The 144179-nt window shown below is 39.8% G+C and overlaps 1 protein-coding gene across 2 annotated transcripts; it reads left to right on the forward strand.

Moving 5' to 3' along the window:
- The first annotated feature begins 3950 nt into the window (after positions 1–3950).
- On the forward strand, positions 3951–116324 carry Hivep1 (HIVEP zinc finger 1). 2 transcript variants are annotated; one of them, XM_090356489.1, is made up of 9 exons: positions 3951–4051; positions 7054–7193; positions 74881–74934; positions 87648–93604; positions 96281–96414; positions 97132–97307; positions 101415–101516; positions 112826–113322; positions 114627–116324. In XM_090356489.1, the coding sequence occupies exons 2-9, from the start codon at positions 7154–7156 to the stop codon at positions 115794–115796; spliced, it is 8130 nt and encodes a 2709-aa protein (XP_090212615.1). In that variant the 5' UTR covers positions 3951–4051; positions 7054–7153; the 3' UTR covers positions 115797–116324. The 2 variants fall into 2 exon arrangements, with proteins under 2 accessions (XP_090212615.1, XP_090212614.1); XM_090356488.1 differs by having other exon boundaries at positions 3954–4069.
- The last annotated feature ends 27855 nt before the right edge of the window (positions 116325–144179 follow it).

Below are 144179 nucleotides of genomic sequence, written 5' to 3' on the forward strand. Positions count from 1 at the left end.
CATTTCTGTTTCTTCAAGGCGATGCCACTCAGAAGACAAAAATGCTATTTACTTTCCAGACGTGAGATGTGAACAGCGGAACCCCCGGGGAGTCCACACCATAGGAGGAGGGGTCGCGGGAGAAGGAATCTGAGGCTGGAGGTGTCTGGGCAGGTGTGTGCGCCAAGCGCCCTGCAGGGCCCCAGCTCGGCGGGGCGGCTGCGCGGGGCGGGGGTGGGGGGGTCTCGGCTGGCGTGGGCCGGGCTCGCGTGGGCCGCCCTCTGCCCTGACCACCTGCGGGCCCCGGCCCCACGCGCCCGCCCGAGGTGTGGACCCACGCAGGCGGCCCCCCCCCCCCCGCGCGATCACATCAAAGCCCCGGGCTGGGGCCCGAGGGGGGGGCGCGGCGGGCAGGGGCTGAGGCGCCTCCCCCGAGCATTTCCTCTCACGCCCACTTCCAACCCGGGGAGGCTTCTGGTTTCTGCTTTTGTTGTTTTTAAAATGAAAAGTTCAACCCAGGAAGCTTGGGAGCGGACTTCGGCGTGGCAGTTCGGGCAAGTTCTTTCTTTTCTCTTTTGTCTTCTGGCTCCTGGCTTGGGGGAGAGCCCGGACCTGGAAGGGAGGGGGGCGCGGGGAGGGGGGGCGCGGGGAGAGGGGTTGACAGGGGGTAACGGGAAAGGTTGGGTGGCCGGGTCGCCCGGAGGAGGAGGGGGAGGAGAAGGGGGGGGAGATCCGGCGGTGGACGGGGAAGCCCAGGCGCGCGGAGGGCGGAGGGGAGGGCCGGGCGGGCGGGGAGGAACCTCCGGGATCTCCGCGTGGCCACGGACGCCCGGGCCGGTGGCGCAGCCCGGCCGCTCCCAGGGCCGAGGGCCGGGGCCGCGCCAGGGGGGAGCGCGAGCGGGGAAGGCCGGGCCGCTGCGTGGGAACCCGGGCGGGGGACGCGGCTGGGGGGGGGGTCGCGGTGTGCGGTCCTCCAGGTGCTCAGCCAGACAGATGCTTGCATAGCACCCCCTTGAGCCCCACTTCCTTCGAGGGTGCACCGCGGTTGCTCACTGAGCCGGTCTGGGCCCTGGGATTTCCCTGTGCCTTGTACAGTGGCCACCCTCCACCCCATTGTGACAAGCTTTTTCTTTTTCTTTTTTCTTTCTTTCTTTCTTTTTGACAGTTCCAACTGCGTTTACCATCCACGTTAATTCTCTGGCTCGGGAAAACCACCTCATTGATAGATTTCGATGACCTGCATTGACTTGGCTATAGTGTTTTGTGGCCACACAGGACAGGAAACATTTTATATTTTTGTAACCTCGCTGCATTTCCCTGGCCATCTTTTATCTAGGAAGCCAGAATTGTAGGCAAAGAAAGTGGAGTTAGGAAAATCTTACAGACGTAACTGGGAAGGTTCTGTATTGTGTCGGTCTCAAAAAAAAAGTTTCAGGTCTTGCTACTTGGCCCAGAAAATACATTGGAATAATGCAGAACATCCCTTACAATTAAAAAAAAAACTGTATGTGTCTTTTGTTCAAAAGCTCATTGCAGCCCTAATTCCTGAATCCACACTGTTGGTATTATCTAGTTCTGTTGTGCCCAAAAGTCTCCTGAAGGAAAAAAAAATTCACGCAGTTACTCTTTTTTACATCCCAAGTGTCAACACAAAATCATTCTCATGGCAGTCTATCCTAATTATTACTACAATTGCACATTTAGTGGCGTATTGTTTTTGACTAAATGACCCAGTTGAGGAATTAGCTAACTAGATAGACGGATAGATGGATGGATTTCAACTCATTGGGTATCCCTTCATTTCCTAAAGGAGGTGGTTACATATTTAAAAAAAATTAAAAATCGCAATGTTTCATTGTTAGCACAGCACGCTGAACATTCTATTTGCAGTTGAATGATCTTTCCTCCTTCAACCAAATATACCTTTTTTTTTTGGGTGCGCAGATTTATCCCTTTGCATAATATTATTTTTGGCTCTGACTGGCCATTTCTGAGTGTTCCATTTTTAATCAACCCCACTCTGGAGCTTTTGAGTTTTTCTTAGCTCCATTGAAGCTAAAAGGAAGGATTTCCTGAAGGGAATTGGGGGGGGGGGCAACCCTCGCAGGAGAGACCCCCGACGTCTTTATACAAGCTCCAGGGAACAGAATCATTCCTGTTTGCACAGATGGTCAGCTGCCTCGGTGGGCGTGTATGGTCGTTTCGTACTGCTCTTCCTTAAAAGGGGAAACGGTTTGGTTTTCTTTTTTTAAACATTAATTTCTTCGTTTTACTCTATTCCTCCCAAGTTCGAGGTGGCTCGTGAAGACTGCCTGTGATTTTGTTCAGTTTGGCCTTGGTGATCCCTAAACAGAGTGTTCTTTAGGAAATAACCGAAAACCTTCCAGTCCCTTCTGCTTCTCAGTGGATTTAGACCCTTAAGCCCTGCTTCCTCCAGGGCTTTTCTACAGCAGCCCACGGGGCAAACTCTGGCCTACGGTCAAGACTTCCACTATCCCCCCCTCCCCGGGCTCTCCGCCCTAAGCTGTCCGCAGGCCCGGTCCGCAGCCCCGGTCCGCAGCCCAGGCCTGAACCCCTTCTTCAGACCCCCACCGGGCGGCTGTGCGGCGGGCGCTCCCAGCTCGGGCTCCGGGAAGCACCGGCCGGCTTCGGAGCGGCGTCTGGAATAACCTTGGTTTCCCTCGCCTCTTTTAATAGAACCTCGGCCACCCCAAAACACACCCAACAGAAAAAAGCGGTTTCGGTTCAGGGTTAGGGACCAGTCCCCTTCCCCCGGCGGACGCCCGCCCCTCCCCCGCGCGTTTTCTTTTTAAAGTTGTTTTTCCGAGTTAATGAGCTTCAAGTTTCACAATGATTTCTTTTTTTTTTTTTTTTTTAATTTCCCCCTTTCAATGCGTTGCTGAGGAAACCCCCTTGGGGTCCCCCTCCCCCCCGGCCCCGCCCTCCTCCGCTGGGTCTCCCCCCTCCCCCTCCCCCCGCGGCCCGGGCGAGGGGCGGGGCTGGGAGACCCCATGACGTCACCGGGCCGGCCCACATCCTGCTTCAGAAAGTAAAGAGACGGTAAAGAGAAACTCCGGCCCCGCCCGGCCCCGCCCCTCCCCGCACACCAACCGCCCTCAACTGCGCCGCCCGCCGGGCCTCCCCCGGGCCGCCCCACCTGCGGGCCCGCCCGCCGCTCGCTCTCCCCGGGGTCGTCGAGACCCCCGACTGCGGTGTCCGCGTCCCTAACCGCCCCTCCCCCTCGGGCCGCGCCACCGCCTCCTTCCGCGTCCTCTCTCCCCCCCTCCCTCCTCGCCCAGGCCGGCGGGGCGGGCGGCCGGGACAGGCGGGGTCTGGGGCAGCCCTACCCGGGAGACCCGAGGCACCGGCTTCCTGCGATGGGGGGGCCGGCCGGGGACACCTAAGCCCGGCCCCGAGCTTGGGCTTCGGCGGGCGTGTCCAGAAGCCTAGCCGGTGTTCCCTCCCCCCCACTCCTCCCCCCAGCAGCCAGCCCGCCCTCCCGGCCCCCCCACCCTCCACTCCGGGACGCCCCCACCCCGCCCCGCGCCCGCGCGTCGCGGCCTCCCCGCCTCCCGCCCCCGGGGATCCCCTGCCGCCCCGCCCACCCGCGGGAAAGCCTCCGACCTTCGGCCTCCCCCGCCCCCCGCGCCGCCGGCCCGCGCGCCTCCCGCCCGCCCCAAAGACGCTAAACGTGCCTTACTCTGCCCGGGGGGGAGAGGTAAAGCCCGCGCCCCCACCCCGCCCGGGCCCCGGGGTCCGCCGGGCCGAGCCGCCGGGGTGCGCACCCCGGCCTGCCCCGTCCCGGACGCCCCCTGCCGCGCCGGCGGGGGCCCTCGACCATGCCTCGGCCCCGAGCGCCGCCGGGCGCCGCCGCCTCCCCCGCCCGGCGCCCGCGGCCCCCGCCCGCGCGCCCGGCGCTCCCCCCCGCCCCCGGCCCGCTCCCCTGTTTAATATTTCAGTGCCGGGTGGTGTGAGCGCCAGTCTCCGGCCTTTGCTGTGGCTGGTGCCGGGGCGGCGGCGGCGGGGTCGGGGACGGAGCCGGGGACCGGGGGAGCCGCGGCTGCTGGAAGAGGTTCTGTTTGTGTTTGAGGTTGTCAAGTGGAAGGGGAGGGGGGCGGGAGTGGGGGTGTGTGTCGGGGGGAGGGGGGATCCCAGGCCCTGCCGCCGCCGCCGCCACCGCACGGGGGGTCGCCGAGATCCCCAGCCGCGGCTGCCGCCATCAGCAGCGCAGCTCCAGGGCCGGCTGCGGCGGCAGCGGCTCCGCCGGGCGTCCTGGCAGCAGGTTCGGCGCGGGCTCCGCGGCGGGGGCGCTGCAGCTGGGGCGGGCGGCGCGGTGGAGCGGGTGTGTTGGGGAGGGGGGTTTGGTAAGGGGAGGACAGGACCACCTCCCCCTCGGCGTGCGGGGGGGGCGCGCGTGTGTGTGTGTGAGTGTGTGTGCGTGCGTGTGCAACCACCGACCTTGCAGAGGGGATGGCTGCGTGCGGGAGCCACTTGCCACTTCGGGGCGTCCTCGCCGCGCGCGGGCGGCCGGCCGGGGCTGCGGTCCTGCGAGCCCCGCAGGTACGGAGGGGATCCAGCCTGCCAGCCGCAGATGCGTTTTGCGAGGATGGAGGGGGTGGCGGTGAGGGAGACCAGGCCTCGGCTTCCCAACCTCCCGGCTTTGTGGCTTTATTTATTTATTCCCTCCCCCTCCCCACCACCCCCTTTTCCTTTTCGTTCTTCGCTCCAAGTGCTTATTTACTCCGTGACCACCTGGGTAGTTTCGTTCTGGGTTGCGAGTGCGCGCCCGCCGCTGCGGGGCTGGGGGTTGGCGGGTGGGCTGGGGGTCAGGTCGGGGAAGGAGTTGGCTGGCTCGGAGAGGGGAGGGGGGCGTTGGCGGAGCTGGGGCGAGGAGGAGTCTCGGGGCTGCCGCGCTCGCCTCGCCCCCCGTTCCTCCCCCCATCTCCCTCCCCCATCTCCTCCTCCCTGCTTCCCGCATCCACTCCGGGCTCCTTCCCCGCGATGGCACTTCCATGCCCTCCTCCTTCTGGCATGCAAAGCGCTTTGTTCCGTGCAGCGTTGCAGAAGGGGTTTTCCCAGGCTCCGCCCTCCACATTCATTCATGTTTTTTTTTTTTCCTTTTTTTTCCCCTCTTCCTCCCCCCCTCCTTGTAATTGGCTTTCCGCTTTTTTTTTTTTGATCATGTCCCTGTTTCTTTGGATCATGTCCCTTTTTTTTCCCCCCTTGCTCCGTGTAGTATTTATTTCTCCCTCGTCTTAGTCTACCGCGCTGTTGTCTTTTGAAGAAAAGAATCCCCTTCTCCACCCCTCCACCTGGGTTTGAGCGTGGGGTGGACGGCGAGGGGCGGCAGGTGTGACGGGTGGGGAATGGGCATTATTTCACCCCGAGGCTGGCGTGAGCACGGGCCGTGCTGGCGCTCGGGGAAACTTCGCGGTGGAGCTCAGCATTCTCAGGATTTATTTGGCTCTCGTGCCTCTGAATGCTCTGTGGAACCAGAACCTCGCTGTGCCCCCCTAGTACGGGGAGCTGAGGTGTCTGTGTGTCTCTTTCAGCTCGGTTTAGTCAGATGCCACGTGAAGTAGATGGCCCTGAGCAGACCCTTCCTTCACACCTTGCTAGTCCTTAAAAATGATGTGCTATTCCGTCATGAGAACTACCCAGGAGCCAAACACAGATGTTGGTTCAAGATCGTTCCCCTGCAATTTCTTAGCTGAAAAAAAGAAAAAAGAAACCCTTCTCTTCAGACTATTAGATACATTCTTTTTCCACATCGGTTCAGCCTAAGGGGAATGAGTTGTGTGCGACAGGCCAAGTGTTTTACATTGTGTAGTTTTATAACAACAACCTTCCAAGGTGGGTAATGTTTCCTGGTTTTACAGTTGGGAAATCTGATCTGTAGGGAGGTTAATTAAGTACCTTGACTTCAGCCACACAGTGTGGGGGGGGGGGGAAGCCTGTCCTTGAACCCAGTTTGGTTATGACAGAGCTTGCAGCCCTGACTTGATGTGCTAGGCCTCCTCTTGAAAAGCAGAAACAAAAGCAAAGAATAACTGAGTCATGGAGCGCCATATTTGTATTTCTTAGTTGCTAATCTTAGGTTTCTTAAAGTGCTCTCCAAACTTGGGTTTGGTGTCAGATAGTGTTAGGCTTAAATTAGGTACTTTGTAGGAAGTACTAGGAAAATAGTAGGTGCTTGTTTCTTGTACAGCAAAAGATATAATAGTACTTTCAGAGAAAACATTGCTGTCCCTTTCTGTGGTATTTATACCATGATTAAACACTGTTTCAGTGCCCACATCTTTGTATTTTGTTGTGGTAAGCTAAAACTAAGATTCTGGCTCAGGGGTCCTCGAGAGAATCTTATAGAATGAAAGATGAAGGTGGCCTCTTTGGGGGAGATAAAAGTTATTTGGCATGGTGCACATTCAGATAAGTTTTTAAAAAGATAATGGTCAAGACAGTGGCATTAAAAAAACAACGGCTATTTTTCTTTTTTGTTTGTGCAGCCAGATCATTTTGTGTTTGTGGGAGCTGAACTCTTGTCCAATTTGATATCCTGGGTCAGGGCACAGAGTGCTCTGGGGTCGATCTTACTGTGATCCCTGAATGCTGCAACAGAGAATGCAGCCCTACTGTGTGTCGTGATGAGAGGATTACAGTGACTGCTTAGCAGCCATCATAGCAACTTCACATTAACTGAGTCAACTGTTAATCAAGAAGATTTGGACAAGTTGCCTGTCCTCATAAATGGGCAGATGGAGTTGCAATCTTTTTGTAGTCCCCATCTACCCTTTAATTGTCCCTGCTAATAATAGTTTAAAACAGTGTCTCTTTTTTCAGTCTTGTCTGATAAGGGTAAATTGACTTTTTTCTTTTTTTTTTAATGAGAATTCCCAAATACTGGCAAAGTAACCTGTTCTATATTTCTCTAAAACTTAGTCATATTTTGTAGTACCCAGATTTTTTTTTTCCCCCTTGAGTTTAGGGCCAGGCTATACTAAACTCTAAATTTTGAAGTACTTTTTTCTTAAAGGTGGTCAAATGTGGTTTTTGTTTATTTTTTCCTTTTTATAGTGCATGGATTAACTGATGTACACTGAGTTTATGGAGCCACCTTTTTGTGACCTGCTCTTCCTACAATTTCTAAGAAGAAAAAACTCCTGAGCCCAACAAAATGCCTCGAACAAAGCAGATCCATCCCAGAAATCTACGCGGTAAGGCCTTATGTCTTCAGTAAAAATAAATACAAAAAATATTTTAATAAACTATGTCTTTGGTGTCAGAAAGGTATATTGATTAGATGCTTGTCCTGCTTTCCTGGGGATTTGGCTTAAATGGTTGAGGGTTTGCCTAAAATGAGGATCAGTCCTCAGAACTGCAACAGGCAAACATGGCTAGCTCTTTTTCTTCAGTTCCATTGACCTACACAGTTCTTTTCTCTGAGGGAATTTAAGTACATGTTGAATGAATTAGTTATGTTTGATGAAGTTAGAATTCTTTCCCAGTCCATCACTGGATATCAAAAGCTAAGAATGAATGTTTCTTAGCAAAAACTTTATTGGTATCAAGGAAATACAAACCGAATGGTTGATATTCTTTCCCACTCACACCACTATGAACTTTGTGTTTTATTGCCCTTTCTTCCTTCATACCTTTAAAAACATTTCTTTAATGGTATTTGAAATCAGAGCCTGGAGTTTGACCTAGTGGTAGAGTGCTTGCCTAGCATGCACGAAGACTCAGGTTCGATTCCTCGGTTCCACCTACATAGAAAAAAATGCCAGAACTGGTGCTGTGGCTCAGGTGTTAGAGCTCTAGCCTTGAGAAAACCCAAGGACAGTGCTCAGGCCTTTAGCCCACGCCCAGGACTGGCAAAAAAAACCCCAAATAGTACTTGAAATCAAACTCAGGCCTCATGCATTGCAGGGAAGTGCTCTACTACTGAACCACATCTCCTCCCCACCTGTACTTTTTTTTAGATTTATGTACTGTTCTGTAATGTAGATTCATAAAATAAGTAGAGTTGTAGTTGACATTTACCTGCAACCTAGGACAGAGTAACAGACTAACTGCAACATATATACATTTACTAATATATACCTATGTACATACAGGTATGGGGGTGTACGTTTATATGTATTTATGTGCATACACATAGATTTCATACTAAGACTATTTTATCTTAAGTGTAAAGATTTACTTTGATATTAGGAAAGTAAGCATAATTTATGAAAAGATTTGTATTCTTCTAATATACTTTGCCCACTGGGAATAGCAGTTATTTTTAACATTTAAGTCAAGTAGATTAGATGAGAATGTACCAGTGTTAGTCAAAGAACTAATTCTAAATGTAATGAAGTATTTTATGAAGTATAGTCTGCATCAGTTAGTAGTAGAGCTGCATAATGAGAATGTACTGTTAGGGGCTTTCATTGCACAAACATAACAGTATATCTACCTAAACCCCGATGGTCTAGCCTGCCACATACCTAGGCTGTATGGTCTAGCCTAGTGCTGTTGGGCTATAGACGGGCTGTGTGTTACTATGCTTAATGTGGAGGCATTTGTAACACATGGAAAGCATGTGTATATCTAAACACAGAAAGGGCAGTCTAAAAGATTAAAAATGGTATATCATTCAGATACCTTTGTGAGTGAGAGTTGCAGTGCTAGAAGTTGCCTAGAGTGAGTAGATGAGAGAAGTGGGGTGACTGTGAATTCCTAGGGTACTACTGTGGCACCGCTGTAGACAACTCCAGCACCACTGCATGCTGAAGATAACACCAGATGTGTATAATTTTCTTCAAGAGTAAATTAACCTTAGCCAACTAAGGTTACATTTTTTTTTTAACTTGATAACCTAAAAGGAAAATGTAACAACTTTTTTTTGACTTAGATCCTGCTCAGTTTAAAATGCAGATCCACTGTACTGCTTTACAGAAGTGGTTTTGATGTCCTTGTTCTCTAAGTCATTTTCTATTTATAAAGATTATTTTCCTTGTTTGATTGTTTTCTGTTAAAAATTCAAGACCACACACAGTAGCTTTGACCTTGGAGGATCCGTAGTTATTTCAGGGTTCTTTCATCGTTTGTCTCTATATCTTGTCCTGCTAGCTACTGTTCAAGGATTGTAATTTGGCTAGAGCTGTTACCTCTGGTAACCTGTGCTAACCTGCCTTTCGCTGGAATCTCTTCTGAAGAACCTGCCTCTGCTATTTTAGAATAGCTTTTTTTCTTCCAGTTTGGGGGTTTGAAGTTAGGGCTTCACTCTTGATACAGGTGTTCTACCATTGAATTAAACCTCTAGTCTTGGTTTTTACCGATTGTTAATATTTTTTGTTGTTTGTGGAGCTTAAACTCTGAATCTGGACACTGACCCCAAGTCTACAACTCAAGGCTAGCACTGCCATTTCGAATGCACTACTTCTGGTTTCTGGTGGTTAATTGGAGATAAGAATCTCAGGGACTTTTGTGTCTGGGCTGGCTTTGAACCTCAGATCTGATTATTTTAGGCTTTACTGATTAATTTTTAGGATAAAATCTTGTTTCCTGACCAGCCATGTACCTAGACAACTTATTTTTGGCTTCCCATCATAGCCAAGATATAACTATGCAATGTCATGTCAAGTTTCTCTCTGTGGAGATGAGAGCTCATGTTCTGTCTGGGCTAGTTTGCTTTGCAGTTCTTCTCATAGCTTGGAGGGACAGGTGTGCACCACTTCGCCTAGCTATGGATTGACAAATTTTTCTTCCCAGACTGGCCTTGAACCTTGGTTCTCTTGATGGCAGTTTCTCAAATACTTTAGATTATAGGTGTGAACCACTGGCATCAAGCTAATAATTTATTTTTAAATAAATATAGGGATTAAACTCTGAAATGGTGATTAAAAACTATAGCATGGTAAATCCATAAACTACTGCCTGCTCATTTATTATCATTGCTAGGTATATTCTATACATTATTGTATGTTTTTTTGTGGTTATATTACTGGCAGTGTAGTGTTTGTATGTAAATGATGCTTTGTGTTACAGTGTTACTAGGTGATGGGAGCTTTTTAGCTTCATTAAATTCTTTTTCATGTATTTATTGTGATTACAAAGGTGATTTACAGAAGGTTTACAGTTAGATAAGTCATATAAATGGTTTATTTTGCTTGTACAATGTTACTCCTCTCCCCCTCTCTGTTTTTCCCTCCTATTTCCACCTACACATTATATAGTTTATTTTCAACAAAGTGTCTAGTGAGTACCACTGCTATATCTGTTCACCCTTTGTCCTCCGTGTTCCTGACTCTCCAAAATACAGATAAATGAACAACTAAAACAAAGGGAAATGAAAACAAAGACAGCCACCAAGAAAAAAACACCACTTGCATTTTCTAGAGCTCATTTTGTAAAGTATTATTTTATCTGATCAGATGCACATAAGCTATTGTTCCTATGTGACCCTTTCCTAAGAATGGATTTGTTTGGTCTCACTTTGTGTGAATACCTAGAGACCTGTATAATTTATTGTATCTCAGTGTATTTTATCTTCTTATGCCATCCAGTGTGTTTACTTGTAGATTTATAGGTATGTTCTAGTTAACATAAATGAGCTACCTTTTTTTGGGTGTGGCTTACTTTGCTGAGTATTTTTTTTCCCTTATGAATGGTATAATATTCTTTTTGATGGGTGATTAGAATTCGTCCACTCTGGGGCATCTGAGTTCATTCCATTTCTTGGCTATGATAGATAATGCTGCATAGAACGTGCTTGTGCTGGTAGCTTTAGTGTGGCCTGGTTTGTATAATGAGACCACTGTCATATATGTGGCCTGTTGGTGTCTGAAACCTGGTTATTCAGTGTATGGATGCATTTATTACCATTAGAAGAAGAAGTATTTGAAGCATAATATATATATATATATATATGATAAGAAGTAAATTAAAAATCAAATAGATTAGTTGAAAAATGTTTCTTGGATAGACAAATTTTGGCCAGATGTCATAAAGTGGTATTTGGAAATTTGGTCAGCTTCACAACCTGCTTGAATCTGGAAGCGGTATTTGTTTCCTACCTAAGAAAGCACTAGAACTCTTGGCGACAGAGGTAAATGCCTCCAGCCCAAATTGGAACTGCTGATTTACTACCAGTGTCTAACGAGGTGAGATTTAGGGAGAGAATATTCAGTGTAGCGTTTCGGAGTCTGGTTTTTTAGTCATATCAAAACTGCCTGTCTCTGTCACTTAGAATCTGAACTTAATAAAATGGGGACCTTTATTCTCGGTTAGTGTACTGAGCCCTACTGCCCTGCTCAAGGGGGAATTGGACCTCCAGTCCCTTCCTAAAGGAAAGGTTTATGCATCCAGAGGGAGCACCTCGTTCTAAGTTTCCCTGTCCTAGCTATCTGATGGTAGTAAAAACATTTGCCAATGCGTATCAACAGCCCTAGAATCTTGATGGTTTAATTTAGGATTTATAAACTGTACAATGGTGTGTAAAAGCAATACACATCCAGTAGATATTTCAGATTTTGACAATTTACCAGAACAATGATACTTTGATCCTATCCAGTCTTGATCTTTTGCAGGAATAAGGAAGAAGTCCTCACTCCTACTCAGCCTTGTAGTCATGAGATTAACAGCTGATATGCCCCTGTGTGCTGGTTTGCTAAGCTAGGGCAGTTGTAGGTTGGATGTGGGAAATACACTTTCACCTTAGGATGTTTTCACTTCAGGATAGAATAATGGTACATAAGCCATAAGTCAAGGTGCAGTTTTCATATTTATAAATTAGTCGTTGCATCAGAAATGGTAAACATATATATTATAAAATATTTAAATACAAAATCCTTTCCAAAATTATGAGAGTTGGTTTTCTAAGAGGACCTGAAATACATTGGGTTCTAGTCTATCATAGTTGCTTAAAGTGGGCAGTTATGAGCTCTTTGCTACTAAAGGAAAGGTAAAAGTAGACAAGTGCATGAGGCAGCAAGAGACACAAAGAAGCCATGTTGGTGCTTCCAGAGGAGGGGGCGTTTTGATGCAGCCTAGGGTAGACTTTTGGAGGAGATGGTCTGAACCATGTTAATCCACTCAGTAGGCTAGATGGGAGGAAATTTCCAGTTCTAGGAAAAGGCATAGAGAAGAAAGCACTTACCTGGAGTGCCTTAAATGGACCTATTTCTACCTACCTGCTGAAGAAGTCACAAGGATGCTGTTTTGGGAAGAGTTGGGAGTGGAAGTTAGCAGGATAGACACACCTACTTGACTTGTAAGCATAATAACCGACAGTTTGGCATACCATGTTGCGAGTTTCCTATGATCATCTGCAACAGTTTACAGAAGACATCTCTTACAGAAGTACAGATGGGGAGAGAGACATTCACTGCCAGACCCAAAGTCCCTTCCCCGCTTGTGTGTGCTGCTTCTGTCTGTGTGCTGTGATTGCCCAGCTCACTGCCTCCCGCTTGCCTTCTTTGAGATACAAGTCTTGAATTTGATATCCCGCAGTAAAAGATTAATACCTCAAATCTCAAATTATATGTGTAGGATGCCTCCATGCCAATTTTCACTAACTCAAGCTCAGGGTGGGTTTCTTCAGAGAAGGATTTCTAGACTGCGATAGGGTCATTACCAAGGCCTGAGCACCCACGCGTGGTCCTGGGGAGCTAGTAATCTCTCACTTGGGGAAGGATCAACCTTCCTACCTTCCTGGGTCTTTTTTTTTTTTTTGGCCAGCCAGGGGGCTTGAACTGAGGGTCTGAGCACTGTACTTGGGCTTTTTTCAAGGCTAATGCTCTACCACTTGAGCCACAGCACCACTTTGGGGTTTTTTCTACATATGTGGGACCGAGGAATTGAACGTGGGTCTTTGTGCATGCTAGGCAAGCACTGGCCCAAACTCCTGGCCCCCTTCCTAGGTCTGTACTTGGATTCTTGGGTAATGTAGTTGAGGGGATTATGGTCCAGAAAAGAGAAGGGATTTTTTTTTTTTTTTTGGTGGAAAGCAGTTATCATGAATATGTTTCAGAGCTTTGGAGAAAAGAAATAAAGTCTTCCCTCATTTTTTTTGTATCTGGACCTAACATTTTAAAGCTTCATCTACTTTAAGATTGGAAGTCATTGTGTGAAATAGTAACCTTTTGCTATATTTGGTGTGGCGTAACAATTTTTTTATTTGTTGATTGCATTTGGCTTTGAACACACTACCAATAAATTTTCTTCTCCCCTATCAGCCAACTTTACTGTACCGTGAGAGATGACCCAAGGGGTTGATCTGATTATGAATACCACTGGCGCCATCCACATTACATGGTGGGGTGCAGCACTCAAAGTTTGGCCAGAGAGATGTTACAGTTTGGGTTTCTTGTCTGTCTCTGATGTGTAGCCATCTGCTATCCCAATAGCTCAGGAGACAAATTCAACCTTTCTGTGCTTTCTTTCTTTCTGGAAGGTACCTCTTACCCGGCCCCATATCTTCTTGCATGGGCGGTATCTTTCCCAAAGACTTACCATGTTTTTTCTTCCCTTATCTCTTCCCCCTCCCTCCACAAATCTCCAGCAGGCCCGAGCTGCTGAATGACGCATGCCTCTGCACTTACCGAATTGCATCCTACTTAGTCTTCACAGATCCCTCATTTTTGCCAACTGTAAATATATCAGAAGACACTATTTTGGTCATCTGTGTTCAACAGAGGAATATTTGAATGTGTTCGCTTTTTTGCAAACTGAGTTAAGATGTTTTGTAGTCGTGAAGTTTGTTTATATTTTTGAAGCTTGAGTAGGAAATGCTTCTTCTGATACTTGGAAGTCTCTGATTAAGAAACTTGTGATAAAACAAAATTGTAATCCACTAAGCAGTTAAACCAACTGGTAATTCTTAGGTTGACTATGGAGTTTCACTTTGGGATTCATAGTTTATGCAGTTAGTATGTTTAGTAGGCATGAAGTTAGCCTGATACCGGTTGCTCACACCTGTAATCCTAGCTACTCAGGAGGCTGAGATCTGAGGATCACAGTTCAAAGCCAGTCTGGACACGAAAGGCCCTGAGACTCTTATCTTCAATTAGCAACCAGAAAACAGGAAGTGGTATTGTGGCTCAAAGTGGTAGAGTGGTAGTCTTGAGGTGAAGACCTCAGGGCCAGTGCCTAGGCCTAGAGTTCAATCTCTACAACTGACCCCTCTCTCCCCCCCACCAAAAAGAAAAAGAAAACCAGAAAAGTAAACGTGGAGTTGAAGAGTTTGGCTTCATGCTAGGATTGACTGTGTAGTCTTGGATGAACATGGAATGTCAGTTTCCTCATCTATAAAACTCAGCAGGCTAGGCACAGCAGCTTATGCCTGTAATCCTAGCTACTCAAGAGGCTGAGATCTGAGGATCAAGGTTCAAAGCCAGCCAGGGCACAAAAGGACCTGAGACTCTTATCTCCAATTAACCTTTGGAGAATGGGAAGTGGGGCTTGGCTCCAGGGTAGGGTGGTTGCTTTGAGCTGAAGAGCTCCAGGACAGAGGCCAGGCTGAGAGTTCAAGCCCCATGACCCACAAAACAAAACAAACAAAAAAACTGATAATGGGGATGACTAGATAAAAGGGTAACTGTAGTCATTTGCTCCAATGACTGCTACAGGGAAAATGTTCAGGACAAGACCTGTTATTTCTCCTACATTTTGTTCTGTGTCATACTCTGATTATACACGCATCGTGTACAGAGGAAACCTTTTATTGTGCTTTATGCGGCAGACAGAGTAGAATTTGTGCTCATTTATTGTAGCACTCCCTCCCTATTCTTGTCCTGGATCTGGAAGAGGGCGATCAGAGCAGAAAATAATTTGTGACAGAAAATCCATGAGCTGTATGCCACCTCCTTGATTTTTCTACTGAACCTCAATCAGACTTTGCTTTTTAAAAAATAGTTATTTTTTGACTTGTTAAATGAGATTATATTGAAGATCTGTAATTTCTATCTAATATTCAGGAAACTGATTGGGAGTTCTTCTGTTTTATTGTATTGAGCTTGTAAAATATGTTGACGTTTTACATCATTCAGGATCTAAGCAGAGTGTTCTATTTAAAGTCTAAGTGGGTGTCCTCTCTTTGTCACCTGCCCCACTTCTGGGTGAGACAAGGGAAACCCAACCTGATTTCAGGATTTGTCAGATTGGGATGAATGTTTTCATTTGCCATTAGTTTATTGGCCTATTCTACTGGCTTCTTATAAGGCCTTACACCATTAACCTATATTCTGTACTTGTTCATATAGGGGGTATTTTTTTCATCTTTTAAGTAGAATACGTGCAATTTTGCTAGATGTCATATGGAATTCTTGCTGTTTATACATTATGTTTTACATATGGATCTTAGGTCAGCCATTCTATGCTGACAGCTTTATGATTTTAGAGGTCAGAAATTTTGTAGGAAAAACAGTCTCAGTGTATTTTTTTTTAAAGTCTATAGGTGACTAGTTTAAAAGGATATAAAGAATAATTCAAAGAGTGGATTTTTCTGATACAGATGGAAAAGCCCCGGGTGTTATAGCTGTTGAGCAAGGATAAAAATTGAGAATAGATTTAAGATAGCAAACCACTGCTGCTTTTTTTTTTGTACATAATTACTTTTCAGATCACGATGAGAGCTTATTTGATGCTTTTGGAATGCTTATTAACATTAGCAAAATACTTTTTTTCTTTTTGAAAGCAAATATAAAATATAATAATATGATTAACCAGAGTAATGATTTTATTTAGAACATCTTTGTACAAAGTATGCTCTGATGGGGTATAATTTTATCTTGCTGTAGAGTAGGAAAATGAATAATACACATAAAACCTCCTATCATATACAAATATTTTTAAGCTCCAGAGTTAGAATGTAGTAATTTGAATATGTCTGGGCTAAACTTGGTTCTTGTGTTATTTGTGAAACGTTTTATGAATAAATTAAATGCCTTTTTATTAATACTTAGTTACTTTCAGATATTTTTGCATTTTCAAACATTTCTGTGTATTAGCTAGTGATATTATTCTGCATATTAAAAGCAATACTCTTTTGCATATTAATGATATACCAGTTATAAGACATGCCAGTATGTTTCATTGTTCATTAAGCAGAAAAAGTTACAACCAAATGTGGTCTTTTTCACTTAGTATTCAAGTTATTTTTACAAAGCATTTTTACAACTGCTTTACTTTTGTAAATGTATTTTTTTAGTAATATTGTGAAAAGTTTTGAGAAGGCCCTTAGAGGTTTTCTATGATAAATTCACTCTAGAAACTACTCAGATTCTGTTCCTGTGCAAAATCTATTAAAAATACAAAACATCACAAAGTAGTTGGAATAGCATCTAACTAGAATTACTATGTAATTAACTTTCAAGTCCCTGAGCATGATGTGGAAACATGGTTGTATAACAGTGATACCTTTCTGATGGATACAAAGCTAACTTCTGTGGCTAGTAATTTCTGTGTCTTGATGGTTACAACATGAGTTTAACCAAACATACTTCTAATTGTTTTGAAGTGTACTTGTATTTACTTATTTTTCAATTCTTCCAGATTTGCCAGTGAAACAAAAAACAGGAAAGGCTGGTAACTGCTTATTGCTGACACTAGCCAAATAAAGTAGGTTAAGCGTACAATTAGAGCAATGTGTGATCTGATAAGAAATAAATGCAAAAGAAAATGAACTAGGCTGACCCATTGGGACCTGGAAGGTAGCTGCCTGGGGCCAGCAGAGCATCAGGGCATGCTCTATGGTAGCCTCCATGTGTCTCCTACATGAGTTATGGTGCGTGGGGAAGATTTTGGGGGATTGTTTATTTAGTTCAGCTTTCTTTAAAGATGAGAAATAAAGGTAGACAGAGGAATGAGTATGCAGATCTCTTTGAGAAGCTTATTTGTATCTTGATGGCGTTAATACATGTAGAGTGTTCTCTATAGCTTCAGGGTTTAAGCAGTTTTTCTACCTCAGCCCCTTGAGCAATTGAGAGGAGAGATGATACCACCTGGCCTGCTTCTGTTTTGAAACTTTTTTTTTTTTTTTTTTTTTTTTTGCTGCCAGTCCCAGGGCTTGGACCTAAGGGCCTGGACATTCTTCCTGAGCCTCTTTGTGCTCAAGGCTAGTGCTCTACCACTTGAGCCACAGCTTTTCTTCTGGCTTTGGTGGGTTAATTGGAGTTGAGTCTTACAGGATTTCCTGACTGGACAGGCTTGAATAGCAAACCTCATCTCAGCCTCTTAAGTAGCTAGGACTACCAGTGGAAGTGTTTTGAAAATCTTACTGCTTTTCATAATTATAGTTTGTTGCAAGAAAGAATTAAAAAAAGCTGTTTTATGTAGTTTTTTTTTTCTTGCTAGTACTAGGGCCTTAAACTTAGATCCTGGGTGCTATCCTTTAGCTTTTTTACTCATGGCTAGCTCTACTTGAGCCATAGCTCTGCTTCTGGCTTTTTGCCGGTTAGTTGTTGAAAAGAGTCTGACAGATTTTCCTGCCCAGGCTTACTTCAAATTCTGGTCCTCAGATCTCAGCTTCCTGAGTAGCTAGGATTACAGGTCTGAGCCACTGGTGCTTGGCTTTGGGTAGTTTTAATAAGTGCTGAGAAGATCTACGCTTCCAGGGATCCTTTTGTCAGTATTGAAAGTGCCTTTTACGTGTTTGAAGGTGAGGGTATGGCCCTGTTCCCATTTTGTAGATACTCGAGATGGTGCCTACTCAGGGTCACAGCTGCCGGCTCCAGCTCTTGCTCCTTTGCTTGCAACCACCATGTCACACTCACACTTGCTAGCATTGATAGTAGGGAGCTCTTTCTTGATTTGCAAGACTGCAGATACTCCACAGTTACAAAACAAAGCTTGCTAAGAACAACATACATGGCCGAGGTTATTGAGGAGGTCAGAATAAGAAGGACTTTCCCCCCCCCCCCTTTTAAGTCTGATAGTTAAAAATCCATTTCAGAGTTGTGTTTATATATACTACTCCAAGTTGGATTTGCTAGCACAAACTGCCAAAGGAATTTCCAAGCTGTTCACAAGAATAATCTGGTCCATTAAAGATGTTTGCTTACATGATTTGCTGAGTTAGATGCATTTAAAATGAAGATGTCTTATTTAAAATGGAGAAGAGTATCCATTAGAGTAGGCCCTTGATATCCATAGGTATGTAGTTGCTTAGAAAAACTCCATTGGAGAAAACATGGGTATACACAGGTTGCACCTGAATGTTCATTTTAGTGGCATTCTTTCTACATCCCCTCTCAGCTTTCGCTGTCACTCCCGCTCTTCCTCTCCCTCTTCTTTCTCTCCTAACCCCACCCCCCCTCATCCCACCCCACTTCCTTTTATTGCTTAGGTCAGCCTGGACCACAGTTTTCCTCTTTATACTTCACTCTGTGACTGAAAGGGCAGGTATACAATACCATACCTAGTTATTAGCTGAGACAGATTCACTAACTTTTTGTTCAGGCCGGCCTCTAATTGTTATCCTCCCAATAATCGTTGTCTCCTGAGTACTTGGGATCACAGGTGTAAGCCCTGGCTCCTGGACTGAGCAGCAACTTTGAGGTGAATTTTTAAAGGAAGTACATGTTTTGGATGTTGGTAGAATGAGAAGGGGTCATGCAGAAATGGTCATTGGCCCAGCTTACTCTTTCATGGTGCCATTTTCAATGAGATTTGAAACCTAAAGGCTCAGAAGGGCGAATAAGACTTAGATTTGAGGTATGTAGTTTCTGTTTGGAAATGCTAAAATTACTAAGTGTTTATATTGCTAGGTAGATGTAGTATTTAAAGAAGATACATGTGAGGCTAGGCACTCTGTTATCAGAAGACGATGGTCAGTATGGTTTATTGACATTCAGGAAAAAGAGTGATAGAAAGAATTGACGCAATGTTTTTTTTCTTCATTTCAGAATATAATCATGTATGTAAAGAAAGAAAACAAAGAATAATATGTAATAACTTTAGTTTTTTTTTATGAACGGAACGTATAAGTGGCTAGAGCTTTTGCTTAGCTCATAATTTACCTTTCATTCTAGGTAGCTGTGGTTCTATGGCAGGGATCAGAAAAATAGTTTATATTGGCCAAATGCAGTCTCCTCCTGTTTCTGCAAATAAAGTTTTATTGACACATACCTATGTTCATTTTATACACCGCTGTTTCCATGAAGCAGGGGTAAAGCTGAGTAGTTAAATATGGCTGACAGTTGAAAATATTTACTCTTTAAAATAGAGACTTGACTTTTATTTGTGAACCCTTTCATGCCAAGGAATAAATATGGGAATGAATTATGGAGAAGCCTAGATAGCTGCTGATTTAGTAAGTTGAAAGTCTGCTGCCTGCTGGGTATTTTCAAAGAATTCCCTCTTGTGTGGGAGGAAGTTCAAAGGGTTCTAAAGAGAGGGAACTGTTCCTGGTCTTCTCAGGCCAAAATCCTGGTCTCCACCCCAAATGCGTTGCTTGCTGGTGAGCCAGCTCTTCTAGAGTCCTGTCCACCTCCTAACTCTGATGTTTTTATTGGCCATCTACATATTCAATGTAGTGGTAAAAAAAATACTGAAAGCCTCCGTATTCACATTTCCAATGTGTATATCAAAAGAGGGTGAGAAGAGTTTCTCCCTCTCCCTCTCTCCCTCCCCCCCTCTTTTTCTCTTTCTCCCTGTCTCTCCCTTTCCTCCTCCCTCCCTTTCTCCCTCAAGTGGTACTTGAGTATGAACTCAGGACTTGTGCTTGCTACCACTTAAGCCACTGCTCCAGCCCTTTTTGCTTTATTTTTCAGGCTTGGTCTCACACTTTCTAGTGCTGGCACCTGTTTACGATCCTCCTTCCTTTGCCTCCCATGGCTGATATTACAGGCTTATGACCCACCACACTCAACGTTGTTTTCTGAGATTGGGTCTCACTAACTTTTGCCATGATCCATCTGTCTTCACCTCCCTTTAGATTGCAAGTGTGTTGCCATACCTGGCCCCCAAGCGCTGTTTTCTGAGAAGTGAACTTTAAGAGGAAGTTTTTTTTCTCTGGTGACTGGGAAGCTGGAATTTGAGCCCGGACCAGATTATCTGTATAATTGCTACCAGTACAGCAGTTATTGTCTGTGGTTTTGAGGTGGTGAGATGGGAGGAGATAGAGAAAATGATAGCTTTATGTTCAGTGTTTGTTTGCTTCATTTTGCCTAAGTTTAAGTACATAGGTTTAAGGATAAGCTCAAGTGAGTTCGTGATAACCATTTGAGAAATTGGACAAATGGCTTGGGAAAGCCATATGAATTCTCCTCAGACATGTTGATCATTAGCCTTTTTATTTTGATACCTGCCAAAGTCAACATGGAACTAAAAATAAAATGAGAATGGTTAATTGAACAGATTTCTTTTCTCAGCTACTGGGAGAGGCTTGATAAGATGAAGCTGTTGTGGTACAAAGGGCTGCATTGCCCACCACTGCTCTGAAACCCATGTGCGGCCTTGCTGTCTGTGATGTGATGGACACATTGTGGAGTCCAGGGGCTTGTCCCTGTTCTCTAGAAAATTTATAGTTGAGGACATAACAGGCCATAATGGCATACACGTGAAAGTCCAGACAGCTGTGCAAATATTGATTGAGTGAATGTAGAAGTAAATATTTCACTAACATATACAGCAAAGGGATTGCAGGCATTCTTTGGCTTTCTAGACATGGCTGGTTTAAGGTCATCAGCTCTTGTTGATAGAATTAATGGCTGATCCTCAATGAGTTACATGTTCCTCATCCATATTGTGCCCCGAGGTGCTAAAGTTTGCATGAAGGATGTACTTGGTGATCGGCTCTTCTGTACAGTGCCCTTTCAGTCTCAGAAAGCAGCTACTGATTCACTCATGTTACTGTGTACTCTTATTTCTGCCCAGCTTTATAAGATATAAAGAACAGGCAATAAAAGTCACTCAGTGTAAGTGGGCAATTCGGTGATACTTGGTGAATTTACAGAGGTGGCTAGCGTTTACCACAGTCTAGTTCTAGAGCCTGGCTACCATCCCTCAAAATGCCCTCAGCTGATTTCTACAGGTCCTCACTTTCAACCCCAGCTAAGGCAACACTTAGTTTCCTTTCTGGCTTTTTAATCACTTTCTGTGGATATTCATTTGCCTTTTTTAGTGTGAGACTCGTCTGTTATAGCATGTATCAGAACCTTTGGTACCTCTTTTATATGACTATAGCACATTGTCTTTGTCCATTCACGACTGCATGGGTTTGGGAGTTGGGCAATATGAATAATGTTGATCTGCGCAAATATCTTCAAGTCTGCAGTAGGGTGGAACATTTGAGATCCCAGTTTTATGTCTATTTAGTGTTAATGTCTATTTTATGTGATATTACTAGAGAGACTTCAGCTGTCTTGGGTTATTGTTTGTTGTACATTTCCTGGCTTTTTGCTTTGAATTCTTTTTCTTCTTAATTTAGTGAACCTCGTTTCCTCCCTTGTGGATAGTGCACTGTGTATGTGATTATATGTAATGGTATTCAGGTGGTCATTCCATCATATTCATATAATTGTTGTTGCATTCATACCTGCCATTTTGTTATTTTCTCTTTTACCTCATTCATTATATTATTTTACTGTAAAGTTTGATTTTTTAATTTTTTAATTATACTTTGAATAATTTTCTACATGTGTACTGTAGACCAGTACTAATTGAACTTGAGTAAAAGACAGAAATTTTGTTCTATCTCACCATCATCATCATCATCATCATCGTCATCATCATCATAATCATCATCATAGAATCTTACCCTATAATCCGGGCTCTCCTCTCAGCCTTCTAAGTCCTGGTATTACAGCTATGCCTCAGGGTGCCTGGCTCTCTCCCTTGCTTTCATGTCATTAGTATTTATATTTGATCCCTATGTAGTATAAAGCCAGTTGTGCTTTATATATTTTATATTTGTTCCTCAGACTGAAAAATTTCCATTAAGTTATCTTCAAGTATAGTGGCTCTTTCTGATTTCAGCTCAGAGTTCATGTTGAGGTTCTCTGTTAGATCTTTTATTTCCATTTGATTATCTTTTTAATGATTTCTCTTTTTTGAGATCCTTTTATTTAAGTTCTACCCCCCACCCCACTTCCCCTTGTCCTCTCCCTGCTTCCCCCACCCTCCAGTGTTGGAGATGGAACCTAGGTCCTCACACATGTTAGCCACTCTACCTTATCTAAGGAGTTACATCCTCTTGCCCTTTGTTTTTAGTTTGTTTTTGAGATAGCGTCTTGCTAACTTTTCCCTGGCTGGCCTCAAGCATGTAGTCTTCCCAAGCTCAGCCTCCCAAGTAGCTGGAATTATTGGCATGCATCGCTACACCTGGTTTTAATCTTTAATCATGTTTTCTATCAGTTCAAGTTTTTATCTATTAAATACAGCATCTAGGACACCAGAGACAACTTTTATCATCTATTTTTTTTTTCTTCCTGAGCACAATCTTTCTTGTTTTTCTTCACATCTTCTAATTTTTGTTGGGTATTCTACATTTTAGAGAACATATTATGGCAGTTTGTGATTCGTACTCACTTGTGTGTCTGGTTTTTGTTTGTTTAGCAACTTGTTTGGAGCAAATCTATGAGGGCTGTTGCTCTACTTGCATAGCTGTTGATGTCTTAGCTCAAGTTTTTGTTTGTTTTATTTTTACTTTATTTTTTACTTTAAAGCCTGGCTTCCCAGAGTTTTGTGTTCAGGCAAAGATGAGTCTGTAGAGATGTTACTGTCTTCTGATTGATTTATGTGTAGACTGCGGGCTCTTTCCCATTCCAGATATCTGCTTCAGCTTTTCCTTCATTGACCATACTCCCAGTCTAGGGGGCTGGCCTGACAGTAGCATTGGACTTGATGGTTTGCCAGTCCACCTTCTCATTTGGCCTGTGGCAATGACTGAGCTGGGGTGAGGGGTCATGAAGAGCCCCAAGGAAGAATGCTTAGAGCCTTCTGCTCTGCTGGCCATCACTGAAGTTCTGAATTTTCCATAAAGGGATTTCTGTCAGTGTGGGAATGCCTTGAATACAGACAGTAGTTGTTTTTTTGGCAATTTTGTCTGGCTTCAGGGTTGTTCTAAGGAAAAGACTTGTGACCTTATGTTGAATTCCCCTCACTGTCCTGCACTGTGTGAACGTCACTGCTTCTTACTAAAGTCAGATTGGAGAAGCACATGAAGTTGCAGAAAATCTACATGCAATATAAAAGATAGAAGAAGTACTTGAAGAGGTAACTGAATATAAGTGTGAATATACCCACTCAGTAAGTTTGTGCTTGGGTAAGGATAGAGTTTAGGTAAATTTTTACCTCAAGGTCTTTCACTTTCTTGTTTTAACGTAGCTTTGTTTGAGTTCCTCCCTTACAAAATATTTTTGATATTTCATATAGTAATTGAAATATACAGTATATTTTTCTCAGTTTATATATTACTAAATAGGCTTTCCTGGTAACCAAACATTCCCACCATTTTGTAGTAAGTTCCTCTTGAGGTCTAAATTTCCTGTGTAGGAGATAATATAAGTTGATACTGATGCTTTATGGTGAGCGAACACATGTATGATTGTCTGGAAGAAGGATCTATAGGGAAAGCAAGTATATGGAGAGTGAGTGTGATCAGACCATATTTGGAAGGAAGAAACCAAACCTCGAAGAGGAATTATCAGAGTTTACAAAGAAATATCCTGGGGTCTTGCCTGGACTAAGCCTGCTCTGCTCAACCACATTCGCTGTCTTATCTAAATGAGTTAATATGGAGGAAGTGGTTAACTTTGGTTGCATAGAATCTTCTGTCCTCTACATATGAGAAGGACATTAGTAAACTATGTCAAGCAGGAATTCTCTTAAGATACATATCTTCCTACAAATTTTAGAGCTGAGAAGTTAATTCTTTTTTCTTTTCTATTTATCTTTTATAGGGTACTTTTTTTCCAGAATATTTTATGGTGATTTTTTTCAATGAAATTGGTAAGATTAAGTTTCTAGACATTGGCTGTTCACTAATAGGTTTGTTGATGATAGTGTGTCAGTCTGCTGTAATGCATGAAAATAAGGTTCTTGGATAGGTATAAATTTCACATTGTGGGATGTGGACATTGAGAAAATAAGGATCCAGAGCTCACTAATCTTCAAGTGAAAACAGGAAGTCTCTGGTTGTGGGTAGAAGGTCATAAGGTTGTCAGTGGAATGGCCGTGGTGCCTGCCTGGATGAGCTCTGGTTTAACAGTCATATGTGATGCAACCAGGGTTGTGTTAGGTAAATTACAGATTTCATAAACATTGGCAGGTCTTTTAACACCTGAGTTTGTTGCAGAGGGAAGTATGGAGTTGCAATATGTGTGTTATGTCTGGATCTTCTACCTTTATTAAATACTAATATGAAAGTCTTTTGAGACAGGTATATTATAGATTTATAACAGCGATGATTCTTATTTCTTTAAAACTCCAGCTTAAACTATAATACATTTGTCAGTGAAATTATTGTTTATGAAAGAATGTTAAAATAATTGTATTAAATGAAGCAGCAGAGGCTGAGAATATGGCCTAGTGGTAAAATGCTTGCCTAGCATGCACAAAGCCCTGGATCAATTCCTCGGTTCCACATACACAGAAAAAGCTGGAAGTGGTGCTGTGGCTCAGTTGGTAGAGTTCTGTCCTTGAGTACAGAGAGGCTCAGGGACAGTGTCCTGACTTCAACCTCCAGGACTGGCAAAAATTATCTTTAAAAAAAAAAAAATGAGGCAGAAGCTTGGACCTTTTGTTTTTAATCCTTTGTGGCTCTGATGTTTTTTCTTGTATACTCAGAAAATATTTGATAAACAGCCCCGTAAATCACTGTGCCTTGTGCCTGCCAAGTGATGAGCAGGATACAGAGTGAGTGATCGGTATACCTCTTTACGTCAGTGGCCCTGCAGTTCACTGGGACAGATAAGATGAGCCCAAAATTGCAACAACACGTTCAATCAATAAGTGTCCCGGTGTGACTGAACTTGCTACGAGAGGAGGCAATGTGTTGAGATTCCTTGTGGATCTCTCCTTCCCAAGCCCAAGTAATATTTGTACTCACATCAAACTAGTTCTCCAAGTCCCACGTCATAACACCTAGCCATATGTTTCTAATTTCCCTCATTGTGGGTGTTCAATAAACAGAAATGTTCAGAGGGCAAGAGGTTTACCTTGGGATAGTGGGATAGTTTCTCAACTTGAGAGTTGGACCAAGCTGTGAGATCTTGCATGTGTCATCTGACTTGATCTGACGTTGGAACACGTCAAGATAGCAGTGAAAATAAAATGACATGATAATCTGAAAAATACCATTTGTATGAACCAAGTGCGTAATACCAAATGTATGAAGAGCTACTGACACCTCATGGATGTGGATATTATTATTTTTGGTTACAGAAAGTATGAAGTATGTATGTATATACATCTAGCTTACATATGGATTTGTCTTTACATATAGATCTCTAAGTTTGGCTAAAATTGATCTGTGAGTTTTATCTGTGAAAGTGACAGCTTGTTATTCCAAAATTACTCAATAGGTGTCCTAATTTGCTCTATAGTTTTGTGACAGTGCTTTCTGTGTAGGAAAATAAGAAAGCATTTTTTTTTTTTTTTTTTTGTCAGTCCTTAGGGCCTGGGCACTGTCCTTGTTTTTTTTCTCAAGGCTAGTGCTCTACCACTTGTGCCACAGTACCACTTCCAGCCTTTTTTTTTTTTTTTCCTGTGTATATGGTACTGAGGAATTGAGGGGCTCTCTGCATGCTAGGCAAGTATCCTACCATTAGGCCACACTCCCAGCCCCAGGAAGCATTGTAAGCATTAAAAAAAGCATTTTTTTTCCTTCTCAAATTTATATGTACTACTGCTTTGGGAAGAATTTACAATCATACTTTTCTATTTTTGTTGAGATAAGAACAGTTCAAAGAGGTCATGATTTGCTGATAGGTGATTCTAGATAAATGGAATTTCAGTGAAACATTACATATTGTACATTTTGCTTTTCACATGTCCCATTCTCTGGGCATAGTTGGTGTTTTTTTTTTTATCATCTTTTCAAAGTAAATCTTGAATTCTAACACTGTATTAGAATGATTTTTACTCCCACATAAACACACACATGTAAATAAAAAGAAAGCTCTTTTATATATGATATTGGAATTAATGGAGTTGATGTCTGGAGAGGAAGGTACTGAAATGGTCACCCGAGGTAGCATAAATTTTAAAGCATGGCCATACAGAAAGCTAAGGTGTAGCAAGTAGGAAATGCAGAAGAACATTTTAAAACTCTAGAGAGGTTGCATTCTCAGGTTTGGAGAATTATAATTCAGTGATAAGAAGCATGCCTGATATAAATGATGCAAAATATCAATTACAGAACTGGTAGATAAAGCTAATAATAAAGCGGTAGCTTACTCTTAATATGTGATTAAAATTAATAGGTAAATGGGTTGTAGAGTGCTTACCTAGCATGCACAAAAACCTGGGTTGATTCCTTGATACCACATACATAGAAAAGAAAAGCCAGAAATAGCGCATGGCTCAAGTAGTAGAGCTCTAGCCAGAACGCTATCCTTGAGAAAGCCCAAGGACAGTGCTCAGGCCCTGAGTTCAAGCACTGGGACTGGCAAAAAAAAAAAAAAAATTAATAGGTAAATAGACAAAGGAAAACTTTAAAGTGATACATTAACATGGACAATTACTCTCTAATTAAATGAGAAAATGAGATCTTTTTTTTTTGTTTAACCAATGCTTTTGAAATTTTCAAGAAGTAGCTAGGGCCGCTGAGGAACTAGTGTGCTACTGTATTGATGTTACCATTAACAGCAAAAGAGTAGAAGTACCTTAAATGCCCCTTAATCTAGAATAGTGGATCTGTGTGCCAGTAAACATAAATAATAAAGTTCTGAAATAATTTGGCAACCTGAAAAATGGTTGTGAAAAATATATACACAATTATATGGTCTGTCTGGAAATCCTTTTGATAGGGTGGCAACAGCATAGAATTGAGAATTACTTCAGACATACTTTCCCATTGACTCTTGAGTTCTTCACACCATTGGGCAGTGCTGAAGCCTGGATTGTAAGGCTTCTTTGGTGACCTCACAAGGTCACAGGGAAGGACTGGCTAAGTACACAGAATTAGCAGTGCACTTGAAAAGAGTGGCTTTCCAGAACAGAGTGTGAGGCAGATGACTTGAGAATTATAGGAGTTGGCCAGATTGTGTGGATAGGGTGATGTGCAACACAAAGGGATCAGCATGTTTTGGAGAACCTGCCTATTTGCAGGGTGACTTTAAGTGAGGTGGGGTACTTGTAAGGATTGGGTCTGGGGTGAGGTGGGGGCATGTGGATTTAAGAGTACTACCTCATCATCACTTCTGAGGGTTTTCCCTCTTTCAGAGTACTGTGTGTGTAGCTGATCTTGTTATCCAGTTCCCATTCTCATAATTGTTGAGCACTATTTGTTGTCTGACTAGTTTGTAAGCATTAAAGGATGGGTACAGAATTACGTATTGTCTGCTTGCTTGTGTATTTGCTATTGCGGGCATTCATATATTGATCAGTGATCTTTGTCCTGAGCCTGTGCAGTGAATTAGTGGCAAAAATTATATTTTTTTTCATGACTCCTGATCTGTGAAACCATATTCCTTGTTGCAATTTATTGCTGAGCTAAAGATGATGCTGAATACAAACATGCATTTTAGGCTAATGTAGTTGTATTTGATTGAAACCCATGTTTCATTAACTGTTAGAGGAAAAAATTGTGTGTGAAGCGGATAGTAGCAATGATTGCTTTGGTCTTTTGTTGTAGAATATTTTTCAGCATGAAGAATGAAGTCTAAATGATAAGTTCTACTGCTGATTGTTTTTCTTCTTACAAACACCCTGTGTAGGTGAAAGTAGGTATTACAGTGCATATTCACTGTCATTTTAATGTTTTGATATATGGGTGTCCTTTGTGTGGGAGGTAGTAGTAATTAGCTTCTTTCTCTATTAGATCTTACATGATACTTTCATAAAGAAGCACGGATACCACCATTTTTATATTTAAAAATATCTGAGGGTTGTATTTTAGTATAATGATTTCCCTCATAATTATCTTGTGAGTTTTATGCATTGAAAAACATTCCAGAAATGTTTCCACAGGTTTTAGTAGTCTGCAAAGGCATACATCACACATAGTGAAAGAACCAACTCAGCTCATCTCCCAGGTCCTAGAAAGGGATAAATAAGAACCTTAGAAATTACCACAGAGGTTTGAATATCTGCTCCTTCTCTGGCTCTTTGGAAGAGGTTTGCTTCTGAGTGTCATTCTCTGTATTATAATATGAATGCAGTGCATCTACCACACATTGGTGATGAAGAATAGTCTATGTAACATATCTGGTAGAGTAACTAGTTTCTATTCACTAGACACCAGGCATAAGCTCTTAGGGGAAATTACCTACTACTTCTTAGTCTTGAAGTTTATCTACAGTTGGAGATAAACTAATAGGTTTATTTTTCTATTCCAGTTTTTTTAACTCAGAGCCTCATATTTGCTAGTGAGGTATTCTCCTGGTTGAGCCAGGCTCCCATGTTTGGTTTGCTTGCTTTATTTGTCTTTATTTATTTATTCTTTGGACTTGTGCCTTGAGGAGACCACAAAGCAGGATTTTGTTTATGCTTTGGACTACAGTCCTCCTATTTATACGTCTTCTGTAGTAGGGATGACAAGTGTTCATGACTACAGCTAGCTTTATTTGTTGAAATGGCATGTTGTTGAAATGGGACGGGCCTTGAATCACAATCCTGCTGATCTCTGCAAGACTCCAAGTAGCTGAGGTAATAGGTCTGTCTCTTTCCGCTATAACTAAACCCACAATCTATAATAATTTAAAACCCAGGGCTCCCTTTTTCTAGTTGGAATGCTTGGTCAATTAAGCTGCAGAAGCACTGATACATGCTTCCTCATCTGACCCCAAAGGGAAGGAGGTGTTCAGTGACATGCCTGATAGAGTATAGGTAAACTATCTTTTCCCAAAATTCTTGAGACCAGAAGTGCTTCAGATTACAGGTTTCCTGATTTTGAATGCTGGCATAGACTACCTGCTGAGTATTCCTAACCTGATACCAAGTATTACTGGCATTGCTTAGTTCTGTGCCACCTGGCCTCTTCTTACCAGTTTCTTGCATTAAATGTTTGCCAGTAACTTTCAGTGGCAACCATTCAGTTTATCAAAGATCTGAATTACAATAAAAACAGTTTGTCTAATTATCTCAGAGGCTACCAAGAGCCATGTTAAAACTGTCTTGGTAAATAAGCTTCACTCTGGGTTTAGAGTGGAAGAATCTTGCTCCATTTCTAATGAAAGTGTATCTTGTGACCAGTAACTCTCATTCATTGTCTTCACTTCCAGTAACTCCTTAACCTTATTTGTCCTCTTGGTGCCAAGTTGGTTAGCAGGTCATTGAATTGGTTTTGTGCGTAAAAGGGCCCGGATGTCCTGGTAGAGGCTTTGATAAAATAGTAGTATACAGTTAGGGTCTCCATGGCAGAGAATACGTGCCAAACCTTTATCTCAAGAAGGAATTCACTGGAGGGTGTCAGGTTGCTGGCATAATTTCCCCCACAGGTGGGGATCTTGTTTAAAGACAGCAGCCAGGAACCAGGGGAAGCTGTCCAGCCAGCTAATGCAAGGTCACTGCCCCAGAGCAGCCTGAATCCTGGGTGGCGCCTAGACAGGGAACTTGAGACTTTTCTGAGAGCCTGCATCGCATACTTACCCTGACCATTAACTGGCCAGAGATTCAGTGGGGTACAGTGATGGGGTCTTTTTATCTCAGGACTAGCACAGCAGTGGATGCCACAGCTACAGTGTGAGAGTTCTAATTCAGAGCTGTCCATGGGGTTTATGTCCGAAGATGGATGAGTGTTACTGCAGATAGGCCTTCTGTATTTGAATGGGTTGCCTGCATGAGAGATGTAGGAGTGAGTGTGTGTGTGCGTGCATGCACCTGTGCACGTGTGCATGTCTGTCTTTCAGAGAGGAAGAACTGCTAACCTTCACCAGAGTCCTAAAAAGGCCTTTGAGCCAAAGAAAATTAAGCAAACATTCTATAATAGATTTTCTGTGCTTGACTCTTTGCTTTTCCACCAGGTGGTGCAAATCTTTTAGAATGTTCAGGCATGAAATCCTTTATAAAGATAAGAAAAAACATTCATTTTTCTTCTTTGAATAGTTTAATTCTACCATATTATTATAAAGGATTTTTGATCGGATTCTTGATTTCTGTGTTGAGTAAAGAAAAGAGATGAATTCATATGTCATTTAAAGTATTAACTATTGATCTAAATTATCCATAGTTTTTTTTCCCATGGCATTTTATTTTGTATCCTATAGAAACTATAACCATTGTGGAAAATGGGAATATAATCTGTACACTAATATTTTATGCTATTATTGGGGCTAGAAACACTCCATTTTGACATTTTTCTCAATGCAGGGAACTTGTGTGATTTGAATTTTTGTCTTTCTTTCTCAGTATCTGGGGATGTGACCTCGGGGATCAGGTTTCTGTGATCATGTAACAGGAAGGAGGGCTGCTGGTAGCTAGGCCGCTAGATGGATTCTTCCAGCTGTGTGTAGTAGTCACAGCTTAGGGGAGGGCTTTGTGGGTGAAGTATGTTTAATAGCCAGGGAAAAGACCATAAACATGTTTGAGAATTGGTATTGGGAACCTGGAAGAGACTTGCTGACTTTGTTAAGTGTTATCAACTATTAGTGGAATTACTTGAAAGATGTATTACGTAAATGAATTTTTCACAACTCACAGGTAGTTTCACAATTGACTATTAACAGTTTAAAAGGCTGTTTATATCAATAGCTAGCTATTACAAACAGTTAAAATAGTCCAGGCCAAAAAAGCTCTGCATCTAGGATTTTGAGAACTTATTGAAAAGGATTTTTTTTTGGGGGGGGAGTATTTAAAATTGTAAATTTACTCTTCAGTTTGTTCTAGCTCATAATGCTTCCGAGACCTTTTCATTATTCTTTAAAATTACAAAAAGCTTTTAATTTACATGTCTAGTGAGAAGAACTATGTTTTAAGGACTAGAACTCTGTCAGGCAAGGTTTATCTATGGGAAGCCACAGCCATGGGGATAACTCACCTACCAGGAACAATTTTTCTGCTCTGGAATAGTTTTTGCCTACAGCAAAAGCATGACATAAGCTCTGTGTGGTTCAAACCATTTCTTCATATGTGGCTGAGCTATAATAAAGTGAATGGCTCTGTCCTGCTTTCATTGCTTACAGAATGTGTTTGTATGTAGGGCTGGAAATTAAATAGACTTTCTAGTTGTATCTTCCTGGTATTTTCTGAGTAAGGGATGCATTCCCTTCCAAACAGTTTCCTTTGGGGAGACATTTTCTTGGGCTACAGGTTAGACAGAAATGAGTGGATTCCTTCATTTTTACCTCTACTTCCATTGTGCCTTTTTGGACTTATGCCTCGAAGGGGAAAAAAAACAAAGTAGGATTGTGTTTTCCTATATTTTATCATAAAGCTGGTATTTTATTGAAGAATGAAATCATGTAAGCAGTAGAAAGGCCATGCTATGCCTTGCAGCAAACTGCTGTGGAATATTGGAGGCAGATTATCTACTATGTTTCTGTGTCATCTACATAAAAAACAACTCTAGGTAAACACAGGAAAGGTAGAAAGTATTAGTAGAACAGGAACCCAGGTCTCCGTGCTGACTGGGGAGAGTTTTGAGTAGACAGTCTCCACAGGAAGAAAGGAAACTTTGCTTTATGTGGAGAAAGGTTCTGATGGGTGGAGCTTGGATCTGCAAGTGGGACAGTCTGTCTGTCTGTCTGTCCTCTTCCTCCTGCCAGCTATTAACAGATTACTATATCTTCTCCTGTCGCAATTTTTAGAACTAAATAATCAGAAAGAGGGAGAGAGATGGGAGGATGGTAATGTTTTATCTGTTTTTGCTAAAAGGATGTGGAATTATTGGGGCTGGGAGTTTGGCCTAGTGGTAGATTGCTTGCCTAGCATGGCACGACTCCTGGGTTGGATTCCTCAGTACTACATACACTGAAAAAAGCCAGAAGTGGTGCTGTGGATCAAATGGTAGAGCGCTGGCCTTGAGAAAGCCCAAGGATAGTGCTCAGGCCCTGAGTTCAAGCACCAGGACTGGCAAAAATAAACAAATACAAAATAAAAGGATGGAGAATTATATGTATTACCTTCAGCGTCTCTCCTCTCATACTCAGAGTTCATGTTGAGTAAGGCCTGACAACATAAGCCTGTAGTCCTAGCACTTTGGAGGCCAAGCTGGCAGGATTGAATATAAGGCCAGCCTGAGCTACAAAGAACCTTGTAAGAAACCAAGCACAGTATGTCTGATGTGGACCTCTTCATAGATTATTATCTACATATATCACTTAGTTATAGCATCCATAATACAAATGTACCTATATTTTTTCCATTACTTCATTGATAAAAATTTCTTCTTTTTCTTTCTTTTGGCCATTATAAGCCACCATCCTCAATATTTATTTATTAATATTTTATAGAATAGATTCTCCAAATTATACTTATTATGAGTCAAAGTACTCATCAGATTAAGTAGACTCAGTTTTCCTTCCTTTCTTCCTTCCCTCCCTCTTCCCTCTCTCCTTCCTTTCCTTCTCCTCTTCCCCTCATTCCCTTGCTTTCCTACCTTTTCCCTCCCTTCCTCCCCTCCCCCACTCTTTCCTTTATTTCTTCCTTCCCTAGTCCTGGGATTTGAATTTAGGGCCTCATTTTGCTACCTTGTGCAGGTGGAACTCAACCATGTGAGCCACAACTTCAGCCTTGCATTTTGTTGGTTGTTTTGCAGAAGACTTAGGGACTTTTCTCCCTGGCTATCTTCAATCCATGACCCTCTGGATCATAGCTTCTTGAGTAGCTAGGATTGCAGGCATGAGAGCCACTTGTACCTAGTGGAGTTAGTTTTCTGTCAGTTGTTAATAGCACCACTTTTCTTCTGTCTGAGACATATGGTGGGTTTTATTTTTGGTTAATTGTGGTGGATATAAAATAGCGTCTTGTTTCAATTTCTATTTCTATGAGGCATCTATGTGTTGCCTGTTCTTTCTTACCCTTGGCTCACTTCCTCTTGGTGCTTGTACTGGCATTGCCAGTTTGTAGGAAGGCTTTTTTCTTTGTGGTATTAATACTTGGTTGGTTGTATTATTTCTAATGATTTTCTCAGCCTATATTTTAATTTAATTTAGGTTGTAGGTTATTATATGGGATATGAAAACTTCTATAGAGTTGAGATTATCTATGTTCCTCTTGTTCTAAGTCTCAGTTGTCTAGATATTTTTCTTAAGTTTGTATGAATGTTTCCATTAGATGTAAATTTAGACTATAAAGAGTTTTCAGAAGTGTGCTCATTTTTGAAGTAGTTTCTTATGCTGGTATATCATAGTGTAGCTTTCATGGCTACATAGTTTTAGCTTTCCAGGCTTTATAAAATGGTTTGTATCATAACAGATGCCTTAAATTTATTGAAGTTGGAATTTACAGTTTAATTAAATGAAGACTAGGAAGGTAAAACATTTTTCTTCAGGGAGTAGAGACCAAGGTATGCAGACAAATGGAAAGAGGAAAGGTGTGCAGACAGCAGTTATGATATTCAATGTAGCAATGTGAAAATGGAGCTGTGTTGGGAAAGATAAGGGAGAATAATGAATGTGGTGACATTGATCAGAATACATGGTTCATTCTACTCCAAAATGACAAGGCGAATTGAAACCGAGACCATAAAAATTGAAAAAAATACTGTGATGGGTATTTTTGCATTTAGATCTTAATCCATTTGTACTTATTTTTGTATTATTAAGTACATTCTGTATTTCCTCCCTAGAAATAAAGCCAGTTTTCCAAGACTGTTTAATAAATGAACCTGCTTTTATATGATTTCCATATAGTAACTTTCTGTGTATAGTTTGACTCAGTTTATTCTTATGCTAATGTATCTTGTCAATGGGTCTTTTCAATGAGTCTTAGCTCCCAGAAGGTAAAGCTGGCTTTATTGACCCTTTATTATCTCTAAATATTCTACTGTTGGACTCCATAGTCTATCCTTCCCCTATTCTTTTAAACTTAAAAAAAACGGACAAATTTTGTATGTAAATACTTGCATGATAGTCACCATCTCATATGACAGTATTTCCCATTTTTCTGCGTTGAGTTCATCTCCTTTGATGTCAGCATCAAGCACAGGAAGTTGTCACTGGACCATGTGCTGACCAGCACTCAGTTGATGGGGCATGAGTGAATGTTGGAAAGTTAATATTGAGAAACTGGCCTGGGCTCCCTGGAGTTCCTGTCTCTAAATGCTAGCTGAAGTAATTATGCTAAAAGTTCCCAGGGACTTTGCTTCAGAATAATCTGAGGGTTACTAGAAGATCCTGAGTAATGGAGGGATAGGGGGGCATGTGGGTGAATACAAACCATCTCAGTCTTCATTTTTTGGCATTTATTTGGAGTTTTCCAGAAAAAAAATATTTTTGGGGGGTTGGGAGTTTGGCCTAGTGGTAGAGTGCTTGCCTAGCATGCATGAAGACCCGGGTTCAATTCCATAGTACTACATATATAGAAAAAACTGGAAGTGGTGCTGTGGCTCAAGTGGTATAGTGCTAGCCTTGAGAAAGCCCAAGAACAGTGGGCAGGCCCTGAGTTCAAGCCCCAGAATTGGCAAAAATAAAAATAATTTTTTTTTTCAATGTCCATGTTGAGATTATTGAGTTAGAACTGTGGCTGGCCACCAGGGGAAGTGAGTTTCTGGCTCTCTGAGTGAGTTTAATTGGGTTTCCTTCCCCAGGACATTGTGAATGGCTGTGATTACTATTTTGCTATATGAGGTGAAAATTTTATGGTCTTTTATGGGATGGTCAGAACATTGACCAAATATATAATTTTTGTTTTTAAGGGAAAATACATTCCAGTTTCTCAACTTGAACTTTAATTAGGAAACTCAGGAGCCACCCAGGAGCACCTTGGGAAGCCTTGCTGCCCACCCAGCCCAGCGCTCTATGGGTTCTCCTGAAGCTACCCTTATCTCTAATGAACTCAGTGTGCTTGCTGCTCTGCAGTGCTGTCAGCTACATAGCAGGTCCCCCCCCCCCGCCCATTTGCTTCCTTCCAGGTAGACTGATCCTATGGCCCAGTACATATTTTGGAGTCTCCACCTGTGATCCTTGTCTATAGTTTCTCTGTGGCATTGAGCTAAATGTATTTCCTGTTTGTGTGTATTTCCACGTTTCAACCCTTCTATGACTATTTAGATAAGCTTTTTAAAACACTAGTGAGATCACGGGGTGATGAAACTATGTGGATCTTGGCTTTCTCTTAGTACATGCAGCTCTGTTCCTGATTCTAGTCATGTGGGAATGTTTGATCAGAAGCTGGCCTTGGAGAATGCATGTGATCCCAATGCCTCCATCATCAACTTCACAGAGACCTCCTGGGAGTCCCCTTGGTTGCTATGTGGATGAAGAATCAGGGCAGCTTGCTCTGTGATAAGCACTGGCTCTGATGGGCTACATTACCCTGAAAAGAAGATTGACATATGGGATTTATGTTTACATGTCAGCTGTGTGTGTATCTTTAACATTTCTTGACTTGGCGTGGTTGTAGAGGTGTTGTCAGAGTGGTGGCTGAGAGCCACTGTGTTTCTAACTTAGTGTGAGTGTTATTACTCAGGATTGTGTAGGGGGTGGGGCTCAGCCTAGGGCCAGTCCATTCAATTTTCCAGCTGTTTATGTTGAAGTAATGCCTCATAATAATCTGCACATGGAAAAGGAATGTTCTTTAGTGACCATTATCTTAGATATGTTATCATGGTTGTACCACACAAACTACTTTTATAATAAATCTCAACCCTATATTATTAATAAACTATGTTAGAAATTCATTGGCACAATGCCTGTTAAAATGCTCAGTACCTCATCCATAGTGGTGCAGACAGGGAAAATGAGGATTTGATACTAATGAATCTATCGAAATCCTGGAAAGCTAGGCTTCAGATTTACATGTTTGAAATGCAGCAGCTAATTGGTCTCTCCCTCCCTCCCTCCCTCCCTCCCTCCCTTCCTTTTGTTGTTTGAGGGGCTTGAAGTCCAGGCCTGGGTGCTGTCCCTGAGCTCTACCACTGAGCCACAGTGCTGCCACTTCCAGTTTTCTGGTGGTTAATTGGAGATAAGAGTCTCACAGACTTTAGTGCCCGGGCTGGCTTTGAATATGATCCTCAAATCTCAGCCTCCTGAGTAGCTAGGATTATAGGCCTGAGCCACTGGTGCCTGACTAACTGGTATTCATTTGAAATGAATAGAATTTTCAAAAGCATGTTAAGTATCTTTTGTGAAATATCATGAAAAAACTATCTTTAATAGTTATTAGGGGAAAAAGCCATATTGAGTTCTCTTTTGGGGATTTTTCCTAATTTTCCCCCTTTATCTAATCCTCCTAAAAGTATTATGTGGCTTGTTGTTACTTTTGTTGCCCCCATTTTATAAAAAGGAAAACTGAGGCATACAGGACTAAGTAGTAAGTCACAGTCAGGCCAGTAACTGGTTTTGGGATTCTGATCCTCTGCTCTCCAGAGCTTAGACTTCATTTTTCTTCTGCCACTTTGGATAATATTTACTTATTACAAAAATACTTGTAGCAACAATCTATAAATAAATGTGATACAATTCTGAAGCCTATACAATGTAAGTTTTGTAAAACTTAATTTTAGGATGTGTTAGTGGCTAACAACCTTTGTGCAGTGGTGAATCAGGATGCCGAAAGGCTGTTCAGTTTTAGACAATCGAGGGCCCTTTGCCAAAGTTATTGTTAATAACCAGGAAGTTGTACAGTTGCTTAGCAGGTGCAGTAGTAATTTTGGAATGCATTCTTGGGAAACATGAAGGAAGGTCTAACTGTTAACTGCACATCTGTGCAATGGACAGAACTGGGTGCTGTCACAGGTGCTGCGTGGTAATTTTGGTACTGGGGACACATAAGGCAGCCTGGGTAACTTGTCCAGATCACACGGCCAGCAGAGCAGAGCAGTTACTTAAGAGCAGGACCTTGCTACAAGCACATCTCACTGTGCTGTGGGGGTAGGGTTGGCCGGAGAAGGCGATGCTCCCCTGTATTTTTACCCTTTGGAGTTTCGGTAGTTCCACTATATTGCTGTCCATGCCCCTCCTGGTGAGAAGACTGTCTGCGATGTTGTGAGAGCTCACCGACCGCAGTGAGCTCAGGGCGGCGCCCTGTGTTCAGAGCACTGACCCCCTTGCTTTTCACCTCTGAAGACGGACCCACGTTACTCTTCTGGGGATGCGGACACTCTCCGTATCTCTACCTGAACTGTGTGCTTGGGTCTTGGCCATTTCAATATCTGGCCCCCTCTTTCTCTACCACCTTTTTTTTTTTTTTTTTTTTTTTTTTGATCATGGGCTTTTTTTCGGTTCTCTGACCCCTTTGGCAAATGTTGACTTGTGGGTGCCGTGAGGCCTAGTAGTAAGCGCAGGTGGGCTGCCTCAAGGCAAGAAGAACTTTGTGTTTTCCATGTAAGCATTCTTGGGATGTGACAGCTAATATTTTAGATAGGGAAAGCAAACTTTATTTGACTAAGGCATTAATGGCTGTATGTATTTGCTCTGTTGAAAAAAGATGGCTTACATTCTTTATGCTCTCTCTCTCCAAAACTTGTTGGCCTTTTAACTAAAAATGCCCACCATAGAATATTTCCTTTAAAAAAGAAGAGTGATCTGAGATGCCCCTTGGCTAGCTGTGGTGGCATATACCTGTTCCCAGATACTCAAGAGATGAAGTAGGAGGACTGGGATCTCAGGCTGGCCCAGGGCAAAAAACTAAAGAAATAGGACTGGAAACATGGCTTAATAAGGAGTTGAGCACTTGCTCTGGTGATTCACAGATATTCAATACACATGAGGTCAATGTGTGTGTGTGTGTGTGTGTGTGTGTATGTGTATGTTTGTTGGTACTGGGCCTGAAGCTCTTGATTAGGTTTTTTTTTTTTTTTTTTCTTCCCCCCCCTGTAAGCACTCTACCACTTGGACTATCCTTCTGTTTCTGGCTTTCTGCTGGTTAACTGGAGATAGACTCTCACAGACTTTTCTACCCTTGCTGACTTCAAACCATGGTCCCCAAATCTCAGCCCCCTGAATAGCTAGGATTGTAGGAGTGAGCTACTAGTGCCCACACGTCAGTCAATGCATGGTTAATGCTGCCAGGTTACAGCCTTTTCTTTGCAAAGCCACGATTACAGTCCCATGTAGAATGTTTGTTTTAAAAAGTTCCTTTCTAATGTGTTTGGAGAACTCTGGAATTAAAACCAGATATTCTCCCTCTTCTCCCTCCCTTATTCCTCCCTCCATTTTTTTTTTTTACATTGATGTTTGTTGGGGGAGTCCTCAATCTTTTGTGCAGTTGGTCTGCAGCTGTGGCAGAAGCACTTTCTTCCTAGGTACTTGATTGCATCTGGGCACAGTGGTGAAGATGGCCTTTCCGCTTGGGAATGTCTTTATTATTTCCTGCTACAAATCTGCTCAATTCAAGCCAAATTTAAACCTCACAGTGTGGATTGTGGTATTCCCTAAGCACACTGGCTGCTTAATGCATTTTAAAGCAAACTTGAGTCAAAGAAAAGGTAAAGGTAACTATGTACCTTGCATGATGAGTTTTGAATTACAGTCTTTCTGGGTGTGGAAGAGTAAGCAGATGTGAGACTACAATCAATGCTGAGTGAGTGTGTGTGTGTGTGTGTGTGTGTGTGTGTGTATGCAGTGCTGGGGGGCTGAGTCTCTTCATCCAGTTAGTAACGATAGCATTGACTATGTGTTTTGAAATACAGGGTCCAAATCTCTTTGGTATATGAGTGAGAAGTGTGAGGTGTATAATGGCAGGACTTTCTTATGTTTAAGTTGGAATATTATGTGGGCACACATCTCTTGTTGTGAGCTGCCAACTCTCCCTTCAGGCATTCTTTTTTGTGGCCACCTTTCCTTCTTGCAGTCTCTCAGCACACTGTCCTGGAGCTTTCTGGAATCCTCAGCCCTGGGAGTGGGGCAGGGCTGGGTTTCTGTGGTTGTTGGGGGCCACCTTGCTCATTGTTCTCCCTGAGCTGATTACTTCTGGTTAGATAACCTATGTTGGAAATCCACAAGGGCTGTTTGATTGCTAACTTCGCCCAGTTGTCTGCTCAGGGAAGAACACAAAGAGCAGAGGGGATGTTTTTGTTGTTGTCGATGTTGTCGTCTGTCTGCTCAGGTAACAAAAGTGATCTTTATGTGCTAATTTACAAGTAATCCCAAATTATGTAAAGGCAAATTGTTCATGAATTTCCTAGTAATAAACTTATTCTGTACTGTAAGTTGAAGAGTTTAAATAAACTTCCCTTTTCTAGTACTTTCACCTTGGGATTTCAGTAGTTCTTTATTATGTAACTGTGGAATATTTCCTTTGTGAAAATGTCCTTCCTGTTTAGAGAAAGGAATGTTGGAATTTGATGATGAGTAATTGGTCTGATAATGAAAAGGAGGATGGAGAATCATAAGGCACTCCCTGTAGCGATGGCTGGGACCTGGAGTGTGCTGGACCTGTGGGGTCAGTAGGTGCCTGGACACTGTCCTTATTGCTCCGCCGGAGAGGACTGTTGCTCCTGACTGCAGTGTGGCCTACGCCTCGTGAACAGGCTATACGTGAATATAATTACCGCACCAAGCACCCAGGAGACTGTCTACTGACAGCTTCTTACTAGGAACCCACGGATGAGCTGGGCATTGCTGCTTTCCCATAAACCTCTCGGTTGGTTGGGTCCTGCTGGTCAGCATCACCACAGATGGCATGGCATCCCTTCTAGTCTCTGGGTAGGTGAGCTATTGGCTGGTCCAAACAGGCCGTGTTCTCTGCTGCTTTTAAGTTTTTGTTCCCTGTTTGTAGAAGTATGTTTTTGCTGTGGTCTGGGCCCATTGAAATATCATATCAAAAAGGGCAGAAATGCTAACAGATGAGTTCTGGGAACCAGGCTGGGCTGAACTGGGTTCAGTGCTTCTGGTTTGCCATTGTTTCTAGGCCTCTTCATCCTCTTCCCCCAACACACACACACACACACACACACACACACACACACACACACACACTACATGCAAGCATACACACACACACACACACACACACTACATGCAAGCATACTCACACACACACACACACACACATACACAGAAAAGTGCATGGGTACATATAAAATAAAAGTCAGGATGACACCTAGATGAGGATCCAACCCCAGTGTCACCTTTCTCTAAAGAGATTTTTGTTCTTAGTGACACTTTTAATGGTAGAACTACTTGGTTTGCATTATCTCATGATCCAAGTAGCACTTTCAGAATATCAACTATACCGCCATCAAGATTTGTCCACAGTTGCTTTGTCCTGTCTTTGTCATAGTAGAGGTAGATAGTTTCATTTATTTCATACTTTAATGTCATTTATCCCTCCTTATGTGGTTATATCATAACTTAATGCATAATAAAATTGCTTTGTTACATTTGTTTTTCACTTCTAAATTCTTTAATCTTGCAACCACATAAGATGCTTAAATGATTCTAGAGTATAATCTAGGAACGAGAACATTGTCAAATAGTCCAGTTTTGCTGGTTGTTAATGACTCACATCTGTCATCCCAGAAACTCTGGGTCTGTAGACCTTGACATGCAGTTTGAAGCCAGTCCAGACAGAACAGTCTGAGAGATTCAATCTCCAAAATAACCCAGAAAATAATGGGATAGAGGTGTGGCTCAGAGTGCCCGCTGAACAAATGGGAGGCCTTGAATTTAAACCCCAAAACTGGCCAGAAAAAAAATAAAGTTCTAAACTCCTCTCTCGGGTCTCTTCCCTTCATGAAGCATCCATTTACAAATATGATGGGTTGCATTTTAATTTTAGTCTTTACTGTGTGATTTGTAGATAAAATCCAACATTTAGAACACGTATGGCTATGCATGATGGCCGTTTTTCTCTGGGGAGGATGATGATGGTAGAGAGAAGTATGTGGATGGATACAGCTAACATTGCTTTCTGAAGATGGACTATTGTTTTGTTACCTTTTTTGGGGGGGGGGCGGGATGGGGTTGATTTGAGGGCTTAAACTTGAGGACAGTGCCTGTGCCCTAGTTTGTGCTTAAATGGCTAGCGCTCCACCACTTGAGCCACAGTTCCATTTCTGGTTTTAGAGTCTCATGGGGACTTTTCTGCCCGGCTTCAAACCACAGGCCTCAGAGCTCAACCTCCTGAGTCGCTAGGATCACAAGCATGAGCCACCATCACCTGTTTTGTTAGTATTTTTATCCTTCATAATCTGTTAGTGATCAGCTCCTTTTAAAAAAAGTTAGGTTCGGGCGGGGAGTTTGGCCTAGTAGGAGAGTGCTCGCCTAACATGCACGAAGACCCGGGATCAATGCCTCGGTACCACATACATAGAAAAAAAAAAGCCAGAAGCAGTGCTGAGGCTCAAGTGGTAGAGCCCAAGCACAGTGGTCAGGCCCTGAGCTCCAAAAAAAAAAAAAAAGTTAGCTTCATTTGCTGTACACACACTTGCCTATAATTCTAATTTCAATAGTTTAGGGAGAGGAGTTCTGTGGCTTTCTTACCAACTGTTTTTTCATGTAAACTTGCCCAGATAAGTTCTAGGAGGAACTGGTGTCTCTGGTTTCCAAATGAGTTTAAACCCTGTGTGGGGGACTTTCCAGATGAGAGATGCCTGTCATGTGTGTGGTTAGCCAATACGCAGTCTGGGGGCTGCAGCAGCTGTTGCTGGCTGCTGAAACACGCCTCTGGTTGAAAGCAGTATTTGGAAACTCACGCCTGCCATTTGTGCAGAGCTGTGGGTGAACAAGAAAAAGTCTTGCAATGGTGCTGAAACTCAGGTAATCCATGCCAATGATCAATGCGTAGGAGTTCTTCTACATAGTTTACTATTACCTAACAAGGCCCGTGTCTCTCTAATGCAGTGGAGCTTCCTGAAGAAAGGCAAATCAGTGTTTCAAGGGCCACCCAGGGATGGCTTTGTGTAATCAAGTACAGTCATGTTTGCAGGCCTATAACCTTAAAAACACCATTACCAAACATTACTAAAAGTAAAAGTTGATGCTCGGAGGATATTGCCTCAAATGATGTAAAAATTATTTGTGAAGGCTACTAGGGTTCATTGGATATCATCTCTAGATACAGAGATACATCTATTATATATTGTATATATTACATCAGTTACCTCAGGCATTAAAGCCATCCTGGGAAACTGATGCTTCTATTTGATTGTGTGTGTGTGTGACATGAAAGAAGCTCACATGTGAGTTCATTGCTTGCCTGGTATGCAGCTAGCAAGAGATAAAACTGGGAAAGGAGCCTTCATTTGTATGAAAGCAAAGGCTTGCTTTTTCTAGTGCAGTGTGGGTTTTGAACTTGCTTTTCTTGTCTTGAAATACATCCTCTATTCTTTTCAGTGGAGTGGCACTAGGTAACTTGTGAATTAGAACTTAAAATCGCTATAATAGTTATTCTTGGGTGGTATCATATATTGAGGTGACGTTAGAATGCTACCCTCTGGAAACTTGTGCTCAGGAAGAAATTTTCTTGGGCAGAGATTCCCATCATCACAGCCTTATTTTCATTGTTGAAAAGTTGTGTAATTGGACTATGTGCCTTTTCAATTCAATTCACTGTGTGCCTTTTCTCTCATAACTGAAGCCTTTCTTTGTAGCTGTATTTGCATTTCTTTTGGGTGAAAATCTAAAACAACGTGTTTCTATATGGTATGATAGTTACAGGATTACTGTATAGCATTATACAGATATTTTCATATTCTAGTGTTACATGTGTAGAAACACTCTGTGGCTTGTGTAGTCAAATTTTCCTTGTTCTTTAAAAATTGAGATATTTTTACCATCAATTTACAATTTGAAATAAGAGTTAAGTTTCCTTGTAGTTATAAGATAAAGCTTACCAAAGGTAAAAATGAAAGCAGCAGTATGGAAATTGTTATAAACTATGGAAAAAAAGATTATCATAAGAAAATACTAGTGTTTATAAATGAACTGACTTAAGATTTAGTAGGAAAAATAAATAGGTACCTATAATTCTTACAAGGCAAGAAACCCAATAGAATATTGTAAGGTTGAGTGTGTTGAGATGGTGCGATCTCAGGACTTCACTGAGCCAAGCCAGGGCAGCGTTGGTTCCATGTCTTGACCGAAGGTGTAGGTATTGTGGTTGAAGGTTGTGGAGGCTTCTGCCAAGATGTGCTTGGAAAGAGAAGAACGTACCAGTTTTCCTTTTCCTCCTCTCAAAAGAAATGGTAGTCCCAGATTTGTTATTGAGTCATTCGGTTGTTTTCCAGAATAAGCACAGTTCAGATGAGCACGTTGGTCTTCGGTGGTCTTAGGGTTTCAGCGCAGGGCCTTGTGCTTGCTAGGCTGATGCATCCACCATTCTTAGGATGAGCAACTTGATGCGTAGTCTTTGTTTCCTTTGTTTTTGGCCAGTCCTGGGTGCTGTCCCTGACCTCTTTCTTGCTCAAGGTTCTACCACTTGATCCACAATGCTGTTTCTGGCTTTTTCTGTGATTAATTAGAAATAAGAGTCTCACACACTTTCTTGCCTAGGTTGGCTTTGAACTGTGATTCTCAGAGCTCAGCCTCCTGATTAGCGAGAATTGCATGCATAAGTCACCAGCTTCTGGCTCCTTGTTGTATTCTTAATGCTGTTATTTTCCCAGTTAACACTCTCAGAAGTAGGAAATGTCCATTTTCATTGTTCTCCGTGTAGAAATATGCAATTTGTTAGTACTAGCAAAGTGGGCCACCCTCCTTTTCCGTATTTCATCTAGAGTTTACGCCACTCAAAGGCTGACAGAGCTCTCAGCAATGTACAACTAATATCTATTCCATTTTGGCTTAATCTGTTAATTGTGTTGCCAGTCTGCAGAATTACAGGAGTGATATACTTAGTTCACTCACTTGCCTGAAGTTTGTATAACTGTATTAATATCAAGGTTTTTGCTGTAGGAAAAAGTATGTTGTATTCTCTTATCTTCCTCCATAGATACATTTATAAGGAAACATGTCACTTGTTAATATATGTTAATTGCAGAAAAAAAATAGAAGATTTACTAACAAAAATTCAGGCACTCAATTATTTTATGAAGAGATGATTGCTGGTAGCAAGCTGATGTATCATTCAGGTGGAGTCATGTAAATGTATATAAAACAAATATATGTGTATTTACACTGTGTACACATTTACACATGTATGAGCACATGCATGTCTAAATCTCACCACACAGTATGCTACACTGTATCTTCTATGGTGCTTCTGGTTAGCGCTGTCTCTCACCAGCATTTCCCAAAATCATTAATTCCATGCAGAAAACAGTTTCAGATGATGACACTATTTTGCATCACTTGACTTGGCCATAACTCACAAGTTATGCTGTATATCTTGCTTGTTTCTATCTTAATTCATGACTGTTGTGAAGTCTTTAGCTCTTTTTTGTTTTTCTAGTCAACATGCATACTTTGATGAACTAGCTTTTCTTTTAAAAAGTAAAATGTCCCACTTCTTTATTCATAGTCTGAGCACTGGAGCTTCATAGTGGTAAATACACATATGAAGCCATAGGTTCAATTCCCAGCATCAGAAAAACAACAAAAATGACCAAAGCATGTGGTTATTTGGTCTATTCATATTCCATTTTTATGATGACAGTGCTGGTGTATTATTCTCTGCCTTTTAAATACTTAGGATGCTACTCTCAACTAGCTGTAGTTTGAACTTTTATGTACTCCTGTGGGAACCAAAGACTGTCTCCGTGTTTTGGCCACTGCAGAACAGGGCAGAGGTTCCTGCTTGTATTGCAGGCTTCCTCGTGGGAAAGAAAAATATTCTGTAATTACATATGTTCTCTTGAAGTTAGACTTGGAGCAAATGCTACAATCTAGGAGTTCCAGTGTGCTTAAGAAGTATGTAAGTGTCTACTTGAGAATCTAAACTGGAAAGAAAACTGTTTAAGGTAATTTGCATTAATTTTATTGTCTTTGGCACCTCCTATATAAAATAGAAAAATCTGAACTCTTTCTCTAAGGAATTGCAACAGAGGACACACCATAAACATTTATGATTTTATTTTGCCAGTTATAGTGTAAAGAACAAGTACTAATCCTTTGGGTTGGACATTTAATTTCTGACCTGGAATTTCATTGAGCTAGCAAATTTCAGGGTATAAATTTGTATTTCTACCAGCCCCTTGGATTTGAAGCAAGATATTGCCTTGCAATGGTTAAAAAGTCTTTTCCCTTCTCACAAAAAAGCAAGCTATACAGAATAGCGAATTGTTGTCCATCACCTTGCTTAGCCCATAAAAGCCCCAAACAGGCATCCTGTAAAACCTGTGCTGTTTGTACAGCATGTCCAGTGAGATGTGGAGGCAGGTTGTGCATCATTGTGGCAGACATGGATAATCATGAGTAGGTGGACAGTTGTTGGCTCCTTTTGTTGTGTATTTGCTTGCTCAGCATTTTTGTGCAAGTCATGTAGGATTAAGAAAGCCGAAGGCAGTTCGGGGTGGGGATGTGGTACAAAGGAAGGAATAAAAGTAGAGATCAAAGAAGGTTAGTTAATATAAAATTAGAAGTGAAGGATCCACAGTAAATTAGGTTGAAATGCCTTCAGAATTTATTTGTAGGTGAAATAAGATCTGTAACCGATGTTGAATAATTGGGCAATTTGAGAAGAATTGAAGACGAAGGAACTAAATTTTATTCAATATTCTGTCAGAAGACTTCAGATGACAGTGTGTGATGTTAATAAGCAAAGGAAAAGTGTGATTTGGGAGTTAATTCTACCTACCCAGGAGGTAGAGATCAGGAAGACAGACATTCAAGGCCAGCTCACAGTAAAAGTGGATCCCTTCTCATGACGAGTGTCAAGCACTTATCACCCCAGCTATGTGGGAAGGATTATGGTCCAGGCTGGCTTTAGTAAAATTTGAACCTATTGGAAAAATAATGAAAGCTAAAGGGCTTGGAAGTATGGTTCAGTGTCTACTTAACAAGTGCAAGGGTCTGAGTTAAAACCTTTGTACTAACCAAAGAAAAGCAAAAAGAAAAACAGAGAAGTGAAAAGGTTAATACAAAAATATCTCTGATTCCTTCACCTAAATTCCAGGTTGTGAACATGTCTCTTTATATATACACTTCCTTTTTCTGTTGTTTTCTTTTGTGGTACATTTGAAAGTACATTAAAGATGTCCATGTTTGTAGGTTGACTTTATATATGACCACTTTATTAAATATTATTCTTACCAATTCATTTGGTTTTCTTGGATGTTTAATTAGATGGTCATATTAGCTAGAAATAAAATGGTTCCTTTTCTTAATCTTTATTAAAAATAGCATCATACCTTTTCCCTTGTTTTAATGTACTATGAAGTACAGGTTGATTATTCCTTATCAAAAATATTTTGGATTTTAGAATATTTACATATACATACTGAGCCATCTTGGGAATAGTATCGAATTCTAAACAGGAAATTTATTTATAGTTTATATGCAGGTTTTACACATCTGAAGGTATTTTATTCAATATTTTCATGGTATGAGATTTTCCTCTTGTTGTAGTTACATGAAAAAGAAAGTCAGCTTATTGTGGATTCCTGACTTGGGGTCAAAAAACGCTCAACTTTTGATGTCATTGGTAACAATACTGTTGTAAATGAGTATGCTTCTTAGAGTTAGGAGTTAAATAAAGTGATTGCACTTCTTGTGAATATTCTTTACATATTTTTGAAAATTGTATTTGAATCATGACTTCTGAGTGTTTTAGTAAGAATGGTTTGGGGATTGATATCAGTATTTTCCTTTGATATGTCTATATTGAATTGTAGAAATGCCTTTCCCAATTTCAAGCTACTTTTACATTCTAGAGATGGCTATGACTTGCTCATATTTCATTGTGCATATTTTTGTTACAGCTATATTTTATTTATTTACTTTTGCCAGTCTTGGGGCTTGAATTCGGGGCCTGAGCACTGTCCTTGAACTTTCTCGAGGCTATGGCTCTACCACTTGAGCCACAGCACCACTTCTGGGCATTTTTTCTATTTATGTGGTACCAAGGAATTGAACCCGGGTCTTTGTGCATGCTAGGCAAGCACTCTACCACTAGGCCAAACTCCCAGCCCGCAGCTATATTTTAAATAAATCATGCACATAAATGCTGTTATGCCAATGAAATACAGATGCATTTAGAAATAATGCTTTTTATTATTTATTGATTTTTATATTTTCATTTTATTTTATTTGTATTGTCAGGGTAATGTATAGAGGGCTTACAGTTACTTTTGCCAAATAGTAAGTGCATTACTTCTCACACATTGATACCCTTCTCATGTTTTTATCCCCATTTCTCTACTCCCACCCCCTCCCAATCATCTTCTTTTCCCCCTTCCCTATTTCAAATCAACAAATAAATAATGCTTTTTGCATATTTTTGTGAGTGACACATCCTAAGCCAAGATATTGACAGCAGAGGTTCTGTCACCTGTGGGAGTCTAGAATTCTTTGTTTAAAGAGATCCCATTCTTGTTATGGTTGGCTGTTGGTCATCTAGCCACTAAAAACAGATTTCCTTCTGGATCTCTCCCTCTTTCTATTGGTTTGTCTTGTATCTGTGGTCTGGAAGATGATCTTGATGTAATCTGCAGGTCTCACAATCTCAGGTTCTTGAAGAGGTTATCTTAGGTCTCCTTTGGATTTCTGTGGCCGAGACTTGAAGAGATGACAGTTATGATAGGATCTTGTAAGATAACTACTTGTACTGCGTCATGGTCTGTAGTAAGGAGTGTTCTGGGCTGAGGCAGCATGCTCATGAGGGATCTAGTATGCGCAGTGCTCGTTTCCATGCTTTCCTCTCAAGTATTTGACATTGCAGCCTTTTAAAATAGATAAGAATGATGGGTAGAAAATGTGATAATTTTGGGGGGGAAATGAGAACACAGTTGCTATTTCTTCATAACCCCTTGAACTGATCAGTAATCCTGATACAGTGATTATAAAATGTGACAAATATTAAGTTTGATGTTCATAAATCCTTAAAGCTAGAATACTGAATTGTTAGATCTTTGTAGCGTGGTGGGAAGAATCTAAGCAGTCTCACTGATTAGGTACATTTGTTTTAAATGGCTTCCATGTCTTTAGGGCATGTGGATATGGTCCTTTCTGTCTTTCTAGACTCTATAAGACAATATGTGTGGATTCTAGAAGTTTTAAAATGTTGCTGCAGTTTAAAGGTTTTGATCTGAGAGAATAAGCCAGTGTTGATTATTTTTCCAGTGGTTTGGAAAATGTGTAAAACTAAATTCTATCTTAAATGCAGTACTTTATTGTGATTATGAAAGTCATTGCTAGGGCTGGGAATGTGGCTTACTGATGAATGCTCACCTAGCATACATGAGTTCAGTTTCTCAGTATTACTTACACATAAAAAGCTTGAAGTGGTACTCAAGGGGTAGAGTGCTAGCCTTGAGTAAAAAGAAGCTCAGAGACAGTGCCCTGGCCCTGGATTCAAGCCCCAGGACTGGCAAAAAAAAAAACAAAAAAGGAAGAAAGAAAGAAGTGTGTGAGAGAGGAGAAAGAGAAATAGAGTCTATTCTGCATATAAAGTACTTAATGGTGATATTAAGTTTTCTGAAACAGCATCCACCAGTCTTTTATTTAGAGAAATAGTCAAGGTAAAGAAAGCAGTTGATGACTCAGTCCCACTTTACATCCACTCTCAAATTGCCTGACTCTTGAGCTTGGCTCATAAATGATATTTTAGAATTATTGATCTTGTAGAAAGGCACCTGGAAAACATTTGTTTAAAAATAGTTTCGGAATTTTGAATGAAGCAAACGTTGTTGTAGATGTTAAGGCTATAAAAATGAATGAAGTAGAGTTTAAGAGTTCAAGGTTCTGAGTTCCATTACCAGTACCATAGACACATACATACAAACACATGTGAACACACATATACACATAGAAAAAGTAAAATGTAGCTCTTGTTCTTGTGTAGCCTGAAAGATAGAATCTGCACTTTACTTATGGGTAGACAGTTCTGGAATGGAGCCCATAGGCAGAAAGTGGACATCCCATACTCTATAAATGTGCACCCTCAGACTAGACGGGTGCACCTAGCTGTGGGATGATGGTGGTTATATTACCAGGACTGGTCTGCTAGCATCCACACAAGCCACACTGGTTGAGTTGTTGGCTTTGGGAAAGGAAGGTTTTATCTAGTATTATGCAGGTGTACATGTGTTTAGTAGCTTTGTTTATACAGTTAGTGGTTGGTTGAATTATATAGACATTCCTATTTTGGTGTCTGACATTTGGGAGAGTGATGTGAGACAGGGATTTCCATTAAATATTTAAAAGCAAAAGCAATTAATTGGAGTAATTTAACATGTTTTTTAAACATTATTTTTAGGGAATTGTACTAAGGTGTACAATTCAACGTATAAGTTTATGCACCTTGATCAGCTTTTTGGGGGGGTTGTGGAGCTTGAACTCTGGGCCTGGGCCCTGTTCCTGAGATCTTCAGTGCTCTATAACTTTGGGCCACTTCGATTTTCTGGTGGTTAGTTGGAGATGAGTCTCATGAACTTTCAAGTCTAGGCTGGCTTTGAACCTCTATTCTCAGACCTCAGCCTCCTGAGTAGCTAGGATTACAGGCGTGAGTCACCAGTGCCTGGCCAGCATCTTGGTCAATTTATAATGTAATCCTTTTGTGTAAAATCCTCCACTCTGGCCATAGACCTTAGAGTAAAAGCTTGGATCATTTTATAGTGCTTAATCCATTCTCTTGACCACTTTTGACAAGCTCATACGAGATCCCCTGACTTACCTTTGAGTCTCCTGCCTCTCTTTGCCTGTCTTTCCGTGCCATTTCCAGCTGCCCACCTGTCCTGCTATGGAATGACCCCTCCTCTGAACACAGGGCTGGTCCAGGGTACTTATGTACTATTTGTGCCACTCTTGAGTGGCCCTCTGTGAAAATGCCTTGTGCTTGGTTCTCTTTAATATCAGGGCACCTGGTACATTTGTAGATAATAAATGTTTTGTAAATGAGTAGATCTGCCCTTTTCTTTGAAATTTTTAAAACTTATTATAAAGGGGATATACAGAGGGGTTACAGTTATGTAAGTCAGGTAAACAGTGCATTTCTTTTTGGAAGATGTCACCCCTTCCCTCACTCTCCCAGTTTTCCCCTCCTATTCCCCACCCACAAGTTGTATAGCTTGTTTTCAACATAGTTTCCAGTGAGTAAAACCTGCCCTTTTCATGTAACACCTTTTACTTTTTTTAAAAAAAAATTACTGAATATTCTATTTATTATCTTCCAGTTAACTTAATAGTTTTGGATTCCATTTTATTTTCTCTTAGGAGAATATGTCTGCAAGGGAATATTTAAGCCACACATTTACATTACTCAGTGGATACTAATGAGCACTTTCCCACATCATTGTCATTGGAATTCTTTTTAGACATACAGATTTTGATATTTTGGTGCACTATCTGGATTGCACCATATTCTAGAATGACATTTATATGCCTATCAATTATAGATAATCAAGCTTTGATAGATGGAAATCATGTCATCTCGTCTCTGTAACCAAGTGCAGTGCACATTAACATTGTATTTGCTCCTTTAAATTCGTACCTCATACATGAAACTCTAGACAGTTACAGGGTGAATCTACTAACATTGATGGTTTATCTGTTTAGTTTGGGATTCATGTAGGATTCAATATTGAATGGATAAATGACCATTTGGTTCAAAAAGCAAAACAAAAGCAGACTTAAAAAAAACCAAGTATTTGAAAAGGGAATGTGTAATTAGTAACTGATTATTTCTTGGTAATTGTAATGGATTTTCTCCTCCCCTTCTCTCCCTCCCTCTCTTTCCTCCTCCCCCTCTCTTCATCTCTCACACCAGATTACAGAATAGCTAATATCTTAAAGGACTCCTCTCTAGAAAGCCCAGATACAAAGGGGGCTTGCTGACGCACTGGGTGGGTAAATGACACTCATCAACAAATTGTAATCATCTTTGGATCCTCAGTCAGGTTATGTAAGTGGTCATACAGATGGATTTTTTTTTTTTAACTCTGATTTTCCTAAGTTGCTTTCCCAGCCATTAACCTGTAGGGAAGATACTCTCCGTGGCAGAAGAAAGAATGCATGACTGTTACTTTAAGAAGGAATTAAGTAGGGAGGGAAAGCAGGCTGTTGTGACTGCTGACATTTGTGGCCTCCTTTCATTTGCGTAAGAGGTGGACTGGCTTCTCTGTGGCTGTGGTTGCCATGGAGAGGGAGTGGGGGAGGACTCCAGGACCACAGCCTGAAAGCCAGGCCGAGGCAGCACAGATAATGGGGGATGGCTGACCTGCCATGGCTGGTAACGTGACTGTGCACATACCCGTGGGTGTGACGGATATGTTTGTGCAAGTGCCTGTGGATTCTCTATGTGAAGTGAAAGGATTGTAGTGTTGTTATGTGTCCACTTTTTGCCATGGTTTCCTACACTCAAATCAATTAAACCTATGTACACCCTGATTATCAAAATCTTAAGTGCAATGGCATGTTTCTGTTTAGAAAGACCATCTATCTAGTAAGGCAAATAAATTGGAATGGGAGTAATATATTCCAAAAAGTCTAATGTGGTAGGATAAACTGTAACTAGAAACGAATGGGTTACTGGCTGAAATAATTAGTAGGTGGGTGTTGCATAGCATTATAGCAGTTAGTACAAGAATAAAGGAAACAATGAGAGTTGTAAGGTTTTGTTTCTGTGTAACATAGAAGCAAATGAATTGAGTGTTTCTAGATAAATCAGCTTGTATTTCAAGAGGTGAATTTTGAGAATTTTAATCATTGCTGTTAATAGTTTTGTCAGACATACTTTTATAGCACATAGAAAATTGTTGATGAGACATGATTTTGCAGTCTGATCATTTTATGGCTTTTGTGGATACAATGTTAAATTGAATGGGATGACTACATTAATTTCATTTTTTAAAATTTTGTTGTGGATTGTATCGTGATTAATGTTTTTGTTTAAAAACAAATTGGTAATTTTAACTTAAACTCTGAACTGTTGATAAGAAAAATATTTCCTATTTTATATATATATATGTCTTTGGAGGGAAAGATGAATAATTATCAAATGTAAAGGAATTCATTTGACTTGTCAGTTTTTCTAAAGACACCTAAAAGAGCTGAATATTAATAGAGTCAGCAGTGATATAGGTAACAGACTGCATCGTAAGGTGGCTGTAGATATTGACTACCTATAGTGTGTGTGTTTGTGTTTGTGTGTGTGTGTGGCGGGGGCGGGAATACTTGTACTTGAACTAAGGGTTTCGTGTTCTTGTTCAGCTTGTTTGCTTTTTGTCTGATCAATCAAATGAGCCACATCTCTACTTCCAGCTTTTTTCCTAGTTAATTGGAGATAAGAATTCTGGGTTCCTCTGTCTGGGTTTGAACTTCAGTCTTTAGATCTCAGCCTTTTTGAGTAGCTAGGTTTATAGGTGTGGGCCAGCAGTGCCCAACTGGCATATCTTGTTTTTAGGAACTAATTGTATCATCTAACCCATGAAGCAATGCCAAACCAAGTATTAAAAAATAATAGAATACTGCTGTGGTAGCACACAGCTGTAACTGTGGCACTCAGAAAGTTGAGACAAGTATGATTAATTTAAGGCCAGCTTGGAGCACATAGTAAGGTGCTGACTCAAACGAGTAAACATAAAGTCTCAGAGAGAAAAGAGAGTCACACACACACACACACACACACACACACACACACACACACAGCACACACATGCACACAAATAATTAAGGCTTAATCAAGGAATATAGGACAAATAGTATAAATATAAACACCACATTATGTGGAATCAAGTCTTGTGCAGTCTTGGAAGTTGAGAAACTATGAGGTTTCTGGAATTATTGACAGACATTTCTGAGAGTTGAGATTCAGGCTTCATCGTGGTAAAGTGGTGAAAGTCTGGGCAGCTATGGGCCTGGGTAACAGAGTGTGGTAGCTACTCATCATGGGCCTGATGATTCTAGTGGTTAAGGCAGATGAGGAATGAGTAACGTGCTGTACATGAGCTGACTGCAGGAGGAGGTGGAGTGCTCTGGTGCATTACTGCTGTGGACAGGCTAGCTTGAGGACCTGGTTCAAGAGCATGTGATAGTATAAGCACTTGCTAGGGAAGGTAGGATGCCTTTCTGATGGATATGAAGTATACAGAGACCTGCAAGATCACAGCTGCAGGCAGTCAGACCGAGTTCAAACCTTGTGCCTTCCCTTGGGTAGCCATTTAGCCAGTTATTCACTTAATCATTCAGGAAAAAAAAAATGGTTGGGTGCCTGTTTGCTTTATCTGGTTTTAGGTGGTATTTTTCATTTTGGATGGATAATGTGTACTGCAGACATCTCTGGAAGGTGGCGTTGTTCATTGAAGAGGGAGATTTTCAAGGGGTGGGTTGATGATGATTATGATGATGGTGATGGTGGTGGTGGTTACTGCCCTCCTTTCCCTTCTTTGCTGTCCCTTTTCTTCCTCCCTCTTATTCCTGTTCCTCCTCTATTTAGCTATGATTGATTGATTTTGGCAGTGATAGGCATCAAACTTGGCCTCCTGCATAGCAGGCAAGTGCTCTGCCATTAAACTACATATCCAGCCATAGAAGAAGGGAAATCCTCAAGGACAGCACCCATGCCCGGGGGTATGGTGGTAGCCTTCAGCTGAAGAGCTCAGAGACAGTACTCAGGCTGAGTTCAAGCCACATTACCCCCCCACACAAAAGAAACCTGACCTTTAAATTATTGATTATTAATGTGGCCTGTTAATATTAAGGATTATACAGTTGACCATCTGAAGCTTCTCCTTGAATTTCTTTTTTTGTCCATTTTCTGTTTTAAGTGAAGTACATTACTTACTGTCATTTGTATCTTAAATTTTAGTATAGAAAATTAGTAACTAAGAAGAATTATGTACTTAATATATTTATCACTGTGAAATAAATTTAGTAATTTAAGAATTTTTTTTCTCTTGTACATTAATTTATATAGCTTTTGAATGGATGTTTAGTCATTTTTTATTATTGTAATTAATAGAAGGGTTACATTATATTTGCCAGATAGAAGGTGTATTACTTCACAAGCATTGATATCCCTTCTCATGTTTTTGTCCTCGTTTCCCTCCCCCTAACCCCTCCCCTCATCCTGTTTTACTCCCTTTCTTATCCTATTTCAAATAAATAAACATATATACAGTATACCAGATAATAAGGTAAGATATTGTAACAATATGATATAACCAAGGACAACAAAAGAGATGAGAAGAACAGTACATTAAGAACAACAATCACATTATATAGCTCTTGTTTCCATGTCCTGGAGGTCCTTTCATTTAGCCTCATCCTATTTGGCCTTATGTATCTAGGTTTTGCCTTATTGTAAACCTCTGCTAGGAGAATCCAAGGTTTATAATAATTATGACAAATTATGACCATTGAGCATGTTCCTTTGGGTCTGGCTTACTTCACTTAATATAATTTTTTCCAAGTCTTTCCATTTTCTTACAAATGGGGCACTGTCATTCTTTCTGATGGCAGCATACATCTTCAATCATCAACTGCGGGCCATCTGGGTTGATGCCATATCTTTGCTATGGTAAATAGTGCTGCAATGAACATCGTTGTGCTAGTGGCTTTAGTGTGTCCTTGTGTCAGGACAATTGGGTAAATGCCACGTAGTGGAATTGCTGGGTCATGGGGGAGCTCTATGTTTAGTCATTTGGAGAACTGCCTTAGTGCTTTCCACCACCAGTGTAGTAGCATATATTTGTTTATAATCTGGAAAAGGCAATGACTGTTTAAATATTGTAGGCAACAGACACTTTTTGAGCTTGATATTTTTTTTAAGGGTTTGTTTTCTTAGGGTTATGGGATTTTGTGTCTTGTTTTTGAGTGACCTTACCTGTGTAGATCAGTTAGGATTCACTTGGTCTGTCTGCTGTCGGTTCACTATTGTTGGAAGCCTCACCTGAGTGCTGGATGTCCACCTTTGTGTTCAACACAGTGGTAAGCAACACCTGCCTTGTCTGTATTGTGAGCTCACTGCTCACAATTACCTGGGAGAAAGTCTAAGACACTGGGTGCTGTTAATGCTAGTAGTAGACCCTAATGGCCCCTGACTCAGTCTCAAAGTTCTATGAATTGTTAGGATGTTTCGGTTTGATTCTCATGTCCCAAATAAAGGTCATTTCGGTAGCTGATGAGTAAAACCTAAACCTGGTCTATTGTTTTTAACCTTGTATTTCTTCCTCTACCACCTGCTTGTAATGCTTCATATCCCCTCAATGTCTCATTCTTGTTAAAGAGGGGCTATCATTGGAAGAAATAAAAATTAAGATGAAATGAGATGGAAAAACTGTAGTCTCTTCCTTTCTTTCCTTCCCTTCTTTTCCCCCTTCTTCCCTTTTCCTTCCCCTCCCCCCTTTTTTTTCCTCCACTGGCACTCACATATGCTGGACAAGCCTTCTACATTTAAGCTGCAACCCCTACCTTGAAAACAGATCTTTCTGTGACCTCCGAATGTTTTGGATAAGATTTTGCCTAAAGTACATGACAGTAAGGAGTATAGAAGCATATATGTGGTATTTGGTGTTATGGTATCATTTCTGTTTTGTAAAGTTAAAATATCTTTAATTTGGAAGGAAGATATAGGCACTAAATAATTTGGAAGAATCATATCATGTATATGGGGACACTGAGTCAATTGGAGAGCATGTCTGTTCATACATGCACATACATATTTATACAATATACCTGTCAGGCATGCATGTGAGCATGTGTAGTTTTGTTACTTGGTTATGCATATGTATATAAGCACAATATAGACAAATATCTTCTCTACTACAAATAATTCTTGTGCTTAGTTTTCCTACTCATTGGAGCCTGTGCATTCCTAGACTGTACATCGGCTTTCACACTTCTTGTACCAAACATGGTGGAAAAGAACCAACTAAGAATTTACTGAAAAGCATTTAAAACACAAAGGATTTCCAGGGTTTTAAAAGCGTTTCATGATTGATATCTTGCGATTTTTAATGTGTATTAAACAGATTGGGATTCTCGTATTGTTACAGTATCTTACCTTGTAATCTGGTATATTGTATATACGTTTGTTTATTTGAAATCGGAAAGGGAAGGGGGAGGAAACAAGATGAAGGGAGGGGGTGGGGGAGGGAAATGAGGACAAAAACATGAGAAGGGGTAATAATGTGTGTGAAGTAATGCTCCTTCTATCTAGCAAATACAACTAATCCTTCTATTAAATACAATAAAATAATTTTAAAAAGAGTACATAAAAAAGAAAATAGATGTAGAACAAACTGCTTTATATCTTTTTGCATTAGTTCAAAATAATCATTTCAGCTTGACACTGGAGGTCCATGTTTGTAATCTAAGCTACTTGGTTTGTAATGATCTAGAGGATTACATTTTAAGGACAGACTAGGCAAAAATTGGTGAACATCAATGTCAACAAGTAAGTTTTGTATCTCAGATACTTGGGAAGCTTAAAGTAGAAAAGTCATAGTTAAGGCTAGTTGAGTCATGAATGTAAACCTTATCCCCCAAATAACTGAAGCAAACAAGAGTTGGGCGACGTGATTTAGAATAAAACAACAACTATCCAGCAAGCATGGGACTACCAAAATATTAGTGAAAATAAATTATAGTAATAATATTATTTCAGTTTAAATTTTAAGAGTTAAGTGAAAAAATTTAATGGTACTCAATCTGAGGGTATAATTCAATTGTTTCTGTAGTTCCTGAAGTTGTAAAGTTAGATGAAAAATTGTGTGTGTATGTATGTGCATGTATGTTCATATACATGCATGTGTAAATGCGTATGGCTTATTGGGGAGAGACTCTGGATTGGTTAAAGATTTTATTTATGTATTTATTATGTATTTATTTTTGCCAGTTATGGGGACTGAACTCAGGGCCTGAGCACCGTCCTAGGGCTTTCTTAAGACTAGAACTCTACCACATGAGCCACAGTACCACTTCAGCTTTTTTCTATATATATGGTACCGAGGAATTGAACTTAGGTCTTTATAGATACTAGGCAAGCACTCTTACACTAGGCATTCCCAGCCCTGGTTTAAGATTTCTCAATAGAGATATTTTGAAGTTGTATTGTTTTATGCTTTATAAAATTAGGTAGTACTGATTTTCATTGAAAAAGTAGTCAGTGTAGGAGTGGATGGAGATGTTCTAATTTAAAAACAAAAAGAACTGTGTATGTGTGTAATTTTGCCATTTTAAGAATTGTGTGTGTTCATGCCCGCGTAGGAAAAATACACATGAATGTGAAAGCCAAATGAAGACTAATATGGTAGTAAAATCTCATGAAGTTAAGAAAGGTAAAAGAATAGATAGTAGAAAAAGTAGAATGAGATCTGTATGTCCCCAACTCTTGCCCTGAAATGACTGTGAACTCCAGCAACAGTATCTTCTGGACAGTTTTGTGCTAATGGACATGTGCACACTCATTTATTGTTACGCTTCTACACAAATGGAAGTGTACTATGTACATCATTTTTGAGTTGCTTTTTGCTCTTTGTTGTTATTTTTATTTTATTTTATTATTTTTAGGTAGTGGTACAAAGGAGGTGCCACGTAACAAAGCAGTTTATGAGCTACATTCTAATTGATCAGTCTCATCCCCTTCAACATTTTTTATTTTGTGGTATATACCACGAGCCCTTGACTGCATTCTCTGCATTCTCCTTCCCTTCATTTGTCTACTCCTCTTCCCTTGTTTTTTTTTTTTTTTAAACTTTGTACATTGGAAAGATTTCCAGTATGGGAATTCATAAAGGCAAATTGTGACCTGCCACTGTACCTGTGACCTGAAAAGGAATTAAGAACACTAGATGTCACATTCCTAGAAATTGTTTGGTTTTGTTTTTCTTATCTTCAGTGTCAGTGTGTACAAACCTGACTCCTAGTGGTAGCTCAGAGATTCTTTCATTTCCTCCTGGCTTATAGGACTTTCAAGACATTGCCCTTTCCTGGCTGCCCACCACGTACTGATATTGGAACCCTGACTCCTCACCTGGTATGCCATTCCCGCTTATCCTCACTGAGGCCAATAATAGGAGAATAACACTTTGGCAGTCTTTGATGTTTTACATATCAGATTGGATTCCTTTTATTTTCTTCTTCTTTTTTAAAGCTCTTGATTATGGATGTTTTGAAGTACTATAAGACAGACTTGTGTAATAAACCTTCACTTATCAGCCATGTTTGGTTATGAATTGTGATAGCAAGTCTGGTTCCATCTACTCTCCTGGCCACTTACGCTCTCCTACTGATGTAGAGCTAAATGCAGGCATATCATCGCAGCTTTCCTTACATAGCTCTAAATGAGAAAATATATCATTTTGTACAGTCACAATTCCTTGCTGCATCCAAACAGCCCACCAGCATTTCAGTGTCTAGTAGTCTTCAAATATAAAATAAGTCCTATGAATTTTATAAATTAATGTCTCCTTTTGGTCTTTAAATGCATCTTTTCATTTTTTTCTCCTTGTTTCTCTACAAATTATTTGTTTTAAAAACTGGATTGTTTGACCTAGAGTTCTACTATTAGTGTTTCTTGCAAGGCTTAATATACACATGTGTATTTATTTTTATAAATAATTTATTATATATAATAGTATATGTATGCTGCTTCAGTTTCCAAGTATTTTTTAGATATACTAGTATTATGCTTGCACATGTATTTGCTGCCCAGCATGTGTTTGCTTATGGCTTTGACTTGTAGAGTAACACAGATTTGGAGAGTCAAATAGATGATGCTTGTTGTGATGGAAATTCACTAGAAAAAAAATAAAAAAGATAAAATCAGATGAAACAGCCCAGGAGATGATGTCTTTGTTTCTGTTTACGTAAGAGAATCCCACAGATTGGGTAATTTGTAAAGAACAGTAATTTATTTTTGACAGTTGATGCTGGCCAGCATCTGGTATGGGCTTCCATAGTGTATGTTAACATAGCACCCAGGAAGACTGATGGTCGAGAGAAGGCTGAGCTCTCTGTCTTCATATGGCACAGACTCCTTTTCCCTTTTCATTTCCTAGAGATAGGAACATTTATGTGATAGTATTCCGAGATCATGGAATATGATGGAGTAGTAGTTGTATAAAGGGGCTGTGATCTGCCTTTCTGTAGTATTTCCTCCATAGATAATCACTCATTATGTGAAGGATTGCAGGAAAAGAGGAAGACGTGAGGAAAAGGCACATATCGCATTAATCCTAGACTTAATTCTTATGGCAGAAGAGTAGTGGGGGGTGGGGGGTGGGGGGAAGCATTCCTACAAGCCCTTTCTGTGGTGACCTACTTTAGTTTATGACCTAAACCCCTCCCATCAGGCTAGGCCCACTTCCAGCCCTTTGGCCTTGGAGATTAAGTTCCTAACACATGAATTTTACATGAGACGAAAGTACTGTAGTGGGCCATAGACTGTAGTGGTCTGCTTAACTTGTGGTACTGGCTCAGGGATGGCCAGGGCGTCTAAAAGATGACTGCCATCTGTTCATGCCTCTTTTCTAGGGATAGATGGGCAAGTGAGAGCTTTTTGAAAGAAGGAGTCTCCTTAGTGAACATGCCAGAGTTGGGAGGGGGAGGAAAAGGCCAATGTGGTACTAAGAAACACAGTGGCAGGTACCTGGGCTAATTCTGTGTCTACTGTCTGCTGTGACTGTAGGAAAGAAATGAAATACCCAAGCTTTACTTCACACCAACAGTATATTGCATTAGTTTTAGAAAAAAATATCCTTACACCCTTCCCTTTATAGTCTTTCTGCCTCTGAAGCCTTCTCTTTATCAGCTCTTGTCAAAATTTCCAATCTTCCTCCTCTCCTTTTTCACTTCTTGGAGATATGAATGGTTGTATCCTAATAATGTTAGATCACAGAATATGATACAATGCAAGTTTGATAAAAGGGTTTTTAGTCTCCATGCTGTTGTGTTTTCCCACAGAGAATCACTGGTTCTGAAGAAGGTCAAGGAACAAAGAGAGTATTGTTTTGATATGAGATGAGGAAGAGTCAGACATATCAGTTGAATAGGGAGGCTGTCATAAATACTAGCTGTCAGCTTAGTATCTAGTAGGCAGTGCTGCACACCTCTTGTTCTAGAGAAGGAATGTGAAAGATGCTCAGGGAATCATTGACTTGACTAAAAGTACAGTTGCTTTAAAGCTTAAGAAATGGTGACTGACTCAGTTCTGTGTTCCTCCACTGTCTGTTTCTGTCTTTAGGATTTCTCTCCAAGCTACCCAGCACTAGTAGACCAAGCTTGTTATAAAACAAATCTGAATAGTGTCTTTTTCCAACAAAAGAAAATCCCTGAAGTATCTAAGTGTGATTTACCCAGCTGTCAGTACATTTAACATGGTTGGTTGTGGGCTTTGAACACATCCCTGTTCCTGACTGATGGTGCATGAGCAGGAGGGGAAGGGGCTGTTCCAAGGAGATCAGGAGGCCCCAGACAGGCAGCGCCTGCTGCTCATATAGCCAGTGCTCATCAAGCTCTCTATAATTTTTGTCCTAGGTGAATGCAAGGCCTCATATCTAAAGCTTCTTTTATTTTTCTTTCAGAAATTACAAGACTATCTTTACATTTGCGTAGGAAGAATGGATGCATTGGATGGGTATTTCCTGACCAGTCTGGAAGGCTGGATTGGCATGCAGTATTTTTAGTCTCTGAGATCCACACTTACTGGGTCTTTCCCAACTTCCTGTACATCTGCATCCTTACCCCTGAATTCTTGGGGGGTAGTATATGTGTGTGTTTATATCTCTGTCCTTATGTAGTCAGGTTTGCAGGGACCTACATGTATGTGTGCTCATGTGTGTATGTGTGCAGGTGTTCAGGGGCCCACACGTGTGAAGAAACATATCACTGGCCTACAAGTCCTTTCAGGGTAAGGGTGTTCTGTCTTCATATTCCTTTCCCTCCCTCCACAGTTACCATGGCTGCCTCCTTCATTTACTTCAAGAATGAGACTAAGCAAAGGCTGTCATACTCTGATTTTGTCTAACCCACATTGACCAAAGTATTTCATTGTGATTTTTACAGAACTCTGTTAGAAACATGTATTGTTCTTAATGTACTGTTATTTCTCATCTTACCTTGTTATTTGATACATTGTATATATATATGTTTATTTGTTTATTTGAAATAGGATGGGGAAGGGGGGAAAAACAAGATGAAGAGAGAGGGTGGGGGAGGGCAATGGGGACAAAAATATGAGAAGGGGTAGCAATGATTGTTAGGGAATGTATCTTCTGTCTGGCAACTATAATGTAACCCTTCTATTAATTACAATAAAAAATTAAAGAAAAAGAAACATGTATTGCAAAGCTTGCTGCTTCCCAGCATCCTTACACAATAGTTGATGAAGTTTAAATACTTCTGTATGGTTTTTTTTTTTTTTTTGACATTGAAGTTTTGGCTGGAAACTTTGTGGTCTAGGACTACCGTTAGCAATAATGACTTGGCTTTTGAATAAATTGGCTTTGTATGTTAGAAGTATAATTCAATTGGAGATCCTTAGTCCCGGAGTACACATTGAACTTCTTTATCCTCATGAGCATCCACTGACCCCACAGCAGCCTCAACGAGGTGGGGGGATGCTGCTGAAGCCTGACACCTGATAAACCATCCCTTCCTGGAGCCACGGATAAGATCTTTTCCTTGGTTTACTCAATTTTGAATCTTCACCTCATAACACCTCTCATTTAGAGAATATTACTTCTCAAGTCTGGCCACATGTGGGAATCACCCAGGAAACTTTGGAAAGTACTGATTTCATTAATACTTTCATTATAGTGCCAGTATCAAGATTTTTACAGGACTCTAATATTACGTGACTCAACTATGTAGTGAGTCGGAGGTTCTACTGTTATAGGGGCTACTTAAAAGGTTGTCAAACCAGGAGCTGAGAAAGCAGTGGTGTGAGTCAGCTGTCTAGAAAAGGTGTTTTGACTGGGTCATAACCTTTGTGGCCTCAGAAGTAGTGTAAAGTTTGGAGAAAATTTGGGAAAGTTGCTGTGATTTTTTTTTTTTAAAACTACTTAGGAAATGTGTGTTCATTGTGAAAAATGCTGTTTGTCATAGCATCATTCAGGAGTAAAGCGATGCTATTGAAGTTTCTTAACATACATGGTCATACATGGCTGTAATCCCAGGACTTTGGAGGCTGGCATGGGAGGAGCCCAAATTGAAGAAGACCAGCCTGAGCTACATAATACGACCTGTCTCAAACACAAACACCGACAAAAACAGATGAAATAACTTTCCATCACTATTAAAAAGACAGTTTCAGTATCGTAGCCTCCACTATTCTCAGCTGTACTGATCAAATCTCTCCTATGGGGCCAGGCTAACCTAGTGGTAGAGTGCTTGCCTAGCATGCACGAAGATGGGGATTTGATTCCTCGGTACCACATACATAGAAAAAAACTGGGAGTGGTGCTGAGGCTCAAGTGGTAGAGCTCTAGCCTTGAAAAAGCCCAAGGACAGTGCCCAGGCCCTGAGTTCAAGGCCCAGGACTGGCAAAGAAAAATCTGGCCTGTGAACCCAGATAATTGCATGTGTGCATTCTCTCATTCTCACTTTCTCTTTCTCTTTCTCTCCCCCCCATATATCTATGCATATATATGTATATATACACATAATTATTAGCTATTAAGGACCAAGAAATTTTTAGAGCTTTAAGTGGTTCAATGTAACAGACTCTTTGTACACCCTATTATTTCCCCTGGTCAGTTTTGATATCAGAATAGTCTTTGTAAAGAAGAAACATTGCATTTAGATGATTCACAGTTTAGAAAGCAAAATGGAGTTTATATTTACTCTTCTCTTTGAACTATTTCAAGATTTTACTCAGTAGCATGGTAGAAACAAGCTTTCTATAAAGTATAGAGGAATATGTTTTCAAAGGGCAGACCACACAAGTGCAGCAAGAAGCAACATTTTATGTTTTAAGCCCTAGTTAATGTTTTGTTTTTAATGGTTTTTTGTTCCTTGAACAAATGGATATCAGAAATGGATAGGCGTGTTTCATGTCTGGTTACCTCCATCTCTACCCATCCCATCTCTAGCCATATTGGAGTTTTATTTTTTAAAATGAATGCACATTAATAACACAAGGGGACTTCATATCTGTATACAGTGCACTTAGAACAATTCACCACTTCCATCATACTTGTGTTTCATTTTGTTTTCGTGTGTGCGTGTGCATGTGTGTATGTGTGTATGTGTATACATGTTTCACTTCTCTTTGCCCCTTGGTAGCCTTTTCTTTTCCTTCTCCCTCCTGCTGATCCCTCTTTTACATTCTCATCTTCATTATTATCTGTACTAGCTCATGTTAGATCTGGATTGCCCAAATTAGTGAATATGGTTTGTTTGGCTTTCTAAGTTGACTTACCTTGCTCAGCATGAGAATATCCACTTTCATGTTTCTACCAATGACATAATTTAACTTTAATATTCTGTGGTACACATGAATCATGCCTCTTTATCCATTCATTGGTTATTGCGCTCTGCAGCTGATTCCACAGTTTGGCTTTTATGAACAGGGTTGCAGTAAATGTGAGTATGCAGGTGTCGCTCTTGTTGACTGGTTTAGACTCCTTTAGATACATGGCAGAAAGTTGTATGATAGGATTATAAAATGGGTCTACTTTTAATTATTTGCAGAATCTCCATATTGATTTCCATAGAGGATAAACAGTACTAGTTTGCATTTACATTGTATCTAAGGGTTTATTTTTTTCCTGCTTCGACCCATACCAATATTTATATTGGTTTCATTGGTGATTGCCATTCTGAGACAGGTGAGATAGATTTTTAGAGTAGTTTTGAATTGCATCCCCTTATAGCTAAAGATGTTGAACATTTCTTCATGAATCTGTTAGCCATTTATGTTTCTTCCTCGAAGAACTGTCTATTTAATTCATCCAACCCGTTTATTTGTTAGTTTTTTTTGTTATTTTACTGTTATTTTTGAGCTCTTTGTACATTTTTGTTATTAATCCTTTGTCTACTGAATATCTAGCAAGACTTTTCTAACATTCTGTGATCTTCTCTTGTTTCTGGTATTTTTTCCTTTTTATGTATAGAAAAAGAAACTTTTTACCAGATGTAGTCCCATTTATCATTTGTTGCTCTTGTTTCTTCTGCAACTGGAGTCTTATTCAGAAAATAATTACCTATGTCTCTGTTCCAGGACTTCTATATGTTTTCCCACAATAGTTTCCAAGTTTCATATTTTACATTAAGCTCTTTTATCCATTTGTAATTGATTTTTGTTCAGAGAGAGAGAGAGGGAGGGAGACGGAGAGAGGGGGGCGGTCTAGTTTGAGCGTTTCGCACGTAGGGGACAAATTTCCCTAGGACTGTTTACTGAAGAGGTTGTTATTCCTCCAACATATTTTTTTTGGTCTCTTTGTCAAAAACTAGATGGCTGTCGTTGTATGGGTTTATTTCTGGGTTTTCTTGTTATTTCTATTGGTCTTCATGGTCGCTTTGTGTCAGTGCAATGCTGTTTTTGTTGCTGTGAGTCTATAGTGTAATTTGAAGTCTGATATTGTAATACCTCCACTGTTGCTCTACTTTTACTATTCATGGTCCTTTTATGCTTTTGTATGGATTTTATGGTTAATATTTCTATTTATGCAATGAATGACCCTGGGATTTTGATGATCCCTACATTAAATCTATAGATGCTTTAACAATACAGCCATTTTCATGATATTAATTCTGCTGACCCATGAATATGGGAGGCCTTTCCAGCCTTTTTTTGTTCTCTTCAGTTTCATTCAAGGCTTAAACTTTTCATTGTAGGCATTTTTCACACCTTCAGTTGTTTATACCTGGAATTTTTTTTTTGAGGCTATTGTGAGTGAACTTGTTTACCAGTTTCTTTTTTCATCCTATTTATTGTATGTATATAGAAAAGCTACCTATTTCTGTATGCTGATTTTTATGTCCTACTACTGAAAGCCTTTGTCAGCGCTAGGAGTTTTGGTGGAATATTGGGGTCTTTTAAATGTAGGATAATATCATCTACAAATAAGGATAATTTGATTTCTTTCCCTATTCTAACACTTGGTATTTCTTTCTCTATTGCCCTGGCTAAGAATTAAAATATATTGATAAAGTGGACAGTCTGGTTTTGTTTCTATTTTTTGTTTTCTTTTATTTAGTATGATGTTTACCATAGGTTTGTGTTACATAGCTTTTAAAAGATCAAGGATCTTCTTTTTATTTAGGTTTGTTTTTAATGGTGCAGAGAACCGAACTTAGGGCCTTGCATTTGTTAGGCAAGTGCTCATCTACTGTGCTAAATCACTAATGTCTCCTCAGAGCTTTAATCAGAGCTATTTTCAGGATGTTGAGTTCCAGTGAAGGCTTTTTTCTACACTGATAAAATTGTGTGATTTTTTTTTTGTCCTTGATTCTATTTATCTATATTTTATATTTATTTATGTATGTTGAAATGTACTTGCATCCTTGGAATGAGACCAATTTAGTATAGATAATCTCACTGTGTTCTTTAGATTCTAATTATTTTAGCAAGAATATTTTTGTCTATGTTCATTAAAAAATTGGCTTATAATTTTTGTGTTTTTTTTCTTTTGGTGGTTTAGACTGGGTGAAATACGGAAATTAGAGAATAACATTTCTTTCCTTTCTATATCATGGGAAAGTTTGAGAAATATTGCTATTCTCCTTTAAAAATCTGGTAGAAAATGACAGTAAGTCCATTAGACTCTAGGCTTTCCTTTGTTGGGAGACTATATTAAAATGTCAGGCTTACTATTTGCTTATGAGGCCATATATTGTTTAAGTTGTTTACAACCTTTTGGCTCAATTTTCTTAGGTCAGTGAATCTAGAAATTTATCAATATCTAGATTTACAAGCTTGATAGAATATAGATTTTCAAAATATTCCATCCTGATCTTTTGTGTATCCTTGGTATTTTTTCTATGTCTCTTTTTTTATCTTTGATTTTATTAAGTAGGAGTTCTCTTCCTTCCATCTTTTGGTCAGTTTGCATAATTGTTTAACTTTTTGAAGAACCAACTTCCATTGATTCTTTGTGTTAAACAAATCTTCATTTCATGAATTTCCGTTCTAATCTTTATTATTTCTTTCTTCCAACTAATTTAATTTATTCTTGTTTTTTTCTTGGAGGTCAAGAAAGAAAGACCGTTAAGCTATGTAGTTGACATTTGTCTTTGTTTAAATGTAAGTGCTCGTAGCCATAAATTTTCCTCTTAGCACAGCCTCCATTGTATTTCTGAATTCTGGTAGGTTTTATTTTTATTTTCAATAGATTCTGTCCATGAACTTCTGGATTTCCTCCCTTATTTCTTTAATAACTAGCCCTCACATGCCCCAGCAACCATAGCTTCTTCAGTTGCTCAATCCACAGAAACCACTGTTCCTCATACCTTGCAACATGTGCTGATTCGAAATTGAAGCACTCTTCTGTGACTTCTGTGGACAAAATCTAGTCTGATAGTCTTGATTTTTTTTTTAATCTAGTCATTCTTTTCTTTAAACTTTTGTACATGTTCCTTTATGTTGACTCCATCTCTGTACTGTGGCTTATGCCTGTAGTACTCTTACTCAGTCTGAGATCTGAAGAACACAGTTCAAAGCCAGCACAGACAGGAAAATCTGTGAGACTTTTATCTCAAATTAGCCACCAAAATAGGCAGATGTGGAGCTCAAGTGGTAGAGCACTATCCTTGGACAAAATGTTCAGGCATACTGCACACACACACACACACACACACACACACACACACACACACACACACACACACACACACACACACACACACACACACACACACACACACACACACACACACACACACACACACACACACACACACACACACACACACACACACACACACACACACACACACACACACACACACACACACACACACACACACACACCCCAAGTGGGGCCTTCTCCCAAGCCAGTGATTTGTAGTTGGAATATATGTGAATCACCAAAATCACTGGTTAACGCTTTGAAAATTTGTTTGGGACACCAATCTTGGAGTATCTGATTCAGTAAGGTCTTCTAGAACCCTATCGTATAATGGTTTTATAATATTCTATCCATTTATTTAACTACTTCTTACATCTATACATTCAACAAATATTCGTTATATCACAAGTACAATTCCGTTATTTAGTGTTCTTTTTTTTTTATCACCAAACACCACTTCCTCAATAGCATTTGTTTCTCTGTGGTTTTTTTCTTTTCTTTTTTTTTTGGTTGTGAGCCACTGTGCCCAGCTCTCACAGTTCTTTCCCCCCTCCCCGCCCCCCCCAGTCCTGGGCTTGAGCTCAGGGCCTGAGCACTGTCCTTGGATTTTCTCAAGGTTAGAGCTGCCACTTGAGCCTCTGCACCACTTACAGCTTTTTTCTATGTATGTGGTACCGAGGAATTGAACCTGGGTCTTCGTGCATGGCAAGCAAGCACTGTACCACTAGGCCAAACTCCCAGCCCTCCTCTGCTTTCTTAATTCCAGAACTGGATTCTAAAGGATAAATTTCCCATTCAAAGGTTAGAGGTGTTGTTTTTTAAAGATCTTGTGGTCAAATAACTTCACAAAAAATGAGATGGTTGCTTTCTCCAACTGTGGCATGGTTTGAATTGCCAGTTAATTGGCTTTCTACACAGACCTGCTATCTCTTAAACTTATGATCCAAAATCCTTTGATTTCCTGACAAACTCTTTCCTGATTATTTGAATTTCCCCACTCAGGGTTACAGCTGTCCACTCACCACCATGTAGTTTTGTCAGCAGGGATCTTCATGGCCCGCTTCTTTCATCTTTGGTATGTCTGAGACTGGCACAAGGCGCTAATCCATGCATATTTTGTACTAAATGAACCATATGTTACAAGTTAAGTCTTCTATCTATTTATTAGTGCCAATCTTGGGCCTTGAACTCAGGGCCCAAGCAATATCTTTGGACTTTCTCAAATCTAGAGCTCTACCACTTGAGCCACAGCACCACTACTAGCTTTTTTTCTATATATGTGGTACTATTGAATTGAACCCAGGCCTTCATGCATGCTAGACAAGCACTCTACCACTAAGCCAAATTCCTGGCCCCAAGTTAAATCTTTATTGGATATTCAGAGAGTATTTGCATCAACATTCCAGGGTGGAAATTCCTAATCTAAAACCCAAAATGCTCCTAAATTTGAAACTTTTCAACATTTCATATTGTGAAACAGTTTGGATTTTTTTTATTAACCTATTAGGTTCTTATGTTTTAGAAAATATCTTAAGCTGGGAGCTGTGGCTCACGCATATAATCCTAGCTACTGAGGAGGGTGAGATCTGAGGATTGAGATTCAAAGCCAATCTGGACACTAAAGTCCGAGAGCCTCCTATCTCCAATTAACCACCAGAAAGCCAGAAGTGTTACTGTGGCTCAAGGAATAGAGTGGTAGCCTTGAGGTGAAGAGGTCAGGGACAATGCCTAGGCCCAGAGTTCAACTCCCCAAATTGACAAAATAAAATACCTTGAACTTTCCATGTGATCTAAAGCTTTAAATTTAGGAGCTATAGCTACTGTTTTCTTAAAAGATAATTTAGCATATTGATGGCATCTATTTCTGTTTAAATGTATTAAGATATTGATCACTATAAATAATTATTTAGTAATTGAGGAAAATCAAAATGGTAAAGTAAAAAATATTTATGTACTACTCTCAGACATCCCTTTATATATTTTGACTATCTGCTCAATATGCCTGTAGGCGTGCGTGCGTGCGTGCATGCGTGTGTGTGTGTGTGTGTGTGTGTGTGTGTGTATGTGTATGTGTGAACCTCTGCACATAGTACATGTTTACCTTTATGGCACAATATATTTAGAATTAATGCTTTTTTGAGGGTCAATTGTGGAGCTTGAACTCAGGGCCTGAGAGCTGTGTCTGAACATTTTTTGCTCAAGGCTAGTACTCTACCACTTTGGGCTACAGCTACACTTATAGTTTCCTAGTGGTTAATTGGAGACCAGAGTCTTGTGAATTTTCCTGCTCAGGCTGGCTTTGAATCACTATCCTCATATCTCAGCCTCCTCAGTAGCTGGGATGACAACCAAGTACCACCAGCCATCAGCATTCAGCCAATGTTTGCTTTCTTTCTTGATTTCTTTCTTTCTTAATTTCTTTCTTGGTTTCTTTCTTCCTATATTTCTTTCTCTCTTCCTTTCTTTTTAACACAAATATCCTTCATGAAGAAGCATTTAGAAAATATATTTTTGTGATAAATGATACTGTATTGTATGAAAGTATTTAGTTGCTTCTTCAACCAGTCTCCTAATATTTTACAGATAAAATTTCCCTATGTCATTGTTATATTCCCATAACATCTCCTGTGTTAGACTTATGGGAGTGGAGGATCTAGTGTTCTCCTTGTACTACTACTGAATAAGATACAATGCAATGAGGAAAACAAGCATGCAGATGCACTGCAGAACCACCAGCAAGGCTCATTGCTCTGGACAAGAGAAGGGGAACTGGGGGGTGACCAGGCAGGAATATCATCAGGGGTATTGGTTTGTGTCTTTGTCTCAGGGTACTTATTCATCATGTTTGGTTATTGTAATGAAGAATATCTTGTCCTAGCCAGTATTTAGGAGTTTTATTTTTGGATAGATTAATCAAGAATATTTTGGTTGTTATTTAACCATCTTTGTCCCCTCTCTGGTCTTACTGTTACAAATTCTATTGGAGGTTGGACATCCCTAATCCAAATAACCCAAACTATAAGGACTCCAAAATCTCAGACTTTCTGAGCTCAACTATGATGTTGCAGGTGTAAAATTCCATTCCTAATCTCATGGGATGGGCCTTAGTCAGCTCAAGTGTACTAAAAATACTGTAAACAATGACTTTCAGGCTCTGTGTAAAGTATGTGAGGAATATCAATAAAGACTGAATTCAGATTTGGATGAGATCTTTTAGATTTGCTATTCCATTTATGTAAAATCTGAAAACATCTGATAGTTTTAGGACTTTTCAGGGTAAGAGATGTTCAACCTGTAACTTGCTTCTGAATACTAAAATATGCTTTCATTCTTACTTGAGGCCCTACTGGGGATATAGTTTTTGTGACTATGTAAATTCACTTTCTAAGATAGATAGTTAAGTCCATATTTACACAACATTTATGTGTGGTATTAGTTTTCTGGCCCTTTGGTCAGATTTCAGTTATCAGCTAACAAAGTAATTCAGAATTCTGTGTTTACTGTAAAGCAGTTTAGAAAATTCTTTATTCTTTAAAATTTGAAAGGTTCTGATGGTAAAACTATGCCTAGAACCTTAAAAAGGCCTATTGTGAGTAACACTATGCAATCTTCTACATATCATTCATGATAATTATCCTGTTCAGGATACCCTCTTTGAGGATCAATTTAAGTAATTGTGTGTTTTTCTAGAAGTTTTACTCATTCATTACAGTTCTCAGATGTTCTAACCCAAAATTGAGCTTTTGGCTTTTTTTTCCTTCACTTATTTCAGGCAGTGAATTTAGGTCTGAGAACTGTTGGTAGTCTACTCATTTTCAACATTATCCTAAGGTGTCGTCTGTAAAGATGTAGATAGTTCCAGGGGTATTTGAAATATAGAACTTTCTGGTTCATATTGGTTGCTTGTAAAGGTAGGTTATTTACTTGATTGATTTCGTAGATTGGGAATAATCTTCATGGGGAAGAAAGTCGTAAGTGCTTACTAGCACTGGATCTGTTTTTAGACTATGTCATTGTCATATTTGGTGCCATTGAAATAGCCCTGGCAGATTTAAGTGAGAGTAAGGAGGGTGCTTTGTTGTATATCGTGGGGGAGGTAGGTGTTAGGCTTTATTCAGTAGTAAAAATAGTACTCACATATGGTGATTGTTTTCTCCATCAGATGGCACCTCTTTCAGAAAACAAGGATGCCTTTTACAGTGTATTACAGTGTATCTTCTTGGTAACGTTTTATTAATTTGTGTTGTAGGAATGAATGAAGTGATGCACGTGGGTGCCAGACCCAAGGCTGTAGGGTCTAGCAGAGCAGTGAAAGAGAGGTCGACCTGGTAGAATTGAGGTGGACATATATAAACCTTCTGCACACTAAACCTTTCATTCATTTCAGAATACCTCGTTTTTATGAAATTGTTACCTCAGATCATGTGGTGGTGAGTGTGTAATCTTAAGTCTTCTTGTCCTCAGTTTACTCCCTGCCCCTATGGGACAAGTCTTCCATGGAGGAATGTTATTACTGGGTCTGTTACCTTCAGGTTGAGGTGAGATGGGAAGGGTTTGTTCACATTGCTCCTCATGTCATGAGTTTCAAGCTGCAGGTTCTCAGTCCTGCGGTGGGCCCTGAAATTGCTGTTGTTGATAAGGGACATTGATTTTTCATTTTTAATATAGAGAAGGACATAAAAGTAGTGTGGATGAGTTTGTTTCTGAGCTGATTACATACTTAATACTTATATTTGTGTGTATGGAGTAGAATATGAAGATGTGTTTCAAGCTCAGGATTATGGTGAAAAAAATCACAATGCATATTGCCTTAAATATTGGTATATTGTTTTGTATGTACTCATTACGACCATGTAAAGTTGGCCACATTCTCTGAAATTTTGGAGATTGTTTTAAAAACATATCATATTTATCAGGAGAATTATAAATCACAGGATGACTGTAAACAGAACTTGAATAGAAGCAAATGCTTTTATAATGTCTATGATAAACTCTCTAATTGGTGGTTGTGTTCACCTATTGAACTGGAGCTTCAGGTAAAAGCATTTGAATAGATGTTTATTATACACAAATGCAAGAGATATTCCAAACCAGTTGTCACATTTATATACTGTTATATACTGTTATAGTCAATACCATGGTATTACTGAAAAAAATTTAAAACCGAGACCATTATTTTGTTGTCAAATGAAAACCAAGGCCATTTTTCGACATTATTGATGCATTTTCATTGTTTACTGTAAAGGTGATGCACAGAGGGGTTACTGTTACATAAATCAGATAAAAAGTACATGTCCTTTTGGACAATGTCACCCCTTTCCCTGGCTCTCCCCCTGTTTTTTCCTCTTGTTCCCACCTACAAGTTCTATAGTTCATTTTCAGCGTTGTGTTCTCTGAGTATCACTGCCGCCTTTATCAAAGGCATCAAAAGGAAAAGAAAAGAAAAACAGCAACAAAGAATAAAAACCTCTTGTTTCCATTTCCTATAGTTCATTTTGATAAATTTTATTTTATATGATCAAATGCACGTAGCTATTGGCCATTTTTATCATGATTTCTGTTATAATGGCTACAGAATGTGGCCAACTTTAGCATAACGATAGCGTTGTTTCCTTACGTATTTGTTAACTCCTGAGCTTTTGTTGCTTTTAACCGCAATCCATCCTATTAATACAAAGCTGCTGTTATTATAAATATCAGTGTGCATAAAGCACACCTAATACTACACCTAATACTACTATAAATATATATTATGTGCATATTTATTATTTATGATTAAGTTTGGATGTACTGTTAGCAATAACAGTGGTTGGTAATAAAACTACTTTTAAAGTATTTCTCAAGGACTATATATTTAAGTCCTACGATTCATTTATTTACAATTTGAATATCTACAATACACTTAATGGTTTTTATTTTCTTAAGAAGCAGCCCATTACTTACATTCATGTAGTTTCTATTCACACCTTACCTCTTTCTTTCTTTGGGGAAAAAAAAATTCCCGCTGAATCCTAGGGACATTTCTGTACTTTTTTTCATGATTCCTAATTTTATTTATTTTTAACTGGTACATAAAATTATATGTGTACTGGCCACTTACATTTCAGTAAGTGTTTGCATTATGTAAAGTTTAAATCAGGATAAAACAATCTCCTTCAATAGTTACAGTCTCTTGATGGTAAAAATTCAAATCCATCTTTGGTCCCTTTCTTCTTGGTGCCTGGAATGGAGCCTTGGGCCCTATGCTCACTAAGCTCTCATGGTGCCATCATTTTGTGTTCCCAGTCCCTGGCCTCTGTATTTCATATGAATTTGAAAGGCCCACAACGGGTGTTGCCTTTGATTTATTTAGAGTAGGATGCTTCATTGGAACTTGAATCTTCCCTGGCTAGTGGTAGTAAGTTTAACTGTACTGGGGACAATTTCCAGGACCAAATGGCAAATACCGGAAGGCAGAGGTTAATAGTGTATATGACTGAGGAAACATCTAAACAGTTGCTTGCATTGGACATCTGACATATAAGGTCATCTGCAATAGTATATGCACCAAATGTTATTTGTTCAGTTGTGCTACCCTGGGGATTTTCTGCTTTTCATCACCCTAATAAATGTTCAATATAGTTTGTTAAAGTTGAAATTGATTACTGTTATCACACACACTTATAGCATATATCCACAAAATTACATATATATTATAAATTTATATATATGCCTGTGTGTATATGTTAAAAAGTCAAGCTAATTGCTACTGTAATAGAACATGGGCATATTTACAAAATCCAGTTGTGCCTAAAGCCACAGACTGAAGCACAGCCTCCTTTTCCCACCCACTTCCAGGACATCTCACCCAGCCTTGGTTTTGCTTCTGGTTTACACCAGGTCTTCACAGCTGTGTGCAGCAGCAGCTGTTCTGCAGGCAGTTGATATATTGTCTCACCGATGCCATAATTTGCATTATCACTTCAAAGATGCTCTGTGCTGTTACCAAGGGACAGACCTTATTTCTGCCCTGCTATTCTACAGCTCATCATTCCTGTGTTTTTTCCATCTATTTCTGTCTCCCAAGTTTGCCTGACATTTTTAGTAGTAGTTTATTCATTTCTGTTACTGTAATGAAATGCCTCAGATGGGTACTTCTTGAAGGAAGGCAGTTTATTTAACCCAAAGTTTTTGAGGTCAGTAGGCTGCATTACCACCTGGTGGATGACACCAGGGCAGGGTCACGTGAAAGAAAGTGATCACATGGCAATACCAGTGCTGGCAAGTGGCCAGTTTTTTCTTATAACACCTTTATTGCAGAAACAAACTAGAGTCCCAGGAAAACAACTTTAATCCCTTCTGGGGATAGTGTCTCCAGTAATCTCTGGATTGCATTAGTTTCCCCCTTCCCTAGCATTTGCTAGTTTCCTTCACCTCTCAGCACTGCTTTAGTGGGGACTTGGCTTACTTTAGTTGAACCTTGTAGGATACCCTCAAATAATATCTAAATCATGGTACCCTCTGAGCTTGTCGCTAATCTAGGAAGCATTTGTTATATGTCTAAAAAAATTGTCTTTGAATATTTCACTTGTAAGAAACACAGTACTTTTTGGCATTCTTAGACCACGGGACATTTATAAATATAATTCTGAATTTAAAGTATTAATTATTCGCATCATGGAAACATTTGTCAAGATTGATCCTTGTAGCTAAGAAGTTATTAAAATTATCTATTTAAAGGGGAATATATCCTTATTTCAACTACTTACACAGATTTGTTTCATGAATGTGTTCATACAATGAACATTTTCTATGACATCTGTCACTACTTATGAAGGAGTTGTGTGTACTATATTCTTGATTTGTAATGACTTGTTGCTTTATAATTTTTTTCTCTTTTTCCTTAGATAAAATTGAAGAAGCACAAAAAGAACTTAATGGGGCAGAAGTTTCTAAAAAAGGTAACTTAAAATCAATTCCGCTATAGATTTTATTCTTGTAAGAGGGGTCCATGTCAGTAGCTCATAATTGTAGCCTAACATAATCAATGTAAGCATATCATAAAATTAGAAATTGGTAATTTCTAATTACCTTAGACTAAATGGTACTTCCGTTTTATGAAGTATGCTTCATGAAATATTTTAGCCAAAGAGCATACTAATAAGCTCACATGCTGCTGGCCAGGGTGGGAAAACTGCTGCAGCTGGCTGGAAGGTCCTATCTGACAGTCTGCTTATAGCAGTCCAGTATGCTACAGAGCATGGTGTTGTATCACATTCCTGGGCCCTCAGATGCTAACAGTGTTTTCCATAAAAACACCTACAAAAGCCAGAGCAATAACAAGCAGTGAGAAGAACTGTTGAATAAGTTGCATGAAATCTGTGTTTGGGGATAGTATGCAGTTTTCATAAAAATGGTCATTATTTCAGTTGATGGTGATGACTGATTGTTAAATACTAAAAAGAACTTATAATGTAGCATGTAGAATATCATCTTGATTTCTTTAAGTCAGGTATATACCCACATATGAGTGTGTGCCTACACGTTCGTATGCATACATGGAACTGCACGTAATTCGACAGGATTTAAATGCTGATGTGTTTATAAGACTAGAGGCAAAGCAGTTGTTTTGGTTTGTATTGACTCCCTAATTTTGCAGTGGTCATATATTTTGAAAAAATTTAAAACATAATAGGCAAAATTTGGATGCAGACCACCGTGGAGTAGGCAGGCAGTGAATGGTGGATGGTTCGGGGTCTGTTAGCAAGCAGAATGCTCTATAAACTGATGGGGGCGAGTTCTCATTTAGTGTTTATGATCTGTTAATTTTCCTTGTTATTTCTTCTATTCATAGTGAACATTGAATAATAATTTAGTTAAAGAAAATTCCAGTGAAGATTGTTTTCCCTGAATTTATTTTTCTAGTCTGGTTACTGTGTTTAGGGGAAATAAATTCTTGCGATCCCAGGTCTCACTCAGTGGATAGACTCCACATTTGCTTGGAGTTGGTGTTCATATTTGTGCAATGATGCATACTATAGAGTACTAAAGTCTCTCCCTCCCACCCTGCTTCCTGTACAAGCTGACCCTTCAGGAACATTGCAATAGCAACACTATAGAAAAGCTGGTGGTGTTGCCATGATACTCCATAGTAAAGCTGCCTGAGCACCCTCTCCCAACTTTTCCAAACTGGCAGTGCCTTGAGGCTTGAAGAGACTGGGCCTGCAGAGCCTTTGCTTCTTACACTTCCATTGTTGCAGCTCTTTCACATCTAGTAGGGTTTAGAGCTGCCTCAAGTAGCAGAATAAATGTAGCCTGTCTCTTTTCTTTTCTTTTCTTTTCTTTTCTTTTCTTTTCTTTTCTTTCTTTCTTTCTTTCTTTCTTTCTTTCTTTCTTTCTTTCTTTCTTTCTTTCTTTCTTTCTTTCCTTTCTTTCTTACCTCAGTGGTGTAGAAAGTTTTCACAAAAGTGAACAAAATGCCTGATAGGAAGGAGGAAATGGAACAAAGGTTCTAGAGAAAGACCTTGGGTAATGAGCTTCGACATAATTGAGTGGGCTCCAGTTGGCAGGCTCAGACGGAGGGTGAATACCAAGTGAACATTGTTCTCAGCCTGTCACTGCAGAGAATTAGTCTTTGGCTTTTGTTTTTAACACAGAAGCTCTAGGCAAGTTAAAAATAAAACAGTTTTTCTTCCAGGTATAAGTAAGGAATAATATCAATTCCTCTTTCTCAACACAAGGAAAAAGTCTTTGAATAAAAGAAGGATTGAGATTTCTGAAATCTTTTTTTAACCAAGTGACCTATTTTTCTTAAAGGAACCTCATTTCATCCACTTAAGAATGAGTGTGTAATGGAAATGCCAGCTCATTTGTTGTTTTTTTAGCATGCTGAGTCATCCACTATGGCTGGTGTTTTCTATTTCTTGCATTTTTTGGGAATATTCTTTACCATGAAAGTTTGAGTGCATCTGTTTGTGTTTTTGGCTTAATGCTGCAAATGATTATAAGGCTTTGTTTCCATTGGAGATTTTTATGGTCCTTAAATTTAGTGGAGGCTCTCTGTCTCCATATCTTTTTTTGTAGTTATTAGGACAAGTAATGGCTTTAGTCTCAAAAATATCTACCATATCAGTAGGCTCTTAAAAAAGTAAAACATTTGTTCATTGATAGATTAAAAGACATTTTCCCTATTAACATTACAAAGATAAATCTGCTTAGTATCATATACTAGCATTGAAATTGACTTTGCTAGTCATACAAAATATGATAAAGAAGTGCACTGAGTTCCATTAATGAACCTATTTTAACCTTTTCCTCTGCTTATGAATGAAAATCAGACAACTTTAATTCAATTTATTTTTATTTTAATCATTCCAGGGTGAGACTGAAGCATGCATGTTCACACAATTCTCCACAGTTCTATTGTGTTCTCTTATAGTGCTGTTTACTTATTCTTAACATTCTCTGTGTTCGACACCATTTTTTAAAATTATTGAGCAAGATCTAACTATGTTCGTGATTGTCATAGACATAGTATTAGAATATGAGTAAAATAAACTGGATAGAAATAAATAGATCTTTTAAGAGACCTACAGGTATTTGAGTAAGCTTTGGTTTTCTTTGTTTTAATATATCATAATGATTGACACTTATATTAATACATATAACACATTGATGTATAAAGCATCAAAATAATGTAATCTTGGATGCCAACATCCCATTTAAATGCTGAAAAATTGCCAATGCTATTCTACCAAGCAAATGATTATTTCAGTTTCTTCCTAACATTTCCTCAGATCGGCCATTTACTGTCCTCAGTTGCAGTGCATTTTAAAGCTAATTATGCTGCATAATAACTATGCCTGAACAAAGTGGGTTATTTTTTGTGGTTTGTTTTGTCTGTGTCTGAATTTTGAAAAGGGAAAGATGTCATATGTACTCTTCCCTAGGGATTCCCACACAGCCTTGTTCTGAGATCTCTCATTCCATCAAAACTCCTTTCCATTGTGAAGGTTGTAATAAGTGGATCTACCTTTTTTGTTCTCTTCTTAATCCTATTAACTTGCCATATATAAAGTGACTTATTTAATGTTTATTATTACACAGTATAAACAAAGTATGTAACAAAGTATAATTATATACAGCTGTATATGATAATGTAAATCAGCAAGTTACTAATACTCTGAAGGACTGCCTTCTATTATTTCTAGATCTTTTGTTTTGGTTGGTTGTGGGGCTTGGGCCTGAGCCTGGCCCTGGGTGCTGTCCCTGAGCTCTTTAGCTCAGGACTAGAGCTCTACCACTTTGAACCACAGTGCCACTTCTGCTTTTCTGGTGGCTAATTGCAGATAAGAGTCTCATGAACTTTCATGCCCTGGCTGGCTTTGAACCTTGATTCTCAGATCTTAGCCTTGTAAGAAGTTAGAATTACAGATGTGAGCCACCAGCATGCAGCTTCTGATCTCTAGTTTTTAGAATCAGTCTTCTTAAATTTTATAGAATATAGTTAGGATTAGAGTGGGCACACTGACCAACTTGACAGATTTTAGGTTTCCTTTACATAAAGAAATAGTTTTTGTAAATTTAATTTTATTGTCAAGGTCATGTACAGAGGGGTAACAGTTGTATATGTAAGGTAGTGAGTACATTTCTTGTTGAACATTGTTTCCCCCTCCCATGTTTTTCTCTCACTTTCCTGCCCCTCACCCCCCCCCACCCACATCATAAAGTTCACTTCTAACCTAGTGTCTTCTGAACATCACTGTTGCATTGGCTCATCCTTTGTCTTGCCACTTTGTTCTGACTTTTAGGAGGAGGTGGAGGGTATTTAGTGGTATGTGTGCATAATTGCGCCTCACTGCTTTCTCTTGTTTTGGCGGAGATTTGTATGTTTTACCTTCCTTTATTTTACCTTTAAATTATTATTGTAAGGAGATGTATAGAAGGGCTACAGTTATAGAAATCAGGCAGTGAGTCATTTCTTTTTTTTTTTTTTTTTTGAGTCATTTCTTTTTGACATCATCACCCCTCCCCTCGCTTCCTCTCAGTTTTCCCTTCTGTCGCCCACCCCAAGTTGTGTAGGTCATTTTCAGCCTAGTATCTAGTGACTAGCACTGCTGCCTTTGTTGCACTTTTTTCACTGTGCCAGCTTCTCATATTTAATATGCTCCTAAATCCTTTATAGTTTTATAAACATTTGTTTTTATTAGACTTTTAATATTTTGTTTCCTTTAGGCTTACTTTGTTATTCAAATTTTTAAATGAAAAATGGACTCAGTCATTCGTAAATCTTCATTCTTTTCTATTGGAAGCACTAAAGCTCTTGATTTTTTTTTTAATCCAAGTATTTTTTTAGTTATACCATATATAACTTAATATTTGCTTTTGAATGTAGGTTGACTAGTTACCTTTGTTTTGTATCTGTTGTGACTATTTGTGTCTCTTCACCTCTGAGATTCTAACAATGCTTGTCTTGAAAATCTACCACTGAGATTGGGATTCTTTTGCCTCCTGTTACTCCCTTTTGTGTTGTTTCTTCAGACTTACCCTTTTTTTCACTACCCCTTTTAATTGTTCTAATTTGAATTTACATTTGTGCAGCAGGTTCTGAGTTTTATTGTTTTTTTTTTTTCTGTTTGTTTTATTTATTTTTTTGCTAGTCGTTGGGCTTGAACTCCGGGCCTGGGCACTGTTCTTAAGATTCTTTTGCTCATGGCTAGCATTCTACCAATTAAGCCATAGTGCTACTTCTGTTTTTTTCTGTTTATGTGGTACTGAGAGGTCAAACCCAGGGCTTTATGCATGCTAAGCAAGCACTCTACCACTAAGCCACATTTTCAGCCTCAAGGCCTCCCACTCACCTAGTGTCCTACTACTTGAGTCACATCTCTAGCCTGGCCTTTCTGCTTATGTTAGAGTCTTGTGGACTCTTTAACAATTGGTTATTTATATTACATTTCTTTTTATACTTGTAGTTCTCCTTTGGTTTTTTTAGAATTCTTATCTTTGGGCAAAATTAGTACACTAATTTTAAAATTTTTGTATATTCCAAAATCTTGGACCTCTAAGTATAGTTAGGGTAACTATAGTGTAAAATTTCTTTCTTAGATGACTAGTTATCTTTGGATATTTGTTGTACATTTTATTTCAAAGACTATCGAACTGTTTTAAAGACTAAATTTAAATCTTCACTCAAAGAAAATTTTCCTTTTCCTCTGCCAGTAGTCTTTTAAAAGTAGCCATCTAAGATCATCTGAATCAAGTCTGTGTGGCCTGTGACTCCAAGCCCCGTGTAATTGTGTAGTCGTTCATGCCAAGCTTGGTCTAAATGCCTCTTTCCCTTTTTACCCGGGTAAAGCCTATTGTGCAGCCAGAGGCACCATGCAGGGTTTCATGCGAACCTCATACTCCCTGTGTCCTGGGTTCCACCGTTTTTCCTTTAGTTGTCAACCTGCTCTGACGTTTTGTCCTCTCTAAGCACAGGAAATCCCTCCTTTGACAACAGGAGCCCAAAGACTTCAACTTTTTGAGCTTTTTGTCCAACTACTTTTCAGTAACTTTTCAGGGAGACTCTACCATGTAAGCCACACAACTCTATTTGTGCTTTTTGTTTTAAATGGTAAAATGGAGCTAAGAATACCACAGTTTCTGCCTGGGCTGACTTTGAATTGTGATTCTCAGATCTCAGCTTCTTAAGTAGTTGTACTTATTTTTCTCAGGTTTACACACACACACACACACACACACACACACACACACACACACACACACACGTGTTCAGATAGCTTTTATTTTGTTTGCTTCTTTTGCTTTGAAAGTATGTTTTCAGCCCAAGCAGAATGAGCTAAGTGCTAATCCAGTTTTCTAGATTGTTTTTACATTGACTCTTTGCACTTATATTGGAATGTGATACTTATGATATGTTTTAAAAAAACCATTTCACTGGACTGGGAGCGTAGCTAGTAATAGAGTGCTAGCCATGAGCAAAAAAAGTGTCCAAGGACAGTGTCCAGGCCCTGAGTTCAAGCCCCAGGACTGCCTTCCCCCCCAAAAAAAAATCATTTCATGTATAAAACGTGAATCACATATTTAAATAAACTGAGATCCTTTCACCTACATCTTGAGATGTGACACTTTTTCATATACTAAATCATTTAACTGTTGATCTGAGTAGTTGAGAAAATACTTTTTAGTCATTTGATATATTTTCATGAAGTTGCCTTTAAATATTGTTTTAGACTTTATATTGATTTAAATTGCTTATTCTCACAAATAGAAAATTTGAGTAAGGCAAAAACTCCAAAAAGCAAAATTGAAATTGTCATTGATATAAATATTATAAAATGTAGAAGCTTGAGAAGAATGTAGTTGACATCTTTAGCATTCTTTACAGGAGCATGGTGTGTCTCATCATTTTGTAAGCCTTCTTTATTTTTGAACATACTGAAAACCTTTTCAGTTTCTTCATGTTTTAATCTTTTGTGCTACCTTTATTGCTAGGAATTTTTGTTTCTATTTCTGTGATGAGTAGGTTTTCACTGTGCCTTTTAATTATTTTGCTGTAATGGAAAAGCTGTGGTGAGGTCTTGTTAGGTGTTAGATTCTCAATTATTCTTGTTTTTTCAGGAGATGATGGTTCCTTCTTGTCTCCGTTATAAAAATCCTGTAACCACATTGACCTAATGGCCTAGAAAAATGATACTAAAAAGTGATGGTTTCCTTCAGGAGTCATCTTGTCCCAGACACCAGAGATTGTGCTAGTGTTGTAGTGTTGCGTGTAATAGTTTTCTATTTTCCTAATTGCATTTTGGTTTTTAAATCTTTTTAGAACTTTCTTCTATTATTGCTTTTTTCAGAGTTTATGTGTAGGTATGTAGATACAAATTAAAGTTTCTACATTTCGGTGCAGGTCTGCTTTGGTGAATACTCTCAGTATTTTTTTTTTCAGAAAAAGTTTGGTATTTATTTATTTCATTTTTTCAGGGGATGTCCTAATAATTGACTTTTAATTTTTTTTGGAAGGCTAAATTATTTCTTAAATAATTTAAGAACTTCCCCATTTCAGTCGAGTGAAAATGGCATGGGGAGAAGAGGAGAGGGTTCTCTATCAGTAGGATACAAGTGGGAAATGGAGGGGTGGGATAAAATTGCGAACCCTGCACTTTTTTTGTACTTTTTTTTTTTTTTTTTTTTTTTTTTTTTTTTTTTTTTTGCTAGTCCTGGGCTTGAGCTCAGGGCCTGACCACTGTCCTTGGATTTTCTCAAGGCTAGAACCCTACCACTTGAGCCACAGTACCACTTCTGGCTTTTTCTATGTATGTGGTTCCAAGGAATTGAACCTGAGTCTTTGTGCATGCTAGGCAAGCACTAGGCCAAACTCCTGGCCCCAACTCTGTACTTTTGCTGTGATCTTTTAATTGTAGGTCAGAAGAGAGGGAATAAATTGAATGTGGCTTTTTGTTTTGTCTAACTGCCTAATTGCATTTTCTTCTGCTTTGTATTCAAGAGCTTCAAGCTTCATGAATATGTTTCCAGCTATATCTCCTATTCCACTAATATATGTATAACAAGGCTCACCTAATGTTTTCTGTGCATGTCTTGTGCATTTTTTCTGTACACCTGTTCATGATCTTTCAAAACTTTTTTGTTATCTTTAAAATATCTTGACTAATGCATCTTGACTGTCACCTCTTTTACCCATCTGTCTTTTTGGCTCTTGTACTTCTTCCACCTTCCTCACTCCTTCCCCTTGTCTGAGATGTGTTTGATCATTGGACCTCATGGTACTTTGCTCAAGATAGTGATATCCTTGTTGTCCCCATTACTACCTAACCCAGTGACCTTTCTTTTTAAATGCAGCTACATTTCAGGCCTGGATACAGGTTTTAACAGTAGGGGCCATATCTTCATCTTCAAAATTCCCCAAACTCTAAATTCATGGGCATCTCACTTACATTGGATCTTCTCAGTTCCTTCTTTGTTCCCATGTCCATCTCACCTTTAAATGTAGCTAACCAGACTTCTGATGTCAGAACTCTTTTCTCTCCTTAGTGTACATACTCTTTTTGGCTGATCCGTTATTTACCTTTATAAAACAATTCTCACTGTGTCTTTCCAGAACTCTACCTCTCCCCAAATCCCATACACTATGTAGGGAAAGAAAATATACATGCACATACACTTCATGCATCATTACTTTTAGCTTGCTATGTAATCTTGGTAGCTATTTTAAATGGTTCTATAGTGGTATCTTAAGTGGCTATTCCATAATTAGCATAACCATTTTTTTTTCTATTGGAGTTACTTGTGTTGGACTTCCAACTACAGTTTACAATTCTACACATGTTGATTGAGTTTGAAGTTTAGTGGGATGGAGAGTGAAGGGACATTTTTCCCTACCCAATTAACTCAGAACTGCCCCATGAAGAGAAGACGACTCAGCAGAAACAGTGGCTGATTTTCATAGACTTTATGATTTTGAACCAGTTAAGCAGCCCACTGTCACTACTGGAGTTCTGAGTAGCTTGTTAACTGTGGCACAAATGGCCAGAAAGGCCTCCTAAATGTACTCCTCCCTGCCCTTTAACCTCTTGATTGGTTGGCTCTCTGACCCAACCAGTTCTCTGTAGAGAGGACAGGTGGTCTTCTTGTGTCCCTAAGGCCCAGAAATAGGCTAAGGATTTTCAAACTGGATCTGTGTAAATATGAGGAAGAGAGTGATTGTCCATCGAAGCTGGCTTTTTTTTTTTTTGACAGTCCTGGGCCTTGAACTCTGGACCTGAGCACTGTTCTTGGGCTTTCTCAAAGCTAGAGCTCCACCACTGGAGCCACAGCACCATTTCTGGCTTTTTTCTATGTATGTGGCACTGAGAAATCAAACTCTGGTCTTTGTGCAAACACTCTATCACTAGGCCAAACTCCCGGCCCTGCGAAGCTGGCTTTTAAACACATTATGAATTTGTAGTTCTCTATACCTACTGCCTACTGAGTACAATCTCTTCCTGTCTTAGGTAGCACCTCAGGTTTTCTCCTGAGAAACTTGCATAGCTTCTGGCATTAATTCTCTAGAAGTTATCCTGGGAACCAGCCACTTGTTTTATTCTAAATTCCTGTTGCTCTTTTCTAGAAAAACACAGGAGCCAAAGGCACAGATAACCTGGCCATATGAATTCCTGTTTTCCTAACCTGCGTGAACCCAGATATGTGATCTCTGTGCTCTTCTAAGCTCCCCAGTCTGTTTCTCCTCCCTAACAGAGGGCAACCCTGGCTGTTCATGAAGCCCATCGTGTCTGTGATTGTGATGCGAACAACACTGATATTTTTGGTCCCTTTCCTGGCTGTGATTTCTATATGCTTGGTTTTCAGCCATTTCTAGTAGCACACTGGGATGTTAAAGAACATAATTTGCAGCTGTTGGCTGACTCTTGCTTTAAATCCTTGTCCATTCTTCATGTTCTGAATGTGAATTCTCCTTATCTAAAATGAAAGGGTTATATTTCATCCAGAATATGTGCTAAGAACTTAAAAAGTTAGTAGTGACAAAACAAAGAAATAAGAAAACACCATTTCTGAGATAATAGGATGGTAAGTAGAGAATAGAGTCTTGATGGTGTAGTTTTATCACTCAGTGAGGAGCATGGAGTGTGATGACTTTAAGAAGAATCAACACATTCCTACGAGAATGAACATAACTCAGGAACAGCGTGAGAAAGTTCTCCTTAAATACTACCTTCACTCTTCGTCCTGTTCCCAGGCAGTGGAAGAGCCTTGAGACCGTGAAAGGTAGACCAAGAGGCTCAGCCTTCAGGAAGATATTACCTCAGAAACAGAAGTGTTTTCAAGCACAGAACTTAATACCAACACAAATTTACTTTTTTTTTTTTTTTTTTTTTGCTGGTCCTGGGCTTGAGCTCAGGGCCTAAGCACTGTCCTTGGACTTTCTCAAGGCTAAAGCTCTGCCACTTGAGCCTCAGCACCACTTCCAGCTTTTTTTCTATGTATGTGGTACCAAGGAATTGAACCTGGGTCTTTGTGCATGTTAGGCAAGCACTTTAACCACTAGGCCAAACTCCCGGTACCCCACCTTTTTTTTTTTTTTTAAGGAACTCAAGCTTAATTTGAGATAGTAAAGCAAAATGAAATAGGAAATGGGAAATAAGGGAATGGAAATGAGAATAAATAACATCTTAGTCCAAACAAATAAATGTAAAATAGTAAAGACCCAATAACCTAAAAATTTAATTACTGACATAGGGAAAGGCTTCAGAAATTATAAGAAAACAAAAGGAAAAACAAAATAAACATACATGGGGGTGGGTGGGAAGCAAGAAGAAACAGATGAAAGCATCTTAAATCACCTTATGAGTGATCCAAGAAGCACATAATTGATTTTCCTAGAGAAAAACAAAAACAAAAACCAATGCTAAAGAAAAATTACATTGAAAGCACAGAAGAAGCTATGTTCTCAAGCTATGTTGCTTGAAGGTAAAGACGAATACAGCATTTTGAAGGGGGAAGAATAGTACTTCTTAGGAGGAAATATAGAATTAGAGTAAATATAATAATTCTATTATTTCTTTTCAACTTTTACTTATTTATTTTTTTGTGAGTCATGGGGCTTGAACTTGGTCTGTCCCTGGCCCTGAACTCATCAGTTCAAGGCTACCACCTTACCCTTGAGCCAAGCCCCACTTCCCGTTTTCTAGAGGTTAATTGGGGATAAGAGTCTCAAGTCCTTTTGTGCCCAGGCTGGCTTTGAACCTTGATCCTTAGATCTCAGCCTCCTGAGTAGCTAGAATTACAGGCATGAGCCATTGCGCCCAGCTAATTTCTTTTTTTTCTTTCTTGAGAAAGAGTCTTGGCATGTAACCCAGGAGCTTGAAGTCTTTCAGACACAGTCTCCCAGGTACTGGTGTTACCAGTGTGTGCCCCCATACTAGGTTTCATTTTAAGTACAAACATATTTTATTTATTTTATTTAAAACACTTAAGATATTACTAGCTGTTCTACATACAGGTTTGAGTGCTTTTCTTTGGGAGTGTAAAGCACAGTTTTGAAATTTGGAAACATTGATCTAAAAATAGGTTATTCAAAAGGTTTGTGAATCAAGCTAGGACTCTGCTTGAGCAGATTTTGCCGGTAACGACCCACCTATGCTTATGGGAAAGTTTGAGGGCATCCATGTCTGACTGCCAGGAGCTGCCCCCCCCATTCTCATCTTTGTAGTTACTTCACAGTGTAGTGTGTTTCACTTTAGGACTACCCGCCGTGCAGCATTTGGGAAGTAACTAGGGAGATTATTCATTCTCAGTATTAATAATCATTTTTCACATTTTTTCCTGGTAGCATTAATGAGAGGCATAAAGCACATCATTGACTTCATTATGCATGGCCTAAGGAGAGAAAGCCCCCGGGGAAATGTTATTTCATAAAACAGTGGACTGAAGAAAGAAAAAAAAAGATTCTTTCAGCATCATTTTTAAAGACTTAACAGTACTGATCCCTGTTCCTGTTGTATTCAGCTGAAATATGTTGGTCCTAAAGTTCCTTCTCTCTCTACACATGTACATGCATGCATACACGTTTCTATCTTTTGATTATGATTAGTAGCTTTATCCACATGGAATATTATATTTTCTTATTTAAACTAACACCTGAAAGCAGCTAAGTGGATTGTACAGCATGATTTGAATGATGTTCTGTAAATTTTCATTCTTGATAGTGTAGACATTTTGGCTTAGTATGAATTTCAGGTAGATACAACAGCTGTTTGAAAATAATGAAGAATTAGAGTGGTTGGTTTTTCTACAAATAAGTAATAATTGGCTAGGTACATTTTGTTTATTATATGTCAAGGATTTAACAGATGAAAACTAAATGATGGCAAGTAATCAATTATTGCTCAAAATACAACATTTACCAAGATTGTGATTAGATGATGTCCACAATTCAATTAAATGCTAATTTGTTTCTAACAACAGCAGTTAAGAATGGCATTAATGACAAAGGAACCAAGACACTGTATATTTTTGTTCAGTTTAAATGGTATTTTATGTTCTTTGTAACTAAAAGGCTTTTCAGCCTTATGATTATTTGAGTAGATTATTTGAATTTTGTAATTCTCTGTTCCTTACTGTATGTACTTGCTGTGGTACAGTACTTCATGGTTCTAACAACCACAGTATCATGAGTATTCCAGGAATCTTCACTCTAAAAATTACTCCAAAAGTAGACTCTTTTTTCTCAAAAGAAAATCAACATTGAATATTTAAACTCAGTGATGAGTTTGCTTTAAAGATTCGATTCTTCATGTGCTAGACAGCCACCCAGATGGGAAAGGTTGAATACATTTCCTTGTTGGCCAGCCTTTTGATTGAAAGAGTACAAGTGGGGAGACTGTTCTATTGTGCAAGGTCTGGGTCCATGGCCTGACTTCCTCTAGAAAGGAATGTGGTGTTCTAGAAAGATTGTGCTATGTGAGTGTTTGGATAGATTTTGATTGTGTCCCTCCAAACTCACTGTAATTTAGACTATAGTTTTATTAAAAATAGACTTTACTAAGTCTGCCATATTTAACTGTAGTAGAATCCTTATGACAGTTTTCTCAATTTGCTCTTTTAAAGAATCGTTTTGTGTATAATTTTATCAGTGTGTTTCTTTTTGTTTTTCCAACAGGAATTCTAGAAGCTGGTGTTAAAGGAGCTTCAGAGTCCCTTAAAGGTGTGAAACGGAAAAAGATTGTCACTGAGAATCACCTGAAGAAAATACCAAAATCCCCCCTAAGAAATCCTCTTCAGGCCAAACATAAACAGAACACAGAGGACTCTTCTTTCGCCGTTCCTCAGAGTGCTTCAGAGTCTCACAGGAGGCATGGCTATAGTCCTGCAAAAACTGGGAAGCAGTTTGCCAAACAGAATGGAGAAACACCTGGGATAACTGCCGAGGCCTCAAAATCGGAAGACTCTGTCTCCCCCAAAAAGTCCTTGTTTCTGCAGCACCCTGCAGAGCTGCGGAGATGGAGGTCAGAAGGCTCTGACCCTGCCGGGATCAGTGTGCTTCACGACAACCTGGCCCTGCCTGGCAAATCCAGGACTGACAACATTGAATGTATCCCTCCTCATGGAAGTATCGTGTCCCCTTCACCTCCCTTGTATACAAACACCGCCTTTGATGTCTTACTAAAAGCAATGGAGCCAGAACTGAGTACCTTGTCACAAAAGGGCTCGTCTTGTGCAATTAAGACAGAAAAACTGAGACCAAATAAAACTGTACGATCCCCTTCTAAGTTAAAAAATCCATCTGTGGACGCCCTGACTCAACCTGCAAAAGACTTGGTGGCAGAATCACAGAAACTATTACCTTGTACCTCATCCACTGTTCAGAAAAATGAGCAAGCATCAGTTCAGCCTGTCTCTCATTCAGCTAATCCTCACGAGCACTTGGTTTCCACACCTAACCAACAAAATCAACAGCTTCCGTGCCATGCAGGCTTCACGGCATCGCTGGCAAATCTGCGAACTCAAGAGATCACCAGACTTGAGCAGGTTTATGATACGGCAGTGATGTCCACCACAGGTCTCACTTCACCTTCCAACAGAACTCAGGTTTCTCCTCCAAACCAGCAAGTGGATTCTGCTTCACCTTTGTCAATAAGTCCAGCCAATTCCACACAGTCTCCCCCCATGCCAATAAATAATTCAACTCGAGTTGCCTCTGTTGTCAATCAAAGCGTAGAACAAATGTGCAATCTTCTTCTGAGAGATCAGAAGCCAAAAAAACAAGGAAAATATATCTGTGAGTATTGCAATAGAGCTTGTGCAAAGCCTAGTGTGCTTTTAAAGCATATCCGCTCCCACACTGGAGAGCGGCCCTACCCTTGTGTGACTTGCGGATTTTCATTTAAGACTAAAAGTAATCTGTATAAGCACAAAAAGTCCCATGCACATACTATCAAACTGGGTCTTGTCTTGCAACCAGATGCTGGTGGCTTGTTCTTGTCCCAGGAATCTCCCAAAGCACTTGGTGTGCCCTCAGATGTAGAGGACAGTGGTGAGAGTGAGGAGGAGGGCGCTGCTGATGGGAGACTGAACGAACCTGGCGCCATGGAGCTCCGGCCTGGGCAAATAACCAAGAAGACATCACATTCTGAAGCTTTACTGAAACCAGGCTCCATTTCAGGCAACTCAGATCATGTGGCAGGTGACTTTTCGCCACAGGAAGGATCTTCAGAATCACAAGGCCTGTCAGAGTTACCAAAAATGTTGGTACATCCTGTCAGCGTGTCTCCATTAAGAACTGATTGTCCCAAGGCAATCAATCCCAAGCCTGAACTTCCTAATGCTCAGAGACAGAAGGACCTCCAGGTCACGAGCATATTGGCACACCCAGCCAACGTGTCCTCCTTAGAGACTGAGGAGAAGTCTCATCAGAGAGGTGACCCGAGTCAACCAGAAGGGAAACCAGACTGCCATGGAGGGACAGTTCATGCCCAGCTACAAAGGCAGCAGGCAACAGATTACTCCCAAGAGCAGCAAGGAAAACTCCTGAGTCCCCGGAGTTTAGGAAGTACAGATTCCGGCTACTTTTCACGGTCAGAAAGTGCCGATCAAGCAGTGAGTCCACCAACTCCTTTTGCCAGAACCTTCCCTCCCACAGAACCAGACTCAACTAAGAATAACGGAACCCCTGCCCCTCGAATCAGTGCACCCGCACCCCTTGCTGTACAACCTGGGGAGAAGCCATTGCCCTTAGCAGGCCAGATGCCCCCACCCTTGGCAACGAAAACCCTGGAGGAGAGGATCTCCAAGCTCATCTCTGACAACGAAGCCTTGGTAGATGATAAACAACTGGACAGCGTAAAGCCGCGGAGAACCTCTCTGTCCAGACGAGGGAGCATCGATTCCCCCAAATCATACATATTTAAAGATTCATTCCAGTTTGACCTAAAACCAATGGGGCGGAGGACGAGTTCAAGCTCTGATATACCGAAGTCCCCATTCACCCCCACTGAGAAATCTAAACAAGTGTTCCTCCTGTCTGTCCCTTCCCTCGACTGCCTGCCTATTACAAGAAGTAACTCCATGCCCACCACAGGGTACTCAGCAGTCCCTGCCAATATAATTCCTCCCCCTCACCCGCTAAGGGGAAGCCAGTCATTTGATGACAAAATTGGCGCTTTCTATGATGACGTCTTCGTATCAGGACCCAACACATCAGTGCCCCCAAGTGGTCACCCCCGTCCTCTGGTCAGGCAGGCGGCAGTTGAAGACTCTTCAGTCAACGAGAATCATGTTCTTGGACCTGGACAGTCAGTGGATGAGGGCCATCAAGGCTGCCCCACTGCCCCCGAGCCCACAGCAGCCCGGAGCAAGGCTGTGGCCCCAGGCTCTCATCTGGAAAAAAAGAAATCTCATCAAGGGCGAGGGACCATGTTCGAGTGTGAAACCTGTCGAAACAGGTACAGGAAACTGGAGAATTTTGAAAACCATAAGAAATTCTACTGTTCAGAATTACACGGGCCTAAAACCAAGGTCACTGTGAGAGAGCCGGAGCAGAGCCCTGTGCCTCGTGGGCCGCAGCCTCAGGTTCTGCACTACAGAGTTGCTGGCTCGACGGGCGTGTGGGAGCAGACACCCCAGATAAGGAAAAGGAGGAAAATGAAAAGTGTTGGGGATGATGAGGACCTTCAGACAAATGAGAGTGGAACTTCCCCAAAGGGCTGTGAAGCCCTCCAGCCTCAGAATGCCCCGGGCCCCACCCCCTGCTCGTCTAAACATGTAGCCACCGTGACAGGAGAGCAACACGGCAGCGTCCAGCTGCACACCTCCCAGGTTCAGCTGGTGGCTCAGGGGCTCGAGCAGAGCAGAGACCCGAAGCTGTCTACAATCCTAGAGCAGCCTATGATGTCAGCTGCCCTGGACAAGGCGGAGCTGAAGAGACAAGGGACCGGCATCTCTGTCATCCAGCATACAAACTCCCTGAGCAGACCCAGCTCCTTTGACAAATCAGAGCCATTTGAAACTGGCTCCACCGTTCCTTTCCAGGAGCTGAGCAGAGCTGGGAAGTCTGGCTCTCTGAAAGTGAGGGGGCTCTCCCCAGAGGAGTGTCATCCTTCTCAAGACACATCACAGCCTCATCAGCCCGCTTTGGCAGATACACTCAGGGGAGAGCTGCAAGAAGGCGCCAGAAAAATTGCCAGTGAGCGACACATGTTGGGACAGCCCTCAAGACTCGTCCGGCAACATAATATCCAAGTCCCAGAAATCCTGGTCACCGAAGAGCCAGATCGGGACCTGGACACTCAGTGTCACGACGAAGAAAAGTCTGAGAAGTTCAGTTGGCCTCAGCGCAGTGAAACCTTGTCCAAGTTGCCAACAGAGAAACTGCCACCCAAGAAGAAAAGACTCCGGCTGGCTGAGATAGAGCATTCCTCCACTGAGTCAAGTTTCGACTCTACTCTTTCCCGGAGTCTAAGCAGGGAGAGCAGCTTATCACATGCTTCAAGTTTCTCAGCCTCCTTAGACATCGAGGACATTTCTAAAACAGAGGCCACCCCCAAGGTCGATTTTCCAAATAAAGCAGAGTTTCTTTTGATCCCACCTGGCTCAAACACACTGAATGTCCCTGGAAGTCATCGGGAAATGAGGCGGGCTGCGTCCGAACAGATCAATTGCATGCCAACGCTGATGGAGGTCTCCGATTTCAGAAGTAAGTCATTTGACTGTGGGAGCATGACCCCGGCCCCAGCCACGCTGCTTGTGGAGTCCCAGCCTTCTACTTCCCCTTCCATGGCGGGGGTCACTGGACACGTGCCTCTTTTAGAAAGAAGGCGGGGGCCGCTGATCCGCCAGATATCTTTAAACATTGCACCAGATAGTCATCTTTCTCCTGTAAATCTGTCTTCCTTCCAAAACCTTGCTCCTCCCAGTGTGAACGCAGTGCCATTTCAGGGTCTGCAGCTCCCTCACACATCTTCATCTGAGTTTCCTGCTAATACTCAGCACTCCCAGATTCAAGCTAAGGATCAGCCAGCCCATACATTACATTCTAACTCCACCACCATCTTTCCACTTCAGCAGCTTTTCAGTATCAATGTGCTAAATCATACCCATATACCCCTAAGCCAACAAAACGCACAGTTACCTCTGCAAAGGTGTGCAAAAGAGGACAAAACAGACGTACATCCCACCATACACGTATCTTCTACAAGTAAGGACTGCTTTGCCCCCAAGTACCAGCTTCAGTGTCAGGCTTTCGCTTCAGGCCAGGCTTGTTCTTCTAATCCCATATATCCTTTGCCTAGTCAAGTTCTTCCAGATGCAGCTGGAGCAGATCAGGGCACAACATCAGTTGCATTACCAACCAAGCTGGTAGATGCCATGTCTAAGCCAGGCCCATTGTCAGCCTTGGAGCTGGGGCTACCAGGCAGTCAGATGCAGAAGGCACCATCATCCTTCATGCTGCCTGTACATCTGCAGAGTCCCATCCCTACATACTGTTTTGCCACCCTTACCTCTCTGCCACAAATCCTAGTGACGCAAGATCTTTCCAACACATCAGTTTGCCAGACTAACCAGAGTGTCATGCCAATCAATGAAGAACTGAATTCTATGCCAGAATCACAAAAGGATCACCAGAATGCATTGCCAAACCCAGAGAAAGAACTTGTTTGCAAAAATGTTTTCTTAGAAATGGGCCAACCATCTTCTCTCGCAGAATCCTCACCCCTAACCCAGAAAGTGTCTGTGGGTAGACTTTCCCCCCAACCAGAATCTTCAGCCTCAAGCAAACGGATGCTCTCTCCAGCCAACAGTTTAGACATTGCTATGGAAAAGCACCAGAAACGGGCTAAAGATGAAAATGGAGCTGTTTGTGCCACAGATATTATTTCCTCAGAGCCATTGAGTTCAAGAGTAAGCGAAGGCAGTAAACCGAAGAAACCAGTGTTGGTGAGACAGCTTTGTACTACAGAGCCCCTTGAAGGAATGATATCAGAACAGGATGGTTTTTCTCAGTCTGAAACTGGTACTGGATCTATTCATTTGACAGAGGTTTTTCCAGCTGATCCTTTGTCATCAGGACATGCCAAGATTGTAATCAGAGAATCGACCAATGAAGTGCAGGAATTTGAAAACATTAAATCATCCACGTCATTAAGTCTTCCAGATCAGAATTCTTCTGTTCCTCCAGAAAACACCCACCACATTTCTCCTTTGAAATCTATAGATAGTAATCAAGAAGGGGTACCTTCAGGGGTTACAAGTCACGGGGACAAGGTGAGCATTCTAGGGCAGAATGAACTACCTCTCACCACTCTTCCATTGTCCAGCACAGTGGATGCCCAGCACCTGCCCCTCCCCAGCCTGAAGACAGCCACCAGCTTCACGTGGTGTTATCTACTAAGACAGAAAGCACTGCCTTTGCCCCAGAAGGACCAGAAAACATCAGCCTATACTGACTGGACAGTAAGCTCCAATAACCCTAACCCACTTGGTTTGCCCACAAAAGTTGCTCTTTCTCTCCTTCATTCAAAACAGAAGACTGGAAAATCACTATATTGTCAGGCAATAACAACCCATCCCAAATCAGATTTATTGGTCTATTCCAGCAAGTGGAAAAACAACTTAAGCAAGGTACTTTGAAATATAATTTGTTTCTAAATACGGTTGGTGCAAATTAAATATGTCTTGACACCTTTAAACATTTTTCTTTAGAAGTATTTCAGTCCAAATGACAAACCATCCTCTCTGCATAAGTTATTGGGAAGGCAGATGACTTATTTATTTACTCTGAAGAGGGAGTTATATAATAAGAATCTGAATTCCTTGTAGGGATTCATTCTGCCTGGAAAAATTTTAGAAGTGTTAACTTCCTCTGAGCACCATTTTCTTGTATAGTCTCTATTTAATGAGACTGATAATCAAAGTTTACTTTGATCTTTCGCCTCCCTTAAGATGTTAACTGAGAAGGGATTGTGGTTCTGCTTCCTCCCTGCTAGTGCAAGGAAATAGAGGTGTGGGCCTAGTGGTTAAAGTGCTTGCCTAGCATGCATGAAGACCTGGTTCAATTCCTTGGTACCACATACATAGAGAAAAAGCCGGAAGTGGTGCTGGGGCTCAAGTGGTAGAGCTCTAGCCTTGAGAAAGCCCAAGGACAGGGCTCAGGCCCTGAGCTCAAGCCCAGGACTGGCAAAAAAAAAAAAAAAGAAGAGGTGATCCTACTTTTATAGTGAGGTGCAAGCAGAGAGAGCCAGCCAGCCACACAGGTCTGTCCTCATCATGCTCATGTCAGCTTTCCCAGAAGATCTCTACAAATGGGTAGAACAACAGAAAAGAGTCACAAAAGGACTCATGACTTGATAAGTTGATTTGGTCAAGATTTACAGTGTAAGATCATAAAAATATAATTTTAGGTAACTTGTGGAATTTACCTTACTCTAATGATTGGCTTTATAAAATGGGAAAAACCATTTACATGTTTAAAAATAAATCAATAGAGGTATTATATTGGACTCTAGACATCTAGAAGTACAAAGTAAGTCTTTCCTAGAACCCTGTAGGTATAAGAAAATCTCTTAATTTTACTGGTAGGTAGAGACATTGTGGATCCAGGAAGATAGTCAAAAGATGGTAATTTTAGCTGAGTTTCAAATTAAAATTATAATGATGTGATTTTTTCCCCCAGAAAACTCGTGTGTGTAGTGTGTGTGTGTGTATGTGTATTTTTTTCAGGGGGAGGGGGTTGGTCATGGGGTTTGAACTCAGGATCAGAGCACTGTCCCTGAGCTTTTTCAGCTCAATGCTAGTGCTCTACCACTTTGAGCCACACCTCTGCTTTCAGTTTTTTGGTAGTTAATTGGTAATAAAAGCCTCACAGACTTAACTCCTTGTGCTAGCTGATCTGCAGATCTCAGCCTCTTGAGTAGCTAAGATTACAGGTATGAACACCAACACTTGACCAATAATTTTTTAATTGACTAGATAACTAAATGAGTGAGAAGAGAGGTCATATAAATTACTGTTAGGAGTCTGCAATGGTCAGATAGTTTTCTAAGTTTAGAATAGTATGATACTTCAAAGTTGAAAGTCTAGGTGAAACTCCAAATCTATGCACGTTGAAGGGAAGTCACACGCAAACATTTGGGGGATTTATGTTGAATTACTCTGACTCTAAACCTCAAGCAGAATCTTAGCTGAAGGCAAATCATGACAATGTAAGGATAGATTTAATTATATTCCTGTTGTGCCATGAGAATGGTTCTTTTAGGCTGGGGATAACTCAGTGATCCAACTTGTGTTTGTGTTCCACATGTATGAAATCCCGGGCTTAATAACCAACACATTACACATGTTCATGTGTGCTGTCCTTAAGTAACAAATATTTTTTAAGAGATGTATGGAAATGCACACACCTAAATTTGGGTCTCTGAAGAGATTCATCAGTGTGTTGGCATAATTAATGAAATTGCTCAGGGAGATACTTACGTAGGGGATAAGGAAAGCCTACAGGAGAAACAAATTGTTGGTGAGGAAGAAGGAAAGAAAGTGGTGTCACACAAAACATGGAAGTAAAGATGCCAGAAGTTTGGGGTGAGAGCAAATGAATATGAAGACTAAGGACTGTGATCATTGAGCAATTATAATGATCTCCGGAGAAAGTCCATCAGCTACCAGCTACGGATGACTGGGGTTGACTGTTATTCACAAGACAACATTAGCACATTTATGCTTCAAAAAAAAATGGAAAAGAACAGCCAGATGCTCTAAGGAAAAGGAAAAACAAGGTATCATCAACATAGGATACCATGGAGTAGCCAAACGCATCAAGACTAAGAATATGATAACTTTGACATTTAGCTCAATGATTACTTTGGCAAATAGGAGCTGGATTTCATAGTAGGAAACAGCTAAATATCAGGGGGGATTTGATGTTGGAAGAAGATAAGGAATGAGGTCAGGGAGGAATATGTGCATGATTATACCAAAAGAGATGGGTCCTTTTCCATCTCCAGATCATAATCTCTTATGAAATATATTTGAACTGCAGCAATGGTAGTTAAGTGGAAGAAAGGATATTTAAGTCCATCAAGGAAAGTTTGTGGTCTACCAAAGCAGGAGTTATGTTTGAGATGGCAGGGACTGAAGTGGGCGGGAGATAAAAAAAAGATGTTTGAATCTATCATTTCTTTAGCATGCATTTCATTAAATTAACTACTTTCTCTTCAGTCTGCTTTGTTTTGGTTTCCAGTAAAACATTAGCATATTTATGTTTCAGTTTTATTAAATTAGTTTTCTTTTTTTTCCTTTCAGAGAGCATTAGGTAATCAAAAGTCCACCATAGTTGAATTCAGCAATAAAGATGCCTCTGAAATTAACAGTGAGCAAGATAAAGAAAATTCCTTAATCAAAAGTGAACCAAGAAGAATTAAAATATTTGATGGAGGGCAAGTACAATTTTATTCTTAAATGTACATTTAAACTTATCTTTTAAATGTACATTTCCTTTCCTGCAAATGAAGACTTGTCAGTGCCAATTTTATGTAACTGTTGCAAAGTCTCTCAGCTTACTAATGGAAATCTTTATGGCAAAATAATTGTCAGTATTATGTCAAATGATTCCATATTGATGCTAAAAAGTGATGATGGCTAGGAGACCTTGTAGAGTCTGAAAGGCAGCTAAGAACCAAATTTTCTGAGTGAGCCTTGGGTTTCCTGTTGATTTATGATAAGGAAGAACTTGGAAAAAAACAATGTGTTCTACAAGAGATATATTTATTTCCTTGTTGATGTCCTTTTGCATTTTCTTCTGAGAAGAACAAATTGTGAGATCCAATTACAGTTATGGGGAAGCTCAGAACTATTTCAGTACTTAGAACTGTTGTGAATGAATTTAATCATAAGAAAAAAACTTTTAAATCTGTGTCTTAGAACAAAACAAATAAGGAAGTCTTAAATTAAGCATCCTATTGAAAAAGTTGGATTGGAATTAAATGTTACAACATTAAGCGCTGATATGGAAACGTTTATTCTGTTACTCCTGTGTGCGTAAAGTTTTTGTAGATTAGGTCTTAAGGTTACATGTTATTTCTTTCCGTTGAATTTTATTCCTTTCTCAAAGACACGCTACCCAATATTCTGACTCATTTTTATCTTTAAATTAGTTATAAATCAAATGAAGAATATGTGTACGTTCGAGGCAGGGGAAGAGGAAAGTACATTTGTGAAGAATGTGGAATACGTTGCAAGAAGCCTAGTATGTTGAAGAAACACATCCGAACCCACACCGATGTTCGTCCTTACCACTGCATGCACTGCAACTTCTCCTTTAAGACAAAAGGTAGGAGAGACCCCGGCCAGGCTCCTTTTCATGGGGACCCTTTGCATGTTCCCTGACCCAGAATAGACTAAACTCCATCCTTTGGTGGTCTGCTTTTTTTATGTTTATGACCTTTGGGAGGAAAGTGGTTAATTATACATTGTTAGAAAATATACTAAATGTAACATTTTAAAAGGAGCCACTGTGCCTTTTTTTTAAAAAAAGATATTTTATTTCCCCAAATACAGTTGTATAACATGATGACTAACATGTTTTCAAAAATATTTACTTTGTGGTTGAAAAGAAAGAGAAGTTTTCATGACCACAACATAATTTATTTGGGTTCTCAAAGATGAATGCAAGATTGAAAGTAATAACCACAGTAAATTTTTATAATCATCACGCTCGTGTCTTATCTATTTTTTAATCTATTTTTTAATCCACTTCTGTTTTTATTATGCATTTTTCTACCCAGAATGTTGAATTTCAGCTTCAAAGATCTAATAATAACCTTTCTACTACTTAACTAGTCATTAGCATTATATTTAGCATCCTCTCTGTGCTCATGTTGTTTTTTTTTTTTACTGAAATCATAAACCTTTATTATAAATTTTACGCTGCACAAGTTTGTTGTGTTACTGTAGAGTGTTTATCTTCTCCATTAGACTTCTGTTCATGAATCATCACGTAGCAATTTAGGGTTTCTGAAGAATTAAATTTTGTATACTAAGCATGAGTTTCTTTTTGACAGAGCAGTATAATCATGGAAATACCTGTTTGGAAATGCAGTGTCTATAAAATTAAGAATAGTGATTTTTATAAATGTTTTTTAAAATTGTATTTTATTGTCAGGGTAATGTATAGAGGGGACACAGTCACATTTGTTAGGTAGTGGGTACATTATTTCTTGAGCATTGATACCTCTTCACATGTTTTTCTCCCTCTTTCCTTCCTCCTTCTCCCCCTCCCAATCACCTTGTTTTTCTCTTTCCCTATTTCAAATAAACAAAGAGATATATATATACAATATACCAGGTTAGCAAAGTCAGGTACAGTAACAACATGACATAAACCATAAGGGGAAAAGAAGAGAAAGTAAATAGCAGCACATAGTACATTAAGAACAGCAGTCACAAAGGTAAATCTCTTGTTTTCATATCCTAGAGTTCATTTTGCTTAGTCTCATCCTATATGCCATATGTACATAGTTTTTGAGGTATGGTGATTCTCTGCTAGGAGAATCCTAGATGTGTACCAATGATTACAAATGAGAGAAACCATGGAGCCTATGTTCCTTTGGGTCTGGCTTACTTAATATGATTTTTTCCAGGTCTGTGGCTCAAGTGGTACAGCATTAGCCTTGAAGAGCATAGGGCCAGCATCCAGGCCCAGAGTTCATTCCATGACCAGCAAAAAAAAACCCAAAAAACAACAACAACAACAAAAAAACCCTTTTTATTCTGTGCTACAACTTGCTTTTTTCTCTCATATTAGTTTTCTTCATTTTTTTTAATTGACTTGCTCTTTAGCAAAATTTGACACTGTTTTGGTTATATGTTAGCACCTAGGAAAGTTGTAATGAAACAACTAAATAGACAAAACATGATAGTTATTTCAGTAAGGCTATCTAGCTAGATAGAGACTGGTGAATAAAGTAACTTAAATTCATTATTGTCCTTTTCTTAGCATGAAAGATTTTTTTTTGGGGGGGGGGGGTCAGTCGTGGGGCTTAAACTGTGGGCCTGGGCATTGTTCCTGAGCTCTTCAACTCAAGGCTACTGTCTTACCTCGAGCCACAGTACTACATCTGGTTGTTTAGTGGTTAATTGGAGATAGGTATGTCACAGACTTTAGTGCCCGGGCTGACTTTGAACTGCAATCCACAGATCTCAGCCTTCCGAGTAGATAGGATTGCAGGCGTGAGCCACCCTACCCAGCTAAGATGTCATTTTTTTGTTTTAGAGTCCACTTTTTTTCCCTCAAACTTTCGTCAGTCACAAAATGTAGATCCCAGTGTGCCTTAGAGTGCCTTTTAAAGGTAGCTAAATATGATCCTTTTTTTAATTAGTTGAAAGATGTTGCTCAATTTCTACCTATCTAGTCTGTTTCTTATTGATGTGTTAACAAGGGAAACAGCAGTGTCACAGCATACTGCATAAATATGTGTGTAACGATAGCACAATGCTATCAAAAGTGATTTTTTTAATAATTAGGGTAAGTTTATTAACTAAAATAGGAATCAGTAAATAATAGTTCACTGACAAAAATCTTGCCAGTAGTAAATCAATTTGTTAATATAGAAGTCTATGACATTGGTAGGGGATAGTTATGCTTTAAAATTATTTTCATATTAAAATGTAAATTTTTATTTTTTAGGAAGTTGATGAATAAATAAGAGCTCAAGTTATGAGAAAGATTGCTTATTAGAAACTTACATTCCTAAATTTTCCTAATTACAGTTGTACATGCACTTCTTAAAAATGGATAACCTGTTATGACTATCTACAAAACAACCATTTCAAAAGAGAAGTACTGGTGGACCTTTTAATTTGTTCTGTAATATTTTTATTACACTGAAAGCATTTGACTTACAATTGGGAATCTCAGCCACATTAGGGTAATGAACCATTTTTATCACTTTGTGATATGAAAACTTTGAAGCCCTTACAGAGAAGCATAGAGACTATAACTAGCATCCTATCATTTTTGGTAACTTGACATTTGTCCAGTCTGCTTTAGATTTTATTTTACAGTATCTTTAATATACATGACAGTCACTGACAGGTGATATCTCCCAAATAACAGAAGTCAGGGTTTTGAGGCTGCTAGAGGTTCGTGCAGCTTCTTGAACTTAAGCACTCAGCTTTGGAATGCTATGGGTTGCAAAAACATATGATGTAGAATTGGTCATAGATGCATAGCCAGTTTCATAGTCTCAGTGCATTTTTCGAGAACTTGCATCTTCTTAAATGTTTGTGTGGGCTACTCTTTGCCCCAAAGTTTTACCAATGATTCAGACATTTTTAAAGGCTAGTCTTAAATAGGAGTCTGTCTTGCTCATCAAATGTAGTATTTAGATTTAGAATATGCCCTTGTTGACAGTGTGTATGGCACTGTAACTATATTCAAGAATCTTGAAACCCTTAGGGAAACCGGAGCTCTCCTTTCCAGCCGTGGTCACTTGGTGCCAGTGAGCCTGTGGGGATGCCAAGGGAAATGATGAGAACACACACAGACCCACACAGCAGCTGCCAGAGGGAACATCTCCACACATACTAGTAGAAGACACCTAGTTGATGTGTGAAGTGACATTAGTTTGGGAAATTCTTTTTCCTGGTTCCCCACACACAGTACTGTTAATAGTAGTTTGTGATAGTTGAGCTCAAAGTTTAAAAATATAAATTCCAAAACAATAGAAATAAAGAGAAATGCACAGCTACCGGGAAAAGCAGATGCTTAGGAGTTTTAAAGTTGATAAGGAAATCAAGGACCAGTTTATGCCTATACACCTGGGATGGTTTTGTTCTGTTTGTTGGGTGATGTTTTTGAGACTCATCAGGGTATACTCAGTGTTCTCTTGTTCATTGACTTTAGGCCAAGGGAAAAATAAACTTCTTAAAAGCAAAACTCTATACCAATGTGGGCAAAACAAGCAAACAAAAAGTTACCTGAACCAGCAAAACTGTTAAGATGCAAGGATAAAGCAACTGGATACCCATTCTAAGGTGTTTGTACAGTGCCTGGGCCCTTCAGACTCCTTGGGAAATAATCTTGCTAAAGATCAGCTTACAATTAAAACTAGAAACTGTGCAAGGAAGTAAACCACTATGGGAGAAAGCCAGCAGAGAGAGATAGAGGAGAATTCACACTTCCTTAACTACAGATCATAGTACAGTCTGAAAGAGACTACCTGTTCAGTGTGTGTATGCTTAAGAAATAAGGAATGGTGAGAATAATCCACTTGCAAAATTAGACACTGTCAAATTTCTAAAAGGTCACCATTTCTAACAAATAGCAAGGTTATTACAAGTGATAGCAATATTTTTCTATCTAAATGAAATGTCTTTGGAATTATTTAAATTTTGACAAAATGTTATCTAAGCTTAATGGACATTCTTTTCCCTTAAGGAAATCTTACAAAACACATGAAGTCCAAGGCACATAGCAAGAAATGTGTGGATTTGGGCGTCTCTGTGGCTTTAACAGATGAACAGGACACAGACGAATCAGGTAAGGCTTAAGGCTTTTTACCAGATTTTTTCATAAATGCTGTTTACAATCTACTGGTTTTTTTCATCAGTACACTATTCCCACTGGTACTGCTTAATTCCTATTTCCATTACCTCTTATTTATATGGGTGATAAACTCCCCCTCAGTTTTCCCATCCCAGTTCTTCTTCTTCTCTCATTTTGTCTGTCCACACTGATGTTAATCTTTCTGAAGTGTGTGTCTCGTCACACTGCACCCCTCATCAAAACTGATCATCAGTTCCTATTGCCTCCACATAAAATGTGAATCATTTGACTTTCATCAACATTCTTCGTAACTCGCTGTCTGGCTGCTTCTTCACACATTCCATCTCTCACGCTAGCCTATCTCATGCTTCGGTTTCCTTGTGTATGACATAGATCTTGTTCTCCACTCCCCACTCCTTCCCAGCCTTTCTACCTGTCCTTACTCCCCAAGGGTGTCTCCCAGTCTCACTTAGTCACAGTCCCTCCGCACCACCTCTATGAAGCCTCTGATTTTCCCTTCCCGCAGTCTTTGAGAGAAATGTTTTCCCCCATCAGGATTCCTATAATGCTTCATTATATCTTCTCTGAAAGACTTCAACCCCTATTTTAGTACAGGGCCTCAAACCTCAAACATGTGGAATAAGATGTGCTTGCCTGTCAGAAACATTTGTCAATCTGGAAAAGTTAACTGCCTGAATTTTCTCTTTTTTGTAAACAGTGTTAGCAAATGTATTTATTTCTGATCAATGTAGAGGTAAAATAAATACGGTCCTCTGCTCTGACGAAGAGATATCATTTAACCCAAAGATTAATCAACAAAAGAGAGAGAATTTTTATGAGGAAACAAGTATCCTGTTGATTTTTATGAAAATAGTTGAAACACTTGTTCCTGTTTTACTTGGTTTGTATTAGCTTGCTATGAAAAAAATATCCAAAAGAAAGTGATGAGGGCACCCTCGAAAATATAGGTTGAGTTGTCAGTTTGTCTCATGCCACAACCAGTAACACAGTGAAGGAATCTATCTGGATTGATTTCTCAAGATGAAAAAGAAGTTATTTATCAGGGAGGTAGTGAGAGCAATTCAGATGTGAAAAGCCAGAGAGTGTGTAAGACTTTTAGCACTGAGCAGGACACATACAAAGGAAAGGTTACAATATGAAATTGATGTTTGAAAAATATGGAACTGTAAAGCATATCTAAGGGCTAGGAGTTTGGCCTAGTGGTAAAGTACTTGCCTAGCATGCACAAAGACCCAGGTTCCATTCCTCAGCACCACATACGTAAAGAGGAAAAAAGCCAAAAGTGGTGCTATGGCTCAAGTGGTAGAGCTCTAACCTTGAGAAAGCCTGAGGACAGCACTCAGGCCCTGAGTTCAAGTTACAGGACTGGCAAAACATTTATATTTAATAAGTTTTGCTCCTTCAAAATGAATCTTAGGAACATTGATTGGCATGTGTAAATTCCTCAGTACTGTTAAGGTTAAAGTAGTACTTCAGCCTGAATTTGCACAAAAGAAGCAAATACAGTTTGGATTAACTGACTGGCTGACTTATGTATGTGTCCATTCAAATTTGTATTTTTGGTATCATTGAAGAAGCAGTGTAAAGCTGATCTTGGCATTCTAAGTCAAAGTGTAGCTTGGTTCCAAATGAGGATTAGATATGCTGATGAAACAAGGCTCTGATACCTGTTTTTTTTTTAATTGTAATTTTTAAGTTACTATATTCATGTAAAGTGTGATCAATTTCTTCCAGTGATTTTAACTGAATAGTAAAGTGTAACATCAAAGTGCTAAATCTTGGCTAAGTGCAGTGTCATAAGAGACTTAAAATTTTTCATTTCTGTGCCAACAAAAAACGTATTCCTCTCTATGCTTCGTTATAGGCTTGCAGTGTAGGTGTAAATATAGTAAGCTGTGGTTTTAGACAAATGCTGGTATTCTTTTATTCTCTTTTTTGCTTTAAAAAAATACCTTACATACAAGAAGAGTATAGAGGATTTCAGTGTATATATTCATGTGTTCATACCATAGTTGATGACTATAAATATTTTATCATATTTGCTGTTTGTCCATGTCAAAAATTGAATGCATTGGGCCGGGAGTTTGGCCTAGGGGTTAAAGTGCTTGCCTAGCATGCACGAAGACCCGGGTTCGATTCCTTGGTACCACATACATAGAAAAAAGCCAGAAGAGGTGCTGAGGCTCAAGTGGTAGAGCTCTAGCCTTGAGAAAGTCCAAGGACAGTGCTCAGGCTCTGAGCTCAAGCCCAGGACTGGCAAAAAAAAAAAAAAAATTGAATGCATTAACACGCACACACACACATACCCCCCACACACGTGTACACTTGCACACATACACACACGCACACCCACACATTCAGTAAAGTGTTTTGCCTGCCTTTTAGTTCTCCTTACCCAACCATGCCTCTGCCCCTCAGAGGCACTTAGGGTTTCCGCTTCAGTTCATGTAATTTAAGTATGTGTGTCTGTGGACACTGTGTTATTTTGTTCTGTTTGTATTTAAAGTTTGTGTAAACAGAATATAGTATATAGATATGTAGAAAATTAATTTCACTTTTTAGTTTTCTGTTCTTTTTCTAGAAGTGATGTTTCTATCATCCCTTTAGTATATTGTCAGAATCTAAGTTTTGGCCAATTTGATGGGTGATAATTGTTACCTTTACCTGTACTTCTGTAGCTTTCTTCCTAAAGAATTTTTCACTCTCTTAAATTGATGATAGTTAAGAGATAGGGTAGGAGAAAGATGTTTAGCAGTTTTCTAAGTGGTCCACATTTGGGGAATGGAGAACCCAGATACCTGTAGAATGATGCAGTGTGTGGAATCAGGTTGTGTGTTTGGAGGGTACAGTATGTGTCAAGTGTGCTGTTTTTTTGAGCTTATTGGTAGCTTGACTATGTTTATTTTTTTCTGGCTCCACCATCGGCCCAGACTTGACACATGGTCGCAGTCCGTAGTCTCTGCTCTTTTCTCTGCCTGTGTTTATCCCCATGCTATGTCTTCCAGGCTTCAGAGACTGAACTCCATCTAAGTTCGCATATTCCTCCATCCTTTGCCACTCCAGGCTTGCCTCCTCTCCATCCTTGCTTGGCTGCCTAAACTTTCAAGATTGACAGGCCCTGAAATCCTGCTTTACCCCTTACAACTCTTACACTTCTCTCCATTTTCTCCCAGACCGTGAGTGCAAATGGGCCACAAATCTTGATGCCCATGTTTTTCTTACTTGACCTCAAACACATCAGTAAAATGTGTCAGATTTTCCTTTAGAATGCCATTAGAAACCTACCATTTTTAACTCTTGTCACCTTGCTGTCCCAGGCAGAGCTCCTGTCATCTCTGCTGATTTGTTTCTGGTAGCTCCTGCCTGGCATCCCTGCATCTAGCCCTGACCCATGGCTCCTGTTCCCAACACAGCAGCTGCAGTCATCCTCTAATGGCTTTGTCTGTCCTCTGCTTCTACTTGCTGGTTGGTGCTTTCCTGTCTCTCAGGCACTGGTCCATCACACCTCAGCCCTCCCTACCCCCTCATCCCTCTACCACGATCTCATCCTCCCTTTTTCAAACAAGTAAAACATAAATTGTGTAAAGATGGATTTTTTTTAAATTTTTTTATTGTAATTAGTAAAAGGGTTACATGATATTTGCCAGATGGAAGGTACATTAATTCATATACATTGATACCCTTTCACATGTCTTGGTACCCATTACCCTCCCCCCCAAACCCCCCAAGATGGATTTTTTTATGGTTACTCTTTACTTTTAGGATTGTGTCTAGCAGATAATCAGTAGTGAACAGTTATTGATTGAATTAATGCAAGGAAAAAATGTCATATTCAATTTAAGGAAATAATTCAGTACTAATGTTCTCAGAAATCAATTTATTGATTTCCCATTAAATTTCTTTAAAATTGGATGCTGTTTACAATGCACTAACACCTTTCCTTATAGGTAGTGTTAATGTTATAGGCTGTAGTCTTATAGATAGTAACATTATGGTGATGTTTGTTTATTAATTTGTTATGTATTTGCCAGTAGGTTAGAAGAACACTGGATGGTTTTCCTGTCCCATTTTTCATCTTTGATGATTATCTCTCCAGATCAATCAAAGGCTTTTCTATTTTTCAGTAACTCTAGAGAAGAAAAGTTTATCCTTCTCTGATTGATTCACATATTTCTTTTGCACACGAACAAATTTTGGGTCTGTGCACACTTTTATTTTTATTTTTACAGGTAGTTGCCTATCTTTTTTAATAATTGTATTTTATTATTGGGGTAACATATAGAGGGGTTACAGGTTCCTCAGGTAGTGGGTACATTACTTATTGACCATTGATATCCCTTCCCTGTGTTTTTCTCCCAGTTTCTTTCCCCCCACGCCTTCCAATCATCCTGTTTTCCCCCTTCCCTTCTTTATTTCAAATAAACAAGTAAACTCATATACAATACACCAGGGATCAAAGTCAGTACAGTAACAAGATAAACCATAAGATGAAACAAAAAAGAGAGAGAAAAGAAATAACTTTACATAGTAAGTTAAGGACAACAATCATAAAAATAAACCTCTTGTTTCCATATCCTGGAGTTCATTTTGCTTAGCCTCACTTTTATTCCAGATGATTTTATCTTTCTCAAATGTTCCAGAACCACAGAGACAAGAGATAATAGCGCTATTCATCTTCAGTCCTGGAACTTTTAATTCTTCAAATTTGTTTTTTTTCTTTTGCTACTAGTTTAGTTCATAATGGGAATTTTCATTTCAAAAAATGGCTCAAATAAACATGGTTTCATTAAGTGGACAGTCCCATAGGAATGATCATCTAAAGTAGAACTGGATTACCTAAGAGCAGACTCTGTCTGGATCTGTCAATATTTCCTTAAACTAAGCACCAGAAGCTCTACATTACATTCCACTGGCTAAACTCCATGTGGTGGGCAGTGTAATGTACAATTTTCTCTCCTGGCATCCAGTTTTGCAGGTATGAAGACTAATTTGGAAATCTCTTCATTTATTAAGGTACTTTTTCCTTTATAAATTGTGTTCTGACCTAGCATTGCTGTGTTATAAACTTTCCTCACACAAAAGACTATAGTGAAAGATAATTCCTTGACTTTAACATCTCTGGGTTTGTTTTAAAATCTTGCTCTGTAAACTCCAATGAGGGCGTCATTAAGATAACAGTGTATATTTTAGTGTTTTATTTTACTGTCAGGTTTATGTCCTGAAGAGTAATTGTGAATAGTTAGCTATATTTGAAGAGTATAAGAAGTGCTAACTTTTAAAAAAACGTGTGAAGATAGTATTTTTAGGTGCTATGATTTTAGGTTTTGAAGCACACCTCTACTGGTAGAGTCAAATGGGCCCAAACGTGGTCAGTGCCCAGTGCCAGTGGTTCTAAATGCTTGGTTCCCCCAGTAGACTGCATACTGTTCCTGGTCACCGGGAGTAACCAAGAACCCAGCAGCCAGGCTTGCTATAGTCGCTTTCCCACAGGATCCTCTTGGTCATCTCCTGGCTTTCTAAAGAAGTTTGAGTCTCTTTACATCTAGTCATATTTAGTTACTTTTGATATCTGTCTCATTTTTGTTTGTTTTTCACCAAGGCTTTATCCAGATTTCTCTTCACGTCAGTCTCTTTTTCCAGCATTACCTTCCATCTTTGCTTTGGGTAAGAGTCTTAAATCTGTTCTGTCTTCTGCCAGCAGCACTGCTCACAGGGTCATTCACAGCCTGAAGTACATGCTCCCAGTTGACTGCAGATGGAGGTGAGCATGGTAATGTGCAGGAGACACGTCTTTCCTGCTTCCCTTGGCCAAGGGAGCTCTGTGGTGACCTGTCATCCTGTAGCAGAGGAATTCTGGCTCTTACTGGCGGTAGAGTAAAGCTAGGGGCATTGGAAGACATTTAAAGTCTAGCAGAGAGAATTACAAATTTTTGGAAGCCAGTCATTGAAACTTGGACATTTGGTATTAACAAGTTCCACTTAGTATAAAATTAGCAGCTCAAGCTGTAATTATAGTATAAAGGCCTCAAAAGTGAAATCCTTCCAACTCCACTGTGCATTTCCTTGTATTTCTGCCATACAAAATTATAGTCTTGGGAATTCTGTCCTTGTGCCCTCAGGGTATTAGGGAATCCATTTTAGCTCCCACCTTTTGTGTCAGAAATCATGTCATCAGCTATTTTCACTTTGTCCTTTGATGTGCAGAATGATTTCATCAGAAGGAATCTGGGCTTCCATGCAAAGAATGTGAATGTGAACTTTCAGCTCCAAACTAAGACACAGTTATCATTTAATACAGTGAACGGCAGTGAGAACAACATTTTTTTGTTGTTGGTTTGGTTCGGTTTTGTGAGAGGGTCTCACTGTGTATTCCAGGTTAGCTGAAGGCTCTGTTTTTCTGCTTTAGCCTCCTAAAATTACAGGTGTGCAGTATGGAAGCGTCATTCTTATTGGAGTTTAAAGACTGTACTTTGTGTGAAAAGATGGTGCTTATATCAGAAGTTTTAAAGCTTACACCCTGCTTACTCTTTGTTTTTTCTTTTTTCTTTTTTTGCCAGGCCTGGGATTTGAACTCTGGGGCTGGGCACTGTCCTTGGGCTTTCTCAAGGCTAGCGCTCTACCAGTTGAACCACAGCACTACTTCCAGCTTTTTCTGTGTATGCAGTACCTAGGACTCAAACCTAGGGCTTCGTACATGCTAAACAAGCACTCCACCACTAAGCCATAGCACATTGTGCTTTACTCTTAAAAATAATTTTAAATAAATTCCATTAAAATACTAGCAAAATGAAACCTAGGGAATATGTCATCCCTGGGATTCTTAGAGAAAACATTTCTTAACGCCTTTCGAGAAAAGTTTCCTGTGTAATATGAAATTGGCTTTAGGGTTTATACTTAAAGCAGTTGCTGATAACAGTGATGAGAATCACAGGAAAGTCTAGTTTATTGCCTAAAGGTAACAAACATTAATTTCTGGACTGTTGAGCTCTTAAAGCTTAATATAAACAAAGTAATACTTGATGTAAAAAAATGGTGCTTAGGTTACTACTAGTTATTTGGCTTTCAAAGCATAATTGCCAAAGGTGAGAAAAAGTTAAAGCAGATCTGCTCTAATAGCAGCCTGTTGGTGCCAGGTATGAGAGCTTCAAGGCTGTGTTGGGGCGGCTTTCAGGGAGCTGTCATCCAGGCCCCTCCTCCCTGATCTGAGGCTTCGGCTCTTCCAACAGGTGTCACAGTCCAACAGCCATGGGAGGAGTTTGCGGTCCCTCCCACCTGTCTTCACGTTACTTGACATCATTGCAGGAGACATTTACTTTGGGAAGAAAACTTGCATCCATGCTTCTTTTTCCTTCATGAATTGAAATTCATTGAAGAGGAAATGTTTTGTGTTGATCCAAATTTCTATTGAGTATTGGAAGCATTTTCTTTAGAATGAGTAAGGGATGTCTAGGGAGACCTTAAAGTAAATGAAATGTTGATGGGTCGTTTATTTGCAGTTTTCTAAGCAGATACAGATTTCTTTTGCAGTGCTACAGTTTGTGAAGGCTACAGACACATCACAAAAAGAACAGTGCCTGGCGTCTCAGCCCTGTAATCTTAACTACTCAGAAGGCCGAAAACAGGAGAATTCATTGTTTGAGGCCCACCTGCGCAGAAAAGTTCATGAGAGCCATTCTTATCCCATAGCTGGGCACAAGTGGGGTGCACGTACCTGTCATCTTGCACTACTTGGGAAGATGGCATTCAGAGGATCATTGGTCCAGGCCACCTTGGTAGAAAGTCTGGGAGACTCCATCTTGAGGGAAGAAGCTGTGTGTGATGGCACGCGCTTCTCCCCTCAGAGCAGGAAGCCTAAATGTGTGGATCAGGAAGTGAGAGCTTATTTAAAAAATAACCAACGAAAAAACAGGGCTGACGTGTGCACTAGAGCGCCCGCCTAGCAAACACAAACCCCATTCAAACCCCAGTATTGCCTTAACAAGAACAGCTGCATTATGACAGGAAGTAGTCAGTGTATCCTACTTAAATAATGCATAAACACTTGGATTCACATCCTGTGCTCATTGCTTTCTAGCCCTACAAGTTTTCTAACTTGATTGTAGAGGGTAGGTCTGATACCAGTTCTGTCATGAGGTGGTCATGTGGTTTCACTGTGGAACTATAGTAGTCAGTGAAGATTCTCTTTGAAGGGCCAGAACTGTTGTTTGCCACTGTCACTAAACTTGGTAATTGGAACACAATAGACATATGTGCTAACCATCTTGTCTCTTTGTTTTGACTCAGAATATCAGCTCAAAAATATATACATCAGCCCAATTTGAGACATATGTACTTGTCCAGTACTCATTGGCTCATTGGCAGGTTTCCAAACGGTTGTGTGGTTGTCCGTTCAGAAAATTTTGGCACAGTGTGTCCAGGCAGGGACTCCATTCTCCCGCTTGGCCCTCAGAGGGAGACCTACAGAAGAATCTCAGTCCCTCCCTCTAGCTCTCCAGGTTCTGGCCACAAGAAAACTCAGGAAAGCCTCCTTGTGGCTGCTACTGATCCTGATATTTGGGTGACCAAGGCAAAGGGTCAGTTCAATGGAGAAAATAGTTTTGTATGTCCCCTTCAAGAATTGAAGAGTATTCTTTTTCAAATTCTTTATATATATTTTACAAAGTAAAATAGAGATCAAGATGACTCTTGAATATAATTATGTACATGTAAAATTTTAAATGGTTACAACTCCTTAACTTGAATAGATTAAGAAACCATAGGATATTTATGAAACTAAATTCAGTTACTAGTTTGTGTTCTTCTTGGGGACTGCTTTTTTTATATTTGGTTGGTAATTAGATAATTACATGAAGCCTTTAATGTCTGTACCTATAAACACTAACCACATGCATATTTATAACAAGCTCACTTAATGACTGTAATTCATTGTTGACCTTTCTGATCATTCTGTAGTTAGATTTTTCTGAACATAACTGAATGTGAAATATTTAGTGTAGACTAACATGGATTTAAGTCTCAGCTCTGACACTTGTGAGTTGTGGGCTTAACACTTAAATAATTAACTACATTTTTTAACAACTCGTTCCATTCTAAAGAAGCCAGATCCTTAATGAGCCCCTGCTCTGGCTGTGATCCGATGGCGCTGGTTTAGCTGGAGAGTTGAGGCAGGTTCTCTGGTGGGTGGATGCCAGGCAGCCATCTTGTCATAAATACAGTTGAACCGAAAGACAGAAATTGATGTAAGAACACTGTAGAACATGTATCTAGGGGAGACAGATGGAGACATGTCCTGTGGTTCTGACTTAACCAGTGGAGGGGTTGGAATAGATTTGGAGAATTGCTAGTTTACTAATAAACACTAACAAACATGGATCTCAGAGAACTCTTACTTGAGGATAATGCAGGGTGAGGACTTACAAGTTTACCAGAGGACACGTTTTATTTATTCACCAAAGGCAAATCAAGATGTGGAGCCCTCGGAGGATTATTTTTCAATGGATTTTTCAAAAGATCATTTTCATGCTGAACCTAGAACAGACACTTTGTGAGAACGCTGCCCAGCTGCCCCTGTGCTGGCTCCTTACGCAGTCTTAGTGGACAAGTCAACACTGAGCCAGAAACCTTACTCAGCCAGTCTCCCATTCTCCGGCAGTCCCACCCTGCGCCCTCCTCTTGACCCTGTCCCTCACTGACCCCCTCTCTGTGCTGGGTCCCACACTGCACGCCTCTCTATCTCTGTCCCACAATGAGCTACTCTCTACTCTGTCTTGTAGCCCACACTGTCCCCCTGTCTGTTCAGGTCCTGTCCTGCACCCCTCTCTGTCCAGAGTCCCATGTTGTCTGGTCTCCACATCTCCTCTGGCTCCTGAACTCTGCTCCTCAGCCTTCTCTTCCATGACCCATACTATTGATTGGTTGTTTGAGGCTCTGCTGTGTTTCACAGTTGGGGGGGCTGTGTGTTACTGGGAAGGGCACCCCGGGTGTTTCATATCACATCAGGAGCACATGGCCTCACTGCAGTGCAGCATACTAATCGTCAGAGCAGCTCACAGAATGCTGCTCTGTAAACTTAGTATTTTCCTTTTGTAAATAGTAAGTATTTTTGTGGAAATACTTTGAGATCCTTTAAATATCCTGTTTATATATTGATGGCTCTTGTCTTTGATAAGTATACTAATTTATTAATTGGAGTTTTCTTTCAGCAAAAGTTAGCTCTTTTCCATGCATTCGTTGATTCGTGTAATTATTCATTCATAGATGATTCGTGTAGACTCAAGGACACACGTTTTATGCCTTAATTGTAGTCTGATACTGTTGTGATTGGTTGCCTCACCTAACTCTTACATTGAACATGGGTCCACAGAAAGTTCATTGAAGAAAATGCTTCACTTTCTAAAGTTTCTTTGCTTTCTAAGAAAAGCTAATTCTGTAATGTTTCTAGTAAATGGTAAAAAATTTAAACCAAGTCTCACTTGAGTGAAAAATTTGAAACTGTTGTGGGGATCATTTCTTGGTAAGGCCAGTCTTGTGTGATGCAGTGATGACCTTAATAGTGAGTTTTAATGATGCCTGTCATCATGCAGTAGATCAAATCATATCCAGAAAAAAAATGACAGAAAAGTTGACATTTTTCCTATTCTAAAGGAAAAATAAAAGAGAATGTTTATTATCGGATATATTTGTATTTGGTTGTTTGAAATTGGATAGGGAACGGGGAAAAACAAGATGAGGGGTGGGAGTGGGGGGAGGGAAATGGGGGCCAAGACATGTGAAAGGGTATCAATGTATGGGAATTAATGCACCATCTATCTGGCAAATATCATGTAACCCTTCTATTAATTACAATAAAAAATATATGAAATAAAGAATGTTTAAGTAGTAGAAGAATATTACTACTCAGAACAATGGAAACATCTACAAAATGGCACAGATTTAAAAGAAATGATGTTATACAGAGATCAGATGCCATGAGTTTTTTTTTTTGTTTTAGTTCAACTAAATATAAAAAAAGCTGAATTAATTGTATGAATTTCTCACCTAGTTTTACTGTTGTAAATTTTTCAGCTGTAATGCTGGGGACTTTGCCTTGCCATTCTCTTTCTCTCCTGTCCCATTGTGTGTGTTTTTCATCACAAACCTCATAAGCCTTCATTGTCTCTCTGGAGTTCCCCCTGGTAGCTATGTGTACCTTACCTGGCTTCCATCCTTCACTACTGTCTGGCTTCTAAAATGTAAACCATGGTAGAGCATTGTATAGCCACGCCTCTTGGTTGTTTTATTAGATGAGAAGCAGAGATTCGGTTATGAACGATCTGGATGTGACCTTGAAGACTCCGATGGTCCAGATGACGATGATAATGATAACGAAGAGGATGATGATGACAGCCAGGCAGAATCCGTCCTGTCTGCCACACCCTCGGTCACGGCCAGCCCGCAGCATCTTCCATCTAGGAGTGGCCTTCAGGATGCCGGAAGTGTGGACGAGGACCTTGGGATTACTGAGTGCTTCTCCGGGGCTCACACAGACCCAATGGATGTCCTACCCAGAGCACTGCTCACCAAAATGACCGTGCTGAGTACAGTGCAGTCAGAGCACAGCAGGAAGACAGCCTTGGCAGCCAAGGCCAGGCCACAGGCGGCCAAAGACGAGGAGGAGATGGTTCCTTCCAGAGATGCTTCCAGCTCACCCAGAAGCCCCTGTCATCAGATGTTTGTAGACTACTCTGAATCTGAAGTTGTGAGCAGCTCTGTGGCAGGGAAGGCCGTCGCTTCAGCACAGGTACACAGATGGTTGCTGGTAGTTCTTTTCTCCTTTTATAGATGAAGCCCAATGGCTTTAAAAAATCACACACCTACCCAGTTTGTTCATGGCCAAACCAGTTTATGCTATGTTGTTACGATTACCATCAGTGACATAAACCTCTATGTCTGTTGGAAACTTGCTAAATGTCTGAATAGGAATCTACATGTTACAGCATAGATCTGTAAAAGTAACGTGGCTTTTGAAAAGTAGACCCATTTATTATTATTTGCTTCTTGGCAAAAACAAGCCAACATTTGATATGTGTGTGCCGATTTCAGACGTACATTCTGGAACTTGGGTATCCCGGGGTTTATACTGAATTGTTTTCCACTGGACTTGACCTGGTGGGTTTGCAACATAATATGCACACACATGCAGAAGTTTTGTGCTTGCCCACAGCAGCCAAATGGCTGCCAGTTAACATGAGCCCAATGTGTTTGAAGAAGTTCACATTGCCTGGAGGATCAAATGCAGTGGTGACTTGGGAAGCTGCCTATTAGGAGCTATCCAGGCCAGCCATAGCTGTGGGGAGGCTCAGGCAGTGTACTGTGCACGGCCTGCTTCCAGGAATTCCACAAGGAATTCTGGGAGGAGCGCATTCTTCTCCCTCCTCACTGGGATGTGTTGAGTAGGGTCATAGGACTTTTGTAAATTGGAAAGGTTTTTGTTTGGTAGGTAACACTGACAAAAAAGAAAGGGAAGCTGAGCGCACAGTGGCTCACACCTGTAATCCCAGCTACTCAGGAGGCCGAGATCAGAGGATTGTGGTTCAAAGCCAGGGAAGTCTATGAGACTCTTATTTCTAATAAACTACTCAGAAAAAGCTGCAAGTGGCACTGGGTCTCTCGTAATAGAGTGCTAGTCTTGAACAACAAGCTCAGGTCAGGTACAGAGCCCAGGCCCAGAGTTCAAACCCCAGAACTGTCAAAAGCAAAAGAAAAGGACTATGTAAGCCTAGATTTCTGCACTCTTGATAAAATTAGTAAATTAGGTAAGTTCTTTAGCTATTTCAGTATAAAATGTGAAGATGTCTAGGGAAGTTCCATACAAGATGTGTTCTTTTTATTTGTACTGGAAAAGGAAGAAATTTAACAATACGGTATATCCGGGGTTCTTTTGTTTTTTGGTTTTTTTTCCCAGTTGGAAATGTATTTCTAAATCAAAACATAACTAAATAGAGTGGCTGTGAACTCCTTTGGAAGAGACTTGGCGGTAACGTTTTGCCTCTGTGATTTGGGATGCTTTCCTCCTCCGGCTCATTTTCCTCTCTTGTCTTTTAGGACATGCCATTGGTAAGACTCTCTCCTGCCACAGTTGAGCTCAACTCTCAGACAACAGCCAGCATTGCCTCTCCTGCCTTACTTCCTCCTGGCATTCAAGACCAGAGGCTGCAAACCGCCCTTCACCCACCCGCAGGCCTGCCTTCTCCCCAGACACATTTGTTCAGCCACCTCCCCTTGCATTCCCAGCAGCAATCAAGGACTCCATACAACATGGTTCCAGTGGGGGGAATCCACGTGGTGCCCGCAGGCCTCACCTACTCCACCTTTGTACCCATTCAGGCTGGGCCCGTGCAGCTCACCATCCCTGCCGTCAGCGTCATTCACAGGACCACAAGCACTCCTGGAGACACCACCACAGAAGTGGCCGGTACGACAAATCCTGCTGGAGTACCTGAATTAAGCAATGTTGTGCCATGTTTTCCCATTGGCCAAATCCGTGTGCCCGGCCTTCAGAACCTAGGCACCTCTGGCCTGCAGTCACTCACATCACTAAGCATGGAAACTCTCAATATTGTAGGTCTCGCAAATACCACCATCACCCCACAGGTCCACTCCCCAGGCCTCGCTCTCAACGCCGTGGGACTGCAGGTGTTGACTGCGAACCCTTCTTCCCAAAGCCATCCCGCCCCTCCCACGCACATTCCTGGGCTCCAGATCCTGAACATAGCCCTGCCAACCTTGATCCCCTCCGTCGGCCAGGTAACCGTGGATGCCCAGGGAGTGTCTGAAGTACCACCTGCCCACAGCAAAGCAAGCGAGACCCAACCCAAGCAGACACCTGCAGCAGCCAGTTTAAACCAGGTCAGCAGGACTGAGTCTCCTCAGGAGTCACCTCAAGTCCAGCAGGAAAATGCAAAGAAAGTACTAGGTCCATCGGCCCCTGCAGGTGACCAGGCAAGGCTCGATAGCTCAAATACAACAGACTCTGAGAAGGCTGCCCCGGAGGAGAGCCACCCAAAGCCCAGGCCAGAGCTCACACCCCTGCCTGGGCCAGGGACACTGCAGAAGGCTCATGGGAAAGCCTTGGTGAGGCTGTCAGGTCCACACACTCTCTCTCCAGACAGGCAGGCTCGCAGGCCCCCGGCTCCGCCCAGCCAGACACCCGCGGTGCACTTCTGTGATGTGAGCAGTGATGAGGATGAGGACAGGCTCGTGATAGCCACCTAGTGGTTTACTTTTCATCATTTTGTTAAAATAACACTTACAGGTTTCTTTGAAAACCCCCTTTTCCTTAAAGCACATTTTTCTGACGTGAACTCATGACTAACCTTTGTGCAATCATGAACTTTTGACCAATAATTGTTTTTGTGTCAGCTCCAGCCGTTTTTGTATATGTTGTATAGACAATTGTGCCTTTTAGGAGTTTTACGTTTAGACACTGTACAGATTGTTGAATAACTATATGCATAAAAATGTTATATATGTATATGAAAACCAGGTAGTTATTTGTGTTTAGTAAGAAGAACCAGTCAAATAAATCAAATGATTAAATTATATGTTGCACTGTTAAATATAAATTTTTATGGCCTTGGGGCAGTTTCTGTGTATAAATTAGTATGTAAACCCCATATTTATTGTATTCATGTTAGTCTTTGCAAATGGATCTGTCCTCTTTGTGTAAGACAGTAGCTTTACACTTCAGACAGACTTTCTGTGTAATGAAATGTTTCAGTAAAATATTGTTTACTGACTTTATCCTTGCTTGAGTTGTGCCTTGCTTTTACCCTCTAGACCAGCAGTCTGCTTTTAGAAAATAAGCAGAGGTTATGTATCTTCCATATCCCTGCCCTTAGCTTTAAGAGACAGGGAATGTAGTGATCTCTTCACCCTGTGGACAAATGACTGCAGCCCAACAACTTGTTAGCTGTGAGATGGAAGTTTGTAACCATGCACTTGGTAGATGATTGGATATTTAAGAACACGTCATATAAGCATACACAACAGATAGCTGAAATGAGCAAAGTTTCTGAATGTGGGTATGAATGTTCCTGATAAACATAAATTAAGCATAGGGTGGTCTTGAGAGCTTGGTGTGAACTCAGAGCTCTTGGTTTTCTGTTAGCCAGGGCTCTTGCTTTTCGGTCTTAGCTGTTTCATAGAAAGTGCTCGACAGCTCTTAACCCCAGAGAGCCAAGGTTTATGGAAGGACCAGATTTAGGCTTAAATGATACGATAATAGTCTGGGAAATTTACTATCACTCTTTCATAAAAATGACATGGAATGGGGTGCAAATATTTCTACTCCCTCCATTTTCATTGTTATCCAAGGATTACAGATGCTAGGTTTGTGAGAACCATGTTTTAATATTAGGATTTGAAGAGCATACAGTCCGCACAATGTGGTTTATTTCCAAAGACCTGCTTTATACCTTTGGCCTGGGTTAGACATTCTGAGATGTTTGGATATTTCATAATTCTCTAATATACTTTAATCATATTGTGTATCCGGAACAGTTAAAGGTCCACTGTATTATGTATACCATTAATGTTAAATAATTTTTCATGTATTTTCCTAGTACAGAGTAGTACAGAGTCTTTGGCTAGAATGGTTCAATTTCGGTTTTCCAGCTTTCTAGTGAGAGGAAATGGAGTGCAGTACAAAGAAATCATACTTGGGACTCAGGACTTCTCCTAGGCTGGTGTCAGGCTGGAGGCTAGGTGGCAATGGCAAGGATTGTAGCTCCTAGCAACCTTGAATTGGCCAGGACAAACTACAGCATGCTGTCAACACACCATGGCTAAACGACGATGCTTGAAAGATTAGGTACAGTTAGTGCATTTATTTATTTTTTGCCAGTCCTGGGCTTGAGCTCAGGGCCTGAGCACTGTCCTTGGACTTTCTCAAGGCTAGCACTCCACCACTTGAGCCTCAGCACCACTACCACTTCCACTACCGAGGAATCGAACCCGGGTCTTTGTGCATACTAGGCAAGCACTCTACCACTAGGCCAAACTCCAGGCCCCAGTAAATGCATTTTTGACTCAGCAACGTTTCAATTTCTAAAGGTGTATCAAGATGTAACTCATGTAAGTGAACTATCTCTGTGTCTGAAAGATATGGCTAGATGAGAAATAATACAAAGTCTTAGACATTGTATTTTAAAGAAACTGTGTGCCCAAAACACTTCAGGGAAGAGAGTTTGTCCAGTCATGTTCCCCAATGTGCACTGTCTGCTTTTTCCTCAAGGGAAAATTATTTGCAAATAATGTAATTCAGAGATCTGCTGAAACTTCATTTTGTGGTTCATGTAAGACCTGATTACAGAACTAAGGTGCACATCTCTTCAGTAGATAAATTATTGACCGAACTAGAGGTGAAAGGCCTAATGTAGGGCTGGGGACTTGAGCTGAAAAGAAGAGTGTTTGCATAGCATGCATGAGTCTCTAGGCTCAAGACCAGTGCTATGAGTAATAATAGTAATAATAATATAACATGAGGTAAAGCAATTTTAATACCTTTTCCTATAAATCTACCACTATGCTCCAAACAAGTACTGAGGAAAAAAGAGCTAAAGAACTGAAGGTTGGTGCTGGGAAATTGGCCTAGTGGTAAGCATACTTGCCTTGCATGCACCAAGACCCAGGTTCGATTCCTTGGTACTACATACATAGGAAAAAGCTGGAAGTGGTGCTGTGGCTCAAATGGTGGAGCTCTATCTAGCCTTGAGAAAGCCAAAGACAGTGCTCAGGCCCTGAGTACAAGCCCCTGGATGCCCTCCCCCTTCCCCCAAAAAAGAGCTGAAGGTCATTTCTCTAGTTGTCAGATATGAGCCTATTTGTATTATGAATATTTATTATAAGTTAACATGAACCAAGAGCATTCAAGTAACAAGTTTTCATTTCTGAAACTTAGGCCATAGTGATAATTACTTCTTTTAGAAGGATAATTAACAGATGATAATGTAGAGATTTTGGTTCTCATTTTATCTTTTTTTTCAATAATATAGCCATGATTTTCTTGACACAGAAACAGTATAAATAACAATTTTCTCATTAAAACCTGACCTAAATTTTAAATGATGGCATTTAATAAGGATTATGGTATATGACTGTGAAGTAATATCTTTCTTAATGGATGCTTAGGTCACACTGTAGCTTTAGTCCACTAGGTTTTTGTTTTTCTATCTATCTATCTATCTATCTATCTATCTATCTATCTATCTATCTATCTATCTATCTATCTTTGCCAGTTGTAGGCTTGAACTCAGGGCCTGAGCACTGTCCTTCGGCTTTTTCAAGGCTAGAGCTCTACCTTGTGAGCTACAGCACCACATCTGACTTTTTCTGTAAGTATGTGGTACTAAGGAATCTAACCCGGCCTTCGTGCGTGTTAGGCAAGCACTCTACCACTAAGCCACACTCCCAACCCTGTTTTCTCTTTTCTTTCTTTCTTTCTTTCTTTCTTTCTTTCTTTCTTTCTTTCTTCCTTCCTTCCTTCCTTCCTTCCTTCCTTCCTTCCTTCCTTCCTTCTTTCTGTTGGTCATGGGGCTTGAATCCTGGGACTGGGCACTGTCCCTGAGCTCTTCAACTCAAGGCTAGTGTTCTACCACTTGAGCCACAGCACCAGTCCCAGTTTTCTGATAGTTAACTGGACATCAGCATTTCATGGACTTTAGTGGCTGGGCTGGCTTTGAGCCAGAGTTCTCAGATCTCAGCCTCCTGAGTATCTAGGATTACAGGTGTGAGCCACCATGCCTGGCTTTTCTCTCCTTTTAGTTTTAGATTTTTGAGAATGAATTCAAGCAACACCAAAAGTTGACTTTCATTAATTCTGTTATAAAGTTGTTTGTAAATTATAACTTTGCTACATCTTACTATGGGAATCTTCAACTTCCCCTAAGAACAATATAAGATATATATTTACAGTATTATAGTGACAAGAATTTCCTGGTGTCATAAAAATAGAGAAAATATATTTGGAGCAAGAATTGCAAAATACTTCATAAAATCTAAAATCATGAAGTACTATACCTAAAAAACTCTGATTTTAGTACTATATCAAAATAAAAAAACCTGATTTTTAGTCTTTGTGCACAAGCTTGATATAGAACCCTTGCATGGTTTTGTGTGAGGTACTATAGACACCTCTGCTCTTGGCTGTTTCCTGTCTTCGACGATTCCGAAGCTTGGGCCAGAGGACTCACATCTCCAAAACTGAGAAATGGCACAAGTGCCACCCAACTCTTCAATACCATGCAAGATGCAAAGGAAATTAGAAGGTACACTTTCGAGGCAAAAGGGGCATACCAGTGTTTAAAGTCAGTTCTTATAAACTAGAGAATTTTGATAGTTATATATAGCTTAGAAATCATAGCATATGAACATGATAGCTAAGAGTTACAAAGGCTAAGGCAAGTGGAAGACAGAAGAGGACTCAATCAGACATAAAACAACATTTTAGCACCTACGCCAGAAGCCCTCTGAGAATATGAGTATAAATAATATGAGTAAAATGCTGTGTACCGGGCTGGGCGTTTGGCCTAGTGGTAGCATGCATGAAGACCCGGGTTCGATTCCTTGGTACCACATACATAGAAAAAAGCTGGAAGTGGTGCTGAGGCTCGAGTGGTAGAGCGCTAGCCTTGAGAAAGTCCAAGGACAGTGCTCAGGCCCTGAGTTCAAGCCTAGGACTGGCAAAAAAAATGCTGTGTACCCTTCAGTAGCCTCAATTCTACCAGAAGAAAATAAATAAGCAAGATACAAACTATTTTTAGTGAATATAAAAGAGAAAGGACCAAGTTCCACTTGAGTCCATGCTTCAAAGAGAATGTGACATATAAGTTTGCCCTTCAAGGGACTTTACTGAGCTGAGACAAGCTATAAAGAACATTGCAGGGCAAATAAGGAGGAAGTCAGCCATAGGTTATATATGTACCATTTATATTCTCTTCAAAGCAGGAAGGACTGTCTCCCCAGGTTATAGACAAGGAACTTGCATGTCACACAGGTTATAAACCTTGTCTTGCGTATATGGAGCTGTCATGAGGATTGTGTGATACAGCAGCATTACAAATAAGCCATGATTCAGGAAAACAAAAGTAGTGTGGAAACCAAGGGAAAAAAAGAGCATGCTTGCATTTCATCTGATAAAGCCATGATCCCATTCTGGAGAAGAAGGCTGAACTTTTGTACTGTGGTCTTGAACTCAGAGCTTCACACTGTCAGAGCTGCCTTTAATTGTGATCCTCAGATCTCAGTCTTCTGAATATTAGGGATTTACAAGCATGCGTTTAAAGCATGAACACTTTAAACATCGCTTTAATTAATTCATTAATTTTGGTGCTGATCTTGGCACTGTCCCTGAGCTATTTTTTGCTCAAGGCTAGCATTCTACCACTTGAACTTTACTTCCCACTTTTTTGGGTAGTTAATTGGAGATGGGAGTCTCATGGACTTTCCTGCCTGGCGTCAAAGGGCAATCTTCAGATCTCAACCTCCTGAGTAGCTAGGTTTGTGCCACAGGTACCTGGCTTAGTGCTCTTTTAATTTGGTAGGCTCAATATACAGGAGAGATTTGTTGATGACCCAAATGATGGAATCATCATCCAAGATCACACCAGTTGGAGTGATCTGGACAGAGGGCAGAAATCAATGGAAAACATTGTTGTGGAAGGTGTGGTGAAAACGTGACTGCCAAATTAATAGTATAGCAGTTTCATTCGTACCAAGTCCAGAATGTATCATTTGCATCTTCCTCCTTCACAAGGAAAAACATCATTCAGAGGAAATTAAAGATACATTATTCAGACACAGGTAAAAGATAGCCTCACTCCAGTCTCTCTCATTATCACAGTCCTGAGAGTCTCTTGTTATTGTTAGAATATGACATGTTCCCCACAGACTCATCGTGGAATGCTTCATCTTCAGCTGCTGGGTCTATTTGGGAGATTCTAGAAAGTTTAGGAGCTGGGTATCTGGGCCAGTCCCGTCCTTACTCACTGCCTCCTATCTACCTACCGTGATAAAACAGTTTCTCCACAGGTTCCCACCATTTTGATGCTTTCCGTGACCGTGAACTTGCTGTTGTTTCACCAGTAGACACCTATGGACCGAGATTTCTTTGAAACCATGAATGAAAATAAATCCATTGATTCTTTAAGTTGGTCTGTTAAGTATTTTGTCACAGTGAAATGAAAAGTTACTAACACATCTCCCCGGCTGAGATGTAGGTCAGCACTCTGGCCTCAAACCAGAAATAGGCCACCAAACCCTAGAGTACAAACTTTGGCCTTTATTAGAGGCCTAAAGCCAGGACAACCTGGGTGCATCTTAAGACATACAAGAAAGCACCTCAGGAGAATCCCAGCAAGAATAATGAATAAGTTGTTTTTCTAGTATGTCGAGAGAGTCAAGAATTACAAAGGAGGTGCAGTTGGCTGTTGGAAGGGGAATCCTATTTCCTCATTAGCTTTTGTGTAAACCAGGATTCAACTCACAGTAAGAAACTAATATAAACCCTCAGCTCACAGACAAAACTTTTTTATTATTGCATAATAACAAGACATGGATATGGAGGAACATATTTATCTCCAAGGAAGACTACAGGACTATCTATTCTAGTGTTATTCACACCAGTCTTTTGAGATACGTTAGCATTAGCCAAGAGAAGAAAGACAGCACTTTCCTTCCCCTTCCTTGATTCTGAAGAGGGTTTGGCATGCCATGGGTAAGAGCTGGGATTCTGAAAACTATCTGTGCTCCGAAGAGACTGAGAAGAGCCCCTAAACAGATCCATGATCCACCCATTTTCTAATATCAAGGATAAAGGAAAGACATTTCATCTCAAGTTCTTAACTTTGTTGTATACTTACAGCCATCCTGATGTAATTAAAATAACAATTTCTCATTGAAGTTAATGCTTTGCCAACTTTTGTAATTGCTTTGGTTTTATTCTCTGTGACAACCCATGGCTGTCATTTTCCATCATGCCCTAGTGTTACATTAGATATCAAGCATTTGCATCATACACCTAGGAATTGTTCTTTTAGTTGTTACACTACTGGAGGTGAGAATCACACTTGAGATGATAGACTATTAAATTTAAGGAGCTCAGGAAAAGCTTTCTATTCTCTCCCTGCCATTTAGGCTATCTACCTAATTCTGAGAGGTGTAGTCAATTTAGGTAAATAATGTAACCCCTCAAACTAGATGGAAAAAATTTCCTAGCTTAAAGAGATGATAAAAAGTTAGTTTTAACAACGTGAGGGGTGGGAGTGGGGAGGAGGGAAATGGGGACCAAGACATGACAAAGGGTATCAATGTATGTGAATTAGTGCACCTTCTATCTGGCAACTATAATGTAACCCTTCTATTAATTACAATAAAAATATATGAAAAAAATAAAATAAAAAAAATTTTAAAGAGCTAGTTTTAATAATAAGTATATTAAGGTATTCTACTAACCTTAAGTGGTAAGATTATATATAAGTAGATCATGCTCTATTCATACCATAGGCAATGATTTTATGATCAAATTAAGAATTATATCAAGCGTTATATTGCAATATTTGTGTGGGGGGCATGTGTGCCTATGTGTGCACACATATATGTGTATACCACTACTGGGGCTTTAACTCAGTGCCTTCTGTTCTTCTTTAGCTTTTTCCCTCAAGGTTGGTATTATACCACTTGAGCAACTCCTCCACTTTTGGATTTCGCAGGTTTACTGGAGTTGGGTCTCACATTTGTCTGCCTGGGCTGGCTTTGAACAAGGCTGCCCCAAGTAGCTGAGATTACAAGTGTTAATCACTGGTTCCTGGCTCAGAATGCAGTATTTTAAATTTCAATGCTATGGAATACTACATGATGTTAACCCCATTTTAAGGTTGAGAATTCATTAGGAAAAAAAAGAGCTGAGTTCTGAGGCAAGGATGTAAAACTAGGTCTGTTTTTCCTACTGTACTTGCTACCTACCAGTTATGACTTACAATGCTTAATTTGAATTACATTCATTTCTAGGTTAAAAGTCTATTTAGTATTCAGAAAATATTCCCTTCTGAAATGAGTAAGTCCAGTGTCATGGATATTTGTGTAGATAATAGATTTTTAAAACCTTTTTCTATGCATTTTCTCAGAGTTGATATAATAGGGGCCATAAAAATATTTAGTGAAAAAATAATTTAATTTAAATTGTAGAAGATAAGGGGGTACTTAAAGGGACAATTCTAATCGAACATAAAATGTGAGTTTCCAAGTGCATTAGGTTTCAATTATTAATCATCATTCTGAAATGTCTTTGTTATATATCATGATTATTCAAAAGGTAGATTGACTGTTGATGTAAATTCATATTGTCTTCAATTTACACAGTTTGATCACAGCATATAATAATGATAACCTTGAGTGTGACCTCTTCAGAAATACTTCCAAGAAGAAATGAAGCAATTTTCCATTGCTTTTGACAGACAGGTTAATGAGTTAAACAGATTTCTCCTATGAGAGGAGGCATTATCAAATTGTACTGGTTTTGTATGTGTGGATATGACTGTAATGAAAAGGAAATAAGGATATTTAAAATTTCTGTTTACGAAATCAGTAAGGTAAAATATTTGATCTCTTTAATGAATGGCTCCATATCTCAGCGTTAAGTTAATAATGGGGCTACTTCAACCATTCCCTTTATTCTTCCTCTCCTCCTCTTAATTTGCATCCTAAAAGTATGAAATTATTCCTAATTACATAACTTTTGTGTTTTCCACATATGTATGGATTCTAAATAAGATATTTCATGCAAATCAGTAAAACTTGCGTTATGGTGTTGGTTTTTGCCTTAAACAAGGCATCTTTATTCATTTTTCGGTTACTTAAAAGGCAGTCTGTAGTTATTTACTGAGGAATGCTATCAAATGGAACCTAAGGAAACCTAGATAGGTGAAAGACACCCAGGCTTTACATTCCTACAGGGCAGTCATGAGAAGCAAAGCCAGCTTTGAGATCAGTCAATTAGCCAGGCATGCTTGGTTTTCTTTGCTAATAGCAAAGCTCATTTTTGCCCCAGGGGGTCAAATGTTAAGACAGATTTAAGTCAGTATTTGTACCCTTTGATACTTTTGGATTATATATTTTGGAACCCCTTTCTCCATTAGACAACAAGATATTTTCAATTCCATATTCTTTGAAAGTATTTCACCATTCCATGTAAAGAGTTTGCTTGTATGTATGCACTCATGTACAATTGTAATAATTATTGACTGGAAAAAAGTATACAATCTTCACTAAAAGTATATTAAATATTTGTTGAAATCACTTGCATTATTTTTTACAAGAGTTGGAAACTTTTCAATTCATTTGAATCACAATTTGATGGGCTAAAGTTCAATAGAATCATCTATAAGATATATAGGTAGCCATCTGTTACTTTAAAAATAAATTCTGACTTACATTATTAAAGATTTATTTTCATTAATGGCATCATAATATGTTTCTTGGTCTTAGCCTCTGTTGGAAATCCTGTGAAATATTTAGTGCCTGGTACATGAGGCCTGTTTGATGCTTAAGCAGCTCAGTGCCTTAGGTCAGAGCTCTGAAGTTTCTTAGAGATAAAGATCAGAACCAACATTGTGACCCCAGGGACCTAGCTTGGAAAAAAAAATGTTCTGTTTGTTTTGTTTTGTAACTAAACAAATTCCTCCACCTCTTTGTTGTCATTTTTCTAAATCCTTCAAAACAACACAGAAAGAAGGATTTGAAAGACACATCAGACTGAGGCGTCAAAACATGGGGCGTTTCAACTCTGGATCAGTCCTGTATTCTTTAGAATTGGAGCTGAAATAGGTGGAATATTTCCATGACAGATGTCCTCCTGTTTCCCAGAGGCACTTAAACTTCAGTTGGCATTGTATATCTTTGCTACTTAAGTGACTAACCTCTTCCACATGGAGCATCCATACCGACTGTATTGATAAATGAACTTGCAGTGTAACATGAGTGATTTGTAAATAAAGGATTTGAAATGCCTGTACATTTCATAAATCTAGTGAAGGATTAGGAGCCCTGTACATCTGACTGTTGACTCTTAGGTTGTCTCATAAGTTTATGACTGCATAGATTATGGACAAGGATAACTCCTTTTTACAGAAATATCTCAAGGTTTATAATGGACCCATTGCAATGACATTGTTAGATATACTGTGATACTCTATGGCATCTTGGTTTGTCCAATAAAACATGATTTTTGATCCTTTTAAATACTGCATAAGGACTTAAATAATATAGCATATTCGTATAGGTCACTTAAATTTAAATCTCTGGTAGACAAATGATCAGCTTATTGTCTAAATGTATTTTTTCTGGGCCTCAGATTTCTCATTTTGTTAGTCAGGGTGTAGTGAGTTGACATCAGAGGACTTTGCAGAAGAGTAAAGCAGATGGTAAACAATTTCTAGCTCAACAAATGTTAGCAGTAACTATGAGTTTGGTGATGATTTTGGATATTCTGCAATAGAAAAGATACAAACTTTCTTTTAGCAAATACTTATATGTGCCACATGTAAAATCACACTCAATCTTTTTCTGTGACTGTGCTAAAAAAAAATACACCCTATTTTTAAATGATGTAGGTTTAATTGTTGCTGTTGTCATTTTGTTTCTTTTGTTTTGTTTGTTCTGCTCCTAGGGCATGAATTCAGGACCTAGGTGCTATCCCTGAAATTTTTTGCTCAAAGTGAGGCTAACACTCTACCACTTGAACCATAGCACCACTTCTGGCTTTTTCTGTGTATGTGGTCCTGGGAAATCTAACCCAGGGCTTTGTGCATGCTAGGCAAGCACTCTACCACTAGGCCATACTCCAGGCTCTTACTTTGGTAAGAGCTTTTTGGTTGTTAATTGGAGATGAATATCCAGGACTTTCCTGCTCGAGCTGATTTCAAACTGCAATCCACAGATCTATTCTCCTGAGTAGTTAAGATTACAGTGTGAGCCACCACCCCCAACTTAAATGCTATTGGGTTGTGTCTTATTTTAAATGTTTTCTGAGTGGACTTGGCAGAAAACAACAGACAAGACAGAAGAAAAATGATTAAACCAGACAGGTTGTCTCTAATAGCTGTATGTGAACTACTCTGCCTGAAAGTTCCAGAATGATGGATTCCCACTTGTCTGTAGCTGACAGAGAGTAAGGGATCTCAGTAGGGGGTACAGTGTAATTTAGAAGACCAAGCATATATTTCAGGAATTTCTGTGATGGATTTTGTTCTTGGAGGAACCTATTTCTCTCTCATCTTGCCCAGCCTGCCCAGTAACCATCCTTAGACACCCCATCCCCTAAAGGCTCAGGGGGGAAATTCTGTGTATTCTGCATCTCTGGATAAGTTAGAATTGAGGAAAATTCTGGTAACTCCCCACTGGAATAGAAGGATCTCTGGATTAAACTGCTCAGAAAGAATTATTAGGAGTTGGTTAGATGAAAGGAGAAATAGTTTCTAGGCCTTGCACTCAGGACCTGAGTGCTATCCCTTAACCTTTTCATGCAAGTCTGATACTCTACCATACCTACATTTCTGGCTTTTTTTTTGTAGATAAGAGTCTCACAGACATTTATTTCTGGGCTGGTTTTCAACCACATGCCCTAGATCTCAGGCTTGTGTAAAAGGAAAAGTCAAGCTACTATCTTCCATCGTTTTCATTTAATAAATGAAGAATGTGAGATTCAAATAAAATAAATGCTCTCCATGTCCATCCTTTGGAAAAGATATGGAGGGCGAACAGTCACATTGACAATGGCATACAGTGTGGGCTCGGATTATGCCCTTTCTTCTCTACCTCCCGCTTTCCCAACTGGAGGAAGCCACTGAAGTACATTTAACCTCCATTTCACCATCTGTTAAAAGGGTATAATATTAATATTGCTGGGTAATATCAAAAATAGTTATCTGAATCATTTGCAAAGTAGAGACTAAATGTACATTTATAAAATGTATTTTTATTATCTTCAAGTAGTTGAACAACCAGTCAACAAAGCAGTTTACAAATACACGGTATCTTAATCAATATCACCTCTTCCATCCTTGTCTCTTACTCCTCCCAACTCTACCCTGTCCCTCAGTTTTCTGAATTTTGTAAGACATGCATTAAATATGATGATGCATTCTTTCTCCCCCTGCCCCACCTGTTCTTCTCTTCATCCAACTATTAATTCAGAGAATTCGGGAAATTTGTCTTCATGTCTAGAAGATTTAGTGGCATGTATTTATGAGGTCCAAATAACTACTTTCAGCGAAATATAGGAATAGTTATCATTAAAAAGATTGCCTATGTCTTTTCTATCTTTTGTAATGAATAGTCTTTTTTTCAGAGTCACCCAAGTTATGCTTACATTGACCTAAGCATTGTTTGTCATTATCTCTTGCATATAAGGAGCTTGAGAATTAAAAAAAAATGTTTTGGGAACTAGTATAATAATCCCAAATATAGGAAAAAGAAAGAAGAAAGACTTGATTTTTGGTGGTGCTGGGGTTTGAAGAGAGGACCTAATGCTTGCTTTACAAGACATTCTAGCATTTGATCCAGGTCTCCATTAGTGTTTCCTTTTTGTTTTCTGTGAGGCAATGTCTTGAATTTTGCCAGGCTGACCTGGACTCACTTTTCACTCTAATGGGGATGAGTAAAACATAACACCAATACCCAGCTTTTTGTTGGCTAAGATGAGAGCTCATGAATGTTTTTGCTGAGGTTAGCCATAAATCACACTCCTCCCAAACTCAGCCACAAGTTTCTAGGATTATAGGTCTGTGCTGCTGAGACCAGTATGGATACAACTTTCAGCATAAGACTTGGGATTTGTTTCAAAAAGTATCATGGTGGCTTTGAATTCGTTAGTCTGCTAGTAAAATACTTCTGGTTGGACCTTTTTGTTTGGTGTTTACATATGTAAAACTTAATTTTACTACTGTCAGGTAGTAGCACTATTGTATATTTGTATAATGGGGGTTTGGTTTTTAACTATAGGCTATTTTTTTTCTATCAGCAGGCTTATTATGAAGGTGAATAGACTCATTTTAAATTAAAATAAATTAAATAAATTCAGATGTTTTCTTGGCATATATATTTTCAGGGATTCACAAACTGGAATTCTCACTGATTCAGAATAAAGAGTCCCTTATTCTTCTAAATTGTAATTATAAGCATTCAATATTTTAGAGAGAATAGTGGTATCTGTTTATGCAAGATTTTAATTATCACCTAGAGATATGTTCTAATTGTCAGCTTCTTCAGAAATACTATTGTTTTAAAATTTCTTAGCCAGCAATTATAAATAGATATTTTGATATGAAAACTGATTCTTGTATTTCATTAAATACTATATAATTTTCTTCCATCAAAATCTTCACACACACACACACACACTGAAATACCATGGAGCCATCCTCTGGGCTTAAGTCTAAACGAGAAAAATCTAAAAAGTTCTTTACTTCAAGATTACTTTCGATCTAATTTGACAATGTTGGGAATTGACTTAAGCGATTAATATTCAAAAACACCGACATAGCTGGTGCTGGTGTCTCAGGCCTATAATCCTAGCTACTCAGCAAGCTGAGATCTGAGGATCAAGGTTCAAAGCCAGCTAGTCTAGGCAGAAAAGTACAGGAGACTCTTTATCACCAATTAACTAGAAAAAGCAAGGAAGGAAGGAAGAAAGGAAGAAAGGGAGGAAGGAAGGAAGGAAGGAAGGAAGGAAGGAAGGAAGGAAGGAAGGAAGGAAGGAAGGAAGCAAGGAAGGAAGGGGGGAAGAGGGGAAGGAAGGAATAAAAGTGAACCTGTGTCTCAAGGGCCAGCTTTGAGCAAAAAAAAGCTCAAAGAAAGTGACCAATCCACAGCATAGGCACACTTAGAATATCTTTGTGGATAATGTAGTCATCTTAAAGTTTTATCTCCCTAAATAAAAAAAAATTAGAAAGCTCAAAAAAAAATTTCTATAAGTTTTAAGAAAAAAAGAGGGTCGGGAGTTTGGCCCAGTGGTAGAGTGCTTGCTCAGCATGCATGAAGACCCGGGTTCAATTCCCCGGTCTCACATTCATAGAAAAAAAAAGCCAGAAGTGGTGCTGAGGCTCAAGTGGTAGAGCTCTACCCTTAAGGAAAAAAGAATGTGACCAGGCCATGAATTCAAGCTCCAGAACTGGTACCAATAAAAAACAAAATTAAAACATACAAAAATACCTTTGCTTCCATTTGCAGCAAAATGTCTTCTATAAACGCCGTTCAGTGTTGAGTGGGTTAGAAAGACTATTTCAAGTATGGGTGTATGCTTGATCTCATTAGGATGGACAGAGCTACGCAGCAAGCATCGCAGCTTGTCCAAGTCCATGGCCACCAAAGACAAGTTAAGGTAAAAGCTGATGCTCTGAACTTGCAAATGACGACGTTATCATTGTATACTTAGCTTTACTCCTGCCCCTCATTCGACCTGTTATTATATCCAACAGGTGATATCTCAGTTCAGAGAAGTATTTGGGGATTCCCAAGAGACTGTTGGGCCAACAGAAACACACTTCATTGCCAAACCTATGACACAAACTCTCTGGGTTACAACTTAGATGTTATCTTGAATGCTGCTATCCTGAGGAATGTGTATGCCAAGAATGTGAACTCTTATCTGTCACAGTGTAAATCTGTTGCTTCTCATGTCATAAAATATGAACCTAACATCAGATGGATTTTTTTCTTTGATATCAATGAGGCATTTTTGTGGTATAAACAAGTAATGTTACTTTTTAATCTGCTGAAAAGAATGGGCACTGGTGTCATTCCTAGCTACTTAAGAAGCTTTAGATTTGAGGATCTCAGTGGTTCAACGCTAGCCTGGGTAGAAAAGTTAACCATCAAAAATCCAGAAGTGGAGCTATGATTCAAGTAGAATACTAGCCTTGAGTGCAAAAGCTAAGGGACAGTACACAGGATAAAATAAAAGGAATGAAGTTATAATCAGAGCCACGAAACAAAAACAATGAGATATTTTGCCACCCCCTCTCCAAGATAATCTCCTGATTTTGGGGACATTTAAGTGCATTTATTGTGTGACTTATTCTTCCAGATAAGTACCTCTGGAAATTACACAAGTCCTGACATTGTGCCCAAAGTTTCTAGTAACTATGTGCTAACAGCAAAAACAAACAAACAAAACATACACACACACAAACACACAAAACCAAATATAAGGAAACTCAATTGAAGATGGAGATTAAAGCAGATGTAAGAATTTTTTGGTGTGGAGAAGTGAAAGAAAAAACAATTCACACATATCAGTGCCTTTGTGTTCTTAAAAGAAACATGTCCCTTTTGTTCAAAGAAACAGAAAAGTAAAAGCAAATATAAAAAGGTATATGGGCAAATCACACTTAGAAATTGCTTCTTTACTGCATGCTGAGGGATGGGTGACGAAAGGAGAAGCTCTGTCTATGTACAGATCATAAAGCTAGCAGGACTACCGGTAAATAGGTGGTTTAAGAGGAGAAAAATTAAACTTCACAGATTCCGAATGAAGTTTGCACTTGAAGGAATAAAGAAAATGTCAGCTTCTTCAGTGAGGAATGATGACAGGACATTTGCTTGGCTCTCACCAGGAGGTGCATTATGTGGGTTCTTCTGCAACTCTACCATTTATTCTTATTATTTTTCCCCTCCTGGTACTAGAGCTTGAACTCAGGACCTAGGCACTGTCCCTGAGGTTTTGTGCTGAAGATTAGCTCTCTGCCACTTGAGGCCACAGCTCCCCTTCTGACTTTTGTAGATTAACTGCATATTAAGAGTCTCTTGGACTTTCCTACCCGGTCTGGCCTTGAACCCTGATTCTCAGATCTCATCTTCCTGAGTAGCTAGGATAATAGGGACGTGCCATCAGTGCTAGTCTCCACTCACTGTTGTTAGACATATTATCTCTCATCACTCGTTTTTCCTTCCTAAGCAATAATATCTGACATCTTGCCTCTGTGAGGAAGAAAAGAAGATGTTGAGTGGAATCACATTAAGGAATCAGCAGCACTGTGCCGGAATACTCAGGTAATGGCTAGGTCAGTATGGATATTTCTTTGTGGTTACTAATGGGAAGATACTGTAAGCTTTCTAATTCCAGGATGGGGTGATAGCTCAGCAAGTGACCCTCCCTAGTGACTCAAAAAGGACACATAACTTAGCCACAGAATGAGAGTTCTGGTTATTTAAGGTAAAGAACACACACTATACATATATATATATATATATATATATATATATATATATATATATTCCTAAGACCATTCTGAAGGGCAGAGAGTATCAGAGAGTATTGTTCATGGGAGACTGGATGTGACAATGATGTTTAAAGGAGAAGGCTAAGATCCAAAACAGAAAATATACTTTCAACTAGAATGGCCAGGGAAAGTTAATTCTTATTTCCCCCCCCCCCGCCAAAAAAAAAGTGTCTAAGAAAATATTAAGGCAAAATGATACATGAGAAACTAGAGTAGTATATCACCTCTGATGTAACCTCGTGAAAGGCAGGAAAATATGAGAAGAAATGAATTCATCAATATGAGTAAAAAAAATAAACAAAGCTGATATCTTTGCTGGACTCTCTGCAGAGTTAATCAGATACATTATTAAATATTTAGTGGCTGGTGCCCATGTGTGTAACAGAGAGACACAGGCACGCAGAAAGAGAGACAGAGAGAGACTTAGAGAGGCCCATTTCTTTTTGGCAGAGCAAATTCTGGCTTCAGCACCCTCTTGTGTTTGTTTAATATTCTATGCAAATGTCTGCATTGCAAATCACATCACTAATTCCTCAAATGTTTTGCAGTTTTTCAGATAAAAAAACAATTCTTTATTTTTAGATGATGAATTTAGTAAATAATTCCATTTTAATCACCTAATTTAATCTTGTCCAGCTTATACCAGAACCCAGATAGCTTAGCTCCTAATCGTTTTGCCACATTTCATGTTTTTTTTTTTTTTTTTTTTTTTTTTTTTTTGCCAGTCCTGGGCTTGAGCTCAGGGCCTGAGCACTGTCCTTGGACTTTCTCAAGGCTAGAGCTCTACCACTTGAGCCTCAGCACCACTTCCAGCTTTTTTCTATATATGTGGTACCAAGGAATCGAACCTGGGTCTTTGTGCATGCTAGGCAAGCAGTTTAACCACTAGGCCAAACTCCCGGCCTTCATGTTTTTTTTTTTCAAATTTATGTGATATAATCATTTCACTGTTGGATATAGATAGATAGAAATCAAAACTATATCTTAGGGCTTAGAGTGTGGCCTAGTGGTAGAGTGCTTGCCTAGAATTCATGAAGCTCTGGGTTCGATTCCTCAGTACCACATACACAGAAAAAAAAAGCCGGAAGTGGTGTTGTGGCTCAAGTGGTAGAATACTAGCCTTGAAAAAAACCCAAATCCTTAAAACTAGAGATGGAAAACAATGGATGGAATTTATGCTTGTTTCTGTCCATATGGAGAGAATATGATGTTTGAAACTATTCATGACTAATGAAACTGATGAAAATGAAGAGATTTCCAGTCAGATGCTGGTGGCTCACACCTGTAATCATAGCTACTCATGAGGCTGAGACCTGAGCAAGGATCAGAGTTATCCCAGGCAGATAAGTTGGGGAGATTTTTCTGTCCAATTAAATTCTAGAGGAGGCATGGCTCAAATGGTAGTGAATGAGCCTTGGATAGGAAAGCTAAACAAGAGCTCAAGGCCCTGAGTTCAAGCCCCAGAACTTACACAAAAGGAAGAAAAATATTTCAGATTACTCTGGGGAACTTCCATGTCAGGAATTCCAGATGAAATCACATATGAATGCACTTACAGATAGAAAGATAGATGCATAGACAGATGGATGACCTTGTGGGAAATTAAAAGTAATTTGTCGGATTTGAAAAGATTCTTCATTACCCACTTATAATTATAATATCATTACCATAAATATAGACTCACACTTCATCCCACTATTCCAGAACCACATACAAGAATAGCATACTGTGATCTGCCTTTCATGTTGTATTCACAAGCAATTCTGTTTTGGTAGAATATACTTGCAGTTTAATTTTGTTAAGATCAGGATAATGAGGCTCTTGATGCTTCCTCCCCCTTTCCTCTATATTAGCCTCTTCAACTTGAGCCTCAGCCTTTTTAGCATCAGTCACCACAGATGAAATTATTTTAGAGTTTCTGTTTCTATAGTAGTGTTAGAAAAGGAAAGAAGATCATTTCCTACCCATGGGTTTAAATCACACTAATAAAACAAAAAAATACTGTATATGTGTGACTATTTAATTGTTCCAGAAATGAGCTCATCTAGAAAGTGGTATGTATTATTATTTTATTGCAACATAAAAAAAATCACCTTGAGGGAAGTTGTTATCTATTGAAAAAATGAAAACCAATGGAGGTCTTGAGTTGTTCTTATGAAATTTCAGGCTGAAATTTAATGCCCATGTATAAATATATGCACATTTTATATGTATAATATACATATATGTTTGTATGTATAAATTATTACAGAATGTATGCATATATATTAAAGAGGTAACATTTCTGTAATGAACATTTTTACTATTAAAAAAGGGAGAGCTTCCTATTAAAAAGAAGGACTTCTAGCTATAGAGATGAGTAGGTGAAAGTTGTTGGGTCTAACTGTTCCACATCGGACAGTAGACATTGTGAACATATACCTCCCATCCTGAAGTAAATGAGATACAGCAGATAGCCTCAGCTTACTTCCCAGTGCATTTTCAAAACTGAGTTAGTTGGCAGCAAATTAACCCAGTCTGAGAGCCATGGTTAGAATGGTTGAGAGGACAGATATCAGGGCTCCAGAGGGTATTTGGTATATTCTGTGCAGGAATACATCCAAAGGAGAAAGAGCCACTTGGCAATCTACTCTCCTTTGAGTCACTGGCATAACTCATAGCCGAGAGAATCTACAGAGGGTCTGGAAGTTACACCACTGTGGGTTCTAGGGCACTGAGAGGTAATGGAGCTCTGGACTTCAGAGTTCAGTACCTGGAGGCTCAGTAGAAATTACAGAGAAGCTACATCTTATAGGTAAACATAATCACAACATTAAGTGAGCAACATATTTGGGTAGACATTTTAAAAGTATACATTTATATGAAGGACTCATAAGCCTGTGAATTTTAACTCCATGTCAGTATATCTAGGAGGGAAAAGTGAGCTAATCATATCCACTACAGACTCACTGGAGTGGCTGTTATAAGAAATCAGACAACACCAAGTGTTGACGAGGTTGTGAAGGAACCAAAATCGCCATCCATGCTGCCAGGAAAAAAAATGATTGAGAAACTTTGGGAAACATTTTGTTTGCTGATATGTACTTACTTGAGTTAGCATATCCAATTCTAGAAATCTACCCAAGAGTCACAAACATTTACAGAGATAAAGATATATTCTTGAATGCAAGTAGGAACATTGTTTTTCATAGTAGAAACAAGTAACAGCCTAATATCTAAACACTGAAGATTGGACAGATAAAGTGAATGTATCCCACAAAGAAAATTTATATGTAGCAATGGAAAGGAATGACAACAAAATACATTATATTAAAGTATGGCAAATGAAAACAAAATGCACAAAAGGCTGTTTCATCTATTTGCAATGTCTAGAAAGGACAAATTTATTTTTTCGATTACTAACAAAGCAGATTTTAATTTTATTTTAATTTTTCTTCATTCTTTTTGTATTGTCAGGGTAATGTATAGAGGGGTTACAATTACATTCGTCAGGTAGTAGATGCATTACTTTTCGCACATTGATACCCCTTCTCATGTTTTTGTCCACATTTCCCTCCCCCACCATTCCTAATCATCTTGTTTTCCCCCTTCCCTTTCCTATTTCAAATAAATAAGCGTATATAATATATACAATATACCAGGTAACAAAGTCGAATACAGTAACAATGAGATTAACCATAAGGGCAAAAAAAGAGAAGAGAAATAACATGGTACATTAAGAACAACAATCACACAAGATAAAGCTCTTGTTTCCATATCCTAGAGTCCTAGAAAGGACAAATTTATAGTGAGACAGAAGTCTTGAAATTCCCTGGGGGAAAATAAACACTAGAATTAATTGTAACTAGCAAAAAGAACTGTTATTTTAGGATGGTGGACATTTTCTTAAACATAATTGGGATGATATTGATACATTTCCATACATGTTATAAATTTGACAAAATTTATAGAATTTGTGGATATAACTTTTCAAAGTAGTTAAGCACTACAGGAGATAAAAATGTTTGAAGAGCTGGGCGAGGTGGCTCACGCCTGTGATCCTAGCTACTCAGGAAGTTGAGATCTGAGGATTGTGGTTCAAAGCCAGCATGGGCACTAAAGGCTGTGTGACTCTTATCTCCAATTAATCACTAGAAAACAGGAAGTGGGGCTGTGGCTCAAGGGGTAGGGCAGTACCCTTGAGCTGAGGAGCTCCGGGACAGCACCCTGGCTAAGTCCAAGCCCCGACACACACACACACACACACACACACACACACACACACACACATTTGAAGTAACAGTGACACATGAAGGTATACTAACCATAAAGTAGTGTTATTGAATAATGTTTAAGATCAAACTAAAGTGCCAGTGGACTGACTGCCTACAGAAATAAAACTCAACACTGTCTGAAGGAGGACAAAATCCAGATCTTCAAAAGCTTAGTATTTATAACATGCAACATGAGATTAAAAAGTTATTAGGTGTGCAAATAACTTAATTACCAAGAAAAAATAAAGTCAAACAAAAGAAATAAACTGGAGTTAATCTAGATGTTGGAATATTAAAATTATACTTGCTAAGCATTTTTCTTTAAACAAAAACACAGAATTTTGGGAGCCTATGCTAGTGGCTCATGACTGTAATCCTAGCTATTCAGGAGGCTAAGATTTGAGGACTGAGGTTTGAAGCCATCCCTGATCAAAAAATTCCATGAGACTCTTATCTGTAATTAACCTCCCCCTACCCCCCAAAACCCCCAGAAGTTCAAATGGTTGAATGCTAGCCTTGAACAAAAAAGCAAAGGGGCAATGTACAAGTTCTGACTTCAAGTCCCAGGGCTGGCACCAAAAGACAAATAATCAAAACCCAAACCCAAACCACAAAAAACTTTGGAAGACACATTCAATCCACAGCTGTCCTTCTGAATATGTTCTTGCTTTCTGCCAGCAATTCTCTTCTCCCACCTACTTGGACATTTCCTATCCTCTGTTCTCTTAACTCTGGTGCTCATTTATTAGAAGTCTTCTGATACCTCATTCCTTCATTCTAATATATCACAGACAACTTTTTATTTATCTATTATTCATATAGTGTCTTTCCTCCTTGAGACTATAAACTTGAGTTATCATTTCTATTCTATCCTCTGGTCAACATCTACTACAGTGCCTAACATTCCAACGGTATTGGAATGCAAACATCCTCTAAATAAATTAATCCAGAAAGCTAGCACCTCAAAGTTATACAACAAGTTTGCAGAATAAATATCTTATAGATTGGTGTGTAAGTATAAACACATGGCCCATAACTTCAAGATTTTCAGCTACCAGGATGCTCAAAATGTTCTTCTCATACACTCATCTTGGCCATGAAAATCAGAAAAACCAGCTCGAGGAAGTGGGCGGGAAACACACAGAGAAACACTACAAGAGCAGTTCTCTAAAATGCTTAAGAGATGCAATTTTCAAGATAGCATTTCCTAAAGCAAACAGACTAGGTAACAGATAACCCAAAGCATACAAAACTCATGTTTAGGAGTAATGCCATTTTATCAACACTGGTTTGTTGAAACATCTTTCCATTGTGAAGCAACCGAAGGAGGAACCAATAAAATACATATCCAAGTGGACAGCCAATCTCATTTGAGAGATATATGTATAGTGTATCAGTAGAGCTCCATAAGACTAATAGTACCAAATTAACCTTGCTGTAGGAGTCCAGATTTTGTTGCTTAAACAAAATACCGAAAGCTAAGAAGTGTAGCTGACCTTCCAGCTACCTTTCTAGAAGCTGGAAGGTCAGACAGCAGCTGTTAGCATCCTGCCAAGGACCCGCCTGAAGGCATGATAAATAGCAGAGAAGACAAAGGGAACTGGTAGTGTACACAAGGTCTGAACACAGGTGATTTTGCTCCCTAACAATCTTCTCTTGTGAACACGATTGTCTCCAGGAGAGCAGCATTAGACCCCTTTAGGGGTGATATTCCAAAGATCGAATCATTTTCCACCAGGTCCCACGGAGTCCCGAAATTCTCACAAGTGAACCTAGAAAGAACTTGTTGTCACATGCCATGCCACAGCCATGGAACAAGGGCTTTGCACAGTTGACATTGCTTCCCTAAGCATCATCGCATGGATGAGCACACCATGATCACTGTAGAGTATTTTTTAAGTCCTTGTTTGGGGGAAATATGAAAGCACAATACCTGGGAAACTTAAGATGGTGTTTTTGAGACCAAGTGTGTGACCTACTGGTAGAGTGCTTGCCTAGCATGCAGGAAGCCCTGGGTTTGATTCCTGGGTACCACATACACAGAAAAAGCAAGAAGTGGTGCTGTGATTTAAGTGATAGAGTGCTAACCTTGAGAAAGTCCAAGGACAGTGCCCAGGCCTGAGGTCAATCCCCAGGACTGGCAAAAAAAACAAAGATATCATTTTGTTTTATCCTTCATCTTGTAAATGGGGAAACTGGGGCTACCAAGCATGATACATGTGCTTAGATGTTACCAACTAGACTAGATCAAAAACATTCATTTTTAGTCTTCCCCTCCTCCTCCTCTTCCTCCTCCTCCTCTTCCTCCTCTTCTTCCTCCTCCTCCTCCTTCTTCTTCTTCCTCTTCTTTTTCTTCCCTGAGCACTGTCCTTGGATGCTTTTTTCTCAAGGCCAGTACTCTGCCGCTTGAGCCACAGTACCACTTTCAGCTTTTTCTGTGTATGTGGTACCCAGGACTCAAATCCAGGGCTTTGTGCATGCTAGGTAAGCACTCCACCATTAGGCCATGCTCCTGGTGTTTGTCCTTGCTTTTCATTTTGTAAGCTTTTTTTTAAAAAAGTTTTTATGCTCAATTGGAAGAAAAACCATAAAGATATCATATTTTATTTAATGCACTTATCTACTTATTTTGAGTGTAATGCTGGAGACTGAACTCCTCGTGTCCCTCTGATTAGATGAATGTTCTAGCACTTTGTTCCACCCCCAAATCCAATCTCCTTCCTGGGCCAGTAGACAATGAGTGACTATGCTTCTGCAATACCCTCATGCTACACAAAGGGTTTGTAAAATATTAAAGTTAAGCTGGGAACTCGTGGCTCAAGCCTGTAATCCTAGCAACTCAGGAGGCTGAGAGCTGAGGACTGAAGTTGAAAGCAAACCAGAGCAGGAAAGTCAATGACTTCTTATCTGCACGTTACTGGAAAAAAAGCCAGATGTGCCATTGTGGCTCAAGTAGTGTAGCATTAGGCTTAAGCAAAATGTTCAGGGACATCAAGTAGGCCATGAGTTCAAGTCCCAGGACCAACACACACACATAAAAAATAAAGCTACTTATGTTTTTAAAAGTTGCATTGTAAACAAATTACAGCATTGTTTTTTTAAAAAAACACCAGATATTATAAAATCCAAAAGATTGCCAGTATCTCATCACCCAAATCTAATAATTATTTTCATCTATGCATACTTTTTCAGTAGCTTCTTTTGATTTTCTTGCTTCATTGAAGTGTGTGCGTGTGGGCTTTTGTGAGTGTGCACGCATTCAGGAATGTGTAAACTTTCCATTACCACAACAAAATACTTGAGATTATCAATTTAAAAAAATGAATCATTTGGCCAGCTACTGAGGATTCACACTTGTAATTATAGCTACTCAGGAGTCTGAGCTATGGATTATGGCTCAATGTCAGCCTGGCAGAACACTCCCTAAGATTCCATATCCAATTAACCAGCAAATTAAGTTGGACTTCAGGCATTACCTTTGGTAGAGCACAAGGTCTGAGTAAGTGAGCAAGAACTCAACACATGGTGTTCAAGCTCTAAAACTGGAACATTAAAAGGTGAAACACTTGTTATTGAGAGTTCAGTCTCAAAGCACCCCCCCAAAACAAAACAAAAACAATACAAAAAAACAATACAAAAGAGGGCCTGGAAAGGCACCATTTACTTAATTTTCTCTTCTTAGGCTCTACCTCTTAAAGGTTCCACCACCTCAAATACCTCTAAGCTTAGAATTAAGCCTTATGGGGCGTTTGGGATATTTATCATCCAAAATCTATATGCGTTCGACTATTAAACTATTTTATATGCTTTCTACTAATAGACTATTCTTATATTTTGATGTTGCTGATCTTTTTAATACCAAAAATTAGAATATATTCTGTTTAGAATGAAAATAATAAATATCTTCAACATTTCTGACTCCTATTGTCAAAACATTATTTTTCAAAAGTTGCAATGGTATCATTAATCATGTATGAAATACAGTTCTAAAACTTCTTTCTTTGGATGTTGTCATTATAAGAGATTTGCTAACTTATTAGATTAAAAAAACTCCCAATTGATTTTTCATTTAGCATTTATATGCTAGTAAGGAGATAAAAACCTTCCAATTGGTTTGTTTGCTGGCTATCTTTTAAGGCTAGATTAATCTACTGTGATTTTCTATGACAAGTAATTTCACCAGAGATGAAAAACAATGGGAAGTGGAGGTGTTTAGTGACCCCCTACTAAGGCCTGAGTATTTCAAGTGATATTGTCAGGCACATTAGCATAAATGCTGGAAGGTTAGAAGCAAAAGTCTCCAGGCCTGAGCTTGTTAAGGTAAAACCTACTTAAGCTAGCTCAATTTTAAAATTAAAAAGGTAAGGGAAATGTTATCCATTGCCATATTGTTTACAAACCAAATGCTTTGATGAAAAATAACTAATTAATAACATATTAAATGAGACTGCAGATAACACACCCAGCTCCTGCAAGTTAGGTCTTGCGCTTGCTCAGTAAGCTGCTGGTGGGTGTCTGGCTATGCAGCACTTGACCTGAGGCTGCAGTGAACTGAATCTATCTGCCTATTCTCATAAGTACTTCTAAAGAATTCACTGGTGTGGGCCAGGATTTTCTTTTTGTAACCACTGACATTTAATTTTTTTTCAATAGCCACCAGTCCTATTCTTCTCATTACTTTGGACTTTCTCCATTCTATCCTTCCAAATGATGATAAGTTACATGGGCATGAGTTGGCATTAATTGTTGGCATAACTTTCTGCTCTAGATCCTTTCTCTTTTATTACTCCCATTTACCAACCAGTTGTAGCTCTGCATTTCAATTCAGAGGAGGAGGAAGAGGAGGAGGAGGAGGAGTCTTCTCTCTACCAATATTAAAATAATTTCCCCAGATTTTCTAGAAGAGCTGCCTCATGCTTGTGGTTTATCTCAAATGGCACACATTTATTTCATTTAATTAAGATCTATTTAGCTGACAAGAAAAATCACTATTGCTTTTAAGATTTACGTAATGCTTCTTCTATGTCATGAATTAAACTCATAGTGAGGGGTAATTTTAAATGTGTGAACATATTATTTGTACTCAATAATATCAATTTCAGAAAGATAGAGATAGTGAGAAAATAACCTTTCGGTTCAGGCTAGTGAATCTAGAAGTACTCACGTGAAGCAATGAGAACACCAGGGAAGAGTAGCAAAGTGACTCCTGAAGAGGAGTGAGTCTCGAGTCTAGAAGAATAAATACAGATGATTGTGAATACGAACAGGATCAAAGAATTCCAAGCAGCATTTCAGAGTAAAGAGGCAAAGAAGACCGATGGCATGAGGCTTTGAACTGCTGAGCAAAGTAGAAAGGAGAAAGAAAGCAAGAAAGGAATTGTGGGAAGGTCGGTTTAGCTGGGTCATAAAAGACTGTCAACTCTCATCTTAAAGCTCTGGGGAACCAAGAAGGGAGCCAAAGAGAGCAAGCCTGGGTGATTACTTCTGAGGATCGAGGTTTGAAGCCAATCTGTGAAAGGAAATCCGTGAGACTCTTATCTGCAATTAAATACCACAAAACCTAGAAGTGAAGATGTTGCTCAAGTGGTAGAATGCTCGCTTTGAGCAACAGAGCTCAGGAACAGCACCCAGCTGTGAGTTCAAGCGGTAGGAACTGCACATATACAAAACAATCAACTGACAGTCTCCATAGTTTAAAAACAGAAATGTATTCGCATCGGCTTCCTTTGGATTTTAAAAAATAGGATTTTTGAGTGGTTGCTTTTAAATGTGCATCTCTAAAGATGGGAAAGAACAAACATTTGCTGATTTCCACTCCTCACTAAAAATTGCACAGCGCACCCAGCACTGTGCTGTGTCTCACAAAATAGACCATGACCACAACGAGGTATTTTTAGCCCCTTCTCATAGGTGAATGGAGGTCAAGAAGGTCAAAGGAGATTCCAATGCAGCTCTCTCTGATATGGAAGTCTAGCCTATGATCTTTCTATGCCATATTGCCTTTCCCCAAATAACACTTGGGTTTGGTTTATCTCACAGTTAGTACTTACAAGCCCAAGGAACATCTAAGCCTTAAGGACCTTGCCCCTATGTATCAAATGACACAGGATTCTCTCATATGGGAGGAATATACAGTCCGCAGTTGCTTATCTTTTGGGAGAGTTTTTATATTGTTCATGTCATAGTTCTGGTGAATGGATTCCAGGTGAACTTTGCACAAATCCTTTGAAGACCAGGGTGACATCATTAAAACTTTGGGTGTCAGCCAGGACATCCACAGAAGACTTCCCTGGAGGTTATGATCTTCAGCGAGCTTCCTCTAAGGCTCTCAGGCCTCCCAGACAACTATGAGTGACACAAAGCACTTTTCTAGGCCAAGACGCCTAGGCCATCTCTCTCATAATGGTCCTTCTTCATTATTCTCAGGACATGGCCCCCTGATCTACTCAAGTTGCCCAAGCCCAAGCCTCAAGTGCCTCCTTCCTCTTTTTTCTTCAGTATCTAGGTAGTCATAAGTTCATTATATTTCACCTTCTAAATAGCTCTCATTTAGTAGCCCCACTCAGACATGACCTCCTTGCGCTTATATCCCTACCTACCCCATTAGTCATCCTTCTCGTGTCTCCTGGTCCTCAACCTTGCTTTTCATTTTGTATGTTATTTTTTTGAAGATCTCATGCTCAACTGGAAGAAAAACCATAAAGACATCATATTTTATTTAATGCACTTATCTACTTATTTTGAGTGTAATGCTGGAGACTGAACTCCTCGTGTCCCTCTGGTTAGATGAATGTTCTAGCACTTTGTTCCACCCCCAAATCCAATCTCCTTCCTGGGCCAGTAGACAATGAGTGACTATGCTTCTACAATACCCTCATGCTACACAAAGGGTTTGTAAAATATTAAAGCTGGGTACTTGTGGCTCAAGCCTGTAATCCTAGCAACTCAGGAGGCTGAGAGCTGAGGACTGAAGTTGAAAGCAAGCCAGAGCAGGAAAGTCAATGACTTCTTATCTGCACGTAACTGGAAAAAAAGCCAGATGTGCCATTGTGGCTCAAGTAGTGTAGCATTAGGCTTAAGCAAAATGTTCAGGGACATCAAGTAGGCCATGAGTTTAAGTCCCAGGACCAACACACACACATAGAAAATAAAGCTACTTATGTTTTTAAAAGTTGCATTGTAAACAAATTACAGCATTGTTTTTTTTTAAAAAAAACACCAGATATTATAAAATCCAAAAGATTGCCAGTATCTCATCACCCTGTGTTACCACCATTCCCAGTAAGCTGGGTACTGGCCTGGCTGGTGGAACATAGAAGCTTATTCTTCCTTCAGTATACAGAGAGTAGACATGACAGCCAAAGTTGAAGATGAGCATTATCTGGATAGAGTTTGTCTGCATCTCCCAGGGGTTCATATATTGAAATTTAATTTCTACTTGAGGGATGAAGAGAGTAGAAACTTAATGTGACTAGGTCATTGAGAGATGTGGTTTTGGGAGACTGATGAGTAGAATTAGATAAAGCTATTAGTTTGGAGCTGCCATGAACAAATCCTAGTAGTCCCATAATAAGCCAACACCTGGCCTAACCTTAGCCTCCACCAATACGAACATTATCACTACATGAAGTCCCTCAACCTTGGGCCTCTACAAACATGAGCCAAAACAAACCTCTTTGCTTTAGTATCCTCTTAGTATCCTACTCCTTCATACATCTTGTTGATTTAAAAAAAAATACTTTGTTGACATTTTGTTGTATTAGTGAAATAGAAATGAATACAAATCCTAAATCCAATTTGGGAGTCTGTGAGTAGAATGAGAAATAAGAGAAGAGGAGTGCTGTAAAGATGAAGGTCGAGACTCCAGGAGAATTAATGAAGACTACAGAAATGATGGGTAGGGGACAGCAAAGTCTGAGAAAGACTAGAGAGCCATTAAGATAAGTCTGTTATGCATCCAGCATCCATTTCCAGTGGACATGGCAGACCATTTAAAGGGCTGCACAGATATGCTTCTCAAATATTTTATTAAGAATTCCCCAAGCCAAAGAGAACAAACAGGCAAATAGACT

The sequence above is a fragment of the Megascapheus bottae genome, chromosome 22 (assembly GCF_031878675.1).
Source record: "Megascapheus bottae isolate mThoBot1 chromosome 22, mThoBot2.hap1, whole genome shotgun sequence".
NCBI classification, from domain to species: Eukaryota; Metazoa; Chordata; class Mammalia; order Rodentia; family Geomyidae; genus Megascapheus; species Megascapheus bottae.

Excerpts from the sequence above, each read along its gene's own strand:
- Hivep1 (XM_090356489.1), top strand. The coding sequence starts at position 7,154 with ATGCCTCGAACAAAGCAGATCCATCCCAGAAATCTACGCG. Across the intron at positions 7,194-74,880 it reads CCATCCCAGAAATCTACGCG|ATAAAATTGAAGAAGCACAA; the intron begins GTAAGGCCTTAT and ends CTTTTTCCTTAG. Across the intron at positions 113,323-114,626 it reads AGGCCGTCGCTTCAGCACAG|GACATGCCATTGGTAAGACT; the intron begins GTACACAGATGG and ends CTTGTCTTTTAG.